Source organism: Balaenoptera acutorostrata, chromosome 11, assembly GCF_949987535.1.
Source record: "Balaenoptera acutorostrata chromosome 11, mBalAcu1.1, whole genome shotgun sequence".
Classification (NCBI taxonomy): Eukaryota; Metazoa; Chordata; class Mammalia; order Artiodactyla; family Balaenopteridae; genus Balaenoptera; species Balaenoptera acutorostrata.
Window position 1 is genome coordinate 60769384 of NC_080074.1, and position 123654 is coordinate 60893037.

Below are 123654 nucleotides of genomic sequence, written 5' to 3' on the forward strand. Positions count from 1 at the left end.
CCCTGCCACTAGGTTCATCAGTACTGTTTTTTTAGATTCCACATATGTGCATTAGCATACGGTATTTGTTTTTCTCCTTCTGACTTATTTCACTCTGTATGACAGACTCTAGGTCCATCCACCTCACTACAAATAACTCAATTTCGTTTCCTTTTATGGCGGAGTAATATTCCATTGTATATATGTGCCACATCTTCTTTATCCATTCATCTGTCAATGGACACTTAGGTTGCTTCCATGTCCTGGCTATTGTAAATAGTGCTGCAATGAACATTGTGGTACATGTCTCTCTTTGAATTATGGTTTTCTCAGGGTATATGCCCAGTAGTGCGATTGCTGGGTCATATGGTAGTTCTACTTTTAGTTTTTTAAGGAACCTCCATACTGTTCTCCATAGTGGCTGTATCAATTTACATTCCCACCAACAGTGCAAGAGGGTTCCCTTTTCTCCACACCCTCTCCAGCATTTACTGTTTGTAGATTTTTTGATGATGGCCATTCTGCCCGGTTTGAGGTGATACCTCATTGTGGTTTTGATTTGCATTTCTCTAACCATTAGTGATGTTGAGCATCTTTTCATGTGTTTGTTGGCAATCTGTATATCTTCTTTTCATGTGTTTGTTGGCAATCTGTATATCTTCTTTGGAGAAACGCCTGCTTAGGTCTTCCGACCATTTTTGGATTGGGTTTTTTTTTGATATTGAGCTGCATGAGCTACTTGTATATTCTGGAGATTAATCCTTTGTCAGTTGCTTCGTTTGCAAATATTTTCTCCCATTCCGAGGGTTGTCTTTTCGTCTTGTGGTTTCCTTTGCTGTGCAAAAGCTATTAAGTTTCATTAGGTCCCATTTGTTTTTTTATTCCCATTACTCTCAGAGGTGGGTCGAAAAAGATCTTGCTGTGACTTATGTCAGAGCGTTCTGCCTATGTTTTCCTCTAAGACGTTTATAGTATCTGGCCTTACATTTAGGTCTTTAATCCATTTTGAGTTTATTTCTGTGTATGGTGTTAGAAGTGTTCTAATTTCATTCTTTTACATGTAGCTATCCAGTTTTCCCAGTTCCACTTATTGAAGAGGCTGTCTTTTCTCCATTGTATATTCTTGCCTCCTTTGTCAAACATAAGGTGACCATATGTGCATGGGTTTATCTCTTGGCTTTCTATCCTGTTCCATTGATCTGTATTTGTTTTTGTGCCAGTACCATACTATCTTAATTACTGTAGCTTTGTAGTATAGTCTGAAGTCAAGGAGCCTGATTCCTCCAGCTCCATTTTTCTTTCTCAAGATTGCTTTGGCTCTCAATGAATCTTGACCACAGGGAATTGACCTGAAATCCAATACCTCACAGGTGCACACTGGGCCAATGTCTGGAAGAGCCCAGAGGCGTCTACCTGGCTTTACACATTGAGACTGGAGAACACATCTGAAATGTTAGGGAGCTGCTGAGACTGCAATTAACTTTTCCCCTCCTAACAGTCCATTAAAACAAGCTGGAGGGGCTTCCCTGGTGGCTCACTGGTTGGGAGCCCGCCTGCCAATGCAGGGGTCACGTGTTCGGGCCCTGGTCCAGGAAGATCCCACATGCCGCAGGGCAACTAAGCCTGGGCTGTATAACTTAAAAAAAAAAAAAAAAAAAACAAGCTGGAGGTGAAGGGTGGGGGGTGGAGGCAGGGGCTCAAAGGTTTATATCATTTTTTCTGTGACCAACTACTAGAACATCAGTCCACAATAGCTTAAGCAGAGAAGGCTGCTGATCTTGCAGTCCAAATACCTTGAGAAACTCAAACTGACCTGTGGGATACTTCTGACAACTTAAGTGGCTTTCTTTTCTGGGATAGATGATGGATGCCTACATAGGAGGTAACTTTCCCATAGGTAGAAATTGGATATCCTGGTTGCCCATCAGACACCATTTGAGTTCTTTGTGGGAGGTGGGATGGGGCTATTTTAGAACCTGAGGCACATGGAAAGCCCTTTTGTGAAAGTTACCGCTAGCACTCCAAAATCAGTTAGTTTGAGATTATCCTCAAGTACCAATAGATAAACAGCTAAACCAATTCTTAGCTCTTAGGCTCTTAGTTTAAATCAATTTTTAAACTCATGGGAGAGCCAATTAAGACCTACCCCAGAAAAGGATAAGCTGTGCCTATAAACATCTCAAGAGAAATCTCAGCACTCACATGATCCTGATTTACTACTTGAATCTGGTTTTATTGAGCAAGCTGGGATTTAGGACCACCAGGTTCAGCAGTCATTTTCACCTTGAACCCTATTTTCTTCTATCCAATGTTTTATCCTTGGTGTAGCAGGATCATTACAGTGTAGAGAAATGAAGAAGCACAGATATTGTGGGTCTCCCCAAAGGATGGAAACTCTTGCCTACATTCAGTGTTTTAACAAACCGTTTCCCACAATGTTTATTTATTTTATTTTTTATTGGCTGCACAGTGCAGCTTGTGGGATTTTAGTTCCCAGACCAGGGATTGAACCAGGCCCTCAGCAGTGAGGGCATCAAGTCCTAACCACTGGACTGCCAGGGAATTCCCAAACAATGTGTATTTTTTTTTTTTTTAATTTTTATTTGAGCCAAATTTGAGGATTATAGCCCAGGAAGAGCATCTCAGAAAGCTCTGAGAACTGTTCCACTGGTTAGAAATGAAGGAACAGTTATATAAGTTTTTTGAAACAAAGGACTGTACCTCAAATGACGTATTATTGACAGTTTACATAATCCAAATCTAAGTGTCATCCTGGTGGGTCATGAGACCTCTTACAAAATCAAGAAGGAATGTTATATCTTTAAATTAATTAATTAATTGATTAATTTTTGGCTGTGTTGGGTCTTCGTTTCTGTGCGAGGGCCCTCTCCAGCTGCGGCAAGCGGGGGCCACTCCTCATCGCGGTGCGCGGGTCTCTCACCGTCGCGGCCTCTCTTGTTGCAGAGCACAGGCTCCAGACGCGCAGGCTCAGCAGTTGTGGCTCACGGGCCCAGTTGCTCTGCGGCATGTGGGATCCTCCCAGACCAGGGCTCGAACCCGTGTCCCCTGCATTGGCAGGCGGACTCTCAACCACTGCACCACCAGGGATGCCCAACAACGTGTATTTTAATCAAAACTTCCAAGCTACTAGTTTAGCTTAATTCAGGGGGAAAAAAAAAATCACATAACCTAACCAGCAAAGTCCTTAGCAATCCATACCCAAATGAATTTTTCAAATAAACATACATTTGACCCCTGAACAATACATAGGTTAGGGGTACCACCCAGTCAAAAATCCTTATATAACTTTAGATTTACCCTTTCTTATTTGCCTGTGCTTTCACCATCTGAGGAGTCAACCAACTGTGGACTGTGTAGTATGTATTTATTGAAAACAAAACAAAACAAAAAAACCCACACAGTTAAACCCATGTTGTTCAAGGTTCAACTGTATATCCCTAGCTAGTAACTTTCTAATTTCTGAATTCTGGAACAAATGAACCATTGTCACACAGATAAAATTAGGTACAGCCTTTTCCCATACTTTGCGTGGAAACTTCCTCTCTTGGGACTTCCACAAATTTCTAGGAATGCCTCGTGTCCTGGACATTTTCACCCCATAGAAAGATGCAGTCTGGGTGACAACTGGCTTACCAGCAGACCACAGTAGACAGGTGAATTTTACAAAGTTAAGGATCTGAATACAGACCCTTTAAGCTATCTAAGTCTGAATACAGACCCCCTAAGCTATCCAAGTCATGTGCTTCCTAGTAAATAAAGTCTTCTGTCCTCCACCAGGGGTATGCACACCTCTGTCTAAATCACTTCCTGATGTGCTCCTCATTCAGTAACACTCCTTACCCTGCTAGTTCCTCCCCATTTTAAAGACCCCAGCTTAAGCCACTTGCCAGGATGAATTAATCTAACATTCACAGATGCCTTAACTCCTCTCCCCCACCCCACAGCTATGCAAATTGGGGAGGCCAAAGGCAGAAATACAAAAGGTTTAACTTACCTGGATAAGCTTTCTCACCCCATGAAAACACCACATGGCACTCCACAACTGAATACTTGGTAAAAGTAATTACAGTTCTATGACATAAACACACCCCCACTCCACCTAACAATACATACTCAACACGCCATATAAAGTATAATTTCCACTTTATTGTCTTTCCAGGGAACAGTATTTCTTCAGTCTTTAAGGACTTAGCTCCTTACATGGGCTTTGGTGGAGGTCGTGGAGCAGCACCCTGAAAGATAAAGAAATGAAAGAATTTTAAAAAACCATGCATGGAAGAGTCCCCACTCAAAGAACCTGACCACTACCCTCCCATCACTAACAACGTATTTGGCTCATAAAAGTATGAATAAATGTGGAACAAGATTACACTATTCAATCTGAAACAGATTCTTACAGCTATTCTTTAAAAGTGTCTCTAAATAAATGTTTAGGTGTGGGTCTTTACAGACTTAGTTGATCCCACCCATAGGCAGAGATCTTAATTTGATATTCCTTGGGTCCTTCCTTATCTTTTGTCAATTACCCCTCTGGCTTCCACATCCCCTCTTTAAGATACTCACAGCAGGTCTAAATCGGGGTGGAGGTGTTCGGTCCTTCCGGGCTTCGCGAGAACGATTCCTGACTACCTTGCTGTGAATGGCACAACTCACGCAGTAATGCAGTTTCACATACAGCTTGGGAAGCACATAGGCTAAGAAACAGAAAATTATAGGTTTGATATTAGGTATGGTACCACACTGCACTGTTCTTTCTTGTTCATTCTATCAGTCAAAAGTAAACTTACTCATGGGCTTCCCTGGTGGTGCAGTGGTTGGGAATCCGCCTGCCAATGCAGGGGACACGGGTTCGAGCCCTGGTCCAGAAGATCCCACATGCCGCAGAGCAACTAGGCCCGTGCACCACAACTGCTGAGCCTGCGCTCTAGAGCCTTAGCTCCACAACAAGAGGAGCCACCGCAATGAGAGGCCGGCTCACCGCAACTAGAAAAGGCCGCGCGCAGCAACAAAGACCCAACGCAGCCAAAAATGAATAATAAATAAATTTTTTAAAAAAGTAAACTCACTCAAATGTCTGTCAGGCATATCTACAAGATTTCACCCCCAAAGCCAAGTGTTCAGTTTCTGGTATCTAAATACATATACAACACAGTTCCACAAATGAATATTCCCTTACTGAGCGACCCTGTCACCATAGGGACTAAATCCACACCACAGATGTAATATCACCAAGAATCCAGTTCCTTCAGCAATTGCATCATCCCCAATGCCTACTCCTGGGCCCCCTCCTGTTGCCTAAGAAAGTTAATTCGTCTTAACACAAAAAAAAGATCAAAACGACATCATATTGCTCCAAAGATCACCCTTGTCGACCAAGCTAGACTACTTCGACTCTTTAAAAGTCTTCGAAAGACTCCTTTCTACAACTACTCAAATGTTCGTCAACAATTCAAGAGTTGTTACATTTACATTTTCAGCTAGTACTCCCGAAGTTTTGATACAGGACAAGCACCATAAGTGCTTTTGGAATCTCACCCCCTACACAGGCAGTCACAAAATAAAAGAGTCAAAGACTATGCAATACCACAAAAAGTCCCCCTCTGTCCAGATAACGCTCAAAACATCAAACAACATAGCAAACATATCATTCTCTTCTACTAACAATCCTAAAGGCGCAAAAAATTGTTGGAGACGCTCCAATGAACACAGCCTGCGGATGGGGGGGTGGGAGAGGCGGCAAGAAGCGGTTTTAGATATTCGGATACTTGCACAGTTCACGCGCCAGAAGCTCACCGTCGAAAACACTCGCTTCGGAAATGTCCCTGACGGCTGCGGCCTCTACGATGTTCCGAATGACGAACTTCTTAATAGCCTTATCCTTGGGCACGCAACGGGCACAGTTGGTACAGCGAATAGGCTGCACGTGGCCGCGGCCCTTTTTGGCACGACCATTGTTCCTTCTTTTCTTGGTCTGCATGAAAATGAAAACCCCATTAGAAAGAAGGCACAATTTACCCAGCTTATCCCCCTTCCAGCCACATTCCGCGCTGGCAACCCCCAGAAAAGTGCCACTCAGATATCCAGTCCCTCCGCAAATCCCTCCAAGCCTGGAACAAACATACGCTCTTTCCATTCCTCCACCGTGACCCAGATTTTCAAATCCCCACAATCCCAAAATCTGCTCCTCTCAAGCCTCCACCCGGCCCCTCACATTCACCACGAGCTAGAACTCACCATCTTGGAAGCGAAGAGGCGAAAAAGGATCCGGCCTTCCCTACGACTCTCCTATATAGCGCGAGATCCCTACGCTCACGCCAGGAGATTCCTCCTAGACGTCTACTGGAAGCACGCCAAGAACGGAAATCCACTTTACTCAAATTTTCTTTATTATTCAGCGTTTCCGCTGAAATTTAGGGCAGGAAGGTGTTTCTCGAGTTTCTTTTTCCGTGGCACATGGTGCCGGTGGGACTATTTAACCAGCTGGCGGAAGAAAATTAGAGTTATATGTTTCCCAGCAACCCTTGCGACGCCCTACCCCGGAAGTAATTCTGGGCGGCTATAGTTATCCTTTTTTGCGATGCTGGGCGCGGAAGTTTCTCAGCGCAGGGCCGCAAGTCGCCTTCCCAGTTAGAGGCCGGAGGGCAAGAGATGCATGGTGGGAGTTGTAGTGCGAGGTCGGCAGGCCCCCGGCCCCAAGCACTGAGACCGAAGGCGACACTACGCCACCGGGGGACGCTCTCGGCTCGTTTCTCTGACAGTCCTGTTACTTGGTGCAAGATTGAGAAGTGGAAGAAGGCGGGGGTGGGGTGGGGGTGGAATAAAGCATTTTGTTAATTCCTCCTTTCAATATGGAGAAAACCCCACAATGAGGAGCCATGGACAAGTGCGTTGGTGCTAGGGTTGTTCCTCGTTCGCTTTTTTATTCCTGGATCCTGCTAGCACAATGCTAGGCGCTGTAGTAAGCAGTGTATAAATATTAACTCTTTTAACCCTCAACAAGCCTATAAAGTAGGTTCTATTATTGTCCTTACTTTACAGATTGAAAAACTGAGGTGTAGAGAGGTTAAAATTGAGGTTGTCTGAAGTCACGTCGTGCTAGTATGAGGTGTTCTGGCTCCACTATACTATGCTGTCTCTTACCTAACAAATGGATGGAGGTATATATAGCCTGGACTAGTGACTTAAGAGATTTGACTCAGACTCCTAGTAGAAATATATTTTACGTTGGTACTCAGTACATACACAGATGTACTCAGTACATACTCAGTACATACACACAAAACTGACACACAAACTTCATGAAACAATGCCCTTATGACATAAGGTGCACTATGTTCTATTTTCTTTTTCTTTTTTTTAAGAAATTCCTAATTGTTTTTTGTTTTTTGTTTTTTTTAAGTTTTAATTTTTATTTATTTATTTATTTATTTATGGCTGTGTTGGGTCTTCGTTTCTGTGCGAGGGCTTTCTCCAGTTGTGGCAAGTGGGGGCCACTCTTCATCGCGGTGCGCGGGCCTCTCATCATCGCGGCCTCTCTTGTTGCGGAGCACAGGCTCCAGACGCGCAGGCTCAGTAATTGTGGCTCACGGGCCTAGTTGCCCCGCGGCATGTGGGATCCTCCCAGACCAGGGCTCGAACCTGTATCCCCTGCATTGGCAGGCAGATTCTCAACCACTGCACCACCAGGGAAGCCCTGTTCTATTTTCTTTTAATAAGTGTTGATCAATCCCCACCAAGGTGATTTCACCACTCATTGATGAATCTGGTCCCCTACTGAAACATACTTTGTTCTGTCCGAGTTCCATTTACCTCTGGAGAGCCTTCAGAGAGTCTTTAGCCTTGAGCAGGAGTGGCTATTCATGGGTAGCCAACCACCCACTTGTCTCCAAAATTGAAGAAATTTGGGTGTCAAGGTGACCTCCCAGCATTCAGAGCCAAGATGGTACAGATGGAGACTGACCCTTCATTCATGAGTCATTCTAGAGTCTGAATATACCAGATTCACTCTCCCTCCCACAACCCATTATGGTTTCCGTTAATTTGTAACCCACTTTATTGGGGTTAAAATTTATTTTCTAACTTTAGTTTTGGCTTCAAAACAACTATGTTCATGGTCTTTTTTGAGTTTCAATTTGCTAGTTTCAGTGAGTCATGGAAAATGATAGACTCTAGATGGAAGCATCTCCAGTTTTCACTTCAATATAGTCTCATGGAAAACACAAAGCAGACAATATTGTATAGAATGGCAGTGAGGTAGATAGAGCAGAAAAAGTTCAGTGAGGGGGACAGAAAATAGTTAATGTTTAAGACAGAACCAAGTTAATGTTCCTATGTTGGCTTTTCTTTGGATTTTCATAGCCTGGGGGTTTCACTGGCTGGATTTCTGGGCTTTAAGGGTTAAACACAGACTTTGGGTGAACACACCATATCCTTGGGTTCAAATCTGGGTTCTGTCACTTACTGGCTTATAAGTCTTAGACAAGTTATCTATTCTCTCTTGGGCTTTTATTCTTCACTAGTAATGGTGACCGTTCTTTAATAGGTTGTCTCTACAATTAAATGAATACTTGGCACAGTGCTTGGCATTTATGAAATGCTCAAGAAGTGGTAGACCCTATTCTCATCATTATTCATGCTATTGTATCTTGTATCTCCCTGGGAATATAGTGTGTTTTACACATAGTAGGTACTCAACAAATGTTTGATGAATCTCTGCTTTGGACAGATAGACAGATTGGGTTTTCTCTCCTTTCCTGAAGGCACTCCTGGTGGGCAACTCTCCTCCACTTCCCATACTAGGTTGAAAATTCTTCTGTTCTTCTGTAGCAACAACTTGAGCACTCTTGTTTGGTTTCCTCTCAGTCTTATACTTGTTCACCTTCAAAATGTTTACTAGTTGGTACAGTATGCTTCAAGGAGGTCCCCCTCCCTCCCAGCAGAAAAGCAAGGCAAAGGAAGTCTTCAAAAACAACCAGGGGTGTTAAATTACTCATGTTTATTTATAACAGACCTTCAGCCAGTACAGTACAAAACTTACAGTAGTATATCTCCGTTACACAAATATTTACTTACAATATATTACATATACAAAATGCTTTGCAATAAGTCTCAAAAGCTAGTTTAACTCCCCTTGAGAAAGGAGAAAAACTCTTTAAAAAAAAAGGTGGGGGAAGGGGGAACCAGAGGAAGAGGAGGAGGTGAAGGGGTAAGGTCCAAGGAGACACCAAGCATAGGCTACAAATGAAACCCTGGGAGAGAGAGAAGAGAGGTGGTATTGCACTTGCTTCTGTGTTTTATTTTTTTTTTCTTTTTGTTCTTCATAACTTCTGATTAAAAATATATATTATATATATATTATGTACACAAGGAAAGAAGCTGCCGGAAGTATTACAAAATCCCATCTGCAGCTTGGACACTGACACGAAAAAACAAAGGTCTGGAAAAGTGTCTATTTAGAAATTTTTTTGTGTGGTGTTGATTTTAAATATCAATATAAAAGGAAAACACCTCTTTTCTCCATGTGGGTTTCAATGTATTTTTTTTCTTTTTCTTTACTTTTTTTTTTATGCAAAAGGCTGCTGGGAAAGAACATGAGGATGTTTGAGGTTCCAGAGCTGGAAGGCTCTAGAAAGTAGGATTTTGTACCTAAGACCCTGGTTAAAGTGCAGTGATGGTCTGGAGAGAGACAGAGTGCCCTTCTCTCCCCTCCTTAGCACCTGGTCTTGCCCTTCCAGTCTCTGCTCTCATGGGCTCAGAGTATGGCCTCAGAGCATAGTCTTTCATGGTCCAGGAGGTTACAGGTGCCAAAACTGACTGGGGGAGGGGACAGGGCACCCTAAGGCTCTGATACCCCAGAAGGGACTAGTCCTTATGAGGTATCACCAAATACACAGCAGCAGAAGAGATGGTGAGGGCAGGTCTAACAGGAAGGGGCTCAATAACCAGAACAGTTGAGGGGAACCCCAGATATTAATGTCAGCTCTGCTGCCATTCTGAAACAAGGAGCCAGTTGCCTGGGGTGTTCTCAAGAAGACTCTCCCCTTCTCCAGAGACCACTCTCCTCCCAGATGACTCCCCGATCCTCTGCCCTTGGCAGCATCTGTTTATTGCTAAATTGTCAAGGAGGAACAGTCAACCCACAGTGCCCCTCCTTGACAATCTGGTTCTCTTGGGGAGACCACATAGTGGGGGAGAAAAGGAGGAAGAAGAGAAGTTTTTTAGGGTCTCCCTTCCCATAATAGGGTAAGGTAGACTCTCTTAGAGCCCTTAAGAGCCCCAATCCCAGGGTCTGTTCCTTAGCCAACCTTTTACCATCCCCCTAAATTATCCCTGATAGGGAGTGAGAAAAGTAGGAGGCAAAAGAGCCAATAAGGAAAGGACATGTGGAAAGAAAGATGGAAGGGAAGAGAAAAGGGGGGGGGGGGGGAGAGAGAGAGAGAGAAGGACCAAGTGTTACAACTTGTGAGGTGTTGTGTTTGGTTTTTACTTTTTTTATCTTTAAATATAGAAAAACAGGCTTTGGTTTGAATCTCAAGGAAGCAGAGAATGGGATGGCTGTGGCCTTGGGCAGGGAACTCTTGTAGAAAGAGATCTCCAGTTGCAGTGGAGCTGTATCTCCTCCTGCCCCCTTCTCACTAACTAGGTTACCCAAATAGCCAGGGGTCTCTGCAGTAGCCAGGAGAGTGCCCCCTCCTGCCCTACATCTGGGAGCTGAGTGTAGAGGGGGCAGTAAAGGATGACCCCCCCAGTTCCGTTATGCCCATCCCATTCTTGCTGGGACAAGAGTGGAATGGGGAGAGGGGCACATGCCCTTGCTCATCCTGGGATAATTTTTGGTTATACTGAAAATTAGGAGAGAGAAAAGAGACAGCCTTTTCTCCCTGCCACTGATCCTAAGAACAGGGCCCAGGAGCCCGGAAATGAGAGGGTGAATCCTGCTAGGGGGAGAAGAAGAAGGCAGCGTGACGCGGGGGGCTGAGGGTACCCCCTTGTTATCAGGCAGCAACTCACCAGTTTCTCATAGGACAGGGACCACAGGAGCCCCTGAGAGCCCAGGAAGGTCACTAGAGTGAAGAAGCTTGAGAGGTGGGAGAGAAAGAGAAGAATTTTGACCCATTCCCTTCCCTGGTTCCCATTTAGGCACCTGTGGCTCCAAATGTGTCAGAGACAGAGGACTGCTGACCTAGCCTTGGCCCCTGAGAATATAAAATTGGGGCACTCCAAGGAGAGAAAAACCACCACGGAGTAGACGGGCAGTTCGAGGAGAGAAGAGAGAGATATCACATCCTAGAGGCAGATCCTGAATGTGGGCTTTGGGGAACTCATATTACTAGGGGGATGTCAAGAGGACCCTCAGTCCCATGGTGCCTGGGGAGAATTTCTTCGGCCTCTCCTTCCAAATGAGGGATTTCTTCATTCGATCAGGAGTAGTGCAAGCTGCCTAAAGTGAGAGGGCACAAGAGGTATGGAGTACCAGGTTGAAGGGTCCCAGAGAGGAGATATAATGCCACAGAGCTAAGGTAGGTCCAGAGGGAGCTATCAGCATCAAAACTGAAGAATCAGATAATGTAAAAGATGAGGACTTAAATCAAGAAGCTCAAGGTCTCTTAGCACTAAGAGGAGCTTCCTACCCCTGGGGCCGTTGGAGAAAGCTGGATCAAAGAGAAAAATTAGGCCTAAAGCAGAAGGGGACTGTGGGCAGGAAGTGGGGTGTGGTAAGTGACTGATATAAGTTAAAAAAAAAAAGAAAAAGAAAACTCAACAAATTATATTAATAAATAACTCAGTGAGTATGGTGAGATGAGAGGAGAAGAGAAAAAGGAGAAACATAAGCAAAAGACCTGTTTCATCACAATGCTTAGATCAGTCAGGGGAGAGGAGGAGCACAGGTGAGGAGGGGTCAGGGTCAAGTGTGAAGTCAGGTAGCCAGTAGCGGGGCTACACAACCCAACTCCTTGGGCTAGACTCCTGTAGGTAGGGCAGTGGAGTGGTGGACCGAGGGGGGACGCTAGGTCGCTAGCCCACCTTGTGCTCCCCCCGGACGATGTGGGAAGAGAACTCGTACCGGTCCTGGCTGTGGTAGCCACAGATGTTGCACTCGAAAGGGTCTCTGAAGCCATGGCAGCCCATGTGGATAGTGAACATGACATGGTCCAGGAAGAGGATGCGGCAGTGCTCACACTTGAAGGCCTTCACCGGCTCACCGCTCTCGCCCACCACCCGAAGCACTTCCTTGGAGGGGCCTGGGGTGCCCCGCAGTAACCCCTCCTGTGGCTTGGGGTCCTCTTTGGCGTAGGCAGGACTGGGCCGGCCCACCACAATGGTGGGAGGAGGCTGGGGTGGGGGACCCTGAGGGAGGGAAACCACCGCCCCAACCCGATCTTCGTGGTTGCTCTCTGTATCTGTGGAGTCCTGGCAGCCATTGCTGGGGGACGCCCCGGGGTCAGTCAGGGGGCCTCGGGCCCGGTAGAGGAGGGGACCTCCATCAGCCAGATCCTCGGGTCCCTCACCTGCTTCTCGGGACCCTGGAAGCTCCAGTCGACCAGGGAGGGGCTGCATCTGAGTGTAGACAGAGCTGATGACGGGCGTGAGTTCTGAGATGCAGTTGGTAGGTGGAAGGCGGAGGGGACGCAGATGTTCTGCCCCCACAAAGGCCAGAGAGCCTCCAAAGCCAGGCTCCAGGCCGTGGTGTGCCACCAACTCCACATCCTTCTCATAGCCACCCGAGTTCACATCACAGGGGAGGTCCGAGAGGCTGAAGCGCATCTGCTTTTCGCCTGTGGAGAGGAGGGTCTCAGCAGGGCTGGCTTTGGATAATTCCTAAGCTCCCCCAGGATTACTTCTTCATTTTCTTTCCCCTGGGGATGGCTGTAACGTTATTCACCACCCCTCATTTACTTCCCTCAAGGTCAGGTCCTGTGTGGGGCTTCTCCCTGACTCTGGGCTATAATCTTAGGGAAGGACTCAGTCCCAGCCCACTGGTCTTGAATACTTCCTTCATTGCTCTCTCTAAAGCTCCAGGTCCTTAGAGAGCTAACGACCAGGGCCAGGTCGGGGGACCCCATACACACGTCTTCTCTCTTGACTCTAAGGGTCCTTCACTCAGCCCCTGTAGACTGAAGTCCTTACTACTTTCAAAAATTGGAAGAGCCTGAGCCCCTGACCCCCTCCTCTTACAACCAACCACCTGGAGAACCCTCAACTCTGACCCCTCTTCCACCCTCACGAGGGACGCTCTCCCTCTCCACTCCCCTCCTGTTCTGGGGATAGATTCTGAGCACCAAAGACCACCAGACCGCTTTCTTTCCCCCAAGCGAATCTCCAGACCCAGTTGGTCTAATGGCTACCAGGGCTCAGATTTAGATGAGCTGTGGCTTAAAGCTGATGCCTCCTCTCCAACTGGACTCTTACCTACAAACTTCTGGGGAGTGGAACGCTTGCGTTTGGTGAGGCTGTTGGCCAGACGATCGATGAAAGTTGGCCTCTCAGAGGATGAGTGCAGCATGGAGTCTGGCACCATCTCCAGGTCCCGTATCTCATCACCTAGTGGGAGGGAGGTGGGAACAGGTAGGAGCAGCTGAGTAGGGGTAGCAGTCTGGCTTCCTGCCAGCTCAGCTCCTGGCCTCACCACAGCACATTTCTGATAATTTGGGGACAATTAAATACATGTGGCCCTTGATTGTATACTTCCTTGTACTCTCTCTCTCCCATTAGACTGAGGACATAGATCAAATCCTCCCCTACCTCTGGATCTCCCTGCAGTACCCACCACAGGGCTCTGCACCAACTGGGGCGCTCGGCACATTTACTGGGGTAACTGTCCCTGTTCCATAGACCCCATCCCTTTGTGGGGGTAGGTGCTGGGATTGCCCTTGTCCTGCACTCCCTCCGGCCTTGTTCTCAACTCCCCCATGGTCCTACCTGCAGGCTCACCTGACTGGCCAGCCAGAGCTTGGGCTTCAGTGCTGAGACTCTGTAGGTAGTTGTGGCACCGCTCCTTGTGCTCCTCCAGGGTGCTCTGCTGTTTGTAGCTCCGGCCGCAGTAGTTACACTTGTAGGGCTTGCCCACCGTGGGAGAGGAGACTGTGTAGGAGAGAGAAGAGAAAGCATTGGAGTTACTTCTCCCTGTGCCCTGGCTCTGCAAAATCGCCCAGGAGCAAATGTGCACGGGCGTGAGGAGGAAGGGACATTGCTCAGTCGAGTTCTTCTGCTTGTCTTCCTTTCTCCAACTTCAGCTGCAAGCACGGACAGACGACCAAACCTTGGAGAAGAGGGACAACGGGCAGCTATGGGAGGAGAGAGGGGACCCAGGGCACATAGCTTTGGACTGTTGGTGGGCCTCAAGATGGCCAAATTGTTGTTCAAAGGAAGGGAGGATCCAGGGACTTTGTAGGGGGTCATCCCTGGCAGGCAGGCTGGCCCCACCCCAGGATCTCAGAGTCTGGGGCCCAGACTGTGGTTTAACCTTTCCATGTGGCAGGCGGGTATAAGTGCTGTTTATCAGACAAGGGGATTTTTTGCTTATGAACTATCTGTTTCAGTTTGGAGGAAATTGGTGGGCTGGAGTGAGAGAAACAAGAGGCCTTAGATCTGCCAATGTGGGGAGGGGCAGTTTTCACTGACCTTTACTTGTACTCTTACCTCCATCCCTGGCCTGGTTTTACTACTCATTTTTCTTTCTCTCTACACTGAGATACCAAGAGAGCCCTAGAAAAACCATCACTGATAGAGAAATTCTGAGAAGAGAAAAAAAGAAAAGAACAAGAGGAAAGTAAAGGCGAAGAATAAAAGGAAGAGAACACCAACTTTGGGGGTCTTTTTTTAAAAAATAAAGAACAGGTTATAAAGATTTTGTTTCCACTGAAGAAAAAAAGGTTGGAAAAACTGAGATCAACACTTCCTTTAAAAACTTGAGAGATGACATTTGTGAAAGTATCTTGCTACTATTGAGCAGGGACTCAGGAGAAGGTATCTCCAGGAGCTGGTAATTACTACCCACCCCCCAACGCCTAAACTGGGCCTAGTCTCAATCAATCTACTGCCATTTTGCTCTGGCACTGTAAATCCGAGTGTTTGGGGGATGAGATGAATGCCGTGGTCCTCATCCATCCAAGACTCTTGGGGAAATGATCTAACATCTAGGGGAGGAACTCCTTTTTTCCTATAGTGTGGGCTGTGATAGAAAACATCTCACAGAGATGGGATCCAACAGTTTATGTGTCCACTTCTGTCCCTAATAATCTCCTACAGAGCAGCATCCAATATCCACCCAGCTGGCCCTGCTGTTTTGGTAGGAATTCTAGGGGGCCAAGCCATCCTTGTCCCAAACCAGCAGGGGGAGCCACCCCTTCTCCTCAGAAAAGGAGCACAACTCCCTGGCACCTGCCGTTAACGGGATTCCAGCGAGGCTGCACAAGAGCTCTGTGATAATAACATCTACCTTGGAATTGTTATGAGGATCACATGAGCGAGGAGACACACGTGAAATGCTCTGTAGATTATAAAGCATGAATCAATAATGATCTTTCTCCCTGGTTCTCCACATACATAGAGATAAAGAGGTCCCACCTCCAAAGTGAGAGAATCTAGAACAAGGTAGGTGGCTGGGAGAAGTAGAGGGTGGTGAGGTGATTGCTCTGTCCCTTTTAATCCTGGCCTAGGAGAGTTTAAGGAAAGAGAAAAACAGCAAGGAAGGTTTCCAAGGACAGACCCTACTAATTCTTTCCCCTCTGCCCTTCTTCCTTCCTTTTCCCAATCTTGAGCTCCCTCCTTCCTGCCAGCTCAGCTCCTGGCCTCTTCCCAAGTCCAAGCCAAAAGCTTAAAACTCAGCAAAATGCTTCAAAAGTGCTATCTGTCCAGCTGATTCAGAAAGACGTCGACTCAACCCGCCTTGGCTGGGGCTAGGAAACCTGGTTAGTCCAGTTCCCTGGCACTGTTCCAAACACTGACCTCCAGGCACCCTCTGGATTTGCTGTTGCCTCTGGGAAGGTGACAACCTCTTGGGATGGGAAACAGAAATGGGATACTCTTTTCCTAGGCCTCCTTTCTTCCAGTTTGGGAGGCCCACGGAAATTTTCAGAAACCAGCAGGAAGTCAAGGGGAGACCAGACAGAGTGGGGAGATGCAGATGGTGACAGGTGTGGGGCCTGGGGCACACGGGAGCAGAAGGAGGGGTTTCCCTGGTGCTCAGCAGTGGGCGGTGATGGGGCCCAGAGGGTTCTGGCATCAGCGTGAACTTTAAAACCCAAGTCGGGGGACTTCCCTGGTGGTCCATTGGTTAAGACTCCGCGCTCCCAACGCAGGGGGCCTGGGTTCAATCCCTGGTCAGGGAACTAGATCCCGCATGCTGCAACTAAGAGTCTGCATGCCGCAACTAAAGATCCTGCATGCGGCAATGAAGATCCCGAGTGCTGCAGCTAAGACCTGGTGCAGCCAAATAAATAAATAAATAAATAAATAAATAAATAAATAAAAACCAACTCAGGGAAGGTGACTGTTGAGAGCCAACAACATCACCCAGGCTCCTTCTTGCTCCCTATTACAGAGGATGGCAGATGTAAAATACCCCATCAAAGAGCCCCAAATCCCCCATGGGGCCTGCTGCCCTGCTCTGTGAGTGCTCTGCCCTCCTCAGTGGCAGACACTGTAACTCCCCCAGTACAAGAGAAGTGGCTGAGCTCTATTTGCTGGGTGTCCCGGACAGGTCACCTACCCGAGTGTGTGCGGAGGTGGCCAGTGAGCGCATCACGCCGGCGGCAGGCGTAGTTGCAGAAGGGACACTTGAAGGGCTTCTCCCCAGAGTGCAGCTTGATGTGGCGCAGCAGGTTGCCCTTCTGGGTGAAGGAGGCACCGCACTGGTTGCAGTGGAAGGGCCTTTCTCCTGCGAGTGGAAGACAGAGCCCAGACGACCAGGCGTGAGGAACTGTGAGGTTAAACCTAGTCACTCACGCTCTGCTTCACCCCACCCGGGGGAAGGAAGGTGCTCAGAACACATTTCTGAGAGGCAGGGCTGTGCCACACACACAAATCCTGCTTTATAAGGACCCCTTGGGAACAGTCTCACCCTGAGATGTAGACTAGAGGTGTGTGGCAGGGGGAAGGGCGCCAGACCTGGAACTCTGGGCCAAAGACCGTTGTTAAGAACTGAGCCCCGCAGGGCCCACTCTGCCCCAGAAGTCCGAAGCCCAAAGCCCAAGAAAGCTGGGAAGAGGGTTCTGTGTTCCTTTTTTAAAAAAATCATGAGACAGGGGACTTCCCCGGCGGTCCAGTTGTTAAGACTCAGCGCTTCCACTGCAGGGAGCAAAGGTTCGATCCCTGGTCAGGGAACTAAGATCCCACATGCCTCGCAGCACGGCCAAAAAAAAAAAAAAGAATCATGAGACAGAAGGGCCCAAACAATACCTGTTGGACTATAGGACCCTTCTTGAGGCTACCACACCTTCCCCTCCGTCACCTCCTGAGACAAATACCAGCTTTCCTTCGTAACAACAGCTGAGGAAAGTGCCAGGAAGTACAGGTGTTGAGGGAGTCCGAATTTCATCCCCAGACTTTTTTTCATCAGCTAGAAATGGTGCTGGGAGAGACCCTTCCCTTCTACCCCACTGTGGCATAGCCTCGCAGCATGGCCTCTGCCTCGGGGCACCTGCTGTACTCACCCGTGTGGCTACGCTTGTGCACCATGAGCACGTTGGGTCCGATGCAGACCATGCCACAGACGTCACATTTGAGCTTGCCATTGGGCAGCCGGATGCCACCGGGGGAGTGAGGCTCTGGCCCGCTTCCATCACAGTAGCCCAGGGGCTCCGACAACGAGTCTTCCACGATCACACTGTCGTCCTTTTCCAGGAGCCGCTCATCCGGCCCGAGCAGTCTGCTCGACTCCTCATCGCTGTACATCTCCACCTTGATGGAGTTGGCTGGAGGGTGGGAGGGTGTTTAGGATACAGACAGGCAAAGGGCGGAACCTGCTTGTGGGCCAGAAAGGCCCTCCTAAAGTCAGAAAGGCTGTCTCCAAGCCCTGAGACATTGAGGCTTTAAAAGAAGCCAATCCGGGACTTCCCTGGTGGCGCAGCGGTTAAGAATCCGCCTGCCAATGCAGGGGACACGGATTTGAGCCCTGGTCCGGGAAGATCCCACGTGCCGCAGAGCGACTAAGCCCGTGAGCCACAACTACTGAGCCTGCGTGCCTAGAGCCAATGCTCTGCAACAAGAGAAGCCACCACTATGAGAAGCCCCCGCATCGCAATAAAGAGTAGCCCCCGCCCGCCACAACTAGAGAAAGCCCACGTGCAGCAATGAAGACCCAACACAGCCAAAAATAAATAAATAAAATAAAATAAAATAAAATAAGCCAATTCGGGACTTCCCTGATGGTGCAGTGGTTAAGAATCCGCCTGCCAATGCAGGGGATCCAGGTTCGAGCCCTGGTCCAGGAAGATCCCACATGCTGCAGAGCGACTAAGCCCGTGAGCCACAACTACTGAGCCTGCACTCTAGAGGCTGTGAGCCACAACCACTGAAGCCCTTGCGCCTAGAGCCTGTGCTCCGCAACAAGAGAAGCCACCGCAGTGAGAAGCCCGCGCACCGCAGTGAAGAGTGGCCCCTGCTCACCACAACTAGAGAAAGCCCGCGTGCAGCAACAAAGACCTAACGCAGCCAAAATAAATAAATAAATAAATTTTTAAAAAATGAAAGAAAGAAGCTAATCCCCTAAGTATCCTGGGTGGTGATATGGGGTCCTGCTGGGACCTGAAACAACCTTTTCCTCCTATTCCAACCACCAGGCAAATAGGTTTCAAGAGAAAAAAAGTTGGGGTACATGGGATGTCTTCAGTTACTGGGGAGAGGAGGAGGCTAAGGGGAGCTTTTTTCTCCACTCTCTTGTCATTAGGAAAGATGTCTGGCTTGGCCCTGGGCAGGAAGCCAGCAAGTAACAGTGGCGGGAAAATGGTCCTAGGAAGACCAAGACGGCGGGCTTAAGAAAGAGCAAAGCTGGAAGACAGAAATGGCTCACACTATCCTCCTGCCCCATAGGACCAAACACCTCTACTCCCCTCCGTAAAAATCTGGAGAGGGGGATGGAGGAGGGAGGAGCCATGGAGGAGAGAGCTTTGGCTCTAGCTCTGACCTACATTCCTGGCTATTCCAACCATTTAGAGAATGTCACAGATCCAGGGCCAGCTGAGGAGGGGCAGTCATGGGGACCCTGTCTGGCAGGAGACTAGGGGGTGGTGATGGGGGGATCCTTCTCATCTCTATTTCCTAACTCCAGCTCACGACCATTTCTATCTACTCATTTCTCCAGCTCCAGAATTTCTCTTTGGAGCCTTTACCTTAATCCCACCCGTGCCTCTTTTAATTCCACCCTAGTCACTAGGCAGTGACCATTCGCTCTCCTCTCAGAAGTCAGGGAAACCCCAGACTGAGCTCCTGAGTCCTGTTAGAGACTCTGAGCCGGAAACCAGAGGAGGGCAGCGATGGGGAAATGGCTGCCATGGAAGGCGAACTGAGGGCACCTAACACCAGGGAGGGCAGGAGGCTGCACTTACCACTGAGTGAGCGGCTGGGAGAAGAGTGCTGGCTGTTGGGGCTGCTCACTGAGGGCCCCACTGGGGCCCCGAGGAATTCCTTCTCCAGAGATGAGTCCCCGCTACCTTGGAGGAGAGAACAAGAGGGGAGGTGAAGTTGCAGCGCAAGCCATTTACTGTCCATTGCCTAATCTCTTCAAAGTTCAGTTAAGTTTCACAAACGTTTATCTCGTAGCCATGTACAAGGCAGTGTTGTATGCCTGGCACCATACCTTGTGCCCTCGCCAGCCTGGGTGCCTGGTGCTGACTTCCACGAGCTCAGTGGCTGCGCCTTGCCCACCCTACCTTCATCTAGGCCTGAGGGGAAGAGCATCATTGCCTGACTTCCACAGGAAGCAGGGCTGGGGCTGGGCGGGCCGGGGTGGAGAGGAAAATGGGGGCCTCAGGAGGGAGGTGGTTCAGGACAGACGTTCTTCCCTACTGTTCCTCTCCGGAGCCCCTGACACCAGGTTCGGGATCTGCAGGAAGGGCAGCTGAAATTGTCCCTGAATCTAATGATAATGATAGTAATCATAATAATAGCAGCTAACATTTTAATTAAAAAAATTTTTTTTAATTTTATGGCCACACTGCACGGCATGTGGGATCTTGGTTCCCTGACCAGGGATCGAACCCACACCCCCTGCATTGGAAGCGCGGAGTCTTAACCACAGAACAGAACCACAGAACAGAATTCCGCCAGGGAATTCACAATAGCAGCTAACATTAATTGAGTACTTACTACATGCCAGGAATTGTTCTATGCACTTTAAATGAATCATCTCATTTAATCTTCACAACAACTCTGTGAAGTAGGTGCCAATATTATCTTAATTTTACAGATTTTACAGATGAGGAAACTGAAGCACAAAAAAGGCTATGCTACTTGTCTAAGGTCAAGTAGTGGTGGAACCCCAATCTGATCACAAACAGTAAGTACCCATGCCTTAACCATCACCTGTATAGCTAACTGGGAGTCAGTAGGGAAGAGCTGGGCCCATTTGACTTTCTAAAATCAGCAAAAATGTGGCTACTCTAGAAAGCCTCCATCTGATATGATTCCAATCACATATTTACTACTTGATGTTACCTTGACAGTGAAATAATCAGTTTATTCTCAATATATTCATTTTAACTTGGTCACAAATTGCTTTGTAAAAATGCTTTTTAAGAGTGTCATATATGTTTTTAAAAATCAGATAACACACCTGCAGATACGGATCATATCTTTAAAAAAAATCCCTCCTCCCCACAATCCTCTGCACAAATATACAGGTGAAATAAAATACATGTAGATAAACACACACAGACACGGACACATACCACATATGCAGATACACATAAAGAGAACATACCTATTGGGAGAAACATAGTCATAGCCTTCAACATTATCTGCTAACATGAACATGCATAGATGTGTGCACACAGGCCTAAATATGGAAGACAGACAGAGAGAGAGAGAGAGAGAGAGAGAGACAAACCCTAAAATTCATCCCTAAAGTCCACCTATTAGTATTTTACCCAATTTCCCAGCTATGCACATACTTACTTTCACAAAATAAAGATTCCATTATAAAATGGTTGGAGTCTTGGGCCTGAGGCAAGAAATCCGGAACACACCCTCCTGAGGGATCCCTCTCCAGCTTTGGTCAGTGGGAAGAAAACAACCACTCAGGACTTTGGGACCATTTCCCATTCATATCCTCTACTAAAAGTCCCATTTCCCCCACTCTATCCCATCAAAGCCTGAGGAAATTTGTTCACTACCTATCGAAGAAGCCTTATGGCTTGAAACTGAGGTTCCCCAGCTGGGGTTCTTTAGATGAGCCATGGTTATCTAAAAAAAGTTGCCCCATATCAGGACCACACACATATCGTGAAGTGAGCATCTCAGAGTTGTGGGTTGAGACTTGTAGACTCAGACCCAGTTTTAAAATATGTCCTTTCAACTAAGAGTAGTGTTTGCTAAGGTTAGAAGGGCTGAAAGGTTATCTTCTCATTCCTTTTCAAATGTTAGTGCTGACTTGTCCTAAATCACTGGATGTTAGTAATGGGGGAAGAACAGGGCTCTGGGCCCTGGCACTGAGTCCTTGACCCTAAAAGGATGAGTGAGCTTGCTGGAAATCCATTGCTGGTCCCAGCCTACCAGGCTGAGGCTGCCTCTTGGGGCCTGGGGCTTGATATATGGGGAAAATATCCTTAAAGGGATATCTAGGGACACTAAGGGAAAAACACCCTTTGTGGCTCTCCCTCTTAAGGCCTGGGAACAGGAGGAAGAGCAGTTACCGCCAGAGTCACACCAGTAGTTCAACGGGCTCTTTGATGCCGTTGCCTTCCCTAGGATAAAGGTAAGAGGCAAAACAGGCTCAAGTCTACTTTTATGGGGCTAATACATAAAATAAATCCATTTCAGGGGTCAGAAAGTCTTTTGGGGCTCTAGGGATTTTGAATTTTAGCTGGAAGGTGAAGAGAACTGGAGTCAGATTTAGGAAGTTTAGCAGTTCCTCTCTCAGCCCCAGAAACCCCAGTGAGGGAATTTCAAATGCCTGGGACTCCCAAGAAATCCCAGACTATCAAAGCCAAGAATTAGGGCTGCTCTCAGGTCTCAGAGAAATTTTCTTGGTCAAAGTCATCGCAGATTGGCTGAACCCCCAGAGGGCAAAGCCAAATCATGAGGTTCACATCAGAGGAACCAGGAGGTGGGCAAAGGGCATAAAAGCAGGAGGGAGAGAAAGGAACCAGAGCAGCGTCCCACCAGCTAAATGTGTTTCCCACGTTGAGGGGGTCCAGCCCTCCGCTCCTGCTGCCCTTCCTCCATCCCTTCAAAGAGTGGCCACCTAGGGAAGAGCCGTGAGGTCCGAGAGCCTCCACACTTCTCTGCAAGGGACCTCATCCTAACCGCCTTCCTCTTCTTGACCATGGGTTCCAGGGGGCAGGATGCTAGACTGCTAGCAGGGAAGAGTGGGGTCAGGAGCAAAGAAAGACGCCCATCCCCAGCTCTATTGTGGGGAGGAGGCTGAAGCCCCTCGGATCTCAGTTCCAGGCTGAGGCATCTGCTGCCAGGGCTCCTCTTTACCTCGATTCTTTCTATCGCCCATTCCCACCCCAGCCTGTCTCGGCATTGGCATTTCACCCCAGGCAGCTCTACATCTGTCCCCAAGGCCTAATCAAGATGTCACCACAAGCTCCCACTGTCCAAGTCGCAGCCTTTGCTTAGCAACACCAAACACCGTTTCCCATCCTCCGCAAGTGTAAGGAGGAACGCCCCCTCCCCTGCTACACACACAGCCCCCATCCTCTCCCTCTCCTCAGGCTTGGGAGTTGTTACTGAATTGGCTCCCTAGCCCCAGCACCCCCCTTCCCCCCTCCACTAGCCACCTTCTGCCTGAACTTACATTATCCTTCCCTTGCCGGTGAGACCCTGGGGTGCGAACGCGGCCGCCGCCTTGGAAACGGCGAGGGAGTGCGGGTGGTGTGTGCATGTCTGCGTCTCGGTGGCAGGCAGGGGTGAGCCCAGCCACTCACCTTCCAGGAAGCGTGGATTCCTGGAAGTGAGGGGAACCGCCGTCATTTCGCAGGCAGCGGCAGCGGCACGGTGAGCAGGGGCCCACGGCTGCAGCCAGCAAGAGCTCAGCCCAGGGTGTGTGTGTGAGCGTGTGTCTGTGTGTGTGTGTGTGTGTGTGTGTGTGTGAGAGAGAGAGAGAGAGAGAGAGAGAGGGAGAGAGGGAGAGAGGGAGAGAGAGAGGGAGAGAGGGAGAGAGGGAGGGAGAGAGGGAGAGAGAGAGGGAGAGAGGGAGAGAGAGAGAGAGAGAGGGAGAGAGAGAGGGAGAAAGCAGGAGCAGCACAGCTTGGATGTGCCTGGGGAGGGGGCTGGAGAGAATGTGTATGTGGTGACGGGGGCTAGGCTACAGCATCCCTTCCTCAAGCCAGTGAAGGGCTGGGGTTGGGGGGGTCCACAGGGAGGGAGGCAGATGCCGTTGCCCTCGTGCCCAGCAGACAAAGAGGAACTGCACAACAAATGCCTGAGAGAGACAAGAGTGTGTGCAAGAGAGAGAGAGATGGATGGGCCCACAGGGTTGGGGGAGAAAGGGGGGCCCCCAGGGAAGGCCCAATCCTCTGCCAGCTGGGGAAGCCAAGGCCTCAGAGGTCATGGGGCCCAGGACAGCGGGCAGCTTCAAGGCTCTCAGATCGGCAGAGAGCCCCTCCCCCACAGAACTCAGGCTCTCCGTATCCCTCCTTTCCTTCCTCCTCCAGGAGGGAGGTCGCTCTCCAGATCTGGGGACTGACAGCCTCCCCCTTCCCAGCAGCCGGAGGGCCCTGCACAGTCTGATCTCAGGCTCGTGTTGCTCTGTGGCCCTGAGCCCTTTCAGATTCCAGGCAAAGTACTGGTATAGTCTCCCCACCTCCCCTCCCCTCCTGTGCCCCTGGGGCCCCAGCAGCCGACAGCCCTGGCTGAATCCGCCCTCTATCAAGACAAGGCCTCTGCTCCCTTCCCTTCCAGAGGAGCTGCTCACTGACGTGCTGACCTACTTTGGAAGACTAGATTTTCTGATTCCAAGAATTTGGGGGTGGGAGGGGCCGTGAAACTTTGGGCTGTCTACCCCTGGATCCCTTTCTGCCAAGGTTCCCTTAAACATTTCACAGTCCCAGAAAACTTGGGACAAGCACTGCTCAGTCAGTTAATTGCACGAGCTGCGTTTGAGCAACTCAGTTTCCCTTGAAAGATAGGGAATGGGGGTGGGGAGAGCACCTGTGTGGTAAATTAATGGATTCCTCCTTTCTTCCCTCTCTTCCCCAGGAGGGAATGATCTGCACCTTTAGAAAGAGATAGGGGAAGAAAAGGTGGGTTTTCTGAAATAGGTTCTGTGCGGTGGGAAAATCTCTTCGAAGAACAGGAGAGATACCCCCTTCATCAACTGGCCAGGCAAGTGAAGGCCCCCAGGTGTGGAGGCGGAAGAGCGGTGAAGACCGTGAGGGGGCCGCCGCGTACTTTAGGAGGGGTGTACACTGCAGCCTTTCCCACTGCTTCCACATCAGTCCGGGAGAGAAGGGTCAGCGACGGGCACTCAGGCAGCCCTCCCGTGAACTGTCTCAGCCACGCCCAGTCCTGCAGGGGCTGCTTTTCAGTGCTCATGTTAACCCTGCCTTGATTTTGCCTGTGCCTCTCTAAGGTGCAATAGCTGCTGACATCTAGAATTCTCAGAACACAGATGAGGGGTTTCTGGCCTCCACTTTCATTCAAAAACCATCCTGTGCAGAGGACTCTTCTTATCTAGGAAGTGCCACCCTGCTGAAAGCAGGGAAAAGCTTGGTTTCATAGCACAGTGAAGCCAACACCCTCAGAAGTTTTCCTCTAATACTCAACATTCTCCAGAGATAGGACTGAAAAGAGCTCCATGGGATTTCCCCAGCCGGCTTCCTAGCTTCTCATTTGCCTGCCTTAGGGCAGGGACTTCTCCATCTGAGTGTTCCCCAGCACCAACGCAGGGTCCTGAGAACAGGTGTACCTCAATAGTGGTTTTCTGAATAGGCTTAACTGAGCAGGAGGTAGGAGGATTGGCTGGTTCCTCAGAAAGGCCATGACTTTAGTTCCAATAAAGTCTCTTTCAACTAAATCAGTCCACTTGATCCCTGTTACTCTGTCCAGCATGTAACAGGTATCAAATGCCTGTACCCATTCCAACGCCTTCCCTCCTTAAATGAGAAAGGGGTCAGAGTCAACTTCTTACCTTGACATTATGCAGGTGTTGTCAATGACTCTCATATGTGTGTCTGACCCATCTTGCTATCTCCCTTAGCGCATGCCCATAATTCCTCCATTGGTCCCACTTTAAGGTAAAAAAATAAACTATAGGTCATTTCTACAATGGTGCCTGGATTACTGATGGGGATACGCATCACCTCAAAACCCAATTCTGGCTTCCCTTACCTCTTACAATAATTTCCTGCCCTAACATTCTAATGGTCCAAAAAATGATTCCTTCCATCGTAGAGACAAACTCTGTCTTAGGCCCTTTCCTACACCCTCAAAGAGAGCCGGATGAAGTTCCTCATTTCTTTTCATCTTGTGAAACTCTAAGAGGATCCTGATTACTTTCATATCCCTAAAAGCCACCCATACTACAAGCAGTGATCTCTTCTGCCTCAATAAGAGTATTTGGCAGGTACAAAAAGCTACGACGTTATGATCACGGAAAGGATTGGGGGAGAATTGGGCTCTCTACCTCTCCTTCAAAGGTGTAAGCTCTTGGCCCACTGGCTGAATTCAGACCATAGATAAATTTGGCTTCTTGCCCCATGGAACATTTTTTAAAATATGGAGTTATTATTTTTAAATGGAGACATTTCATATAAAATCCTGATTTCTGATTTCTTTTGAAAAGCTAGAAGTTTGGGCCATACTGGATACGCATTCCCACATGGCGATGCCTGCTGGACCCTGCAGAGCTGCTGCTCCTTGAGGTAGGACATGTGCTCTCCAGTCCAGGACAGTCCCCATCATTCTCTTCTGCTCATTATCCAAAGCCAATTCACTCTTTTACATACCCACCTGGCCCCTGCAGGCCTCTGAGGTTTGAAACCTGGCTCTGCGCTCTACCTGGCTGGGACAGGATGTCGTGTTTAGCTGGTGACCTCAGAGCACAGAAGAAGGAATCTTATCTTCCTTCTGTCTCTTTGTTTCAAATCAGTCCTCTCTCTAATAGTCTCCACTCATATTCCCCTCCTATTTCCTTCTCCTACTCCTATCCTCCAAGATGTCTGGGAAGAGAATCACTTTTTAGGGAATGTAAAATGACCAGAATAAATGCACACCACCAAGAGTGAGTGACAGCTCTGTGACCAGGGCACTCAGAGGTCCTGTGCTAGGCTGAAGGCTCTCCACTCTGCTCCACAGGAGAGCATCTGCTCCCAGCCCCTTACAAACAGAATGCACAAGAGGGCATACCAGACATATAGGAGCGGCCATTGCTGTCTTCTATGTCCATCTTAGAGAGATTCTGCTGGAAGAGAAAACAACTACTATTAGAAGCCAGATCTGGAAAGGGAGTAGGTTTCTCTCTGACATTCTGGAGTTAGCAAGAACCCTAAAGGATCACTTAAGTGTGCTCTGACCCTATCCTAAAGAAGCAAAACCTCATACTTTGTCCCGGAGAGAAAGACGATGTACCCTGACTTACAAACCCCAGGGTCTCTGCCAACCCCCAACTTCTGCAGGCTTCCCCAGTCTCTCGGGTGGAAACACTGTCTTATTCTACACTGGTCCCTGATTGTGTTGTTTGGAGAGTAGACCCTCTCCCTGTAAGTGGAGCTGATGGTGTAGGAAAGGAGACAGGTTACACAGCTCAGCTCTCATGAAGCAAAGAAACAACCCCATAGAGGCTCTAAACCTTGTTAAGGATGGGGTAGTAATAGGAGGAAGAAGCTAGATTCAGTCGTTCAAGGGATACTTTTTTGGGTGGAAGGAGGGAGGGGAACAGGAAAGTAGAAGATAAAGGAGAGCAGCCCACCTCAAGTTCAGAGAGGAATCCTCTACTGAAGGTGTAACAGTCAAATTAAACCTTTAAGTGTTTCCCCCCTTACTTCTTGTCCATTACTTTGCTATGTTTATTTTTTTAAAAGGGGAGTTGGGGTGGGAACCTGAATTTAAAATGCAGGTTAGTCTATTTGAGGGAAGGCAAACAGTAATTGGCAGTAGAGTATTAAACAATCAAGAACTGAGGATAATTAAAAGTGATAATTTGTTGCAATGAATTATCCCAGGAGCCTGTGGGAGGAGAAAAAAAAATTCTATTTGGTGGAAATTTACATACATCCAAAATTGCTTTCACCAGTCATCTCATGAAAAATAAATACCCCAGGGGCAGATTTTGGGGAGCTAGAGTGGGGCGAGGGAACAGCCTGAGCTGCCACCCGGATTCTTGGTCTCTTTGAAGGATCTCACTGAGGCAGATGGATGGAAATCTGGTTTGCTAGTAATACTATATTGATAGAGGTGGGGATGGGGGCTCTGGAGGGCACACAGGGGAAAAGTGTCTATCACCCCGTCTCCCTCCCACCACACTCCAAGTCATTCTTGTCTAGTGCTGGGAGACATCATACTCTAAAAAGTCTCACGAGAAAGCCTGACACACGGGCTCTCCTTCACTTTGCAAAGCAGCTCTCCCTAGATTTCATTAGAGAGATTTCTAGTCTCACCTAGGACGCCTGGGTGTGGAAGAAAAAATTCTCCAAGTTTATTTTCAACTCCTCTTTTCTTGACATCCTCCCCGGGATGGACTGAGCTTTGGGACCAGACTGCTAGACCAAGCCACAATAAGAAGCGGTTCCTTGAAGGTTCCCTTAGGAGCAATGATGAGAAGAGCCCAAGTCCACAGTGGTTAGTGAACTCATACCCTCTGGAACTAGCCATAGAATTTGCGGTGGTCAGAGATGGAAATACGAGGGAACGCGGTCTGGTACTCATGGGGTCCCTTTCATTTCCGAATCATTAGCTCCATAATTGCCCTTTGGGATTTTGCAGAGCTCAAGATGCCACATGTGACTTCCCTCACACCCCCACCCCCCACCCCCCAATGCAGGAGAAGCAAGAGTGAGTAGGTTTTTCCCCATTTTCTGCTTGGAGAAACTGAGGTTCAGAGCAGCTAAGTGACTTGTCTCAGGGCTCATAGTGAGCCTGGAACAAGGAAAAGAACCCAAGTCTCCTGCCTCTCTGAGGTGTGCTTCCTTTCAAAAGCCAGGGTACTCAAGGCCTTCATGGATCTTCTTGCTTTTCCCTGGTTCTAACATCTTTTCCTTTGGTATGATCCCCGTGGGAGTGGGGTCTGTTACTTAAAAAGTAAGAGCAGGGACTTCCCTGGTGGCACAGTGGTTAAGAATCCACCTGCCAATGCAGGGGACACGGGTTTGATCCCTGGTATGGGAAGATCCCACATGCCGCGGAGCAACTAAGCCCGTGAGCCACAACTACAGAGCCTGCGCTCTAGAACCCGCAAGCCACAACTACTGAGCCCGTGTGCCCCAACTACTGAAGCCTATGCGCCTAGAGCCTGTGCTCCACAACAAGAGAAGCCACCACGATGAGAAGCCCACGCACCGCAACGAAGAGTAGCCCCCGGTCACTGCAACTAGAGAAAGCCTGCGCGCAGCAACGAAGACCCAACGCAGCCAAAAATAAATAAATAAATTTATTTATTTATTAAAAAAAAAAAGTAAGAACAAATTGAGCAGGCTCTATGGGGAGAAATATCCTAATGCGATTGTGTGTGTGTGTGTGTGTGTGTGTGTGTATGCGCGCGCGCGCGCATGTGTGTGTATGAACGGGGAGCTAGACAAGTACTAGGTGGGCAGAATAGTTGAAGCATAGCATTCAGCTATGCTGAGTACTGGCTCAGGAAGTGCATCTCATTCTTGGACACCTGCCCAAATGGCCCCAAAACAATTTCGAGAAGGGTCTGAAGGAGTTGTTTTCTGAGTTGGACTTTGTTCCTAGAAACTGAGGAACTGAGCTCTTCTGCTTCTTAATTTTTCTTAACAGGTGCTCCATGACACATCTTGGGAAAAATCAGTCTTTAGCTGTCTCCAACTGGTCTAAATGCCAAGTTGGTAGCCCTGGGAGTGAGACCGGACTGAGATTCTGCTCTTCCCGATCCTGGTATTCCAAGAGCCAGGAGCACATCAGGAGATGTACTTCACTGTTTGCTCAAGTCTTCAGGCAGCATATCCCTCTCCACCTTCCCACTTCCTGCCCCTCAAAGCGCCTTCTCCCCTGCCTGGCCTGCCAGGCAGATCTTAGTGTCTCCTTAGAGGAACTGGGTCAAATTAGGCAGTGCCAACTGGAGACACACCACAGCGGGAGGAGGCATAAAGAGGGAGAAGCTAGTGACACAAGACAGGTTTGGTTCAAAGATCTCAAAAGGAAACTGGCTTTATAGCAACATAGACACCATTCAGTGATGGACGTAGGCACATATGTACTGTAAATTCAGTTCAGTGAGCTGAATACAAAGCAACTAGAAACAGCCAGCCTCCCAATTCAAAAGGAAGTATTTTTATGAGGAGGGAGGAAAGGTTGGTCATTGTAACCTGAGACAAAGACTTTCTTCCCTGTTCTTTTGAATGCACCTGGCACCATAATAAGAATCCTCCATGGCCCTGGCTTTCTTCCATCAACATGATATCGCATTTAAACAGAAATGGGCAGGAATGGGTATCCCTTCCAGACAGAAGATTTCCCACCACACTTCCTGAGAAGCAGCAGGTGAGACCAATCCAAGGTCTGACTTCCAAGGTTAGGCATCAGCTACCACCCTCATCTCCCCATCTCCACAAAAACGTTCCCACAGCTCTAACTATTGGTGAAAAAAATATCAGAAAGTCAAGTTTTCTCTGTGTAGTGGCTCTGAAAGCCTGAAAGAATATGGACATCACAAGTAATTAAAGCTCTTCAAATCCTCCAAAGAATCCTGTTTGATCCAGTGAAACTCCAAGACTGGAATTTAAAACACAGTCCATGTGGCTTAGTGGGTAGAAAGGTAGTGAGGAGGATGTCGTTGGGAAAGAGGGTGAAAGTGGAGAGAGGGGCAAGGATCCATGCCATCCTTTTGGCTGCAATAGGGAGGAGGGGAGATTTTTTTCTCTGGTCTCTCTTAGGATCTGGGATCTGAGGTGGAGTCCAGTGATTTTTTAAAAAAATTTTTACTGGGGTATAGTTGATTTACAATGTGTTAGTTTCAGGTGTACAGCAAAGTGGATCAGTTATACATATACATATATCCACTCTTTTTTAGATTTTTTTCCCATATAGGCCATTACAGAGTATTGAGTAGAGTTCCCTGTGCTATACAGTAGGTCCTTATTAGTCATCTATTTTATATATAGTAGTGTGTATGTGTCAATCCCAATCTTCCAATTTATCCCTCCCCTCCCTTACCCCCCTCCCCCGGTAACGATAAGTTTATTTTCTACGTCTGTAACTCTATTTCTGTTTTGTAGATAAGTCCATTTGTAGCTTTTTTTAGATTCCACACATAAGCAATATCATATGATATTTGCCCAGTGATTATGAACAAGACAGATCTTCCCACCTGCCTGGGATTGAGCAGTGCAGGTACTAGAAGTGGACCAAACCCAAGCATCATCCTCTCCTGGTCTGTGCCTTCCTGAACTGAATGAAACCTCAGCAAAAAACATGTTGGAATCACAAAGCTGGCTTTGCTCTCTATCAGGACTTTGAATAACTGGGGAGGGGGAAAGGGTAAAGGGTTGAGAGAAGAGGTGGAATTAGGTATTGTCTGCAACCTGACTACACGCCGCTTTCCAGGAACCAGACCTAGACATTGAGCGATTTGCAGCTCTGAAGTGATCTTTAGGGTCAACCTAGTGCCCTCTGAAGGAAACCCACCAACCTTTTCTCAGCTTATGTGTCTGTATTTACAGCAGAAAGATCTGACTCATTTTCACCAGGCTGTAGATAGTGACCTGTTTACTTATAACACAGACGAGGACAACTCAGCTTCGTTGTCCAAGTGTTGGGGAGCAGTGTGGGGCGGATGAATTCTCAGGTCACCCTAGGAATGGCCAGTCTCTAAAATAAGAAGGGGTAAGAGCTGGAAACACAACACCTGGGCAGTGGGAAAATATCACCTCATTGTCTCCTTTTAGCTCTCAGTTGGATGCATCTTTTCTCTTGTTCTTTGTGCTTCCCTGGCCTCCCCACGTAGACTGCGGAAGAGAGAGAAGGCTAAGGTTTATGGGTGGGAGGAGAAACAATCTCACCCCTCCCATGTCTCATTTCAGAACTAAGGAAAGGGCCAAACTAAACAGTTTAAATCACCAGGTGTGATGCACATGAGATGATACTTTCTGGGGCTTTTGGGTATACCCTTGAGTATATAAGCCCTATGTTTATAGAAAGGCTCCACAAGGTCACTGCTGTTCAGCTGTACCTTTTGGCAGGGGTGGGTAAAGTAGAGCAGGGCAGTTCAATTTGAGTTTTATAATAATAAGTTTTGAAGCCAAAGATGCCCAAAACAGGGTTTACTATCTCAAGTGAAGTTTGAAATGACATGGAAGTCTCAATTAACTATTCTGATTGGGGTAGGGTGGCAAAAAGGTGGAAGAGACAGAAACAATTGCCTTTGGTGGCAGTCCTGGCCAGAAGTCCCTAATGCATGGTGACCAAAAGAGCTCACTGTTGTTTGGGCCAGGAAGATGTTTTCAGGCTCCTCTGCTAACAACGAATCTTGCTCTGACAATCCAATTTAGTAAGCCTCTGTTCATTTGGAGGGCCTGGGGCAGGGGTGCTCCAGGACCTGGGGAATCTTGGAGCTAGAATGGAGTTGAGAGATGATCTCCAATCTCTTGGTTTTTAACAGAAGAGTTAAACTAAGCCCAGAGTCACCCATCTGGTTAGCGATAGAAGTAGGACAAATAGAACCCAGGTTACCAGTCTGGGCTTCTTTCTACTACAGCACAAAATCAAATCTTGCCATAGCAAGGTCTGGGGCTCCTCTGCTTGCTTTCTTTCTTGGATGATGAAATGAACAGTTTTGGGGTCTCCATCTTAGTGACTTAAGTCCTTGAACTACAAACACAGGTCTATGGATGGGAAAAGAAATAATCCTCTCCCTCCCATGTCTGTTTTCAGAGATTATGGGCCTGAGGAAAAAGCCAACCTAGACTCTCACTAAATCTCTTTAATGTAGGAACAGGGCTCCTTGGCTCAAGGATTAAACCAGCATACGTATTCCAGCAGAGTCTGCAAGGTCGATGACCCTTGGGGGGGACCAGGCCATTCATATCAGCACTACCCTTTCTTAGATGCTTTCCTCTGAAAGACCTTGAACCTGTCTCTCTGTTTCCAATACAGAGTCCCCAACTCTTCTGAGAAAAGGAGGCAAATCAAAGAGCCTGGAATTCAGAGCTTTCTCCAGCAGGGTCAAGAGACCAACAAAGGGAGTCCCTCTGCCTGTGGCATTGTCTATACCCACAGGGTTCCACACTCTTATTTGTTCCTACAGAGCGAAATGAGGCTAGAAATACCTGCCCTACAATAACTTTTTTTTTTTTTAATCAGTCATCAGTTTTATACACATCAGTGTATACATGTCAATACAATAACTTTTTATTTTTCCTTGACTATTTTGTGTGTGTGTGTGTGTTGAGGGAAGAGAGATGGCCAGTCTGGGAGGAAATAATTTCTTTGTGGATGTTGTGTGGGGAAAGTAGGATAAAAGGTGGGATAATGTTCCTCCCATGCTGGGAAGTACTAAGCATGTACTAAGAGGAAATAAGGAATAAACTTTCAGTTGCATTTTCCACTGGAAAAAAGTCAGGACTTATTTCTGAGCCAAGTCCTCCAAACCTACTGAGAGTAAGGGGATTGCCCAGAAGCTACAATTGAACTAACTAACTGCACTCAGTGGGCAACAAAAACATTATGTTTTGTGCTTGAGACATCAGCATCTACTGAGTAGGGCAAGATATAATTCTGAAGCTGCCAAATTGAGGGCAGCTCCCACCATCCTGTGGCCCACCCCAGAAGCTCCACTGAGACCTCTCCTGCTTCCCAATGGTAAGGCTATTTTCTTCTTTAAAGACTTTATTTTTATCTCAGGAGCCACTCTTTTGATGGTTCTCATGACCCAGGGAGCAGTCTGGATTCTCTGAATTAGGCTGTAAGTGGGGAAGGCTGAAGTCCCCCGCACACCACAGAGCAAGATTCACTGACCTACTGGCAGACCCATGAGGAGATGAGGAATTCCCGGCTGGGCATTTCACATACCCCTACCAAATAAGATGCTACACCCAAAGGGTGTCTGATTTGGCCTTTTATCTGGTCTTGTTCTCAGAATCTGAGTGGTCTTAAGTGGAAATATTCTAGGTAGTCAGACACCTGCTTTTATTGCTTCCTAAGGACATGGACATGTACCTTCACCCAGACAAAGTGAACAAGTAGCATTAAGGGGAAACAGCCAGGCCTCAATAGTCTGCTGCTTGGCCATGATTTCGGAAGGCCTAGAGCTGACCTATGAGCAAGTCACAACCATACCAAGCTCACCACTGATGCTTTGAGGGCTCAGACTGGGGAGACTGGAGTATAGCTGGAGCTATCAGACATGTAAGTGCGGGTGGATAAATCACAACAGTAGACAGTTTTGCTTATAGGAGAAGGGACTGAGGTGAAAGAAGGTGTGCAAACTTTGACACAATGTGGTTGGTAATACATCAAATCTTCCTAGAAGCAGAGTCAGTAAATTCATGACCTTGGAGGGGGAAATGGGGTACCATATTTCCTAAACATCTCATATCTAAAGGTCCATGTTCCCATTAAACATTGTCACCAGACAGGACCAGTCATAATTAAAAAAAAAAAAAAAAAAAAAGGATAGAAATCAAACAGTGAGAATCTACAACTACAAGGGCGAAGACAGTAACTGGGGATGGGGCTGTGTGAGGAGATACAGGGAAGGCTGTTTTAGTTTAGACCTGCTTCCCAAGTCTGTTGTACCCTCTGGTGGTCTGCCCCAGGCCGTCCTCTGTGTTTCTTCCTTAGGGCTCCTAGGCAATGAATCTCTTCCTTCCCAACCTTGCTTCTCAGGTTCCCTGGACTTCTCACCCTACATAGTACCCCAGACAGCACTTTTCGCTCCACCCTAAGTTTCTTCTCTACCACATGTTTCTCCCACTCTGCTCACTGCCTCCCAGTCTTCCCACTTAGGCCTATGTCTTTCTCTCTACCTTCTTGACCGACACCTTCCCCCCACCCCACCCCGCGCCGCCTCTCGCTTCTTTGCCCAGGTACCCAGTCTAACTCGCCTTTCTCCGCCCTGTCCTTCTGTTCTACCCCAGCTGTACCCCACGAAGGAGCCTCGCGCACACCAGCTCCCGCCTGTCCTCGGTCCTCTGCCGTGACCCATCTCCCGCCCTTTTAGGACGCCTAGGTCCCTGCTACGTCCCCCTCAATCCTGTGGTCTCGCGCCAAACCCCCCATGCCAGCTTCCTCCCTTGGGCCGCAACCCACCCAGCGACCCTCTTCCCGCCTCGCCCCCGCCCACGTGTCCCCCTCCCTTCCCACCCAAGCCCCTCAGGCCCCGCCCCCGGCGGCCGAGGCCCCGCCCCTCGCGCTTCGCCCAAACCCCGCCCCTCACTCACCTGAGGCAGCTCCGCGCGCGCGCAGGCTGGGCGGGAGAGGGAGAGGGGAAGGTATTGGGGGAGAAGGGGGCGGGGCGGCGGGGGTCCCCCACTCTGGCCCGGGCGGCCCAGTGCGGGGGGAGTGGGGTCACTGAGCCGGCCGCAACCGGGCCGGAGGCGGGACCCGGGCGCTCAGCGGCGGCGGCGGCTCCATCTCCATCAGCGGCTTCACCTGAGGAGGGACGGGCCCCCCCCATAAACCCCCCCAGCACGGCTGTCCCCCCTCCCCCGAACAACTTCCGGCCCCACTACCAGGCGACAGGCGGCGTGGCTGAACACCGAGCGCCCACAAGCTGGGGAGACAAGGGAGGAAGAGCTAGGGGAGAGTAGCCGAGCGCCGAAAGATTCAAGTCCTAAAGGCGCGGTCGCAGTGACTGCCCCTTCATCTGCATCTACTTTGCAAACAAGGCCACGGTTGGACGCCCAGTTGCCGTGGCACATCTGCCCCTAGTGCCAAGTTTTGCCTTTGCCGCCCCTAAGACAATATTGATTTTGACCTCTTAGTATTCTTTGCCTTTCCTGCCAAGTGCGTAGGAATTGTGTGGGGGAGGGGCTTAAGGATGCCAAATCAAAAAAAATTTCCTCTCTTTGGGGGTATCCTGAGGTCATTCACCTAAGTAGCCCCGCAGATACTGAGACTTAAGAGAAGGAAAGCCCAATCTGGACTTCCCTGCCCCTGCTTCCTTTTTCCCTTCCCCCCACTTTTTGTTTGTTTTGGGTTCTCACTAGATGTCCCAGTACCAATCAGTGCACCGCCCTCCTGCAACTTGCTCACTCCCCAGCCTCAAGTCCCAAAGGTCATAATCTTTTTTTGCTCTTTCAGAGTGGTAGTCTTAAACAGATATTTTATTGATGTATTTAGAAAAGTGGAACAATAAAGGGAGAGGGTTGCGCCCTTCACAACCCCTGGCAACCTAGAGACGCAGTAAAAAGTTGCATATACACTTTTCTTACACATATCCTCACACATTCTCTGAAGAATCCAAGAAGAAAAGCAAAATAAGGCCTCAGTGGTGATAGTCATTAGAAATGGAGATAGGGTAGGTAGAGAAAATAGCACTTATTTCCAGAATTACTTTTCCTACTTCTAGCCCTTTGCTCCAGCAGCTCTTACCTCCTCGAAGGCACTGGGTCAGTGGCCAGGAGGGGTATGTAACACCTCCTGTCAAAGGGAAGCAGGTGCCTGGGTGGAAGTGTGCAATGCATGTACCTGTGTGTGGCTTCGGAAGGCATAGTCAGGGTTGTGATGCAAGACATGGAGAGGTGGAGGGAAGGATGTTTTGTGGTAATGAGGCCAAGGGATGGGTGTGGAAAGGGGTTCAGAAGGTGGTTCTGGAGAGTAGATGGTTCCATTTCACTTTCTCATGGAGCAACATGGACGTGGACATGGTGCCAGGCATTGCTGAGCACGCCTCGCAGGTTCCAGATTGGGGCCACTGTGTCTGGCTGAACATTGTAGCTGTCATCTACAGCCTTACAAACGATGTTCAATTCTTTTTTCCCAGCTGGCACAGGGGCTTGCAGCTGCCATAGCCGCCAGGCCCAGGCCTTTCGGGCACGCTGTTCCTCTCCATCCAGCTCAGCCACCTGCCAGGTTAGGCCCCCATCCAGAGACACATCCACCCTGACCACAGCTCTTCCTCCACCACTCCATGCATAGCCTTTGACAGTCACCTCCCCTGACTCTATTGTCTCCCCATCTTTGGGCTGTGTGATGGCTGACTGGACAGGAAGTTCCTGAATAGATGGAGCCGAGTCAAAATCTACAGTGTCCCAGTCCACAGATGGAGAGAAGCCTTTGTAATCCCGCCGCTGCCAGTGGCTGTAACTTTCCTCTGGTTCCACGCTCACTTTGCCCAGCCATTTGACATGGCGGGCACCCACCACACCAGGAACCACCACCCGCACAGGGAAGCCATGGTCACGAGGCAGAGGCTGCCCATTCATCTCATATGCCAACAGGACCTCAGCTTCAGGGTCCATGGCCCGAGCCAGAGGGATGGATGCTCCATAGGCAGTCCCTGTGGGGTCTGAGTCCAGTCCCTCAAAGCAGACGTGGGCCTCACTTTCAGAGAGGTGGTGACCAGCCTGGGATAACACATCACAGAGCCGTGCCCCAGCCCAGCGTGCAGTGCTAATGGCCCCTGCACTCCACTCCAGACCTCGTACTTCTTTGAACCGAGTCATCTCAGAGCGCCGGTTGCCAGCACACTGCAGAGTGACCGTGATCTCATGCTTGGGGAACTGGTACAAGTCATCCAGGGATAGGCACAGAGACTGACCCCCAGGTGGCCCTACTACATGCAGGCGATAGGTGTCTGGGTCAAGGTTAGGTACAGGCAAATGATTCCGGGTGAAGAAGATAGGGTTGGGTGTGATGTAGTTTTCTGTCAGCAGCTCAGGGGGTGGTTCCGCATTAAAGGGGCGCTGGCTGTTGACCTTCAGGGCTGGGTGACGTATAGGATCATCAGCGTAAGGGTCAGAGGTCTTCAAGATGGAGGCTGCCTTGTCGTCGGGGCTCAGCTCCCCAATCTTGTACTGAGCCAGTATCTCTCGCACGTGGGACTGGTTGTGAACAGCATAGAGGGCCCAGAAGGGCTCTAGAGGACCCCCAGCTGCTAGCATCAGCTTTGATGGACCCCCTGGGTGTAGGTCCACAAATTCTGTGACATCAAAGACCTCAGAGCCCAAAGTCACCCAGATCCCAGTCTCAGGGCTGCTGTGGGATCTCACTTCCTCCCTCGTGTATATGCGTGGTGACTCCTGAGCAGCCTGCAGGCAGGGCAGGGTTGAGGCAAAAGGGAACAAAATGTTAAGAAGAAATCACTCACTTCACCCTGACCCAACCCACAATGGTGTAGCCACTGGGAAATGGAGGTAACAGATTCCGTCTCTACTGTGCATGAAGACAGTGTCACCGTGGGCTCTGTGGTAAAGCCTGGGTTGCCTAGGGAGCTCACTAGGGCCCCTTTGTTCTGACAGTGAAGTCCCTTCCTTCCCTACTTACCCTGCACCGGTGGTCATGATAGGCCAACACTGCACCAAGGCCTAGCAGAGTCCCCATGACTCTCCATCCCCTGGTGCTGGAGTTATCACCAGAGAAGGCATGGCTGGAGCGCTGTGGCTGAAATGAATCATTTGTAGAGCAGGCCCAAATGCAGAGCCTTGAGGGGGCTGACTTGAGTCTGGAAGAGAGAGAAGTCTTCTTAGTAGCACACTTCTGATCATAAGAAAGGGCTAGGGAAGGCCTGGGGTGTACCTCTCCCAGGTTAGCCATTGGTTTCTTCAGTTGGGACTTAGTTTCTCAGGAGTGGGTGGGACAAGTGGGACGTGGCTTTCCCTTTCCTCCCTGGCCACTACCTCAACCATCTTAATCTGGCAGATAAGATAAGAGTCATAAAGGTACAGGGAGTAGGAGATATGGGCTAGGAACTGGATGGCCTACCTGTAGGCCTGTCGGAGCCCTGGGACCACAGTTCTATGCAGCAGCAGCATTACGGCAGACCTAGGATAGAAGGAAGATTCCAGGATCAAGACAGGGAGTCCTGCATCAGGGATGAGATTAGGGTAGCTTGAGGGAATGGGTGGGAGGAGGACACAGAGGAGATCAGCTAGGAGCTCTCTGGACAAATGGGTAAACTTTTTCTGTGGTAATGAGGCCAAAGAATGGAAGTGGGGGTCCAAATGGGCCCTTAGAGAAAACTTGGAGAACTTCGGAGACAGAATATGCTGACAGGATGGAAAGGAATGGGGGGTGGGAGAGAGTCTCCTAGAATCACCTGTCTCCCATCCTCCACTCTCTACTTTGTCCACTACAGAGAACAATGGGGGCCAGGGCCTAAAGGGCAGAAGCCAAAAGTCTATTGTCCAGTTTGCCAGTTTATTATTTCTGAAGTCAGCAGAGGACAACCGCAGGGTATACTCAAAGAGAGACAAAAAGGTGAAAAAGAGTGGGAGGTGAAGGAGCTCGGATGCTGGAGTCAAACTGCTTTGCTTTTATAAAACCAGTCCTGCCATTAACCAGCCCTGTTCCTGGGCAAGATACCAAGCCTCTCTGAACTTGTGTCCTCATCTATGAAATGAGATCTACCTAGCAGAGCTGCTGTGATGAGCAAACAAGTAGTAACATTATCATTGAAGGCCTTTCCCTCTACCCACCCTAAAAAAATAAAAATTGAACCCGGCTGGGAACTGGACCCCAATCTGGACCAACCCCAACCCCTACCTTGTCTATGCCATTCCAGTGAGCTCAGGAAATTGAGGAGTTAATGGCCAGGATGTCAGGGGATGGGCTAGAGAAGGAAGAGGGTAATTTTTCCGCTCTGGCCTGCAGCAGTTTCTTCCTTACAGCACTGAGCATATCACTGACCCCAGGAGGGCCAAAGCAGGGAGGGGTGAGAAGAGTCAGAACTGCTGATGAGATGCTAAAGAGGGGTGCCCGCACAGAAACTGCGAGGAAGCTAGGAATAGGAGCAGAGTCTGCATTTTACTCCTGGGCCTTGGGACCCTCACTCTCCCTCCCACTTTCCCTCAATCCCAGCAGCCCACTATAACCAGACTGGAGCGGTGCAGGTAGAGCTGACTTGTAGGTGAACTCGGTCAGCCCAGTGTCCCAAGTTTGGGAGAGGCAGTCTTCTGCTGCAAAACGGATGCCACCCCCTTGTGCGGGTGGTGGACAGTTACTCCGCAGGGTCACTTTGGGTAGAAAATGGATATGTCCAGCACCGGGGCCCAAGCACCCGGTTCCATGTCACTGCCCAACAGCTGGCCCAGGAGTGTTTTGTAGCAACGCCCCGCCGCGGCCCAGGAGCACAGAGCTAGCGGGAGTGGAGGCAGGTACTGGCAGTTTTGCTGTCCTTGGAATTCGGAGCACCCCTGGGTGCCAAGACCGCCGCCGCCGCCCAGGTTACTAACCCTCTCTCCTCCTCTTCCCTCTCCCGGCCCCAGCCTCCTTACCCAGCTCGGCGTCCGCACGGTGGCTCTTTTACCCGCTCGGCGCCCAGCGGCTGCCGGCGAAGGGGCGGGGCCTGCGCCGTGACGTTGTGCCGGAGTAAAGGACCACTCTCTCCCCTCGGCTCGTCCCCCAGCCATTGGCGGGCGGCGGGCCGCCTCCCAGCTGCTGTGCCCGCCTCCTGGAGGCCGAGGCTGGCGGCGCGCCACCTGGGCTCGGAGCTAAGGCGGGCTGTTTTTGCTTCCACCCCTGCCAGACGAGGAGTGGGACCTCATGATGTCCGGAACCCGGGCAGTGGAAGGTGATGAGGACTCCAAAGGTTGGGCTGAGAGATGTCCCCGCCCCGCCCCACCAGCTGAGACACAAGGTGCTTTCACTAGAGGCCTCGGGATCCAGCCGGCTTTCTCCCGGTGGTGAGCTCCGTCTCTAACCTATTTTTTGACAAACGCCTGTGTTGCAACTACAACAGTCCTGTTTGCCTTTTAGAGAAAACAAGATCAAGCGCTCAATTCTTTTATGTCCAGGAATGAGAGCAGAAATGGGGCCTAAAATGGTGGTTCAAAGCCTTCGAGATCCCTTGGACCAGCTGCATTTCTCCTCAAATTATAGAACCAACAACACTAAATAGACATCTTTTTAATTTTGCTTAGTTGTCAATTTCTTTTAAAAAGTCGTCACTTGATGACATTTTAACGCCCAAAGTAGGAAGATTATAACTGCTCATATCAGAATAAAGGATACTAACAGAAATTGTTTGCTATTACCCTTTTATCATTTGGTGTGGGAGTGAAAACTTGTCATTGGCTAGCTGTGGACCCGGGGCAAACGTATCCACACTGCCCTCTAGAGACTAGAAGGTTGAGTTACAACCTTACTTTAAGTGAAGATCATTTCCCCTTTCTGTTTTCCTAAACTGAACTAGAAGAGCTTTTACTAGGAATGAAGAAGCCTTGGGGGGAGTCCTAAGAGATACACAGTAAGGGGAACTGACAGTGAAAAGGTGATTTTGGCTCTAAGGTTTTTGGAAAAAGAAAGATTCCCAACTCAACTGTGTACAATTAAATCATCGGAGAAGCCTGATGCCCAACCTATCCTACCCAGGATACAGAGAAGTTAAGGACTGCCTGAAGCCATGGGATGAGACTTCTGACTAATAAGTGTCACCCTACATAAAGCCACACACATGCTTTATATAATTGACCTTTAAATCTCAAATTTTCTTCATTTTACAGAAGAAACTGAGGCAGAAAGCAGCTAAGTAACTTGATCAAGGCCACAGCTGGTAAACTGTCAGAGATGGGACTGAATTCCAGGCTCTGTCTTTCCTGTCCTTCAGATTCTTTGGAATTCAAAACTCCACCTGCAACCATACCTAATCTTTTCTCTGTATCATTCCCCCCACCCACTTCCACTTAGACTGTGAGGGACTGAGGGCTTCAAGTACAGCAAGAAACGAGCAGAATTTCCTGTTGAAATTTTCCTGTTGGGGTAGAAGCCACATGATCAATCAATAATGCTAACTCAGTGATTTTTAAAAAACTTTCTTAAGTCATGGACCCCTCTGAGATACTAATTAAGGCAGTGGGCCCTCTCCCTAGAAAGCTGCACATAGATATTTGCATAATACTTCGAAGTATTCACAAATACCACCTCTCCCTCCAATCTCATCAATTGTCTGCCCAGAGGTCCATAGACCACCACCCCCTTCCATGTATACAATGTTAGGATGGCCTAAAAAAATAAGCTAGGGACAGATTTGGTGAGCTCTCTAGTGGCCTGGGAACAGGGGTGATTAAACAGCAATAAAGGGGCTATTCTCCAAATTGGGTTATCTCACTATTCAAGAAAATATTAATGAGAATAAGGAGGTACCAGGATGCAAGGGAGGGTGTGTTTCTGATTCAATAAAACATTACTGGGTTGCCTTCCAGATTTCTGGTAACAGACAGAGAAATAGCAAAAAAAAAAAAAAGAAGAAGCAACACTCCAATACACTTTTTTTTTGTCCTTTTTTACTTACATTAAATACATTGGTAAATCAGCAGTCGCATTCTGTTACCACGATTGTTATGTTGGGAGAGGAAGAAAGGGGAAAAAAGGCAAATACTTTCTTAGAAGCAAAAAAAAAAAAAAAAAAAAAAAAATCAGAAGAAAAAAATGAAGAGCTGGGAAATAAAAACTAAGATTCCCTAAGCCCAACAGAGCTCAAAGGAAAGCAGAAGAGCTAATAGGAAGTAGAAGGAAGGCAGCAGATAGGCCCAGAAGCTAAGGCCAATCCTGTTCCTAAGGGGGTCAGGGGACGGGAGAAGAAGCCTGGAGAAATGGTTTCCCAGCCCCAAGGCAATGAAACATCTTCACTACTGCTCCATGGGGAAAACTACACAGAGAAAGAACTTCATTTCTAAGAAACTTAAGAGAGCCATCGTAGTTCTTCCACTTGTAAGGATGCACTGGCTGCTCTGGGGGGCTAGTGGGTGCTGGGAAAAGGAGGGGAAAATGTGTATGTGTTTCAGGGCCACGGGAACTAAGGCTGCCCCTGGTAAAGGAAGGGAATTTAGGTGTAAGTGGAAGAACCTAAGCTGGGTCCTTCAGAATCTCAGCTTCATGGATTTCTCAGCTTCTCTGGGACAGAAGGCAGTCTGCAAGCCAAAAGGGCAGAAAGGTTCCAATCCTAGGTCACTATGGCCTCTCCTATCTTATTTCCCCCAATCTCCTCAAAACCCTGGGCTAGAACAAGAAGGGATTCAGAGTTCTCTCTTGCCTTGATGGCTTCCCAAAGACATCTTAAAATACCTGATGAGGGATGTGAAGAGAGACTAGAGATTTAGAAAGGCCCAACGTCCTCTGGTGATGTGAGACAGTTGTGAGGTACCTTCAGTGCCAGTCGTTCCCTGTCCACAGGAACAGGTGTTATGATATTAGGGGGCCACAAGTAGGCCTCTGTGGTACTACCCCCCTAGCGGTACGTGGATTAAACCACTGGTTGCATGGGGGATGGGTTTGGGGGGTAAGCATGGAGGGACCAAACTGAAGATACTAACAAAGGAGAAAAGAAATAGGGCCTGATGGGAGGTGGGGGGCAGAACAGACTGTACAGTGGGAATAAAGATCATACCTATTTACAGGGAAGTAGAAAAGACATGGTAATGGGTGGATCAAATTGAATGGGAACCCTGGGAAAGGACAGAAAACTCCTCCCTCTTGCTGACTCCTCTTCACTCCCCTACAACGGCCTATGCTATCCTGAGACTGCTCTCCAGTTGCTCAGTTAACTCCTCAGGAAAGGTAAACCTATACCCAAGAGTTAGGCTGGCAAGAATATAGATGAAGTAAGAATCAGAGTTGGAGGAAGCTAGCAGTGGAGATTGGGCTTGAGTAGCTGCCACCGGTACTGTTCTCTACAGCCCCTCCCCAAACCTCATATACACCTCGGATTCCACTTAATTAAAAAGTTAAGAGGGCAGGTAAATCAATCAAAACCCCCATAAAACAAGTATCACAACTGAACTACCATCAATTAAAGTGCAAACTGCAGGGGGATATCGTGGCTGGGGCTGAGGCCATCTGAAGGCCAGAGAGAAAAAAATGCATATGTGTAAGTCAGAGGATGGGTGTCAGAAACTGGTCCCTCCTCCATTTAGATCACAGCAGAGCCAAAGATGCAGGCAACCAGTGAAGATTCTTTGGAGGACTCTGGGGTCCAGAATCTCCCCCACTATGGGGGAGAAGCTACCTAAGAGGCTGGGTGAGGGGAAAGTAAGCCTTAGAAGAGTTCCTGAGCCACAGATGACACTGCATCTCCACCTCTTCCACCTCTGCCCAGTTAGCTAACAAGACTCCAACCTGGCGCCTGAGAGCTTGCCTTCCCATTCTCACCTCTACCTAGAAACACCCTCCACAAGGCCAACTCAGTGTTTTCAAATATGAGAAGCTCCAACCAAATAAAAACAAAAAGGAAATGTTTCCTTACTCCCCCCTGCTCTGAGCCTTACTTTCCCCCAGGGTCCTCAATGTGACTGAACTGGAAACCTCCTTCCTCACTTCCTGGGTTCACTACCTTCTCCATCCTGGGGAGAGGAAGAAAAGGGGATCAAGAAGAGAGACTGACCAAAAGCAGAAGGGGAAAGGGCAGGAGACAAAAAAGAGTTTTCTGAAAAAATGGGGAGGAGGAGGAAAGATAAGTAGGTCACTGTCTTGCACCTATAATACAAAGTGAAGAAAGTTTGTTTTGGAAGGTAAGTCCTGGGGGATCTGACCCCCAAGCCCCCGAGCAGGGGTAGGAGGCCAGTGGCAACAGCTGCCTGGTGTTGTTGCTGAAGCGTTAAAAAGTGCCATGACGGAGCTGTCAAGAGGCAGCCCTTGGGAGCCAGGGCCCAGTGTGCTGTTACCGTAGGGGCTGTGTGCTGAGCGGTGGGGATGGAGGTTATTTCTGAGCTCTCGTGCTAGCTCCATACTTGTTTGCCGCTAGCCACCCCCTCAGTTGCTACAACACTGGCTCTTGTTCTGCTGGGACTGCTCATGGAGATCCACACCCCGGCTTCGGCCTGCTGCACCCCCCAGATTCTGGGGTTCACTCTTTGGCAACTTCTTAGCTAGAGATAAAAACAGAAGGGAACAAAGTATGGTAGATTTTACTCATCCCCCCAGAAAAAGGCTATTGGGGGAAAGGGGAAATGCGAGAGACTAAAAGAACGTTCCGAAGAGGGGAGGTTTCATTGTAAACTACATTGAAGATGAGGGGGCTCAAAATGCAGCCAAAGGATGGAGGTCACAATGGAAAGTTAAGGTATCTCCACACCTAAAGTTTTCGTAAGAGGAGACGCTCCCATTTATCCTTATGACTTGGGTTAGTCATCTTGCCTGGAGGCAAGGGAAAAAACACAGGAAGACCTCAGGCTGCTCTGACCTTACCTATTGCCAGGAAGAGATCGTTCACGTTCATAGCTGTCTTGGCTGAAGTCTCCATGAACAATAAGCTGTTGTCATCTGCATACGCCTGGGCCTCCTGCAAGGGGTGGGGTGTACTGGGACTCAGACTGTAGGGCAGGAACAAGTACTGCCTTTCCACTCCCATGTAGCACCAGAGCTAGACAATATCCTAGGTTCCCTCCCCTTAACTGCCCCTCTGAGCCAGCTAGCCCTGGACCCATATTTTGGAGATGACTCCCTCAAGGGATGCCCCATGGTCTAGACCACTTAATCCAACAAACAGATGTCAGGAATCTTAATTACTGGGGAGGAGGTAAGTTGGTTGGGGGCTTTTGGGTTCTGACACTTGAGTATCCCTTACCTCAAATTCAACTGCTCCCTCCTTCCTCTTTTCATACTGGTACCCCCACAGCTGGTACTGGTACTTCCCTACCCCTCTGCTCTGGAATTTTCTTCTGACTCCTCTAAAATCTCCTGGCTGGCATTAGGGTCACAGTGTTGCTGTATTTAACTTGGTGCAGAACTGGGGAATGAGATGATGAATGTCCTCAGATGAGATTTTCAGAAAGGGCAGGTTTGGAAAAAAGAGGTCCCAAGCACAGAGGGAGTGTGTCAGAGAGGGACTCTGTGGCCATCTTACTTCGTACTCCACCATGCGCTTGTTGGCCAGGTCAGCTTTGTTCCCCGCCAGGGCAATAACGATGCTAGGACTGGCCTGTCGCTGTAGTTCCTTTACCCATGTCTTTGCTCGGGCGAAGGTTTCCTAGGAAAACACAAGGATGAGAATGAGTAGGCTGGCTCATTCAGCCTACTGGCTGCCAATCCAGGCCCATCAACTTCAAAGCCCAGTCTCAAAACTCACCTCTTCTAAGCAGCCTTCACTCATTGAAACCACCTGTCTCTGGTAATTCATTACCTCTGTCTTCTCAGCACTTGGAAGCATAATCTGTATTCTTATTTGCTATTTCAAGAACAAGTTTTCTCTCCCCCACGTATTTTAATTACTATAAATAAAAGCAAGGACAATCTTCTCAGCCCACTTACCTGATTAGTAATGTCATAAACCACAATTGCAGCTTGGGCACCTCTGTAGTACATGGGGGCCAAGCTATGGTATCGCTCCTGCCCAGCTGTGTCCCAGATCTCAAACTTGACTGTTGTGTCATCTAGACAAACCGACTGGGTGAGGAAGGCCGCTATGAATGAGAGAACAGAGAAGTTGTTGTAAGTGGGAGGATGCATGGGAACATCCCACCCTTCTTCAAAATCTCTCTACTCTCGGTCTAAGACAAGTCACCACCCAGGCCATTCAGCTACAGGAAAGGTTTAGCATTTTCCTTCAGATCTTGGAACCAGAATTAAGCCTGCTCTTGGCTAAGTCCTCCCTGCCAGAAGTTTCTCTAGCTAAGGAATGGGGGAACATCGTAAACTCTGAGGGACAGAAAGAACTGGCACTTATACCAGAGTCATCCCTCTTCTAACCAAAACACAGGAGTAAGAGACAATGACGGAGATAATAAGTTTCAGATAAAAGTCACATCAAGAACTGATTAGACAGGGACTTCCCTGGTGGCGCAGCGGTCCGCCTGCCAATGCAGGGGACACGGGTTCAAGCCCTGGTCCGGGAAGATCCCACATGCCGCGGAGCAACTAAGCCCGTGTGCCACAACTACTGAGCCCGCGCTTTAGAGCCCGTGAGCCACAACAACTGAGCCCGCATGCCACAACTACTGAAGCTCATGCGCCTAGAGCCCGTGCTCTGCAACAAGCGAAGCCACTGCAATGAGAAGCCCGCGCACCACAACAAAGAGTAGCCCCCGCTCACCGCAACTAGAGAAAGCCTGCATGCAGGAATGAAGACCCAACACAGCCAAAAATAAATAAATTAAATAAATAAATTTAAAAAAAAAGAGAACTGATTAGACGATTTTAAAGTCTGTTGTTAGGTCCCACCATTATCAGTATTATTTGGCTGTTACTTTTTCATATTACCTCTGCTGGTCCAAGAACACATTTCCAAGGTGACTTGGAAATAAGTCACCCCCCCAATAAAAGTGGGGAAGGAGTTAACATGGGAGTTCTCATAAAAGACCCTTTATTAAATTACCACCCTATTTTGGGGTGGTGGCAAAGAGAAGGTAACGAAGGTGGGAAAGGCAGATTCCTTCATCTTTTGTATTTACTTCTAACCTCTATTTTACCAGATATGTGCATCAGGATCAGCTAAGGAGCTTTTCCAAACATACATGTCTATACTGCCACCAACCTCACCCTACCTCCAATACTAATCAGTAGATCTAGGGTAGGGCCCAAGCATGCATAGAATGAAAATGCTCCCCAGGTGATTCTGATGTACATCTCTGATTATGAGCCACTGCCCCAAACCAACCCTGCTCAAGATGACACTCAACTGAACTTCACTGGCATTAAGATGAGAGTGGGGGCTTCCCTGGTGGCGCAGTGGTTAAGAATCCGCCTGCCAGTGCAGGGGACACAGGTTCAAGCCCTGGTCCGGGAAGATGCCACATGCGGTGGAGCAACTAAGCCCGCGAGCCACAACTACTGAGCCCACGAGCCACAACTACTGAAGCCTGTGCGCCTAGAGCCCATGGTCCTCAACGAGAGAAGCCACTGCAATGAGAAGCCCGCACACCGCAACAAAGAGTAGTAGCCCCTGCGCACAGCAACGAAGACTCAATGCAGCCAAAAATAAACAAACAACTAACTAAATAAATAAATTTATTAAAAAAAAAAAAAAAGATGAGAGTGGGAGGAGGAAGAAAACAGACAGATAAAAAAATTAGTGGTTTTCTTGGTGCTCAAAGGCCAACCTTTCTAACTTTCTTCTAGGAAGTAAGAGGATGAACATAGACCTGCTTTTGGGCATTATGGCAATTTTTTTTGTTTCTTAAAGGATTTCCATTCCAGGGAGCTAAGAGGGCCAGCTCCACAAACAGATCCCTAGATCTCCCTTCAAAAGCCCTTCTAAGCATTGAACCTGTTCTCTCCCTGAAGTACTCACCTCCAATGGTGCTCTCCTGGTACTCGTGGAACTGCCCTTTGACAAAACGTAATACCAGGCTAGACTTCCCCACTGCAGATTCACCCAGCAGGACCAATTTGAACTGGCATATTTTGCTGGCCTGGGGCTGCCCATTGGGCCTGGCTGTGCTTCTGCTAGTCATAGCTAGATTATCAGAGTGGGAAAGGGTAGAGGGAGGGGGATGCCACAAAGCGGCGGAGGGGGGAGGGGGGAGGGGAGGGGACTTCCAGGCTTCAACAGTCCTGCAAGAAAAAAAGGAGGTAAAATTAAACACAGGGCCATTACAGCTGCAATCACTTTTTAGAGAAAGGACAGAATCTCTTCATTTCTTTGCTCATATGAGGACTTAACTCTTACAATCACCCACCATTAAAAGGTTACACCACTGAGAGGGTCCCAGGCACCTGACACTCACTGGTAAGAGTGAGGAACAATAAAATAAGAATTGCATCTGAAGTAGAGTGTGCTGAAATGGAGACTGAAAACCATGTGAGAGTAGTTTTTAATCTCCCAATCATTCCCCACCAGGTCTTCAAAGAACAGCATATTGATCAACTTTTAGTTGGCCCGAAGAGCACCCAGATCCACCCAAAAGTACCCTAAATCCTACTATCTCCTTGGTGTCCTGGTGCTGTCCTTTTTTTACCCCCTCTTTTTTCTAGCTTTCAAAATGAGAAATTCACTCTAGGGGTATGGGATAACAGTCACCCATCCTAAGAATAGAGGGATAGCTTCTGGTTCTATATCCTTCTTACACGACCATTTCTGAAAATTGACATTTCTGAAAATATAACCAAGGTCCAATGATCAGAAAATCCATTCTTTCTCATTTCTGGTCAAAGGTAATAGAGAAACAGACCACATTCAGTACTAACTCTTTCACTTTTCTTCTGCCACCTCTCCAAGTCTGAAAATCTATCAAGTCTGAGTCAGTAGGCTTGACTTACTCTCAACTTGCAGCTGTCTTCCTGGTGCCTAGGGATTAGACTACCCTCCACACTGAAAGGGCCTAACAGCTGTAGCCCTCCAAGTTAGAGGCAGAGAAAGAAGGTGTACCTTCTAAACACACGCGGGAATCTCCAGTCGATGGTATAGGGGATAAGTCTTCAAGCAATAAATACTTGATGAAAGAATAAAACTGAACCACCTTCTCTACCTTCCAAGCGGCTAGGAAAGCTGGTGGTGGAGGAGGAGACAGACAGAGAGAGAAAGTTGGGACTTTGAATGTCCAATCATCCAAACCTGAATATATTTCATCATCCTGACTCTGACGGGAAAGGAATTGTGAGATTCAAAGAAGTGTTAGCGGGGCTTCCCTGGTGGCGCAGTGGTTGAGAATCTGCCTGCCAATGCAGGGGACACGGGTTCGAGCCCTGGTCTGGGAAGATCCCACATGCCGCGGAGCAACTGGGCCCGTGAGCCACAACTACTGAGCCTGCACGTCTGGATCCTGTGCTCCGCAACAAGAGAGGCCACAATAGTGAGAGGCCCGCGCACTGCGATGAAGAGTGGCCCCCGCTTGCCGCAACTAGGGAAAGCCCTCGCACAGAAACGAAGACCCAACACAACCAAAAATAAAAATAAATAAATAAATAAAAAATTAAAAAAAAAGAAGTGTTAGCATGATCACAGCATGTAAACCTAACCCCAAAACCTAAGCATTGCTTGGATTATACTTTGCTTGTTCAAATTAATCTTTCCCTTCTCCAAGGTTGATTCTAGTGACTCCATAAACATCATACTCTGTGACATATACGGGGAAACATTATTTTTTCACTATAGCAAATTGCTTTGGGATCAAATCAGGGTTAAAAATATCTGCAATCCTAGTAAAGACAGAAAAGACAGAAAAACCATACAGGAGGAGGTGTAGAGGAACAAAGGCTGTGGAGTCCAATTCACTGGATTTATTTTATAGTTCTGCTTACTAGCTTTAAATCTTTGGACAATTTACTAAATCTACCTGTGCATGTGTTTCCTCATCTGTAAAATGGGATAATAGCCTATGAGCAACTAATTCATAAGGTTGTCGTGAGGATTAAATGAGATAATACATACAAAGAACTCAAATAAACATTTGACAGAAAGTGCTATATCAGGGGCTTCCCTGGTGGCGCAGTGGTTGAGAATCTGCCTGCCAATGCAGGGGACACGGGTTCAAGCCCTGGTCTGGGAAGATCCCACATGCCACGGAGCAACTAGGCCCGTGAGCCACAATTACTGAGCCTGTGCGTCTGAAGCCTTTGCTCCGCAACAAGAGAGGTCACGATAATGAGAGGCCTGCCCACCGCGATGAAGAGTGGCCCCCACTTGCCGCAACTAGAGAAAGCCCTCGCACAGAAACGAAGACCCAACACAGCCATAAATAAATAAATAAATAAATAAATAAATAAACCCAAAGTTAAAAAAAAAGTGCTATATCAATGAATATTAAGCTATTAATCATTATTAATATGACATCAAGAAAATTGCCTGAGCCTTACCGTCCACCTTTTTTTAAAAAATTTATTTATTTAATTTATGTATTATTTTTGGCTGTGTTGGACCCTCGTTGCTGTGTGCGGGCCTTCTCTAGTTGCAGCAAGCGGGGCTTCTCTTGTTGCGGAGCACAGGGTCCAGGCGTGCAGGCTTCAGTAGTTGTGGCACGCGTGCTCAGCAGTTGTGGTTCACGGGCTTAGCTGCTGCGAGGCATGTGGGATCTTCCCGGACCAGGGCTCGAACCCGTGTCCCCTGCATTGGCAGGCGGATTCCCAACCACTGAGCCACCAGGAAAGCTCCCACCTTTATAAAATGGAAAAAATACCTACCTCATAGAGTAGCCCTGAGGATTAAGTGAAAAATTTGTTTAACATAGTGTTAATGAATAGTAAGACAGGTATTGCTGGGCTTCCCTGGTGGCGCGGTGGTTGAGAATCTGCCTGCCAATGCAGGGGACACGGGTTTGAGCCCTGGTCTGGGAAGATCTCACATGCCGCGGAGCAACTAGGCCCGTGAGCCACAACTACTGAGCCTCCGCTTCTGGAGCCTGTGCTCCCAACAAGAGAGGCCGCGATAGTGAGAGGCCCACGCACCGCGATGAAGAGTGGCCCCCCGTTGCCGCAACTAGAGAAAGCCCTTGCACAGAAACGAAGACCCAACACAACCAAAAATAAATAAAAATTAAAAAATAAAAGAAACTGCCAAAGTGTTTAAAAAAAAAAAAAAGACAGGTATTGTTATTCAGTGACCCTGATTCACAGAAAAGATCAATTTAATATATTAAAGGCTATCTCAATATTAGTTGTTATCAATATATGCCTAAAGAGCAGCCATGATATGAAAGAGGTAGAGAAAAAAAACAGGAAAAAAAATGTGTAAAGAGGAAGTTAACGGAGAAATGAGATTGAAATGAGAACCCAGAAAAGTCCCAAAGTAGACCAAATTAAGACAGAGGACTGCAAGAAATCTGATCCTACTGGGTATTTTGTAGTCCCCTAGGCCACGGAATCCCAAGAATCCAGATATACATACATGTACCACTTTGTGATGAAGTTTTCACTGGTCTGTGATGAAATGATTAAATAAAAATGATATAGCAAGTTCTTCATAAAGCTAAATTTATTCATTTTAGGAGTATCCTTTATAACAAGATTTCTAACTTACGTTTTTTGTATCAGTTTTCCCTCAAAGGTAAATATGTATTTTTTGCATGGATAAACCTCTAAGACCTATTGTTAAGTTAAAAAAAAAAAGTTAGAGAACAAAACATGTGGTTGATCCTATTTCTGTAAAACAAAGCAACATTCTGCAGAGAAAAAGGTATGGAAAGGTACACACTCATCTGTTAACAGTGGTTACCTCCCTCTAAGGAGAGTGGGATTGAGGAAAACGGTATGAGAAGGACTCAGGTTTTTTCATTCCACATAATTCTTTCTTTTTTTAACAGGAAATATATTTTTTTAAAGTTTCCTACATAATTTTTTTAAAAATTGCTTTAAAAAAAATTACAAATAATGGTGTTGATAGGCAGTAGTAAGCTTTCTAAATATACTTATGTGGAAAAATAGAAACCCCCAAATTTAAATTAATTGGTCCATTAAATCCAAAATTCTGGGAACCAGTACTGCAAAAATCAGTATTAATTAGCTTCTTAACCATTAGTCACAGTTCTTTAGCTCTTTTCATCCTCAAACCTTTAGAGCAGTGTTTCTCAAACTGTGGGCTGTAAGCCAATAGTGACCTTGAAATCACTTGCTGGATCATGATCAGTATATTTAAAAAAAAAGAAAAAAGAAAAAGAAAAAAATCAAGTGGATTGCAAATAATAAGCATGAGAATAATTTTGTGAAAATGTTTCACTTGTGGGTGTATGTACATACACTGAATTATGATGTAAAAAAATTTTTTTTTTAATGAGCCACAGTCAAAAAGAGTTTAATAAACACTGCTTTGGAGAGACATGAAACTGAAAGATGGGTTAGTAGGAAATCTAGTCTCCAGCCAGCCTAAAAAAGCACTTCCAGGTGAAATTAAGATGAGGGTTTAATATAGCTCTCCAGGGGTCAGAGGTTCTCCAACCCTGCTACTAAAGTTATGGAGCAATTATGAAAATGGAAAGCTAAAGTCGACAGAGGCAGTCCTACACAGTGGTAAGGGCTTTGGAATCAGGCAAGCCTCAGTTTTATTCTCTGCTTTGCCAATTAACCCACTGTGATCTTAGGCCACTCACTCCCTTTGCCTTTCTAAGCTTCAGTTTCCTTATCTATGAGGATCTGGGGTTGGGGTAGGGAGGATAATAGGTGAAAGTAGTAAAAGGCAGAAACTGAATTCAATTCCAAAGTTCTGGGTACATTTAAGAAATGTGTTTCTCTTAGGGCTTCTCAGCATCTGCAAGAATTATTTTTAAAAACACACTTACATAGTACTTCATACACATTGTTTCATAGGAAAAGAGGATAGGCCATCATAACTACACTTTACAACAGAAAACAGATGACACAATAGGGAAAAAAACCTCTACAGATCATAAGCTGATCAAGTTTCCTTTAGGTTGACACACATACACTATACTCTTAAAAAACAACAGAAAAAGTTACTAGATTCTTCAACTTACTCCCTCACATTTCAAAGCATGTGATCCAAGGGGCAGAACACTAAGTTAGAGTGGACTGAATTCTCATCAGCAGACACGTCTCTCTAGGCCTGGGAAAACAGTAGGGAGTTGGAGAAGTGTGAAGATAGGAAACAGTTGGGAATTCCCTGGCGGTCCAGTGGTTAGGACTCCGCGCTTTCATTGCTGTGGCCCGGGTTCAACCTGCAAGCAGCGCGGCACAGCCAAAAAAAAAAAAAAAAAAGGAAACAGTCACAGACACACGGGTTGGTCACTAACCCCCACAGATAAGTCAAGCCATAGCAAACTTTATTGAACTGTCAGAGATTAGTAACTATGGTGTTAGAAAAGACTATCTCCCACTCCAATGTTTCAGCTCAAGAATATGTCCTACCCTCTCTGTTCACAGTAATTGATGGGCTGCCCATCTCTGTGCCTTGATCTTTAATCCCAACATGTTAATAAGGGTATCATGTTTCTTATGCAATAGCTAGACTCTCAAAAGATCAGGGGTACAGAAATGGAATAATACGTATAAGATTCAATTGATTTCTCCACTATTCTAGCGGTGATTTTTTTGCTAACAGTTGACAGTGGGCAAATGATCCATCCAAAGGCAAAAAATAAATCACAGCCAACCAGTCAAGTGGGGTGATGATTATTACCTTCAAACCTGAGGCAAAAAAAGGGAGAAGGTTTTTCTTCCCTTCAAAACTTTCAGTTCAGGGCTTCCCTGGTGGTGCAGTGGTTGAGAGTCTGCCTGCTAATGCAGGGGACACGGGTTCGAGCCCTGGTCTGGGAAGGTCCCACATGCCGCGGAGCAACTGGGCCCAGGAGCCACAACTACTGAGCCTGCGCGTCTGGAGCCTGTGCTCCACAACAAGAGAGGCCACGATAGTGAGAGGCCCGTGCACCGCGATGAAGAGTGGCCCCCGCTTGCCGCAACTAGAGAGAGCCCTCGCACAGAAATGAAGACCCAACACAGCCAAAAATAAATAAATAAATAAGTTAAAAAAAAATATTCCAAGCTTTAAAAAAAAAAAAACAAAAAAAAACTTCCAGTTCACATGAGATGACAACTTCCCTCAGAAGTGCAGCCCCACAAGAATGGCTTATCAAATGACCATTAACTGGGCTTCCCTGGTGGTGCAGTGGTTAAGAATAGGCCTGCCAATTCAGGGGACACGGGTTCAAGCCCTGGCCCGGGAAGATCCCACATGCCGCGGAGCAACTAAGCCTGTGCGCCACAACTACTGAGCCTGCGCTCTAGAGCCCGCACGCCACAACTACTGAGCCCACGTGCTGCAACTACCAAAGCCCATGCGCCTAGAGCCCATGCTCCGCAACAAGAGAAGCCACTGCAATGAGAGGCCCACGAGCCACAACGAAGAGTAGCCCCCGCTCGACGCAACTACAGAAAGCCGGCGTGCAGCAACGAAGACTCAACGCAGCCAAAAATAAATAAATAAAATAAATAAATTTATATATTAAAAAAAGACCATTAACTAAGGAGGATTAAGGCATGACCACGTCAGCAGTCTATTGGGGAAGGGAGAGGTGGAGGATGAGGGGCAAGTTCTTTAGTGTGAGCAGCTCTCCCAGCAGCACAGGGAAATATGAATAGGAAAGGTTTCTTAGGGACTTCCCTGGCGGTCCAGTGGTTAAGACTCTGAGCTTCCACTGCAGGGGGCACAGGTTCGATCACTGGTTGGGGAACTAAGATCCCTGTGTGGCCAAAAAAAAAAAAAAGGAAAGGTTTCTTAGCCGCTGAAACCTGAGGAATGGAGTCTGCCTAGGGCAAGACTCCATTCCTCAGATTCCTTCCCACTTGGTAGCTTTGGGTTCCTAGGCCAACTACATATGAAGCCTCCAGAAGTCTGTCATCTACCAATAGAGACTGAGTTCAAGGCACAGAGCCACTGGAGTCTAGCCCCCTCCCAAATGTTAGCCCTGTAAGTTCAGTTTGCCAGATAAGAGGCAGTTTAGAGGTCATCTAGTCCAGTCTATATTTTACAGAGAGGAAACTAAGGCAAATAAAATCAACCAGCTTGCCAGGAGTTGTCACACAGCCAGCTTTCACACAACTGCTTAGTAGCAAGTCTCCTTCTAGCAAGTACTCTCAGCCAGGTCCTCCTGCTCCTGTTATACCACTATACCTCTTCAGGAAGCAGGAGATGCTGAACTCTGAACTGAAATCCAAAGAAGGCACCAGGACAGGAACAAGAGCTTAGATTGGATAGTTTCTGCTTCTATTCAGTTTAGATAAGTACTTCCTTTGGGACTGAAAACAAGTTAGGAAGGCCCAGGCCTTCGCTGGGAACTGGAATCTACTCCCATATCCTTTTGACAGAAGGACTCACTCATTACTGTGCTTCTCTAAAAGGTCTTGACCAACCCCCACCAGGACAGTTGAAACAGAAGCAAATCAATGGAAGGTGCTAGGAAAGCAATGGTAATTTCTGCAGAATTCAGTGGGCTGTGGGATTAATGTGAGATTTACTGAGCAGGGAAGACAGAGCAGAAGCCAGTAAACACCTTCAACTCTCCAACTTTGTTTAGACCCCAAATTACCAAAATCTTAAACTGCATTCCACTACCTGGCTCATTGTGTTGATCCAATGTTAACCAATGAGTCACAGGCTTAAATGAGAGTCCTTCCACTTCCCCCACCCTCTCCCTAAAAGCATTCTTATCTCTTATCAGCATGGTACTGCAAACTCCCTATTATTGACCTATGAAAGACTGGAATGCCTTTCTCCACTTTGTCTGCCTAGCAAACACCTAATGTGTCTTTTAAAGCCAAGCTCAAATGTCACCTTCTCTGTGAAACTGCATAATTACCCTCTCACCCTAGCAGAATTCATCACTGCTTCCTCTAGGATCCCATAGTATTAAAACTGTATTCTTGGGAATTCCCTGGCTGTCCAGTGGTTAGGACTCAGTGCTTTCACTGCCAGGGCCCGGGTTCAATCCCTGGTTGGGGAACTAAGATCCCACAAGCCGTGTGGCACGGGCAAAAAACAAAAACAAACAAACAAAAAACCTCTGTATTCTTATCACAGCATTTATTACATTATTTGACTTAATTGTTTGTGTCTGTCTGCTCTGCTAAACTATGAACTTCTCAAAAAGTGTGACTATTTTTTACGTCATCTTGAATCTCCAGAGCAGAGCACAATACCTGGTCCCTAGTAGCTGTTCATTAATTAAGGCCAAAGCAATCCTGCTTCCTTCCTCCATCTACTCCTCCCCTTCTGTGCCATCTGAATAGATTCTTACTCAGTTCCATTTGGGAATGTTTTTAACAAGCCAGTTCTCCCTCTTGCCTCTTTGTGATCTCCCCTGGATGGAGGGGCCTCTTGGGACCCAGCCCACAAGGTACTGTTGCAACTCACATGGGCTAACTGCTTTTCCTGTCACCCGTTACTATGCCTCAGATGGCCTAATCACACCAAATATGCAGCCCTCCCACCGTTAACACTGAGGCAACTGTGGCTAAAAACAAAGTTCTCTGAATCTTCAGTGGATGTTAAATGTTGAAAAAACTTCGGGTCATTATCTCTATTAATTCCTGAACTTCAGAAACACAAGTTTAAAAAAAAAAACAAAACATACTACCACTCTAGCAAGGTACCCACTGCCCCTCAACAGAAACTACAACCTGGCCCAGAAATCTGCACACACTTTGCTCACCTGGGTGGCTCCTTATTCAGCTCAGTTACTGGTCAGTCAGTGACTAAATCTTTCCTAAAACATTCTTGGGAAGTGGGAGTGTATTGTGTAGGGTTTTAAGGTCTCCCTCCTCCAAGAAGGCTGTTGCGTTTCCTTATTTTAAATTCAACGTCTCACACTTTGGTTACTTTCCAACCTGAAATGCCTTAGGATTAGTGAGCAGGCTATACACTTGCTTCTCCTACCCCATGTCTCCTCATAAGTCAAATTCGTATCAATGCGCACAAATGAGTAAACTATAAAAGGGCAATCCTTGCTCCTGGGCAAAGTAAGAGTTAGATGGGATGAGGTATGACTTCAAGGGCAATGGGAAAGTCCTCTTCTCCAAATATATTTTTGTAACTCCAGATCTCTGTTTGAAATTCTATATTGATGATTTCCACTCCTTAGCTCCCTCTTTAAGAAGCAAAAACTCTTGGAAGAATTAATACTTTAAGTGACTATTTGTTATTTACACCTTAATATGGAGCAATTCCAGACCATTTTTTGAAAGTAGGCTTTGATTAAGGGGAAGGTGAAAAAGACAAGAAGGGATGTATAGAAGAAAGGGACCGGATATCATCAGGATGTAGGAAATGGCAAAGCTTAGTGAGGATTTAAAAAACAAACACACACACACACATCTACACAACTTTCTCTAGGACTGGCTATGCAGGAGAGAAAATAAAAGCTCCTGGGGGGACAATAATCAAGCTTTCTGAGGGCACTGTATAAAGGCTGGGCACATCACAGGGCTTCTGAAGCCAGTAAGGACAAATTCAATTAATAAGGTGGTGTATAAAATGTCCCAGCTGTGCTGAGGTTTAGAGGAAAATTTCAAAGCCAGAGAGATTTGGAAGCTTCTCATATCATTATAGAAAGACAGACACAGGGGCCCCTTAGGAGAACCATCATCTTCTTCTGGGATAATGAAGGGACAGTCACATAATCTGAACATGCAGAGACCATGAACCAGAAGATAGAAGTCTCAAATTCCTCACATTAGCAGAGATGCCAACAATTCTCCCAAACAAAATCAATTCACTTTAATGTTTCTTTCCTGCCCATAAAAGAGAAAGACGTTTTGGCCATCTATTTGGGCATTTCCTAGGATACCCAGTGCACAAGTGGGGTGTGCGCGTGGGTGTGTGCATGTGTGCGTAAGGATGTGAGGGATAACCCAGACTACAGCTCTCTGCTTGTCTGAATTTGATAAAAGCAAGACAAAATGAACTGTGAAAGGAGCACAATAAATAACAGAGTATGGTCCCAGAAGGGAAAACTGGAAAGAATGAGAAACCAGAGTTTGGTGGGAACATGAAGACAGAATCGCCTTTGGTGGCACATCCCCCAAAGTGAAGTAAGATTAGTCTAATCTACTGTCTCTTATCTCTGACCTTTCTGGATGAAATGAGTGAGGTATATGTGGGAGGATCTACACTTTTTACACTTCTATAAAACTTGAATATTTTAAAATATGTACTTATTACTTTTCTAATTAAGAAAAAATGTATTTATAAAATACAGTGGTATAAAAGGGAAAAAGGAGGAAGTATAATAAGGGAAAATCCAATAAGCTCCAATCTATGGAGGGGACTAAGGAGGACAGTAGACCGTTAAAAATATCTGGGAGGAGGGGACCCCTATGTCTTAGAAATCCATCTTCCTTTTCTCTACTCACCTCCTTCCCCAAGTGCCTCTCTGTCTGACCCAACTTTTTAATAGCTCAGAAACCCGGGCTCCTGAAGAAGTAGACAAAGAACAGGGGTGATGCCAACCTTCTGGAATGGAATTTCTCACTCTTCCCCAGATCCCTTCCTCCGTGATATCACCTCATATTTCCAGGCTTGGTTCCACATAACCATTACCTGCCTGGGAAATACCCAAGCCTAAGTGCCACAAAAGTTTCACCGACTATGGTCGGGAGATCTCTGGATGGCTGGGGATCCCTAAGCCCAGTTCCAATGCAGAAAATGAGTCACTGATTCCCCACCTCTAGGTGAGAGATATGGTCCCAGTATAGACCACATTATTAAGTAGGAAAGAAACGAACAAACATCCCCCAAATCTAACTTCTTAGCTTTTTCACAGGACATGAGAAACAGGAGGTTAGAAGAAACACAGAGGCTGCAGCCTAAACCAGCTCGAGGGAAAGTGCAGGGGCTGAGTCTGGAATAGCCAAGTCACAGAAAAAAAAGTTACTTTTGTTTTCATTGGCTACCCTGGGAGTACCAAAAAACTTCAAGTTGCCACATCTCCACACTAATGGGAACAAAAGCGTGATTACCCGCAAGCCCCAGAGCCTCCAGCCCACCCTTCAGCATTCCCAGAAGCTCCCATTACTGATGGGAGGCCCTGCTTCCACTGCCCCAGCTACCTGAGTCTTCTAGATTAGAAAAGCTTTCTTCGCTTGTCTCAGTTCTCCCGCACTGAACCCAAATCCCTCTCAACTCAACTCTGGGGCACCCTAGTTATTTTTATGTCACTTTCCCTGAAAAGAATGCCTCTTACCCAGCTAAGAGCCCTTCCCTGGCCCTTCCAATGAGACCTCTCGAGAGAGCCCCAGCCCCGGTTCCCCTCCGGGCCCGGGCGCCGAGTTTGACCCCTCCTCACCTCCGGGAGAATGGACTTACCTCACCCGCCGCCCAGTCCCTTTCCCCTAGTTCCTCCCTCTTCGGCGCCGCTCAATGAGGCCTGCCCCTGCCCGCACACGAGCCCCGGGCCTCCCGCGCCGGCCCCCAGCCCGGCCGCCAACACCACCCGGCCGCCTCCCCGACTCACCAACTTCGGGCTCCCAGCCCGCCCGGCCCCCTCCTCAGCGCCCCCATTAGGCCTGCCGGGGCCCGGCCCCCTTCTCCTTTCTCTGGTGGGCCACTCTAACCCTCGCGGAGGCCCAGACCCGCCTCTGCCCTCAGGCCGCACTCCTCTCCGGGGCGCCTCCGCCCCTGCCCTTGTGGGCTCCATCAGCCCGGTACCTGGGGCTCCGTCTCCCCCGTCGGGCCCAAGCCTGTGTCGAACAGACAAACAGCTGCAGCTCAACCAAACCCTCCTGCCCCTCCTCCTCCTCCTCGCCCTGTGGCGGGGGCCCCAGCCAATTGCACGATTACCCGCCTACCATCAAGGGTGGGCTCTGCGCGTGCTAATCCGCCAATCCTCTGGAGAAAGGCGGTGCTCTCACCGACGTGTAAGAGCAGAGGACTGGACAGGCGGTGCCCCAGACCAATACAGAGAGGGAAACTTTGAAGATGGACGAGGTGAGGAGCCACTAAAGAGCGAGCTCCCCGAGATAGGGGGCGGTACCCCATTGACAGGCGTATACTCTAACCAGTAGCATCTCGACACCCTCATGACCCCGCCTTTTAACTCATAAACATCTAATCAGGTGAGCTATGGGGGCGGGTCAAAGTGAAACTTTAACCAGTACTGCGAAAATTCGGGACTTGAATGGCAGGCAAGGCGGGGTTGAAAGAGGCCTTAGGAAGGCGGCTACTGACCTTCGCCCCTCCCCTGGGATTTGGCGGGGCCTGCCTCTGGCGCCCCGCCTTCTATCACAAATTCGCGGGCGTGAAGGGAAATACCTCTCCTAGGGACCCGGAGCCTAGGAATTTAAGCAGCCCTCACGTCGGTGCTTCCTCCTTTTAGTGGGGCCCCAGAGCACAGGAATTTTGGGGATGGCCCGCGGCAGTCTGAGATGTTTTTTGGTGAGCTGAGACAATGGCAACCCCAAGAAGTGGTAGCTTGGGGAGGCTTTAGCCCCTGTATAATAATTTTTCATACAGACGATTGATATATTCTGAATCGCATGTAAATGTGAATAAGTATCTTTAGAAAACTTTGCTCTTTGTGATATGGAACAAAAAGAAAACAAGACGAGCTTACTGGGAAATGCAGCGTCAATGCGAATTACCTTGGAGCCCACTTCCAACCATACTGCTGCTCCTGAGCCCTAACATTGAAAATCTGGAACTGGAGCCTTGTGTGTATGTGTTTGTGATATGTGTGTCTGGGGGCGGGTGGGTGGGGTGGGGGAGATGCAGGTTTAGGGGAAAGTGAAGTAGGAAATACATAAGCTTCACTTTCTCCAGCTGTAAAATGGGGGCAATAATTCCCACTTCACCCACCCGCGGCACTATCCCAATTGCATCACAGAGGTCGAAATGGAGTGGGGTGGGTAGCCCTGCATAGAGTGATTAGGAAAAGGGGTCTGAAACCTATTATCACATGCACACATTCATATTCTCTCTCACACCATTCTTTCAGTAAATATGCAAAAGTAAAGGAGGAGAGAGATGAACTATAAAACCAGGAACTTTTTTTTAATCAATTACAAACTAAATTACAAATAATGTTAATAGCAAGAACACTCAAGGACAAAAGGTGGGAGAAGAGAGACAAAATCATAAAAAAGAAAAAAAGCTTTTTTTTTTTTAAACATTCGCGTTACAAACCCCAAGGTGCACATGGCAACAAATCCCCACCGATTCCCACTTAAAAAACTGCTATAACCTGAAATATAAATATAATTGTTCATCCTTCTTTTAAAGAAATATTTTTTTCCCAATGTCCCCACTCAGGCACAGCCCTAAAAAAGTGTCAGCATTCTTAAAATGAGGTCTTAACCTTAACTTTCACTCCTATGGGCTGGCCTTTAGAGGAAGATGGGACCTAGCACCTGAAGAACTAAGAATCTTAAAAGGAAGAGAAAAATTCAAACATCTTTCACTTGCCTCATAAGGCCTCGGTGAAGCACGGTCCCTGTCCCAGAGCCCAGACACCCCTTGCCTGTAGGAGGGACAGGCAAGAAGACTAGGAGCAATCATTTCTACTGCAGTCCCACCAGGACTGCAGAGACTGGGTGTCTAAGACAGGGAGTCTTGAGTCTCCCAGACTGTTAGGTGAGATGAAACACTAAAACTAGGGTATAAACTGGTTGGATCTATTTTTTTAACCTAATTCTTTAAAACAGGCCCCTCCCCATGTTTTTGTTTTGCTTGGTTTTCAAAAGTTCCAACTTAGTGCCCCTGCTATCAGTTGGCCTTACACAGGGCTGTGGGAGGTTTGGGGTCTCTGTCACCTGAAACACAGAAAATAATAATTGCAGGGCTTTCAGAGACTGGGATGGCAAACCCTATGTGGAGGAAGGAGAAACAGTCTTTTTTTTTTTTTTAAATACCAGCCCTCCTAAGCAATGACTAAGAGGAAGGGGAGAGCATGGTGCAGAGATTAAGTGCATGTAATATTGACGCTTCCTTTCAATTTCACCTATTTCTTCCCTCCACCCCCTCTCCCCAGAGTTGGCTGGCTAAGAGGGGCAGGTGAGTGCTAAGGCAGCCAGACAAGATCAGTGAGCTAAGAGCCCTGGGCCAAGCCAGATCATGCCCTCACTGGAGGAGAGGGTGAGACTGGGAGTAGGGGCTTGAGAAGGCCATCAGAGTCGAAGGTGAGGTACTGGCTTGGTCACATCCTGGAAGAAAGGGTGAGCCAAAGCTGCCTTTGCTGAAATCCGCTTGTTGGGGTCGTAGTGCAGCATTTGCTGGAGGGAGAGATGTATGCTGACATCAGTAATGTGATAATGGAGTAAATGGGCAGCAGGTGTTTTGAGAAATCGGGAAACAATTCCTTTCACCCAAGGAAGAGTTCCCATTTCCCTCCTTCCTGTATCTAAGGGGTGCACAACAGCGAGAGGGAAGCAGGGGCTAGGGTAATGCTGAGACCAGGAGTCCAGGGCCTCATTCTTCCTTCATCCTGGAAAAACCCTGCCCTGGGGGAGTGAATGAGAGGAAATGGGTGCCCACTCCCCACTCTCACCGATAACAAGCTCCGTCCATCTTCATCCAGGGGGGGCACAACTTTGCTAAAATCTTGCCTGGCCCACTTGGGGAAACTTGGCTTATAATCAGGCATAGAAGTAACTCCTGGCCAAACCACCTCATCTGGGGTCCCCAGAGTCCGAAAGATCCGGAAGAGTTGGTCGATCTCAGAATCTCCGGGGAATAGGGCCCGCCGGGTCACCTGAAAGTGGGGAAAAAGGAAAAGCCAAGACCCACACTGACATCAGTCAAAACTGCCCACTGGATAATGGAGGTTCCCACAGGCAGTGGAAGGTCAGCAGGGCCCCATGACTCCCTCCCCAGGGCCTTTCATGGGGTCAGTCAAACAGAGCCTGAGACAATGAAGTCCCTTCATCTGTCTCCTCGCCCCCTCCTTCCTTCCCCCAACCATGGCTTTGCAGATCCCCAAGGCTGGGTGGGGCTGGGAGGGGGTGAATGTCTGGGGTGCCACTGACATGTAGCAAAGGGATCCCAAGCCACTCACGGGGTGTGGGGTAGACACTGCGGTCATCCCCCCTCCTTGTGATGCAGCCACTTCTAGATAGGAGCACAGCGGGCAGAGACTGTGTCTTCCATTTCTTCTGTGTTCCCCACAGCACCTAGCATGGTGCTGGGTACACACTAGGTGCTTAACAAATATTTTTTGATGAATTGAGAGACGAATATGGGCAATTGTAAAGTAACGCACTGGGGGATAAATGCACATTATATATATGGGCTAATGGTCTCCATGCCCCCAGTTACAACCCAGATAAGGGACCATAAAACATACTGCTGATTTGATTTGAAAACTTAGCTCACTCCACTGTTGTATTAAAGGGGATGAGAGCTCCCTTATAAGGCTGGGCCTCAGGGATCCTTCAATCTGAAAAGCCAGAGGTTGAGGGGGGATGTGATCTAAGTCTGCAGTTTAAATAAAAGGTGTGGGTAAGGTGAACAAAGTTGGCCTCACCACATTTCTGGTGCCCTACAATAAGGTCTACAGGCCAAATGAAGGGGACACTAGATGGAACTCATTTTCCCAAATATATGCAGGCTAAAGCTAAAACAGTTGCAGAAATGATTTAGCTCAATTCAGAGATAAGATATGTATACTGCATGATAAAGCTGTTTGAGGATATCCTAACATTGTGGTTGACATCAGGGATGACAGTCCTATCCTTTCCCCACCACCCCCTTTGTGCTACTCTAGAGGAAGGACCCTGTGATAAGAGAAGGGCCATGGGTCTAGGCCAAGAAACAGTTCTGTTGTTCTTGAATGTGGGGAGGGGTGGGCTGGGTAGAACTCGGGCATGCCTCCATACCATCTCAGCAAAGATGCAGCCCAGGCTCCAGATGTCCACAGCTGTGGAGTAGTATTTGCAGCCCAGCAGGATTTCAGGTGCTCGGTACCACAGAGTCACCACCTGAGGACAAGCGTAGGAAGGGGAGGGGTGGTGTATGGGGCATGGAGATTCCCACATCTCACTTCCTCAGGACTACTCTGCTAACTCAGCTTCTTAACAAGCAGCTTCTTTCCCTCCATCCTTCCCTTCCCTCTGATTTCCCCTAAGTAAAATAACTGGGTACAACTTCTTAGCCCAGAGTTAGCCTAGTCCATGGTTCTGGGGACCACATTTTCTGAACCCCCAATTTGCAACCTTCTTGGAAAACTTGAGGCAATCGGTCATAATTTTAATGGCGTGCCATCCAGCTCTCCTGGCTTGTTATCTATCAAAATATGAACTCTGTGTATACTCTAAGACCTCTTAGGGTGTCAGAGATACTTTCCATCTAGTGAGAGAGAAACTGCTGGCCAGATAGTTACTAAAAACTTTGTGACTGTCCCTGTTAACAGCTCCCAGGAAGTTCAGAGAAGACATGCAGAGAGGGACTCACCTCGTGGGTGTAAGTACGAACAGGGACTCCAAAGGCTCTGGCTAGTCCAAAGTCTGCTAGCTTGATGGCCCCCTCTGCGTTGATAAGCAGATTCTGAGGTTTGAGGTCTCGGTGTAGGACCCGATGAGAATGGCAGAAAGCTAGGCCTTGGAGCAGCTGGAACAGATAGCTCTGACAAGGGGAGAGAAAAGACTGTGTTTTTCCATCACCGTGAGAAGATTAGGGTCTCCTCTGTGCCTCCAAAGTTCTACTAAAGCCTTCACTAGTTAGATAATAATTACATGTTTACAAGCCATCTCCCCGATTGGACTGTCAGCCCAGTGAGGATAAGGATCAGGTCTTACTCAGTTTTGCATTTCTTTTCCGTATCCTGTGTTCAGCACATTGAAGGTGTTCAATAAATGTGTGTTGGATAAACGTTTGTTGATAGATTGAAAGTAGCTCTGGGAGTAAAGAACCCAGAAAAACAGACAATAGAGACTCACTGGCTATTTCTCCCACCAAGCAGGTGGAAAGGCTTTTTGGAGGGGTCTACCAAGTGCCCTCCAGCCCCATTTATCTGAGTTTCATCTCACCTTCCACCTGAGCTGCTAAGCTGACTCACTAGAGTTTCAACTTCTTTGATTCTCCTGCCCAGCCTTAGGGTTAATAAGCATAATGAGCAGTGAAGGAGCCACAAAAAAGGTATGTGTGATTGTGTGTGTGTGTGTGTGTGTGTGTGTGTGTGTGTGTGTAGGGGGGTGAGGGCTGGAAAGGAAGCTAAGATCACAAATCAACACTCAGTCTGGATTGCCTGCCTTCAGTCCCCCCAAGACATGCCCATGTTGGGAGGAGATGATGAGAAGGACTACCTTTATGAGGGGAAGAGGAATGCCAGTGAGAGCAGAGGCATCCATGAATTTCTTGAGATCCTGGTGCAGAAACTCAAAAACCAGGTAGAGTTTGTTTTCTGTATGAATGACATCCAGCAGCCTAGGGAAGGGAGGTCCAGGGGTAGAGGTGAGGGAGAGAAATGCCCAGACAACACAAACAGAAGGCATCCTCCTTTACTGTCAGAGCACCTCCCAGATACATACTTACTTGACAATATTAGGGTGGTTAAGCTCCTTAAGCAGAGAGATCTCGCGTATGGCAGTACTGGGTACACCCTCTGTCTCACTTGGAGAAGTTGGGAAAGCAGAGATGGGAATGTGGTTACAAATATTCCTTTTCCCCCAGCCCAGTGATTCTACCCCGCCCCCTCCCTCCCCACAGAGACACCATCCCAGCATCCCCTAGGAAAGTGAGAGAAGAGAAGGGGTGCTTCAGGGGTTAATTCATGGATGGACAGGACTGGCTTTTGGACACATTAAGGTCATTATTTCTTCTTTGCCCAGGGTTAGGTTAGCAAAGCCTCCTGGTGAAGGTGAAGAAGGTAACAGGTAAAAAAAAAAAAAAGGGGGGGGGAGTAGCAGCACTCAGCCTCTCTAGAGGGGCCAGTGAGGTTCAACTGCCATTCTTTTGAAAGGGGGAGAGAATTCTAAGATGAGGGTGGGGTTGGGGCAGTGAGGAGGGCTCGTCATTCAAAAAGGTGCTCTTTACAGCTTACTGCAAAACCCAGCTCCACAGGGAGTCCTGGAACCCCCATCTCAGAGGCCTCCTTCCTCTTCCTGAGTCTTTCTGACTGTACCTTTGGGGGCATCACCCGCCTTTAGGGAGGAAATTTCCCATGGATTCTACACTACCCTATAGTCTCCCCCGGGAAACACTCTACTCGTCCTTCAACCCACCTCTCCACTTCAAAAGAAGTCCCTCCCTGCTACCTTCCGGTCCCTGGATGGCCACCGCCGGTTGGGGTGGGGGTAGGGGGCACTCAAGGAGCTCCCGAGTTAGGAGTCCCGGGTACAGAGGCCACTCACGTGTCCAGGCGGATTTTTTTAAGCGCCACCACTTCTCCCGTCACCTTGTTTTTGGCTTTGTACACAACTCCGTACGTTCCCTCTCCGATCTTTTCCACTTTTTGGAAGTTCTCCATGAAGCGCTAGCGAGTCGGGTCAGCCCGGCCCTGGAGCGGGGGCCTGGGAACCTGCAGAAAGCGGCACCCAGCTCTCGGGGGCCGAGGAGGGGAAACAGGGCCCGGTACCTTGGTCCCAGGTCGGGATGGAACGCAGTGTAACTCTCGCTCTTGTCAATTTGTCCAACTTGAAACAATGTTACCGCCTCCCCCCAGTTCCCTACCGCCACCAGAAGCCCCGCCCCTCCTTCCCGCGTTTCCATGGCTCCGCCCCCAGATCTTCCTATTGGTCAACGTCAGAGCGGGAGGGGCCAGCCCTGCGTCCTTCTCTGCAAACGACCCCGCCCCGCGCAAGTTTGGTTCCGAGGGGCATTAAGACAAGTTTCAACGTAGGTGGGGAGGCTGAACACCTTTTTCCAAGTATCTGATTTGGGATCGAGTTTCCTACCTGTGTCCTGAGTCTATAGGGATTTCCTGATCTCTAATTCGCCGTTTTCACCACCCCTAGGAAAATGTGTATTGACCTAAGATGGAATGCCACCTGGTCCAGGGAGCCTCCTCTGAAAGCATGAAGCTGGGAATCTCATTTTAAGGGTCTCCCGGGCCTCGGAGGAGTCGTTGCCTTCGTCTCTCCGCCTACTCCGATACTGTCTCTCTTTGATTTTGGATCCATGGTCACTGCTTCTACAGTCTTTTTGAGAGGTTCCTGGTTTGACTCACAATAAATTGATCCACTCTCCCATGATGAATCATGTGTGTCCGGTACGTGTTTTGTTTTGTAGCTGCCTTTCAGTCAGTTCTTTCCACGGGGGGATAGAGTGCTTTAAGATGAGCGTGACCCTGTGAAACCAGAAACTGTCACTGAGTAGCGGGATGTCCAGGGACCAGGATCCCTCCTCAGTTCTGCCTTTCTCAGGTCCTCCTGCTCCTCCCAGGCCTCCCCTGCAGGGAGAGAGGGAAGGGCTATGCAAATGAGCATCCGTTTCTTATATAGGGGCTTGTCCTACGCCCCGGCGCCTTTGGTTGCTGGAAAGAAGAACAGGATGGATCTGGTGCTGAGAAAATGCCTTCTCCATGTGGCTGTGATGGGTGCTCTTCTGGCTGTGGGGGCCACAGAAGGTGAGTGTGGGGTGTGTGGACATGAGCAAGTGTGAATCTGGAGTTGCACACCTGCTCTGGTTTTCCCCTCCCTAATGGGAGATAACCAGCAATGCTTCGGGCATCTCCCACCCATTTGATTTAGTGAGGACATGGGCAACTGAGCTCCCTCCCCACATGAAGATTTGGGACTCAGCCTGAGAATAACTCCATTTGCTTGGAAGGGCAAGAGAATAGTGGGTCTTTGTGGCCCTAATTCTGAGACCCCCTGGGCAGTGAGCTGGAGCAGGGGCCCCAAGGGAGTAAAATGAGTGGGAGACTCTTTTAGGCAATGTCTCAGGCACTTGGGATAGGGTACTTAAAGTGAGGAGCAAAAGAATGTGGTGTTGGTTAGAGGGTAAAGAGACACCACATCCCCTCTTTGGGATGGGCATAGGCGAACACAGCCCAGGCTTTTGTTCTGGGTCTGGGAGAGACAGGCAGAGGGGTCTCAGCTGAGCATCACATGAAAGAGCTCTGGGGGATTGGGGCCTCGTGACAGGAGCAAGGGGTGGGGGTGGGGGGTGGTGAGTGGGTCTGGAATGTCCCGTGCTGCTCTGAGGAGGGAGGGTTGGGAGTGGAGAAAGAATGGGGCATCTTATAATTCTCTTACTCTCATGGTGGGATGCTCAGTGGGATGATTCCAGATCCTCCCCCAGCAGAATCAACCAGGTTTCTGGTACATATTAGAAATGGAGTGAGGATAGTCTCTGCTGTGCTGAAATATCTGCATCATATTCCAGTGCCCCCCTTTCTCTAGATCCCTGGTCTCACAGACTTCTAGGAAGTTCTCCTTGATCTGACTTCCGTCATTCATGGTGCAGTTTCAAGTCTTTTTCTTTTACTACGTTCCTTATTGTACTCTGGAAACATTCTGTTCATACGTGTCCACCTGAGGCTCTTAAAATATTGTGCTTACTTTTTTTTTTTTAAAAGACATCATTGCTACCCTTCAGTCAATTTATTTTCATTAAGTACTTATTAGAGGGCTTTTTAAATTTTATTTATTTATTTATTTATTTATGGCTGTGTTGGGTCTTCGTTTCTGTGCGAGGGCTTTCTCTAGTTGCGGCAAGTGGGGGCCACTCTTCATCGCGGTGCGTGGGCCTCTCACTATCGTGACCTCTCTTGTTCCGGAGCACAGGCTCCAGACGCGCAGGCTCAGCAATTGTGGCTCATGGGCCTAGTCGCTCCGTGGCATGTGGGATCTTCCCAGACCAGGGCTCGAACCCATGTCCCCTGCATTGGCAGGCAGATTCTCAGCCACTGCGCCACCAGGGAAGCCCTGTGCTTACTTTTTGGATCCTGATTTTTAAAATCATAAGAAGACATTTTTAGATATTCATGAAATTTTGTATGGACTGGTTTCAATAATTTTGTCTAGTGTGAATTAGCATTGTATTTATTCAAGAAAATATTTCTTTTTTACAGATACATACTGAATTTGTACGGTTTTAAATAACATTATGTCTGGGATTTGCTTGTGAATGCTTTAGCCAGGGACTTCCCTGGTGGTCCAGCGGTAAAGAATCCACCTTCCAATGCAGGGGTCACGGGTTAGATCCCTGGTCGGGGAATTAAGATCCCACATGGCGTGGGGCAACTAAACCTGCGCACCACAACTACTGAGCTCGTGCGCCTCAAGGAGAGAGTCTGCGTGCCGCAAACTACAGAGCGCATGCGCTCTGGAGCCCCCGCATCCTGGAGCCCACGCACCACAACTAGAGAGAGAAAACCCACACGCCACAACTAGAGAGAAGCCCGCACGCTGCAACAAAAGATCCCACATGCTGCAACTAAGACCCGACACAGCCAAAAGAATAAAGGAAGGAAAATAAATAAATAAATAAATAAAAATAAAGGAAGGAAGGAAGGAAAGAAAGAAAGAAAGAAAAGTACAGCATTAGAAATGAATACTCTAAAAAAGAAAATTAAATGCTTTAACCAAAAAACAAACCAACAACAAAGGATCGATAAAGCAAATGTGGCAAAATGTTGATAGTTGTTGGATCTGGGTGAGGCATGTGGAGAGCCATCATATCCCTTTCTTTCAGACCTCTCTTTTTTTTTTAAATTTAATTTATTTATTTTATTTTAATTTATTTTTGGCTGTGTTGGGTCTTCACTGCTGCGTGCAGGCTTTCTCTAGTTGTGGCGAGCAGGGGCTACTCTTTGTTGTGGTGCGCGGGCTTCTTGTTGCGGTGGCTTCTCTTGCTGTGGAGCACAGGCTCTAGAGCGCGTGGGCTTCAGCAATTGTGGCACGCAGGCTCAGTAGTTGTGGCTCGCGGGCTCCAGAGCCCAGTCTCGGCAGCTGTGGCACATGGGCCTGGTTGCTCCGCGGCATGTGAGATCCTCCTGGACGACAGTTCGAACCCGTGTCCCCAGCACGGGCAGGCAGACTCTCTTTTTTTTTTTTTTTTTAAAGCAAGTTTCTTTTTTTAAAAAATTATTTATTTATTTATTTATTTATTTATTTATTTATTTATTTATGGCTGTGTTGGGTCTTCGTTTCCGTGCGAGGGCTTTCCCTAGTTGCGGCAAGCGGGGGCCACTCTTCATCGTGGTGCGCGGGCCTCTCACTATCGTGACCTCTCTTGTTGCGGAGCACAGGCTCCAGACGCGCAGGCTCAGTAATTGTGGCTCACGGGCCCAGCCGCTCCGCGGCATGTGGGATCTTCGCAGACCAGGGCTCGAACCCGCGTCCCCTGCATTGGCAGGCAGACTCTTAACCACTGCGCCACCAGGGAAGCCCCAGACCTCTCTCTTGGTCAGTTATAATAATTTTGTTTGTCCCCACTCCCAATTTCTACCTGCCTCTGGTCCATCCTCCTCACTGCTTGCTGAAGTGATCCTTCTAAAACACAAATCTGATCATATTCAAAAAGTTTTGAAGGGTAAATTTTATGGCATATGAATTATATCTGAATACAACAAACAAAATCTTCTGAGGTGGACTTGCCTACAGGATAAAGGCCAAACTCCTTCGCCTGGCACTCAGAGCCCCCACCCCATCTTCTTGGCCTCATCTCTCACGGTGTACATCAACCGTATTGCTAGTGGTCCCCTATCATGCCATGTGCTTCCACGCCTCCATGCATCTGCTCATGCTGGGCCTTCTGCCTAGAATGCTTTATGCCACAGGCCAGCTCCTCATTGGGTCCTTCCCAGTCTGCCAGAGTGGAATTAATCTGTTTATTCTGTCATTTTGTTGTACATCGTGCATGTTTATTATGGCTCATGTTAAGCAGTGCCTTGAATTATAGTAATTTATGTATATGTCTATTTCATATACTTTAACCTGAATCTCTTTAGGACCATTTCTTTTTCATTTCTTAAGTTCTTTGCACCTAGCACAGTGCGTGGTACATGGTGGGTATTGGGTAAATTAAAATGCACTTTGAATGTGAGAATGAGTGACGTGACATGGGACACCGTGGTCCCCTGAGAAGGGAGTAATGACCTGAGGGTCCTCATTATACCTTCCTTTTAGGACCCAGAGACCGGGACTGGCTTGGTGTCTCAAGGCAGCTCAGAACTAAAGCATGGAACAGGCAGCTATATCCAGAGTGGACAGAAAGCCAGGGGCCTGACTGCTGGAGAGGTGGGAACTTGGCAATTTCTGGGGAGGGTATGGTGGGAATGGGGTGGGGAGAGGAGAGGAGCAAGAACTGGGTTGAATGTAGCTTGAGAAGACAGGAAGGGAAAAGGCATATGGGGAGGGGAAGCCAAGGAGTCCCAGCTAACGCAGCTGCCCTTTCCAGGTGGCCAGGTATCTCTGAAGGTCAGCAATGATGGGCCTACACTGCTTGGGGCAAATGCCTCCTTCTCTATTGCCCTGCACTTCCCTGAAAGCCAAAAGGTGCTGTCGGATGGGCAGGTCATCTGGGCCAACAACACCATCATTAACGGTGGGTACCACTCCACTCCACACCTCATTCCCAGGGCTCAGCTCATGCCCCTTCTCCTCCTTCATCTTTTTTTAAACAAATTATATATGTAATTAGATTAGAAAGCACAGATACAGCACAAAGAAAAAAAAAATTGTAGTCCCCAAAATGGGGAACAGAAGACCCAGTGGATATAGAAGTTGGACAGACTTGGATTTAAACCTGTTACCAGTATGTGACCCTGGGCAAGTCACTCAATTGTTTTGTGCTTCCATCCCCTTAATCTGTAGAATAGGGATGATACTACTTTAAAAGGTTGTTGTAAGGATTAAAATGTGATAATATATAAAGAATTTAGCATAATGCCTGCCCTAGCCTACAGTAAAGTCTCAGTAAATGTTAGCTGGTGCTGTTATTTTTACTTTTATCCCACTAGCCAGAGCAAATCTTTCTAAACATTTTGATACATTTCCAATCTCTTTCTCTCCAATCTCTATGTATATACTTACATAGGTATCTTTTTTTTTTTTTTTTGGCCGCTCAACATGGGGGATCTTAGTTCCCTGCCCAGGGATTGAACCCATGCCTCCTGCATTGGAAGAGTGGAGTCTTTTAACCACTGGACCACCAGGGAAGTCCCTACATAGGAATCTTTAATTACAGTTTCCATTCTCCCCACTACCACCCCACAGTGGGTTATATCAAGGAGAATATATTTTGTAGCTAGGGAGTATTCCCAGATCCCCGCTCTAGGAGCCATGTTAAAGGTTTTGGTGTATAATAAGGAATGCCAGGGTTTGAGGGTGACTTTGTATCTTCCTTTCAGGGAGCCAGGTATGGAGAGGACAGCCAGTGTATCCCCAAGAACCTGATGATACCTGCATCTTCCCCGATGGGAGGGCCTGCCCATCTGGCCCTTCACCTCAGAGAAGAAGCTTTGTTTATGTCTGGAAGACCTGGGGTGAGAGACTCCCTTCTCTGGCCTGTCACCCACACTTGGATTCATCTCTTCCTACCTGATCCCTTTTCTTTTGGTCCCACCCCTAAACTCTGTGAGTTTCCCTAATCTTCACCTCCCCCATGTGGACTCCTTCTTCCACAACACCTAGCCAATTCCATTATACTTCTTTCTGGGAACCCTTCTCCAATTACAGTCCCATCCCATGGAACCCCTCAGTAGGACTCCTTTCCTGCCCCCATATACAAGCTTCCAAACACCCTCTGAAATAACCATCCTCTCAATACGTCTCCTGACCTTCCTTTTCTGGTGCCCTGTCTCTAACCCTTCCCCAGTCCCCTTTGACCACTAACCCCCTTCTCTACTCTTCTTTCCAAAAACCTCAGGCCAATACTGGCAAGTTCTGGGGGGCCCAGTGTCTGGACTGAGCATTGGGACAGGCAAGGCAGTGCTGGGCACACACATCATGGAAGTGACTGTCTACCACCGCCGGGGGTCCCAGAGCTACATATCCCTCGCTCACTCCCGCTCAGCCTTCACCATTACTGGTAAGGACTTAGGAAGGGACAAGGCCAGTCTCAGGGCAGGAGGAGGTGGGGAAGCTTGGCTGGGCAGGAAAGGGGAAAGAGGAAATGGTGTGCAGGGGCACCTTATAGGGGCAGAGCCAGGAAGACATGGGCAGAGGAATGTGGGGCTTGGAGCCAGTGAAGGGCCAGGCAGCTTGGGGTTAGAGGATGTGGCTGTGAAAGAAGAAGCTGTGGCCCAGACTTGGTTCTCACCTTTTCTGGCTCCAATCTCAGACCAGGTGCCCTTCTCTGTGAGCGTGTCTCGGCTGCAGGCCTTGGATGGAGCGAACAAGCACTTCCTGAGAAAGCAACCTCTGACCTTTGCCCTTCAGCTCCACGACCCCAGTGGCTATTTGGCTGGGGCTGACCTCTCCTACACCTGGGACTTTGGAGACAGTACTGGGACCCTGATCTCTCGGGCACTTGTGGTCACTCACACTTACCTAGAGTCTGGCCCAGTCACTGCACAGGTGGTGCTACAGGCTGCCATTCCTCTCACCTCTTGTGGCTCCTCCCCAGTTCCAGGCACCACAGCTGGGCATATGCCAACTGCCGAGGCCCCTGGCACCACAGCTGGCCAAGTGCCTACTGCAGAAGTCGTGAGCACTACACCTGCTCAGGTGCCAACTGCAGAGCCCTCTGGAACCACAGCTGTGCAAGTGCCAACTGCAGAGGGCACAGGTACCACAGCTGGCCAAGTGCCTACTGCAGAAGTCGTGGGCACGACACCTGCTCAGGTGCCAACTGCAGAGCCCTCTGGAACCACAGCTGTGCAAGTGCCAACTGCAGAGGGCACAGGTACCACAGCTGGCCAAGTGCCTACTGCAGAAGTCGTGGGCACTACACCTGCTCAGGTGCCAACTGCAGAGCCCTCTGGAACCACAGCTGTGCAAGTGCCAACTGCAGAGGGCACAGGTACCACACCTGAGCAGGTACTAACCTCAGAAGTCATAAGTACCACACCTGCAGAGATGCCAACTGCAGAGGCCATAGGTACGACACCTGAAGTGTCAACTGCAGAACCCTCTGGAACCACAGTTGCACAGGTAACAACTACAGAGCTGGTGGAGACCATAGCTGGAGAGGTACCCACCCCTGAGCCTGACAGTCCAGATGCCAGCCCATTCTTGTCTACAGAAGGTATTACAGGTAAGAGGGCCAGTATGAATGAGGTTCATTGAGGTGGGGGCATTTGTCACAGCTCTAAAGACCTGAAAGACTTACTCTGGATCCAGATGTTACCCAATCCTTAGCTTACCAGTGGAGTCCCTTCAGAGTCTTCACTGGTTTTAAAGCCCCCCAAGTCCCTCTTAATGGCATGGAAGAGATCCAGAGTTCAGGAAACCAGGGTCTTCTCCTAGGCCATGGGGAGAGAGCTTGTTGCTCCTCTGTCTCTGAAAAGAGCTGTTCCCTAAAGTGAAGGTCAGGGAGCAGTCTGTGATCATTTACATAATACTTATATCTCATTTTCTGATTAAGTGTAAATGCATAGAAATCTTTCCCCGTTTCTGACACCATTTCCCACCTCTGGATTCCCATCCCAAAGTAGGTTTACCTGGAATTGTGGTAGAAACACTGAAAAGGGAGGAATAAGATAGTGACACTATAATGAGTTAACATACGTCAAGTGTCTAACCCAGGACCTGGCACAGTGTGGGGTGTGATAAACATTTGGGATTTTTAAAACTCCAACTCTACCCCTAACTGTGACTCTGGGGCAGTCATTTCTCCTTCTGGGCCTCAGTTTCCTTATCTGTAAAATGAGATTTCCCAGCTCTTGCCTGATTCCAAGCCTGGATCCAGTAGCTCTGGCTCTACCTGGAAAAACGCCTGCTTGGCCTCTGTTTCCAGGTGAGTCATTTGTCTCATGACTTTGCCCCTTCCATCCTCTCCTGCCAGGCTCCCAGAGCCCCCTGCTGGATGACACAGCCACCTTAATCCTGGTGAAGCGACAAGTCCCCCTGGATTGTGTTCTGTATCGATATGGCTCCTTTTCCCTCACCCTGGACATCGTCCGTGAGTCTTGCCTACTTTGGGAGCTGGTGGAGGGAAGGCGTGTGCTGCTTAGGGCTGCCCAGTGGAAGCACACCCTGGAAGGAGTTACTCACCTGAACAAGAATACCCAAATCCCAGGGTTTTCATTTGAAGGCATGAGGATGGGATCGGGGAGGTAGCCCGAGGACCTTCCTGTCCGTGGGCCTTTGGGGAGGACTGGTAGAGGAGTCCCAGACTTAAAACCTTGCAACTTTGCAGAGGGTATTGAGAGTGCTGAGATCCTGCAGGCTGTGCCATCCAGTGAAGGAGATGCATTTGAGCTGACTGTGTCTTGCCAAGGCGGGTGAGTGTCCCACTGGTTGCCCCGAGGACTCTTGGGTTGACTGCTGCCCTGCTCTCTGGTGTCTAGTGTTCCTTCCCAGACTCCCTGATGGAAGCTGACATCTCTCCCAGGCTACCCAAGGAGGCCTGCGTGGACATCTCATCGCCAGGGTGCCAGCCCCCTGTCCAGCGGCTGTGTCAGCCTGTGCCACCCAGCCCAGCCTGCCAGCTGGTTCTGCACCAGGTACTGAAGGGCGGCTCGGGGACCTACTGCCTCAATGTGTCTTTGGCTGATGCCAACAGCCTGGCAATGGTCAGCACCCAGCTTGTCATGCCTGGTAGGTACTTGGACAAGAGGTAGGATGAAGAGGGGGGGTGGTAGAGGATATCTGACAGGAAGCAGATGCTGACTCTAGCTGTGTCTGGGATTCTGCCTGTAGGTCAAGAAGCAGGCTTCGGGCAGGCTCCCCTGTTCTTGGGCATCTTGCTGGTATTGATGGCTTTGCTGCTCGCATCTCTGATATATAGGTGAGAGCCCCACCATGCCGCTCACACACCCTTATCCCTTAGCACCACCGCTCATTCTTCCTCAAGGCAAGAAGGAACCACCACCCCCTTCGAGAAAGCATAGTGTCCAGGAAAGAGCCCAGATTTGGAAGTTAAACAGGTCTGGGCTGCGGACCTGGTGGGATATTGGGGAAGTAGCTTAACCTTTCTGAGCCACTGAAAGGTAGGAAAACTGATACCTGCCCTGTGAGGCTTTTGTCAGGATTCTAGACAATGTGGGTAAAGCACCTGGTTCTGAAGCAAGAGTGCAATAAATGATGATCTTGATGATTTTTCTAATGAATAATATCAAGAGTGGAGGAGGTTGGGTGAAGTGAGTTCTCCACCTGCATGAAGGGCAAATCCCTAGGCCTGGGGTGCCGAGGGCCTCAAAGCAGGGAAGCTGGTAGGGTGAGAGGGGAATGGACAGAGGTTACCACAGAAATAAGAGAGGATGAACCCTGTTGGTGAGAAGAAGGGGAAGGAGCCAGGATCAAGGCCAAGGAAACCTGGGATATGATTTATCCTCTTTGTTGGAGAAGCACAAACAGGCTGCCATTGACTACCGCTAACCAGTATCCCTGCTTTTCTCCCAATATCAGGAGAAGACGTACGAAGCAGGGCTCAGCTCTCCCCCTTCCCCAGCTGCCACCCGGCAGAACCCAGTGGCTACGTCTGCCCTGGGTCTTCCGCTCTTGCCCCATTGGTGAGAGCAGCCCCCTCCTCAGTGGGCAGCAGGTCTGAGTACTCTCACGTGCAGCGTGGAGAGCAATGCCTATCTTTCCTCCAGTCTTCCCTTGGAGACTACCACTGCCTGAAATAAAGACTCAGAACCTGGTGCTGTTATTTCCTTACTTCTGGGAGAATCTATGTCATTAAAGGAGTGGAGGTATAAAGGAAGGAGGTGTACCACTTACTTAACAGATATCCCAGTGGGAAAAAAAGTCATTTTATTCAGATGAGGCACTTTCAATGTATTGTTTGTGACGTGTGTGTGTATGTGTGTGCACATGTGCATGGGGAATAGTGGAGGTGGTGCAGGATAATAAATACTGTGAGGGTGAAGGAACACTCCCCTGAGCTGGCAGGAGGGTTGGGCAGCAATGTACAGAGCCTAGGGAGTAGAGTCCAGGGACAAGGAGGTGGGTTCAAGGCTGGCTTGGAGGCCGAGATGTCCCCCCTCAGCATAAGAAGCCAAAGAAATTGGAGGAGCGGGGGGGTGGGCCCATGAGCATGGGCATCTGGTTCCTGTGGGTAATCTTGATCTGGAAGGGAAGGAGGCGCATTCAGAGATAAGATCTAGTGCCTTGGGGCTGGAGCAGCAGAGATTTGGGGGAAAATCTGTAGGGTTCAGGGTGGGTTGCCAGGGTCCTAGAGAGGCCATGGTAGGAAGGCCAGGGGCTGAGAAATCAGGATTTGGGAGGAAGGGTGCACAGGGGAACTTCAGGCCTCAGCAGGAAGTAAAGAAGCTGTGGAATGGAAATTTAGGATCCACGGAGCCTGGGGGTTCAGTTTTTGGCAGGCATAGGCAATACTCACTGTACAGGGTGTCTGCATCCAGGGTTCTCCATCAATTTGCATGGGGAGGGTTTTTGTGGTGCTGTGTGAGGTCAAGGCAGATTGGTGGCAATTTCTTTATCAACCGAGTACCAAAACTCTGTTCTTAGGTTGGCCTTGAGACCCTTTGTTACTGAGGAAGATCTGGTATAGTCCCTCCCCACCATTCCCATACCCTTCTGCTTTCCTGGTCCCACTCCTTCCCTCAGAGCCCCCAGCTTGAGTTTTCCTTACTGGAAGGTGATCTCAGAGCACTTGGCTAGCCGATGTCCAGCATTCTTGAGCTTGGTATAGATCTGGCCCATCTCAATTGCACCCTCCAGCCCTACTACTTCCAGCCGCTTGTCGCTTAGGTCTGGGGGGGTGGGTGGGAAGTAGGGAGACAGGTTTTGTAGAAGCAGGGTTCCTCCAAAGAGAGTCACACCTTCTCCTTAGTCCCCCCAACTAAGCTCCCAAGGCTACTCCTCTTACCTGGTACACAGGTTTTCAGGATATCAGGGTCGGTGATCACTTTGGCTGTAGCACCTAAGGCCTGGTTGATCCCATGGATATCGCTGTGCGGTCTCTTGGTGTCACCCCAGAGATTGGAGCCGCCATGCGTGCTCGGGATGTTCAGCACTGCGATGCCTTCTAGGGACAGGTTGCTCAGATCCAGTGGTTTCCCACAGATCTGAGGGGAGGAGAGCACAGATCCTTGCCTCATGGCATCACGATGGACATGACCGCTCCCTCCACCAGATAACACACTGGGAAGACTAGGATTTGGAGTTTTGCAAGAGGTGGAGGGAACTAGGGACTGGTGTATCTTAAGAACTTGGGAGATCAGGATTAGAGAGCAGGGAGGTCAAAGTATAGGTTCAAGAATATGAGAAGTTCCTGAGGGCTCCTGTGGAGGGAGAAATTAAGATATAAGGGGCTAAAAAGGATGTGGGGTTGGCTCTCATCACGCCCACCTCAACTGTCAAAGATTCCTCCAGCTTTTTGCACGTTGAGAAGATGGATTCAGAAGTGGCAAATTCGAAGTACCATAGCTTGTTCTTCATTCTGTGTCGGTCCCAACACCAGGCCCAGGAGGGAGGGGACAAATTACACAGTGCTGGCAGAGGTGGGCTAAGTGACAGGGAAGGGCATCAACCTCCCAACTGCAGTCCCATGGGGAACAGGGAAGCTTGGTTGAGGGGCTTCCTAGAGGTGTCACTGCCCGTCTAAGCGCTGAGTCAAACTTGGCCACCATGTGGTCCCTGCCACTGTGTATGCCCACACCCGTCCCATTTTCCTCACCTGCTGTTGAACTTCTCAGGATATTTCTCCCGCATGATGTGAAATCGGTGAGCAATAGAGGCATCCTGGGGAGTCCAGGGCATATGAGATCAGAGGCCGCCTCCTTCCTCAGCACAGAACCCTCTCTCTCTTTAACTCTCCAGTTTGGGAGTGATATGTCCCACATTCTTTTTTTTTTTTTTTCGTCCCACATTCTTTTCTTGCAACTCACACCACTGTGCCCACTCCTGATTTCCCTGTGTCACAGCTCCTTTACCCTCTACCTTCCTTTTCTGCCCTCCTCCAGCCTCTGCCTGCTTAACCCCCACTTCCTCCCCGCCCCATGCCCCACTCCACTGACCACACCAATGGAGAAGTAGTTATTGATGATTTGAAAGGGGACTGGGTCACTCTTTTCTTCAGTTTGTTGGGGTATCACCTCCACAGACCATCGATCCATGTGTACCACCTTACTCGTCTCTAAATCCTTGAGGATCTTCCCCAGATTCTGTCCCTCATACCCTAAGGATGGTATGAAGACAGGTTAGCACTGAACCCCGGGTCCCAGACGGACCTCCTCTCAGCTCCCAGATCCACAGATTCCCAGGGATCCTCTGCCCTGGTTCTGCAGATCCTCCGAGCCCTAAGCAGTGAAAGGGCAGGGGTGTTCAGTCATGGCTCCCATGGACCAATCTGAAGGTCAGACTCTTACTGACCCTTTTCTCCACACTGTCACTGTCATGGAGGGTGAAAGTTCCCAATGTGTGTGAGCATCTAACAATAACGCCAAAGTTCATTTGGAAGAGTAAAGAAAATAGCCAGGAAAATGAAAAGTGCTGAAAAAGATAAGTGATGAATGGGAATAATCTCTCTCTTTCTCTGACGCTTCCTCTCCTCATTCTACCAGATAGAACACAGTATAAAGCAAGGGTATCAAAACGGTACTAACTGGCACAGTGACTGGAATAAAAAGTTCAATAGTAAAGAACAGAGTGCCCAGAAATAGACTCAAGTATATATGGGAATTAGTATATCGTGACATTTTAAATAAATGGGGAAAGATAGATTATTCAGTAAATGGTACTGGATGTAGAAGTCACCCCTTACACTAAAATAAATTCAAGATGGGTCGAAGAATTTAAATGTAAGCAGAATTTGTACTAGCAGAAAACATGAGTGAATGTTTTATAATCTTTGAGCAGAAAAGGCCTTTCTAAAGCATAGTACAAAACTCAGAGCCGGGCTTCCCAGGTGGCGCAGTGGTTGAGAATCTGCTTGCCAATGCAGGGGACACAGGTTTGAGCCCTGGTCTGGGAAGATCCCACATGCCGCGGAGCAACTGGGCCCATGAGCCACAACTACTGAGCCTGCGCGTCTGGAGCCTGTGCTCTGCAACAAGAGAGGCCGCGATAGTGAGAGGCCCGCGCACCGCGATGAAGAGTGGCCCCCGCTTGCCGCAACTAGAGAAAGCCCTCGCACAGAAACGAAGACCCAACACAGCCAAAAATAAAGAAATAAATTAATTTAAAAAACCCAAATACAATGATTTAAAAAAAAAACAACAAAAAAACTCAGAGCCAAACAAGAAAAAGACTGATAAATACAATTATATGAAAATTAAAAACTTCTGAAATCAAACAGAAGTAAAGCAAATATATCTGGAATTTTCAAAATTGCCACAAAATAAACAGAAATAGTTCTGACAAAAAAATAAATAAAAAGACCTAACCAAGCAAACAAACAACTTCTGTACAGTTAAATAAACACACACCTAAAAAAAAAGACAAAAGACAAACTGGGAAAAAATATCTGCAGCACACATAACAGACTAACTTCAACATTCAAAAAGTGCTTACAAATCACTATATTAAAAAAGTCAGGGGACTTCCCTGGTGGCACAGTGGTTAAGAATTCGCCTGCCAATGCAGGGGACACGGGTCCGGGAAGATCCCACATGCCGCGGAGCAACTAAGCCTGGGCACCACAAATATTGAGCCTGCGCTCTTAGCCCACGAGCCACAACTGCTGAGCCCACGCGCCACAACTACTGAAGCCCATGTGCCTAGCGCCTGTGCTCTGCAACAAGAGAAGCCACTGCAATGAGAAGCCCATGCACCGTAATGAAGAGTGGCCTCTGCTTGCCACAACTAGAGAAAGCCTGCGTGCAGCAACAAAGACCCAACGCAGCCAAAAATAAATAAATTTAATAAAAAAATAATAATAACATTAAAAAAAAAAGTCAAGAACTTCCCTGGTGGTCCAGTGGTAAAGAATCCGCTTTCCAATGCAGGGGACACGGGTTCAATCTCTGGTCTGGGAACTAAGATCCCACATGCCATGGGGCAACTAAGCCTGCGCACAACTACTGAGCTCGTGAGCCTCAACTACAGAGCCCACGTGCTCTGGAACCCATGCACCACAGCAAGAGAGAGAAAACCCTCACGCCACAACTAGAGAGAAGCCCATGAGCTTCAACGAGCGCCGAAAGGAAAGATCCCACGTGCTGCAACGAAGACCGGAGGCAGCCAAATAAATAAATAAATATTTTTTAAAAAGTCAGTGGAAAAATGGGCAAATAACTCAAGCCAATCACAGAAGAAATACAAATGGCCAATATTCATATTAAAGATGCTCAATATTACTAATAGTTAAAAGAATTGTAAATTAAAATTGTAAATTAGTTAACTTTTTGTGCCTATCAGATTGACAAACTATGAAGAGACTGAGAAAACCAAATGCTAATGGGATTATGAATAAACTGGCACTCTCATTTGCCGTTAGTTGGAGCATAAATTGGTATTTCATTTTTGGAAGACAATTTGGCAACTTTTATGAAAATGTTATCAAATTTTATCAAAACATATTCTCTGACACAGCAATTCCACTTTTAGGAATTTCTCCTACAGAAACAAAAATCCACAGAGATGGATGTATAAGGATTATTTGCTGAGGTACTCTGTAAAACAGCAAAAAACTGGAAACAATCTAAATGTCCACCAGGAGGGGAAGGTTTTATAAATTATGCCAAATCCATGCTATGAAATAATGTGCAGCTACTGAAATCAGAATGAAATTTCTATGTAGTATCATGGAAAGTTCTTCAAGACATATTCAATGAAAAAAGAAGTCCCAGGACAATGTGTGTAGTATAATCCCATTTATGTTTGTTTAAAAGTTATGTGTGTGTGTGAAACAGAAAAATGAGTGCAAATAGGAAACAGTAGTTATCTCTGGGGAGGAACGTGGAATTTGGTGAGGGGGTAGGGAAGAGGAAACCTGTATGTGAAGACTCACACATTTTACTTTTTAAAACCTTTCACAGTGAAAATGTACTGATGCATTACTTGCGTAATTTTTAAAAACTAAAATAACTAGTAAAATGTTTATACTCTTTGAGCCAGCAATTCCACTTCTAGAAATCTCTTCTAGAGAAATTCTCCCATCTGTGTGCAGAGATAGACTGCAGTATGGTGTGTAATAAAAAACTGAATGCTACCCAAATGTCTATCAATATGGGACTAGTTAGGGAATTCCCTGGAGGTCCAGTGATTAAGACTCCACGCTTCCACTGCAGGGGGCACGGATTCAATTCCTGGCTGGGGAACTAAAATCCCACATTCCGCGTGGTGCAGCAAAAAAAAAAAGAAAAGAAAAAAAAAAAGTCTTCACTTCCTCACATTCCATCAATGGTTCAACCCACTATAATTTGCCTTTCTCCATACCACACCGCTGAAACTCTTTTGGCAAAGATTGCCAATGACTCCTGCCAAAACCAATAGTATATCTTTAGCTCTCATTTTAACACATGAAACTCCTCACTCAGCCTCTAAAATACCACTAAAGTTACAGAGGACCTGCTCTGTTTTTTCTTAGTCTCTGTGGTAAGCAAAACAATGGCCTTTCAGAGATGTGCACAACCTAATCTCCAGAATCTGTGCATATGTTGCCTTAAATGGCGAAAGAGACTTTGCAGATGTGATTAAATTAAGGATTTTAAGATGAGGAGATTATCCTGGATTATCTGGCTGGGCCCTATGTAATCACAGGGCTCCTAATAAGTGAAAGAAGGCTACAAGAGAGAAGAGTCATGGAAGGAGATTTGACAACGGAAGCAGAGCTTGGAAGGATAACATTGCTGGTTGGAAGGGGGAGATATGAGCCAAGGAATGCAGGCAGCCTCTAGTAACTGGAAAAGACAAGGCAAGGGATTCTCCCTTGGAGCCTCTAGAAAAAATACAGCCCTGCCAACGTCTTGATTTTAGCGCAGCAGTGGAAACGATTTTGGATTTGTGTCCTCAAGAACTGTTAAGATAATACATTCGTGTTGTTTTAAGGCACCATGGTGATTTGTCACAGCAGCAAGAGGACACTAATACAGACTCCTTTAATAATTCATCTTCTTCTGTTCAACCCTTAAATAGGGTGTTTACCAGGATCTGGCTGTCCTTATCCACTTTCTCTTCTTACCTCTTTCCCTGGGTAACCCATCTACTCTGAGGATGTCAATTACCTCCTAGGAGATGACTCTCAAACACATATCTTCAGTCCTGACTTCTCTCCTAAATTCTTAACATCAATTTCTGACTACCCACCACACATCTCCACCTAGGTGCTCCACTGATACTTTATTTTTTTTTTTTTCCACTGATACTTTAACTCAGTACATCCAAAACTGAATCTATCTTTCTTCCTTAAACTGGTCCTCCTCCTATATTCCCTATTTTTTTTTTAAATTTATTTATTTTATTTATTTATTTTTGGTTGAGTTGGGTCTTCATTGCTGTACGCGGGCTTTCTCTAGTTGTGGTGAGCGAGGGCTACTCTTCGGTGCAGTGTGTCGGCTTCTCATTGCGGTGGCTTCTCTTGTTGCGGAGCATGGGCTCTAGGCCCACAAGCTTCAGTAGTTGTGGCACGCGGGCTCAGTAGTTGTGGCTCACGGGCTCTAGAGTGCAGGCTCCGTAGTTGTGGTGAACGGGCTTAGTTGCTCCGCAGCATGTGGGATCTTCCCGGACCAGGGATCGAACCCGTGTCCCTGCATTGGCAGGCGGATTCTCAACCACTGTGCCACCAGGGAAGCCCTATATTCCCTATTTTAATAAATGGTATCCCCATCTGCTCAGTCCACAAACCTAGAAAATGTCTTAGACTTGTCTTTACCTCTTCCTCCACAATCCATTAGTTACCAAGTATTGTGGCTTCTACCCCATGACTCCACTGGTGCTGCCTTTGCTTTTGTGCTGTTCATCACTTGACTAGACTATTGCAATCGAGGTCCTGCTTTCTTCCTCCAATCCATCCTCCACAGAGCTCCCATGGCGGTATTCTTTCCATCAATCCCCCTTCGAATCTTAGGATTTTTTTCAATATCAACCCAAGTTTTCATTAATGCTCTATTTATATCATTATTTTCATGATTCAGGTGGAATTAGCAGAAACTGCTATGAGAGTCTCATTTGCAAAACACAAAGTGAAGACCCAAAGTTCATGATTTCAAAGTGTCTAATACTGTTAATGAAAACAAAGTCAGATGTTGAGGATTTAAGCATGCCCCCCCCCAAATGGTCATATGTTTACATACAAGATTTAAATTATATTATGCAGATATATTTCTCCTTTCTGGAATAATATTTTATATAAAAAGTAATTTTTATTATATACAAACTATAATTTATATATATAAAGTATTATATATGCATACACACACACACACACACACACACACACACACACACACACACACACACACACCTATTTTTTCTTTTAGTTACATCTTTCATGAGTTCCAGAGCTCCCCATGGTTCAGGGATTGCACATTCAAATGCCTCAGAGGCTAGAAACGTAAAGTGAATGAGTGGCAGGGAGGTGAGAGGATTGTGTTGAATTGAAGAATACATGACCCACTTCTTAGAAATAACCAAGGTCAAAAAAATTCAAAACACTGCAAGACAAACAATACAAAACACTACACATCATTTCTGTGGGCTGTCAGTTTTCAAACTCTGGCAGGATGAAGTTGAAAACTCCTCACCACAGCATTCATGACCCTCCATTATCTGGACCCTGTTCAATTCAGTCCTCCCTCTTCTCATTGCCCACTGTGCACCCTATGTCCCAGTCACAATGAACGACTCGCTTTCCAAAATGCACCACCATGTTGTTTGGTGACTCCTCTGGCCTTACACAACTTCTTCCACCAAGAATACTTTTTGCTCTCCTTAGCAGCCTCCTATTCCATAATCTCCTGTGAGATCTCAGAGCTGGACTCTGAATCCAAGAGCCTCAATTCCAAGACAACTTCCTCAATTCCAAGACAATTTCAATCTGCCCCACACTGACCTCTCTATCTACCGATTACATCTCTCAAACTTTCTCTTTGAAGGGAAAAAGAGACTAGAAGTGGGAGAGCAGTTAGGAGACTGTTGCAATAGACATGGGAAAAATTATGAATGAATGAATGACCCCTGATTACAGCTGACCCTTGAATAACGTGGGGGTTAATCCGTGTATAACTTGTAGTTGGCCCTCCGTATCCACTGTTTCTCCACATCTGCAGATTCAACCAACCATGGACTGTGTAGTCCTGTAGTATTTACTACTGAAAAATATCCTCAGTAAGTGGACCGGCGCAGTTCAAGACCATGCTGTTCAAGGGTCAAGTGTAATTGGTTGAATAAATGAATGAATCATGGCCGAGCTCCCTGCTAGCTCCATCACTCAGCAACTGGCTTAGCTCTTATACAACCTTCCTTATTCCCACATTGTCCTCTCTACCCCATATTCTTTGATTCTGAGCCCTAAGACTTGGGAGAAACAGAAGGATATTTTTAGGTTTATAGGGAAGAGGACTGTCACCCTTGACCCTTCTAGGTTCAGACTGTCATCCTTGACCCTTCAGGTCTTTGCTTCTTCCAGAGCTCTCTTCCTTTGGGACAATCCACTTTGGGACCCACCCATCTGTGCCTCTCTTTTCCGCCAAGGCTTCTTCTTCACCAGATGCCTAAATGCCTTCTCTGTGTGCCTTTCCCTACCTACCCAACTCCCCCACTCCCCAGGAAAACAATTTCTAACCACTTACCTCCTCCCCATCTTAGGCAACGAGCCAGATCATTTCCAGTGCCCAGGGGCAACACAGCAACAGGAGGCACAACAGGCAAGTTGGCTTTGTCTGTGGAGGCAGGTAAGGAGACGGATGAAGGGAGTTAGCTCTGGAAGGCCACTGCCCCTGGGCCCAGCCCGGAGCCGCTCCCTGCACTGACCAATGGTCTCTAGAATCCAGCCTACTGTGCCATCTCCGCCACACACCAAAATCCGGTAATCAGGAACATCTCTGAAGAATCTGAGCCTGAGACAAAAGGTGAGAGAGAAGATGAGGAAGGATAACTGGACTGAGGCTACCCAACTCTTGGACAGGCAGAGTAAGTACTTCTTGTCTCTCATTCCTTATAACACCCTTCCCCTTTGTCAAACGACTTGTTTCTATTAAGGGTAGAGAAAAAGTACAATGGGGAAATCTTATAGCCACTCCTTAGTGGTGAGGGAGAAATTGGTATCTCCATTCTTTGAGAGCAGAACAGAGATGAGCTAGAGAATTCAGAGGTAGGGATACCCAGCAAAAGCAGAATTCTGAAGTCTGGTTTCTTGGGCTTCCCCTGGCCCTCCCCTCCCAACAGGCACTCTTTCCTGCTCTCTTCCAACATACACAGATAGGCAGACACACACAAACCCTGCGATACAGGCCCTAACCTATACTCACCCTGGCTCGGGACCATCCTTTAGGAGGTTAAACACCTGTCGAGGGTTTAGTAGATACTGGAATTTCCAAAGCACCCTGTGTGGGGAAAGAGGAAAGCTCATGGCAGGGCATGGCATGGATATTCTGTACTCCACTCTCTCTCTCTCTCTCTTTTTTTTTTTGGCCGTGCCGCGCAGCATGCAGGATCTTAGTTTCCCCACCAGGGATGGAACCCCTGCCCCCTGCAGTGGAAGCATGGAGTCCTAACCATTGGACCGCCAGGGAAGTCCCTGTACTCCACTCTCTTGATGTCCTCAAGGTATGTCCCCTGCATACACACAGATTCCCAGCCTCTGTCCATCTTCCCTCTCTATTTTACAAGACCTAGTAGAGCTCTTCTCACCTCTCCCCTTGCTTCCCACCACTCTTGGGGTTGACAAAGACCAGAAGTGGGTGGGTGTTAGAAACAGGGTCAATCTGCATTGAGGGAAGAAAACAAGGATAAGGAAAGCAGGATTTTGTCAGAGTTAAGATGGGCCCCAGAGACAGGAGCAGAGGGCTGGCATTCCGCCCAGGCGGCTTTCCCTTCCCCCAGGGAGCAGGAACCAGTCCCCAGGTTTCCCACTTCATTCCCTCCTATGAGGTCCCCACCATGAAGCCCAAGCCTCTCAGCCCTGTACCCGCAGTGCCTCAGAGGTGCTCAAATTCAAATCATCCACGGTCTTCTGGTTTGTTTTGCTAATTTTACGCTCCTGTCCAGAGGCCTAGGAAGGGAAGGAGGCAGAAGGAAGGAAAACTGGATTGTGTGAATCCATAAACAGATGAGAGTCTGACTTGAATCCTAAAAATATAGGCTCTCTGCTCTAAATGGCATTGTGTGCGTATGTGAATTGGGGAAGCACTCCTGTCCCCTCCCAGCCGCTGTCCAGGGGTCTCACAAGGACGCTGGGATAGATGGAAGATGGACGCAGGATGTGATCGCGGAGCAGCCCACAGTCACACTCATGGCCCATGGCTGGCAGGCAGTCGTCATGGATCTGAAAGACAAGGCAGGCACGGAGAGATTGTGGAGGGAACCCCGTCACCTCTCAGCTTGGGGTCTGCTACTGCAAGAGAGCCCTCGGGAGTAGGGCAACCAAGGCTGTAAGGGAGATGTGCCGGAGGGGGCCACGGAGAGGGCAGCTTAGGGAGGGGCCCAAAGCAAGGCTGGAGGGATAGCTCCCGGACTGACCTCTAGGTGGCACCACACACAGTGCAGCCCAACCAGACTGTGGTAGATCCGGATCTTTTTCTGACAGCGGTCGCAGCGTCCGGATTCACAGCCTCCTCGCACCCACACATGTGACTGGACCTTGGGGAGAAAGGCAAACTCTTGTCTGAGAGGGTCTGAGCAGGGACTAGGGGAAGGCCTGAGGGCAGCAATGGGCCAAGAGCCAGGACCAGGGCCAGGATGCGGGTGGTGATCCGGTGGGCGTGGGGTCACTCACACCAATGTCCTTCCGAGACTTCGCGTAGGTGCTGACTTCACAGGGCAGGGCCTTCATGGCACACTGGTCGTGAACGACGTACTTACAGACTGGGCAAGAGTGAAGAAGGTCAGAGGCTTAGCTGCAGCCCCTCCCCCTATTTCTTCCTTACCTGGAGGTGAGACAGCATCACTCACTGAAACATGGCATATAACCCCTTGCTGTGAGGGTGTGGTATAGAACTGAAGTTTGGGCTGGGGGCTCACCTCCAAGGCCTGTGCCTTTTGCTCACTCTTCCCCCTAAAAGAGCAATTGCTACTGCATGCCCAACCCCACTCCATTCATGTGTCAGGAACTGAGCTGGATGATGTAAAGGAGGTCCAGATATAACAGCAACAATAACACCAACAATAATAATAGCTAATTTTTATTGCAGACTTAATAGTATGTACATGCACTACATGAAGCACCTTTCTTGCATCAACTTATTTAATGCTCACAATTACCTCATTCTCAGTTGAAGAAACTAAGACTTAAAGAAGTTATGTGGCTTTCCCAAGGTCACATAACCAGTCACTGGCAGAGCCCAGGATTCAAAGCCAGGTCTCTCTAAGTTCAGAGCGCCGTGCTCCCACAGATAGCTGGGCTGCCCCTCTGTTCCCACACTCCCAGGCCCCATCACTCACGGTTACAGCTCAGCCCCTGTTTGCCAAGACCAATGCTCGACTCGCACAGGTTGCAGTAGACTGGTCGGGGGAACCTCTTGGGTCTCCACATGTGCTGCCCATTGTCCTTCAGGGTCTGGGAGGGCACAGCAGATGCTGGGGAATGTCTAAGCCCTTAGAGTGTCAACCTCTGGCAAGTACAACCCAAGGCAACTGTTTTACCCATCCTCACAAGTCTCTCCTACTCACCATCTCCAGACCCAGTAGCACTAGCAGTGGCACGGTGGTGGCCCCAGCCCGGAGCCACTCAGCTAGGGAGACAGAGCCACTGCCATCATAGTCAATCTCTTTCATCATCTCCTGAAGAATCTGAGCAGAGAATGTGGGGAGGTGGACTTCTGGTGTGAGTAACCCCTCAGATCTGACACTTCTCCACTGCCCCCTAGGACAGCCAGCCTAGCCATCCTAGCCAAGGGCACCAGGCTGCCTGTCAGAGATGGGGTGAGGTAGATAAAGGTCTCACTAGGGAGCAGGTACAACAAGGGACATGCAGGAAGAATTGCCTTACCGGCCTCAGCTCAGACACCTCCCAATCCAGGTATTCAGCCACTCGCATCATCTGTATGATGATTTTGTCCACTTCCTGAGGGCCGAGAGGGTAAGAGCCACAGCCATATCCTGCCTCACTACCACCATCCAAACCCTCCTCTAGAAATCAGGGTTCCTGAGTTCCACCCACAGACCCCCTCTCATTCTCAGGTGTCTCTGCCAAGTAAATGAATGTCTATGTGTCTGTGTTTGCAAGGGAGCCCCCAAGTTGTGTCTCCAGCATCCTCTTTTAGGGGTCAAGAGTTTGGGACCTACTCCCAGATTTAGTCCTAGAGGACTCAGCTTCTCCCTCTAGCTTCCTCTGCTTCCTAAGATCCTGGAAGAGTTGGGACAGGTGGACACAGACAAATGGACACATATTCCCTTGCCCAGCATACAGGTCCCCCAACTCACTGAGCTGTCCAGGATCCCATTTCTGTCCGTGTCGTACAGCTTGAAGGTGACTGTGGGGTGTTTTAGGGGGCCAGGGTCAGTTTGTGAGGGATACCCAAAGAATTCATAACAGAATACAGGGGAAACAAAGAGATAAGGAGAGACTTTTTGGATGAAGAGCCCAGGACGTGGGGCTGGGACTGAGATGGGAGACAAAAAGGGAGGGGAAACAGGTCTGGATTCCACCCTTGGTGAACCTGATAGGCGAGACAGTACACACCTCCCACATCCCATCCCGGGTCCCCCACATGAAAATATACAAGACGTGGGAACTAGGGTGACTATGGTGGATGGCGTTAGGTATAAGGCGTCTGGGAAAACAGAGGAAATGGGCCCATGCTCTGGCCCCACCTTTGTCTGGCCTGTCAGCCTTTAGGAATCCTGAAAAAATGAGGGAAGGAAGGCTGGGGAGTACCCTCTCTCCCTTCACCTTTCCTTCCCTCTCCCAGTCCAGAATGGTAACTCACACTCTAGCTTGTCTTCTGGCCGGCCACCCTCCAGAAGGGAAAAGTAGCAGGAGACATCACTGAGACACACCACATCTGGTTACAGAAAGTACAGCAGATCTGAGGTTGGGGCTCCCTCCAGTCTGGCTCTTCTCTTTTCCTTTGTTCCAACTCTTCCCTTTAACTTTCCTCCCTCTGGCTCCTAGGCAAGCCTGGCTACCCTCTACCTCCCCCTCCCACCACCCTGCCCCCAACATGTGACTCAATTCAACTCTCACCCCAAAACCCACACTTTATTTGACTTTTCTTCAGGAGGCCCAGCCCAGTCCCACCTACGTGACCATACCTTCTTTTACAGTCTCTTCTAAGCAGTAACTAGTCTGGAAGGATTGAAACAGTGCCAGGCTTAGGGGACTGGGAACATTATCCACGTCCAGATAGATTTTCAGGAATTGCTGGAATCCCTCGTACCCAATGGCCTATGATGAGAGCAAGCATTACCCTGGGGAGATCTGCAGGATGGGAGTTGGGGACTGAATTGGGAGTGGTGGGGACAGTGACAGTAAGTGCAGGGTTGAGAAGCATCCAAGGCAGGAATATGGTTTATTGGGCTAAGTCCTGAGTTACTAGAATCTCTTGTTTTGTCCTAAAGCAATAGTTGCAGTAACAATGGATGCTGGGGAATCTGGAGAGAGGATAGCAAGGGTTGGGCCCAGAATAATCCCTGGAAGTTGGGCATCCCAATGGAGTAGCAAAAACAAAGGTGGGAGGAGTTGGTGGAGGAGAGGATTTCCCAGCTGCCACTCACATCTCCTTGGAGATATTCAGCCATTTCACCATCCTCAAAGAGCTTTAGAACATCACTGACCTTTTTGGTGGAGTCTAGGATGTGAAGAGAGTGAAGACAGCATTAGTCTGGTTCAGCTCTCCCTGCCCTCTGCCACAGTCCCACCCAGGCATCCAACAGGAAAGAAGATTCCAGTGAGATGAAAAAGAAATTCCAAGAAGAAATACAGAAGTACAGAGAGAAAAACATTTCAGATCCTCCAAAGTGGTTGCCCTCTTTATTTCTCTTCTCTGAGATTTGGTGCAGGCAGTCAAGATTCAGAGAAGGTGGAAGGAGAGCTAAGACCACGGGCATCTTCCTATTTCCCTCCCCTCCTGCTCCCAGCCAGGCATATCTCAGGAGCATCCTGTCTCAAGGCCACTGGGGAAAAGAGGGGGAACTGGGGGGAATGAGGAGGAGGAGGTATTGTCTAAGGGTAAGGTCTCCAGGACTGAATGACTGAGAGGAAGACTCACATTCCATGTATTTTTGCAGCTGGGCAAAATCACTGGGGCTTATTAGGCCCCTCTCCTTGGCCATCTTTCTTTTTTTCTTAAGGATGGACACGAAAGCAGCTTGGTAGTAGTACTTCTGGCTCCTGGAACTCTGCTTCCAAGGGTAGCTCTGGAGGAAGACGACAAGAGCATGTGGCAGGACTGGCCAGCTGTCTGGGTCTCTTTGCTTCTGTATACTCTGTTCATTTTCCACTCTTACTACTATTTCTGTTCTTTTCTTGTTTCTGAGTCCCTCCCTAAGTCTCTTCCTTTCCCTGTGTTCCTCTCCTCTGTGTCTCTATCTCTCCCTGACAGTGTCTGTCCTCTGTCTCTGTTTCTCTGACTCATCCCTGACTTTCTCTCCAACATTTCTGTATCCTTCTCCAGCTCTCTGATTTCTTCCCCAATCTGTCTTGATTCATCTCTGACCATCCCTCACCTCCCTCCCCCCCACCCCTCTTTCCCAGGCTATACGCGTCTCTGTGTGAGTGTCCCTCGCCTGCTCCTACCTTTTCTCCCTCCACCCCCAATCTCTGCAGTCTCTGCCGGGCCTGCGCTCTGTCCCATCTCCCTTCTCATCCCGCAGCCCCGGCCCTCCGGTGGTTCTCACTGAGATGGCGGCACGCCTCCCGAGCCACGACCCCATCTTGCTCCGCCTCCAGGCCCGGTCCCCAGCCCCGCTCAGCTACCACTCCCAGAGCCACCCACGCCCCGCAACGACCTCTAGCGCTTCTGACGCGCGCGACACAGAACCAGCTCTAGCCGGGTCCCCAGCCCCGGCCACGCCTCGTCTGCGTCCCGCAGCGCTCCACTGGGGAAGGGCGGGACCCAGGCACGAGAGATTGGGGAGAAGGTAGGGGAAGAAGGCTCTGAGCATCTGCCTGGCTTCTCAGCTCCAGGAGGGTTGTGCTGAGTGCGGGAGCCTTCCTTCCACCCTGCTAGGTTAGCAGTGTTTAGGGAGCCCCAACTTTCAGCTATGGGACCCAGGGACCAAGGAGGAGCCATCACGTGGATCATGCTGACCACTGACCCAGGGGCCAAGCTGCAGAGGGCAACTTGCCTTGAGGATTCAATAACAGCAATAACAATATTTTACATGAGCATAGTACAACACCACTTTGGAGTCAAACAAAACTGGGGTTAGTCATATCTGGGTTCCATTCTTAGCTGTGTTACCACTTGTGACTTGGGCAAAGTACAGCTATAAAATGGCAGAATGATACCTATCTTTCACAGTTGTGAGGATTAAGTCAAATAATGTATGAAAAGTACCTAGTATAACAACTGGCATATAGAGGGCCTACAAAGAATGGTAGTTATTGTATTAACAAGTAAAATCAAATTCTATGAGATAGGAAATTATTGGTACAGCCATTCTACAGGTGAAGAAACGGGAGCTCAAAGAGGTTGGGACTTCCCAAGGCAGGTGACAAGTGGAGGAGCCAAGGCTCCAACCCAAGAACTTCGTGGTGCAACCCCCCTCTCCCACCGCCTCTCTGTCCTCCTCTTGTTCCACTCTCCCCTTCACACACTGCCTTCTAGTCTCACTGCCCTCCTTTCTGTTCCTCAAGCATGCCAAGTTCTTCCCTGCTCAGGGCCATGAGACTTACTGTTCTGTCTGCCTGGACCACCCTTCCCCACTCTTGGCAGAGCTGACTTCTTGCCTAAGTTGAAATGCCAGCTCCTCCAAGAGACCTTCCCTGATCATTCTGTCCTAAGGTAGCCCCACCCCCCCTCCTTTGCGTAGCACCCTCTTTTGTTTCCTTCATAGAACTTATCACAACTGGAGATTATCTAGCCCATTTATTTGCTTCTTTGTTTACTGTTTGTCTTTTCCTACCAAAATGTAAGTTCCACAGGGCAGGAACTTATCAGTCTTATTCACCACTGTATCCCCAATACCTAATCCCCATCATGTTATAAGTGCTCCATATTGGTTGTACAAATAGTTGTATAAAGCTAGGGAGTCATATATGAGGACTCTTAATCCAAACAAGGTTAAATGGGATGCCAGAGTATCCATCTGGACAGTGAGGGGAACATGAGACAATGTGGAGCACATATAGTAGGTGCTAAATGAATATTTGTTAAATGAATGAATGATGCTAAAAAGCACTTATTGTGGTACTCCATCCAAGGCCCTGACCTTCTGTCTCCCCTCCGCCCACTTATTTAGGGTGGTTGGGGCAGGCTTAAGGAGGCAGTTAGGGTCTAATAGAATTTCTTTTCTGATGGTGCAAGAAACTTCTCTGTAACCTCTGCCCTTGGGACATCTCTGCCACTCACCTCCATGTATAGCATTCCTGTTCTGGAGGCTCTCTGGGAACACTTAGAAGGGGGTTCTGAGACACTAATATTGTGGAGAAAGGACTCCACCCATCTGGCCCTTTCAATGACTATAATCTAACTTCTCCTGCCAACAGATCTAACGAATACATAATAGTCTTATGGCTAATGGGGCCTGTAAGGCTTAATTAGCCTCTCTGATTACCCCTGGGGATTCTTAGATGGCTCCAAGGTTCTAGGAAATGGAATCTGAGAGAGAAAGTGACAGGGAGAGAGCAAACAAGAGAAAAACAGGAGAGAAGACAGAATACTTCTCTCTTGCCTGTCTTTTCACAAGCCCCCCGCATCTTACATGTAGTATATAGTAGAAGTTAAAAGAATGGACTTTTGAATTAGATAGGCTTGGATTAGAATTCTAGCTCTGGGGACTTCCCTGGCGTTCCAGTGGTTAAGACTCCGTGCTTCCAACGCAAGGGGCGTGGGTTCGATCACTGGTCAGGGAACTAAGATTCCACATGCCACGCAGCGTGGCCAAAAAGAAAAAAGAATTCTAGCTCTTGGGTGAGTTATTTCATCTCCCTGAACCTGTTTCCTTATCAGTAAAATGGTTACCTGGAGAAATCAGTCACCATGGGGGGGGGGGGGTTAAATAAGGTAATACATGCAATATACTTAGCAAACTGCATGGCACAGAGAAAGAACTCAATAAACATTAGCTATTATTATTATTGTTATTATTATTATACAAGGGTGGTACCTAGAGAAACCTATCTGGAGAGTAGGAAAAATAATGCCTTGGACCCAGGATGGCATCAATTCTAGGAACTCCCAGCAGCAGTGAAGCCCAAGTTGTATACCTTCCCACTTGTGTCATGTCTCAGGCACAGGCATGTAATATCAGGATCCTGCATTTTGCCTCTGGGAGGGTGAGGAGGTGGCTATAGAAACTAGACTATCAGGGTCCAAGGACACCCCTGGGCTGGGACCTTGGACATAAAGGCTCCTGGGATTTTTTCAGTTGTCCAGGGCCTTAAAAGTCTGGAGCAAGACCAATTTTGTCCTGCTCCGTCCCAGCCCCGAGGCTATAACCTGGGCTAGTCCAGGCGAAGGCTAGGGCTGGGAGGGTGGGGTCTGCTGCCCAACCCGCCAGCTATTTGTGACTCACCCTTCCCCTCCCTCCTCTGGTTTCCCTGCCCGTCCCTACCAACTTGGGGTGAGAAAGAAGTTGACTTGGAGACAGAGAATCCTAGAATGTCCTCAGAGCTGGGAGGCACCAACTCTCTTATTTTACAGAGGAAGAAACTGAGGCCCAGATAGAGAGCCACTCTCTCAGGGTCACACCCAGACTCTAGACATAGTGTCCTTAGTCCATTCCATTAAATCTTAGTGTCTCTGGTCTTCTAGATCTTATTTTAAACATTAAGTACTAAAATTGCTGGTAACTGAGAGATAACTATGATTTCCAAAGCTAGTGCTAACATTTAAAGTTTCCTTTTTCACATCAACACTCATTGCTCACATTCCAAGTCATGTAGGTTTACCATTACCCAAGAATCAGCTATGCCCCCAGAACACTCAGGCTGACCCAGCAAGGAACCCCAAGGGGCAGGCACTCCCTTCTGAGGGCCCAGACCTGATTACCTGGACTTCTGAATCCCTTAACCACACCAGGGCTTGCATCTTCCTCCTCTTTCTGAAGACTGAGGGAGGGTCTCTTCCTTCCTGCCCATCCCTGCTACCAGTCAGTGGCCCCTGAGAGGGAATCATTTGGCTTGAAGCCTTAATATTTGTTAAGCCTCCACAAACATCGCAGATGGTAGTATTGCCTGATTAAGGGGGTGGTGTTTTTTTGTGTGTGTGTGTGTGTGTCACTGTGCAGTACAGGAGGAAGTTACGATGTTGGCACGCTTGGGGGATGTGGGCTCATACGGTTAAGAGGTTGAGGAGATGCCCAGCAATATTTGCATTTCTTCCTCAGTAAAGCTCATTTCCCCCATTGAAAGGTGAAAAGTGGGATTCAGACCCAGGTAGTTTCAGAAACTTCCCGGTGACAGGTGTGGAAAGGAGAGGGGTGGGAAGTTGGGGACCAGGAGGCCAAACAAGAACACTTCTCCACCCGTGCAGCGCTGTGCAGGTTCCAAAATGGACTTTCCTCCGACTCGGGTCCCCAGGAGCCAGCTTCAGCATCCGTCCGAGTGATTGGGACAGACGGAGGGCAAGGTCTGGGGAAAACACTGCTTACGGGGTTCTGGGCCAGCCCTCCCGCTGCCCCTCGCTCCTGGCGCAAACCCTTCTAGCTACCCGCTCCAGCTGTCACGCTTCCTCCTTCTCGGCCCAGCAGCCCTACCCTAGCCCGTGGGGCGTCCCCTCCCGCGGCCCCCGCCCCGGCCTGCTCCGGTGCGGGAGGGCGGGAGGCGGCAGGGGGCTCGCGGGGTCTCTACCTTGCCTGCGGAGGGCGCGCGGTCGGAGCTGGAGCGCCGGCGCGGGAGCTGGAGCCCGAGCTGGGCTGGAGGGGACGGGCCAGGCAGACGCCGCCGCCGCGGGGCCGCCCCGCTCCTGACGACACAGCTGCCCGCCCCCCACCCCAGAAGGCCCGCCCGCCGGCGCCCGCGCCCGGCGCCGGGCGCCCCCAACTCTAGAAACTTCTAGTTCACCAGACCCGATTCCTCCTTCCCCCGATTATCTCCAGGGCTCTGGTCTGTGCCACTTTCTCCACATTCCTGCGCAGCTCATCTTCCCGCCCCGGTAACAGCTCTGTTTCTGTCTTTCCAATCCCTTCTTTCCAATCCCTCACAGCCTGTCCCCGCATCCCAACCCTGGGAGGCCAAGGTAGGGGGCGGGGCCGCTGATGAGACAGCTTGGCTGTTGCCCACCCAACTTCTCACCCTCTCCTAACTGCTGCCATCAGGGGATTTCCCTTCCCAACTCCTTTCCATCCATCCACCGTGGATTGAATTCACACTCAGGAGGTTCCGCAGGAGCAAGGCCAGAGTTCCAGACTGCACATCCTAAGACCAAACACCTCCCTGCCACCATGGACTCCACACTGCTTGACACTGCTTGAGAGAATCTGCCCACCTTTGCCTCCAGGTTCCTCACCTCCATTAAACCCAAACCCCAGGTGCCTCAGATTTGTTTTCCCCAGGCTAAGGACACCTCCTTCTCTCAAGACTCAGATTCTTCCCTTAAGTCTGGGGTTGTGATTCAGGTGCAAAGAGCATTCTGGTCTGAGTTCACCCTTTCTCCATGCCCTAACCCTCCCACTTTACCTGCTGGCCTTGGCAGGTGCTGTGGAAGGCCCTGGCCAAAAGTCGGGGTGAAAGGAGATCCTTTCAGCTTCTCCTGTCTGGAAACTGTTTGGAGTTAAGGTTCTTGGGGCAGCATGGATGGTGGTGAGGCTGATAGAGCAAGGGAGAGAGACTGAGGCCTAGGGACTTACTGGTAGGAACTGAAGACCCAGGCGTCCTGCTCCCTGGCCCCGCCCCAACTCTGTCTAACCCCCTCCTACTACCCTTCATTGAAGTAGGGCACAGTAACAAAGGCTTGAGTTCCTGGAATCTTCCCTCATACACCCGGTGGTGGAGAGGGGGAGGGAGAGCTCTGATTGGAAGGGTGTATGTGGGTGTTGTGTGTATGTTGTACGTGTACACACATACAAACACAAATGTAATATATACATACTTTTGGTGGAGGTTGGGGAGGAGAAGGAATGAATACACGAGGCCCTCTAGTGGAAACAGAGGGGTCTAAGCAGTTCTTGACTGTTTTGAGACTTGTTGGAAGAGAATCCTCCATTTTTATCAGAAATACAGCTTCTGAGTAATAGGGTTTGGAGTATCGTTGTTGCATGTGAACTGGAGATCTGAGGCAGCGGTTGGAGAGGATCTGTCTCTCTGCTCCTGTCTCCTCTCTAATCTTAAAAAGACAAGGACACTCCCCATCCTTCATCTCCCCTTCCTACATGACCTCCTCAGTCATGAAATCATAAGCACTTAAAAAAAAAATTTTTTTTTAAATTTTATTTATTTTTGGCTGCATTGGGTCTTGGTTGCTGCATGCGGGCTTTCTCTAGTTGTGGCGAGTGGGGGCTTCTCTTGTTGCGGAGCCAGGCTCTAGGCACGTGGGTTTCAGTAGTTGTGGCACGTGGGCTCAGTAGTTGTTGCATGCAGGCTCAGTAGCTGTGGCACGTGGGCTCAGTTGTGGCACATGGGCTAGGTTGTAGCACGTGGGCTCAGTAGTTGTGGCAGCACGTGGGCTCAGTAGTTGTGGCTTGCAGGCTCAGTAGTTGTGGCTCTCGGGCTTAGTTGCTCTGCGGCATGTGGGATCTTCCCGGACCAGGGCTTGAACCCATGTCCCCTGCATTGGCGGGCGGATTCTTAACCACTGCGCCACCAGGGAAGCCCCAAGCACTTCTGAAGGTTTATTACGCACCAAGTCCTGTACTTTGTTCTGCAGGACAGCCAAAGACATAGATAGCCCAGCTTAAGGACTGCACCAAACGGTGGCTTGGTTGTGTGGGTATGTGTATAAGCCATCCTAAACAAACATACAATATAAGTAAGAACAGGTCCCCTAGTTCCTCTTCCAATCAGTTTTCTGCCCCTGAGCCCCTCATCTAGAAATGCTGGAATGATACTAATCCTTAAGGCACTCAGCTTTCCTTGCAAATAACACTTGCAGCGCTACCACCCTATGTACGACCTGTGTTTTTTCACTCTGTCATCCTCAGCTATGTTCCTACATGAAGTTAAAGATGCTCCTTTTAAGACATTTTTTGAGACTTCAAAGTGGGGCATGAGGCGATCTCTCTAATAAATAATAAGATGGAATCGGTCATACTCTAGGCTTGCGTCTTCTTTCGGATCTGTGCTCCATCATACCCCAGTCAGTTATTGGTGGGGGTGGGAGGAAGAAAGGCCAAGAAACATCTAAGGAGGAGGCGTCTAATGCCTACAGTTCCAGGTGCTCATTTCTTTAATCAACCACATCATAAAAATCAGAAAGAAAGAAACCACAATGAACAAAGGGAAAGGAAAAAACAACAGCCTTGTTCTCCCCAGCCTCTTCGTTCCCCTCTTCCTCTTCAGGGTGGTGGGGGACACATCCGGGGTTCAGGGCTGGGTCCCAGGCAGGTCTGCTAGGCAGACAATTGAGTTTCACTTCCCGTCAACCCCAGAGCTGAGGCAGGATGTCTCAGCATAGTGGGGGGCCTAGGGCAGGGTGGTCAACAGGGGCCACTTTAGGATTGCTTCTTGCAGAAAGGTCCTTTGATTAGCCCACTAGTACTCCTCAGGTAGTACAGTCAGTACCAACGCATCCCTCTACTTTTTACGTGCTTCAGCTCACTCTTACCTTTAGTAACAAGGCTATGGACAGGTTTCTAGACCAGCAGGGCTGAAGCACAATTGGTGAAAGAAAAGCAGGGATGAAGGATGGCAGTGTTAGAACACTTGCAATGACAGTGTATTGAATGCAAATCGGTTTTTAAATGAGTCTTTTTGAGATCTTCTGAGTTGGGCCTCTGGTGGAACTCAGGAAGGTGGAGTATGGAAGAGAAGCCAAGCTGTGACCCCCTAAAACTTCTGAAGCTTCATTTCAAAGCTTTAATAAGTTCCTAGTCAGCCATTGTTTTGTTTTTTGTTTGTCTGTTTGTTTTTTAAGTGGGACATGCATCCTAGTGTTGGAGGCGGTCACTAACTGGTTCTGTTGGACATTAACCTAAGCCGAAGTGGGGGATTTGGAGGAAGGTAAAAGGGTTGATGAGGAAAAAGCAACATGGGGGGGGGGCAGGAAGAGGGCAGGGCAGACACCTGAGGAGAGGAACTTGCAGCCGGCCCCTCCCAAGCTGTGAGGGAAACGAGTTTAGCAGGACTTAGCCCAGAAGGAACAAGAGCTGCTGAAAAGAGCGGGGGAGGGAGAACGTTTGGGTTCCTCTAAAGAATAGGGAGGCACGGGGCAGGGCAGGGCTGCAAAGGGAGTGACTGTACGGCTCACATTATTGGCGCGTTGCCCCGACTTCGATCCCCAGCGCCCAGAGACTTGGACGAGGTTAATTAGAATACTAACTGGGTCCTCCCAGAAGCCTTCGCCTTGCCCTCTGACCCTGGGGCCAAGCTCGAAGAGGCTCCCGGGTCGAAGGCCAGAGCAAACTTGGGCCGTCGTCACTTCGCCGCCCGAGTCCCTGGGGCCGCCCCAGGGGCAGGGCCAGGCCCGGGCTGCCCGCCCAGCCCGGCCCGCCGCGCCTCCTCAGCCGTAGAAGCCGCCGGCAACCCTGAGGCTGCGGGGACAGGTGACCGACCGGCAGCGCCTTCGGCCTTGCACTCCCCTCTCTCGGTTCTCCGTCCAGAGGGTTGAGCTGAGCGGCCAAGGGCAATCGGCACGCGATTTCGACCTCCCCACCTTCTAAGAGAGGGTTAGTTGGGGTCTTGCGTTCGCCCCCAACATCGGTGCGCCCCAGTGCGTTCCCGGAGTTTGCCTGTCCCGCCCCATGTCCCCAAGCTGCTCTGGGACCTGGACGAAGGCCAGGGCCTGAATATTCTTCTTTTCCTCATTAATTAGCCGCCCCCCGCCCTTTCTGGGTGCAGGTGGGCCTTGCCCCCTTTTCTCTCGCAGGTCCTAGACAGTCGAAGAGTGCCTTGAGGAGAGGGGCTGTGCCTCGGAACTTCTCTCGGCGCCCAGAGAACTGCTGTATACGCAGCAGGCGCTCAATAATGCTATCAGTGGCAGTAAAAGAGCCCACGGCTCTTATTTTTTAGAGTCTTCAGCTTCTACTCCCTTCCTCCTCCTTCACTGCTGTCTACGAAATGGTGCACTCTTCCTTTAAGACTAAAATGGTGGCTTGCTACGATCAGGACTCCACTTCCGGTGGGGAGGGGGGCGGGACCCCAGCCCTCTCACGCCGGAAGTGGTTTGCGTTTTCAAGATGGCGACTCCCTATGTAACTGATGAGACCGGCGGTGAGTGCGGGAGACGTGGAGCCGCTTCTCCCCGGGCTCTCGGGGTAGGGGTTCGGACTTGGAAAGGGGTCTGTGCCCCGCCCATCCCGGGGCCCCTCCTTTGCCCCGCCCTCCGGACCGCCTTCCCCATTCATTCTCTCCTACGGGGTGTCACCTGCGCCCCCTTCTGGTCTCGTGTTTGGGGGTCTCCGCTTCCGGTCACCCAAACCGTGGGGTCGTTCAATGTTGGACCTTGCTCCAGGACCCTCACGGGCCCTTAGCTTTTGTCCAGAAGTTGGAGCTGCCATATCTCTTTGGGGTTCTTCAGGCTTGGGGGCTCCTCCACTCTCAGTTCCCTCCAATTCCTGCTCTCCCCCTCTTCCCCTCCCCCATCTCTCAGTGTACCTGCTTTCTGCCCTACCCCAGCCCCGTTTAAATTCTTTTTCTCGAAGCTATATCTGTTGGAGACCTCCTCATTGCTACATAGTTCTTTTTTCCACTCTCCCTTATTTTCATTGTTGGGTCACTGAGGTACAGAGGTGTGAAAGGAAGAGGAACCTAATACAACTTTCAGCTAGAGTTTTCTCCTTGATGGCACCACCCATCTGTACCTTCTCTGGCGATGGTGACGGGAGTTGAGGGGTCTAAGGTGGTAGAAGGTGAACAAGAAGGTGTCTAGTGGCCTCTCAAGCCGTGTGACAAGTTTACAGAACCCACTGTGCCTTCTGATCAGAGAAGATTTTTCCAACCTGGCTGATTGAGATGCTGAAATATCTGTCGTGTATGTGAGGCTTATGTGTTGAAAACTGAAAATCAAGATTTTCATTTTGGCTATAGCCCATCCTAATTTCCTCACCTTCAGAAAAATGTGCATATCTACCCAGTGACAGACAAATAAGATAGTATATGTGAAAGCAATTTATAAAATGCTGTGCAAGGCAAGGTATTGCTGTTTTTTGTAGCCCTCATTGTGTATGTGTATTCTGTGGAAGTGACAGTGTGTGTGTGCTTTGGTACATGCGGTCTGTTTTAAAATGCACCTTTTATGCCTCTTGCTTTGCTTGTTTTCCATGTTACTTACATCTCAACCCACCTCTCCTATGGTATCTAATGACAACCCAAGTCTCTGCTACTTCTCTGCAACCTCACCTTTCAAAGTGGTACAACCTCTTCTCTTGCTCTCTACATAGTAGGTACTTCTTCAGTTTGCTTCTTTTAATGTGCGCTTTGAAAATATTACTTGTTGTCCAGTACACTCTTTATTCTTAATGTTTTCTTTAAACTGATTTAACGGACATCCAGATATCACATCTCACCCTACCCTCCCACCAAGAGGTATCTTCTGTTCTCTGTGACTGTGTGGAAGAGAAGGAATCACACTGCTTTTTTGCTTTCTCTTACGACTTCCAGATCATTGATCTACCACTGTCACTGTAATTCTCATGGAAGGTATTGCCATGCAATTATAGCATTTTCTCTAAAACCTCAGGGCCATCATTCACTGCCCACAAGGACCCTGATGTAGCATATCTTTTTTTTTTTTTTCTTTTATTCTATTTCTCAGTGTCTCCACTCATTCTCAGTGTCTTCAGCATCTTTGGAATAATCTTATTGTATAGTTCCTCAGCATGAGACCATTAATTTTCCTTTGATTTTTCAAACCAGCCACACATCAGAATCACTACAATCTGGACCTACTACATATCCTACTACATAGGACATCACCTATGACACTGCTTCCCCCTTCAGGTGTTCCCCATCACTTATTTTAGCTTCCTTACCCAGTCACCTTTTTTACTTCCACACACCCATAGAATCAGCTTTTTGCCCTCCGTAGGTTCTCTGGTCCTTGACCTTTCCCATTTCATTGAGTCTACCAGTATCTTCATGACTACTTTTGATGCTACCCTGCTAGACCTCTGTGACCAGTCACTATCTTCATTGCTTTCCTCATTCATTTTGATCTTCAATACTAAGCAAGCACTTCTGTTATCTTGAATCATACCCATCAACTGTTTTCTTGGCTTCAGCTTCTAGGCCACAGCACATGGCTAGAGAAAAGGCACAGACAGTAGCACATTCAGTATAATATAACTTAATGTTAACTTCTGCCAAGATCACAGCTTTTCTCCAATTCTTCTTTGTTGGTTTGCTTACATTGTACCATGGCTATTTCCCCTACCTTTCTCAGCTCTCAGTGACTTTCCCTTTTAATTCCCCTTCTTGTGGCAAATGGCCTCATTTTCTGTTTCATTGAGAAATCAAGGTCTGTTATTTCTGTTTCTTTCCTGTTCATAGCCTGATTTCTTGAATATCAGGTCCACACATACTATTTCCATTTCCTCACTGCTTACTTGTTCCTTAACCTTTTTTTTTGGCCTTGCGGCTTTCAGGATCTTAGTTCCCTGACCAGGGATTGAACCTGGGCCACAGCAGTGAGAGCACCGAATCCTAAGCACTGGACTGCCGGGAATTCCCTGTTCCTTAACTCTTCAAAATGGTTTCTTTCTAGCACTAGCCTCTCTCCTGAGTTGTCAGTTCTAATTGTGTGGTGAGTAGCTTTCATTCTTGGATATACTGTCACACCTTAAATCCAGTCTGACCATGATCAATATCAGTTTTTCCTTCCTTATTGTTGTTAAAGGCACCATTGTTCTAGCCAACCCAAGATCAACTGATTGCATCATTTCTCTCTTTCTTTATTTTAAATAGACTTTATTTTTTACAACAGTTTTAGATTTATAGAAAAATTGAGAAAATGATACAGACAGTTCCCATATACCTTAAACTCAGTTTCCCCTGTTATTAACATCTTACATTAGTATGGTATCGTTATTGCAATTAATGAACCGATATTCATACATTGTTATTAACTAAGGTCCATACATTATTCAGATTTCCTTAGTTTTTACCTAATTTTTTTTCTGTTCCAGGATCCCATCCGGGATCCCATATTACATTTAGTTCTCATGTCTCCTTAAACTCCTATTGGCTGTGACAGTTTCTCAGACTTTCCTTGTTTTTGATGACTTTAACAGTTTTGAGGAGTATTGGTCAGTTATTTTTGTAGGATGCTCCTCTATTGGAATTTGATGTTTGTCTCATGATTAGACTGGGGTTATGTGTTTTTTAGGGGAGGACCATTGAAGTAAAGTGATGTTTTCATCATATCATATCGAGGATACATAGTATCACAAAGATTTTTTTACTCTTGATATTTACCATGATCTCCTGACTGAGGTAGTGTTTGTAAAGTTTCTCCACTGTAAAGTTACTTTTTTCCCCTTCTCCTTTCCATTTTGTACTCTTAAGAAAGTCACTATTCACAGCCCACACTTAAAGAGTGGGGAGTTATGCTACCTTCCTTAAGGATGGAGTATTTATACACGTCATTTGAAATTCTTCTGCACAGATTTGTCTCTTCTCTGCCATTTATTTATTCAATCATTTATGTGTATCAATATGAACTTCAGGTTATTTTATTTATTTTATTGCTCAAATGTTTCAGCTTTGAACATTGGGAGCTCTTTTGGTTGGCCCTGTGTCCCTTTGACATATCCCCATCAGTGTAGGGGTTTTTTTGTTTTGTTTTGTTTTGTTTTGTTTTGTTTAGCTCTTTCTTACTTTCTGGCACTAGAAGCTGCTCCAGGCTCATCTTGCATATTTCCTGGCCCAGTCCTAGAATCAGCTATTTCTCCAAGGAGCCCTTGTTCCTTTTACTTAAGAATGGTGTGGGAAACCAAGATCAGAGCACTAGTTGTTTTTGTTATTAACAAAATGAACTGGGGTGTTGTTTTTGCATTGTCTTTTACTCCCTCTTCTACCCCACACCCTCCAGTTGTCAAAGTATCATTTTCTGTTTCTGCTGTTGTTACCCTTGTCCCATCTTCAATACTTGTTAGCTACATGGCCTGGGAATTTTAAGCCTAGGGAATCCAAGCTTTAGTTTTCTCATCAATGAAATAGGAATAATAACTCCTACAACATAGGATTATTGTGAGAATTAAAATTTAAATGAAATAATGTACATGTCTAGCACATAGAAAGTACCCAAGAAATGGTTCTGTAATTATTAATTAATTAATAATTAATTAATGTTATAAAGATTATGGATTAGAATAGATTACATGAGTAAAGTATCAAGCAGAGTACTTGGGTCAATCTAAGTGCCTGATAAAATTCTAGTTTCCTTATCCTACAAATATTGCTGTGACCTCCTAAACAGTTGTCCTACCTCTGTCTCTCTCTCTGTTTCAGTTCATTTGACACACTGTTAGCAGATTACTGCTCCTTAAGTACAAATTTAATTATTTAATTTTTGTTCAATATAATTTGTCCACTGTTAAATTTGGCATATACCCTTTTTTTTTTTTAAATAAATTTATTTATTTATTTATTTATTTTTGGCTGTGTTGGGTCTTCGTTTCTGTGCGAGGGCTTTCTCTAGTTGCGGCAAGTGGGGGCCACTCTTCATCGCGGTGCTTGGGCCTCTCACTATCGCGGCCTCTCTTGTTGCGGAGCACAGGCTCCAGACGCGCAGGCTCAGTAGTTGTGGCTCACGGGCCTAGTTGCTCCGCGGCATGTGGGATCTTCCCAGACCAGGGCTCGAACCCGTGTTCCCTGCATTGGCAGGCAGATTCTCAACCACTGCGCCACCAGGGAAGCCAGGCATATACCCTTCTGATCTCTATTTTTCTGTGCATTTTTAGAACGTTTTTTAATCAGATGGTATTTACATTTTTATGTATTGCCTTTTCATTTAACCTCACGACATATAAATATTTTTCCTTGCTATTAAAAACTCTTTGAAAACATCTTTTAAAATACTGGCAGAGTGTTTTATTATTTGGGCATACACCCTCTCTTACCTTTCTTCTGTTATTGGACTTCTAGATTGTTTCCAGAATTTTTGTTATAAGAACTCTATGAATATTTTTGTGCATAAATTTTTGTCTGCATTTAGGGTTATTTTCCTTTTTTTAATTAATTAATTAATTAATTTATTTATTTTTGGCTGCATTGGGTCTTCATTGCTGCGTGCGGGCTTTCCCTAGTTGCAGCGAGTGGGGGCTACTCTTTGTTGCAGTACGCGAGCCTCTCACTGCAGTGGCTTCTGTTGTTGCGGAGCACAGGCTCCAGGCATGCGGGCTTCAGTAGTTGTGGCACGTGGGCTCAGTAGTTGTGGCTCGCGGGCTCTAGAGCGCAGGCTCAGTAGTTGTGGCTCACGGTCTTAGTTGCTCCGCGGCATGTGGGATCTTCCCAGACCAGGGCTCGAACCCGTGTCCCCTGCATTGGCAGGCGGACTCTCAACTGCTACGCCACCAGGGAAGCCCTAGGGTTATTTTGTTAGGACAGATTTCTCAGAAGTCGAATTACTGGATTGGAGGGTACAAACTTTTATTTATTTTTAATTAATTATAAAATTAATTTATATTGATTGTAGAAAACTTGGAAAATATTTTCATAACTAGTATAAAATATAAGTCCCATGCATATTTGGTAATTCCAGAGCCCAAAGATAACTACAGTTACATTTCCTTTTATTTTTCTTTCTCTGCACATATATAGCATATCTATTTAACATAATTTGGATCATACCGAATGGCTGTACTTCCCCAAATATGATTCTCAGAACACTTAGTAGTCCTGTGAGATGTGCTGTAAAATAAAAAACTAAAATAAAAATAAGCTTCCTGTGGTCAAATAAATTAGGGAAACACTGTAAAACACATTTCCATCGGAAAATTTACATGAACGAGAACATAACTCATTTAAGTCTTGCTGATAAGAACAAAAATTTTTTCCTACTTTTTTTTTTATTTTTATTTTTTTTTAAAATTTTACTTATTTATTTTTGGCTGTGTTGGGTCTTCGTTTCTGCGCAAGGGCTTTCTCTAGTTGTGGCAAGTGGGGGCCACTCTTCATCGCGGTGCGCGGGCCTCTCACTATCGCGGCCCCTCTTGTTGCGGAGCACAGGCTCCAGACGCGCAGGCTCAGTAATTGTGGCTCACGGGCCTAGTTGCTCCGCGGCATGTGGGATCTTCCCAGACCAGGGCTCGAACCCGTGTCCCCTGCATTGGCAGGCGGACTCTCAACCACTGCACCACCAGGGAAGCCCCTTTTCCTACGTTTAACCCAGAATTTCTCAAACTTATTTAACAAATTTTTTTGGGTAACCTTACAGAAGTAGTGTTACAGTATCTTACAGAAGTAGTGTTTTATTACATAACAATATTTAGGAAATGCTATATGATAGGACTACCTTATACTCTCTCACTTAGTTAGCCAGATTGCTTTCTGAAGGGTTTGACCATTGACAATATATGAATATACTGGTTTCATCACTTCTTGGACTACACTGGTATTCTGATCTTTAAAAATTCTACTGCTTTGATAGGTAAAAATGATATTTTATTGTTTTAATTTGTATTTCCTTTGATTACTAGTGAGGTTGAACTTTCTGGTGTTCTTCTTCACTTATAACACAATACACAATAATAGTGTAAAAAGCACAGCCTTTGGAACCCACAGCCTGGATTCGAATTTTACTGCAGTTTACTGACATTGTAACTTTGGGCAAATTATTAAATTTCTCATCATCTGTGAAATGAATAATCCTTCATGGAGTTGTGAAAATGAAATAATATATATAAACAGGGACTTCCCTGACAGTCCAGTGGTTAAGACTTCGTCTTCCAATGCAGGGGGTGTGGTTCAATCCCTGGTCAGGGAGGTAAGATCCTACATGCCTCGCAGCCAAAAGACCAAAACATAAAACAGAAGCAATATTGTAACAAATTCAATAAAGACTTTAAAAATGATCCATGTCAAAAAAATCTCAAAAAAAAAAATTACATGTATATATATATATATATATATATATATATATATATATATATATATACACACACACACACAAAAACACTAAGTACTGTCCTTGGCATGAAGCAAGCACTCAATAAAGGGTAGCTGCTGTTATCTTTTCGGAATTGACTATCAAATTTACATATGGACCATTCACTTTTGCATTCAAGATACTCTTCTCTAATATGAGCACAAACCACTTTTCGATACAGTATCATCACATACTATATCTCTGCCTAAACCCTCTAGTGAAACTGGGCAGTATAGTATAAAACAGGTGGAATAGAAGTGTTCTGGTATGTAAGCTTCGGCGTCAGGACTGAGTTCAGACTGCAGCTACATGCTGCCTTTGTGATCTTGGACATATCTTCAACCTCTTGAAGACTTTGTTTCCTCAGCTGTAGATCATAATAATCTACCTATTGTCTAGATTCAGTCAGGTAGTGTATGTAAAGTTCCTGGTGTAAAGTACCCACTCATTAATAAACATTCTCTCCTAATTGTTCTTAACGTACTGTGAGTTTTACACTGCCATCATTTTGCTTGTTGTTATTCCTCTTAGAATGCCCTTTCCCTTCCTTTCTCTGCCTGCAAAAATATCAGCCACTGATTTACTGTTGTTATTATTACTATTGCTTCCTACTCTTTGAGGTCAAGTCCCTGAGATTTTCCTAATTTCCTGTCATCTTCCCCCATCAAATGGGGTGTGGTTATTTATTCTCTTGAAATCTCCTATTAGTTAATGTGTCAGTGTCTCTTAGGGATACCTAAGACATTTATACTTTTGTCTTATTCTTTGTTTGCCTAACTTTCCCACCTTCTTCCTTACTTAAACTGTAAATTTCTTGACAGTAGGGGCCATTTTACTGATCTTGATAATCCCTGTAGCACTTCATATAGTATTTTTCTCATAGGAGGCTTTCAATAAACGTTCATTGCACTTAATTAACTTATAGTCTGGCTTCTGACCACTCTACTTGTCTGAGGCTGTATTCTTGAACATAATTAGGGATTTCCAAATTTCCAAAATCAATAACCTTTTCCTACTCAGTTCTGCTTTTCCTTAATCTCTCTGTAATATTTAATACTGTTAATCACCTGCCGTTACTTCAAACTCTTTTGGTCTCCATGGAATAGTACTGTCCTGGTCCTTCTTTTCTAAGGATTATTTCCTAGTGTTGCTGACACCTTTTCTTTTTTGAGGAAAATAATCATGACCGTTTTTCCAAGGTCATTCCTCCAGATTGGATCTTCTCTTTTAATATTTTCTCTATGTTAGAAACCATGTCTGGATGACTAATTAAAAAAAAAAAAAAAGAAAAAAAGAAACCACGTCTAAGTCTTATAATTGTTGGCCCTGAGGTCATCCTCAGGCTCAGATCTGTGACCCAGATCTCCTTTCGTAACTTTGAAACAGGCCCCAGGGATTCAGCACACCTTTAACAGTCACTTCCACCTAACCCCTTGGAGTTCTTTCAAGCCTTGCTGTGTTGTCTCTTCACTGTCTTCCTGCCACCCCTGAAAACAAAGCCCTTTTCAGTTTAAGGAAATAGATTGAGGATTACAAAATAGCAGATGTGGGGAAATAACAAAGCTTACAAAGTTCTTATAGTAGCAGTCTCTAACCTCTAGTTTCTGGTTCTCTCAAAGATGCTACTGAAAATCATGGTATTCTGCCCATGGTTTTTATTTCTAGGGTTAGGAATCAGCACACCTCTCCCTTCTTTTTGACTTTACCTTTGGACACCATTGAGGCCAGAGACTGAAACCAAGATAACATAAAATAGGTATTCCTTTGTGATAATGGGCTATTTGTATCTCTGAGGGCTTCCAGTTAGGATGGCCATTCAAGAAGCTTCTGCCCTATCTTTTTTTTTTTTTTTTAAATTTTACTTATTTATTTATTTATTTTTGTCTGTGTTGGGTCTTCGTTTCTGTGCGAGGGCTTTCTCTAGTTGCGGCAAGTGTGGGCCACTCTTCATCGCGGTGCGCGGGCCTTTCACTATCGCGGCCTCTCTTGCTGCGGAGCACAGGCTCCAGACGCGCAGGCTCAGTAATTGTGGCTCACGGGCCCAGTTGCTCCGCGACATGTGGGATCTTCCCAGACCAGGGCTCGAACCCGTGTCCCCTGCATTGGCAGGCGGATTCTCAACCACTGCGCCACCAGGGAAGCCCTGCCCTATCTTTTCTCACACTTCATCTTTACTAGTCTTTTTCTTTTTCTTTGCTGTGTTTTATTTAATTTTTTATTGGAGTGTAGTTGCTTTACACTGCTGTGTCAGTTTCTGCTGTACAGCAAAGTTTATCAGCCATATGTATACATATATCCCCTCTTTTTTGGATTTCCTTCCCATTTAGGTCACCACAGAGCACCGAGTAGAGTTCCCTGTGCTATACAGTAGGTTCTCATTAGTCATCTGTTTTATACATAGTATCAATAGTGTTTATATGTCAATCCCAATCTCCCAGTTCATCCCACCCACTCTGCCCTTTCTCCCTTGTTTTCCATACGTTTGTTCTCTATGTCTCTGTCTCTATTTCTGCTTTACAGATAAGATCATCTATACCATTTCTCTAGATTCCACATATATGTGTTAATATACGATACTTGTTTTTCTCTTTTTGACTTACTTCACTCTGTATGAGAGGATCTAGGTCCATCCACGCCTTTGCCATCTTTACTAGTCTTAAGCCTTCAACTATAATCTCTGCAGTGTACTTAAATGTATGTTTCTAGCATTGTCCCTTTCTCCTTAATTCCATGTAAAAACACTGCCTGTCTAGAATTGAATTAGTTATTTTCACAAAGTTGTCTTCTCCTATGGACTCTCTTTTTTTTTTTTTAATAAATTTATTTATTTTTGGCTGCGTTGGGTCTTCCTTGCTGCGCATGGGCTTTCTCTAGTTGTGGCGAGCGGGGGCTACTCTTCGTTGTGGTGCGCAGGCTTCTCATTGCAGTGGCTTCTCTTGTTACAGAGCACAGGCTCTAGGCACACAGGCTTCAGTAGTTGTGGCACGTGGGCCTCAGTAGTTGTGGCTCGCAGGCTCTAGAGCGCAGGCTCAGTAGTTGTGGTGCATGGGCTTTGTTGCTCCGCGGCATGTGGGATCTTCCTGGACCAGGGCTCGAACCCGTGTCCCCTGCATTGACAGGCGGATTCTTAACCACTGTGCCACCAAGGAAGCCCTACCTTTCTTTTTAATTAGAATGCATGCTCCAAGAAGGCATTCATTCATTCATTCATTCATTGTTGTATCCCTAGCTCCTGTTACATTGCCTGCCACAGCAGCAAGTACTCAATAAACATTTAAAATCCATGTGTGAATAATGTTATTACTATACGCCCTACATGCCCACAGGGATGTTGTGAAAAATAAGAGAAAACGTGAAAAGCACCAGATTAAATCCACTGTAGCACAATGATTTCCTCTCTCTCATTCAAATCTTGGCAGTCTTCAGATCCTGACTACTTATTCTTCATAATGAATTTCTCTTTCATTTTCTTTTCAACACTTATAGAGACCATTTAAATCAAGTCTTCTCACATTGCAGCTATTGCTTTCATTTTTTTCTACCTTTAGTTTATGTTACACATTTTTCAGGTTAATCTTCTTAAAGCAATGCTTTGAGCAGATCATCTGCACTCTCTTAATGGCCTTCAGTGTTCTCCCACCTTCTGAAGCTTGAGTCCAAACTCGAGATTGGATACCTTTCATATTCTGACTAATTTACCTCTAGTCTCTTTTTCCATTACATATGCTTTTTGCCAGAATATACTGGATTCTTGCTATTCCCTAACATGATGCTTAACTTTATTTATTCATTAATTTGAATTAATTACAGTCTTCCATGGACCAGGCCCTTTGCTTCAAAGACCAAAGGCAAAGTTTCTGCTCTTAAGCAAGCAAACAATTATTTTAAACATTAGATCATGATAAAAGGCCACAACAGGTGCTGTGGGTGCACAAAGGGCAACTTCTAAACTGGTTTGGGGTGGGGAGGTCAGGAAAGACTTCACTGAGGAGTTTATACTTGAACTCGACCTTTAAAGACCAATAGGCATTAACTAAGATAAGAATCAAGAAAAGTCTGTTCCAAGCCAAAGGAAGTAAAAGCAAAAAGACATAGAGAATAAAGACACAGTCAGGTGAGATTTGTGACTATTTCAGTGGCTGGAGCAGAGAGTGTGAATGACTGGGTATGAAGAGGCTGGAGACTAGCAAGAGCTGGGTCAATAAGGCCTTTGTGTGTGGTTCCACTGTCCATGTAAATACCCTGAGGGCAACAGGAATCCAGGAAGAATTTTAAGTAGGGGAATGACTAGTCTGATTTGTCCCTTTGTTTATGTTGTCCTATAAGCCTGAAATACTTCCCTTTCTCCTCTTTCCTCATAACCACACCCCTACGTCCACCTGTCTAAATCCTGCTCATCTTCCAAAGATCACAAAGATGCTTTGTCCTCCATAAAATTTTTACTTTACCTGGTCAAAAGTAATTTCACTCTCCTTTGTGTACTCGTTCTGCAAAGCCGCTTGGATTTGAAACCCAAAATGAGATTTTTAAAAACCTACAGCATAGCAACAACATTAATTGGAATTTTTAAAAGGAAAAGTTATTTATAAGCCAATCACCAACATAACTTTTCGTATTGCACATTCTTTTCTAAACTTATGAATATGCATAACATTTAATAATAAATCATAGCGTATATAACTTTATGTTTTATATTCCATTATATCATATTAATGATTAAAATTTTTTTGTCATTATTTTTAATGGCTATATTATAAACCACTCCTGTATAACTGGATGTGAAGTTTGTTTTTAATTTTTAGCTATTTATAAATAATGCTATAGTTTTCACATGATTACTGTCCCTTTCTTCTTTTTTCTGTTTTCGTTTTTTCCTGTTGGAATTATTTCCTTATGCTAAATTTTCAAGATTGGCATTGCTAAAACGAAGCGTGTTGAAGTGTCTTTGGCTTTAACCTCTTTACGCTTCCCCAAGTCAGTGAATTACCAAGTGAGGTTGATCCTTTGATAACGTGGCTGGCATCATTCTCTTCCTTTCCATTCTCAGCCAGTTCTGTCTCTCATGCCAGGATTATTGCAGTCTTTTTTTTGAAAGATGATTTTTTTTAAATTTTACTTATTTTATTTTTTTTCTTTTTGGCTACATTGGGTCTTCGTTGCTGTGCGCGGGCTTTGTCTAGTTGCCGTGAGCGGGGGCTACTCTTCATTGCGGCGCACGGGCTTCGCATTGCGGTGGCTTCTCTTGTTGCAGAGCACGGACCCTAGGTGGACGGGCTTCAGTGGTTGTGGTGCACGGGCTTAGTTGCTCCGCGGCATGTGGGATCTTCCTGGACCAGGGCTCAAGCCTGTGTCCCCTGCATCGGCAGGCAGATTCTTAACCACTGTGCCACCAGGGAAGCCCCCTTATTGCAGTCTTTTTTTCCTAACTGATTGCCCCAGTCTCCAGTGTTTTCTCTTAACAATTCATCTTTTCATCATGCCAGATTAGTTGCCCTAAAACTCTGCTTTGGATAAAAGATTCATTCATTTGACAAATATTTATTGAATGCATGCCATGTGCCAGATATTAAACTCCTTAACTGGCATTTCAAGATCTGAACATTCTCTTTTACTTTACATCAGCCCTGACTCAGCCAGGCTAGTCTACTCACTGTCTCCTGCCCATGCCATCTGCATTCCCATGTCTGAAATTTTGTTTTAGAATAGGATTCTGTTTAGAATCCGTTTTGCTTCCCTTTTTTTATATATTAATTAATTAATTTTTAAAATACATCTTTATTGGAATATAATTACTTCACAATGCTGTGTTAGTTTCTGTTGTACAACAAAGTGAATCTTCATACATATATCCCCATATCCCCATATCCCCATATCCCCTCCCTCTTGAGCCTCCCTCCCACCCGTCTAGGTCGTCGCAAAGTAGTGAGCTGATCTCCCTGCTTCCCTTTTCATTTACTTTAGTTTGACTCTTTCTTCAAAGCCCAGCTCTAATCTCAGTTCTCCCTCTGTAGAGTCTGTGTTTTTTCATTCTTTTTTTCTTAATAATTAAATTTATTTATTTATTTATTTTTGGCTGTGTTGGGTCTTCGTTGCTGCTCATGGGCTTTCTCTAGTTGTGGCAAGCAGGGGCTACTCTTCGTTGCAGTGCATGGGCTTCTCATTGCGGTGGCTTCTCTTGTTGCAGAGCACGGGCTCTAGTCACGCGGGCTTCAGTAGTTGTGGCTCTCGGGCTTAGTTGCTCCGCGGCATGTGGGATCTTCCTGGACCAGGGCTCGAACCCGTGTCCCCTGCATTGGCAGGTGGATTTTTAACCACTGGGCCACCAGGGAAGTCCCTGTGTTTTCCTTCTTGAATTTTTACTCTTGTCTCTAAACTGTTGCAGCTCGGCAAACAATATCCTCAGTGGCCCTCTTTTATTCACCAGATAAATTCCAAATTCCTTGACCTTGTTTTTAAGGCTTTCTAAGGTCTGGCCCCATTTTCAATTTTCAACTTAGCTTCATGTTATTCCCCATCATGAACTGTCTGGTTCTCCTGGACTCTTCTGTTTTCTGTTCTTTACATACTCAGGCCATCCCCACATCCAAGTCTCTCTTGGCGCATGTTTGTTCTTTCTCCCATCCCCTCTACCTGTCAAATCTTACCCATTTTCTTTAACATTTTTTGTTTTAGTTTTAATTTATTAATGATATTTGCCTTTTGAACAAAAGCCCAATTCATGTAATAATGTATAATCCCCATGGGAGGCTCTGGACTGGACTTTTTATTTTTATTTTGTTAATCTTTTTTATTTTCTTTTTCCTTTTTTTTTAACAAGTTATACTAAAACAAAATTATACTAAAAAAAAGAAAAACAAGAGTAACACAAGATATAAATATATATATGTATTTTTTTAAAGAATATGTTATTAAAGGTTAATGGTTTCTACCACCTCTTCTTCCAGGTTATCCCTCTTAAGGTAACCAGCATTAAAGTCTTGGTATCTTGGTATGTGTCCTTCCACACCTTTCTCTTTGCCCCTATACACAAACTGTCTGGACCTCTAAGTGCTGCTCCTCGCCCCAACAAGAATGGGAGCACCCTCTACACCAGCGGTTCTCAAAATGTTGTCCAGGACCCTTGAGGATTCCCTAAGACCCTATCAGGAGGTCTGCAAGCATAACTATTTTGATAATATACTGAGATGTTATTTGCCCTTTTAGTGGGTTGACATTTGCACTGAGGGTACAAAAGCAATGGTGGGTAAAACTGCTGGCCTCTTAGCACTAATCAAGGTGGTGGCACCAAAGCGTACTGGTCATTGTGTTCTTCACTGCCACGTGCTTGCAGTAAATAATGCCAGTTTCACTTAAGAGTATCCTTGATGATGCAATAAAAATTATTAATTTTATTAAACCCTGGCTCTTTAATATACATCGTTTTATCTATTTATTTTTCCAGGTTTATTGAGATATGACTGACATTTAACATTGTGTACAATGTTGTAGGTGTACAAGGTGATGATTTGATACACATATATATTGCGAAAGGTTTGCTACAATAAGGTTAGTTAACACATCCTTTACCTCACATAATTATCATTTCATTGATTTATGGTGAGAACACTGAAACTCTACTCTCATAGCAACTTTCAAGTATACAGTTCAGTTTTGCTGACGATAGTCACCATGCTGTACCTTATACCCCCAGAACTTATTCATCTTATAACTGAAAATTACACATCTTTTTAGTTCTCTGTGAATTAAATGGGAAGTAAGCATGAAACACTGCTGCGCACTGAAGTGGTGTCTCAAGGAAAAGCACTGGCGCAGTTGTTGGAGTTGTAAGCTAAACAAGCTTCCTTTTCATGGAACTCTATTTTTCCTTGAAAGAACCACTGACAAACTATAGTAATTCAGACCTGAGTACCTGATAGGCATTTTCCTGAAAAATGAAAGAAGTGAGCCTGTCATTTCAAGGAAAACAACTGACAGTGTTTGTTGCCAGTGATAAGATTCAAGCCTTCAAGTGGAAATTAGAATTTTGGAAAACTTGTATCTGCCACTGGGAGCGTGACAGCTTTTCAGTAAAGGGTTTTCTGATGAGATTAACGGATGTGATTTTTTTAAAAAAGATTGCACAGTGAAATACATAATATTACAAAATAAGAGCGTATGGGGGATTCTGAAATAAAAAAGTTTGAGGATCTTTACGCATTATTCTGCAACTTGCTTTTTCACTTAGTATATCATGAATACCATTCAAGGTCAGTACATTTGTATCTAACATTCTTTTTCATAATGGCACGGTGTTCCATCATGCGGATGACCCACATCTATTTAGTCACTCATCTATTGATGGTCATTCAAGTTGCTTTCAGCTTTTTGCTAATTTAAATAATGCAGCAACATTATTATAATGCAAACATCTTTACATATAGCCTTGTGTTCTGGTGCTTTTATATCTACAGTATGGATTCCTGAAAGTTGACCTATTTTTCACCATCCACCTTAATAAAACTTCCCCTTTTTTACATCCCTGGTCATTTCTCCTTCCTATGATTCCTGTTTTTGCCCTTTTTAGCCTCTTATTCATGTACTGTCCTTTGATGTCCTCATGCTGTTTTTTTTTTTTAACTTCCTCTATGCCTGCCCTGTCTTGCCAACTAGATTATAAAAGTAGAAACTCCCTGAGGGCAGGGATGGTGTATTATACAGTGTATAGGCACTCAGTAAATAATGAGAGTGGGATTGAGAGTTGATATGAGAAAAGAATGCCTTAATGGATGCATTTAGTGGAAGGTGCTGGGGGATGCTGTGTGCATTCATGCATTCTTTCACCTTGGGAGCTATTTGAAAATTAGAAAGAGTAACTCTCCAAATTAATTCTCCCATTTCAGGCAAGTACATCGCTTCAACACAGCGACCTGACGGGACCTGGCGAAAGCAACGGAGGGTGAAAGAAGGCTATGTGCCCCAGGAGGAGGTCCCAGTGTGCGTGGTTAGGCGTGAGGAGGGAGTATTTAATGGGGTCCCTACAGCAAGAAAGAACATGTGTGCCTATGAGATCAGGGAAGAATTTCCTGATCCCAGGATCCTAGGAAAGGGAAGGAGGGGACTGGGATTCAGGGATGAGTGAAGGATGAGTAACCAAGTGACTGACAAGTCCTGTTGCTGTGGCCTCTGTTCAGCAGAACCTGTAAATAACATTCGGAGATCCAGAGCTTTAGGACCTAGGGATCCTACAACCTGCAGAGCAGAGGAAGGAAGCAGGAAAGTGAAAAGGGTGAAGTAAATTACAAGGTTAGGAAAAGGGCTCGAAAAGTCAGTGATTCTTTGACACTGTTCCCCGCAGGTATGAGAACAAGTATGTGAAGTTTTTCAAGAGTAAACCAGAACTGCCCCCCGGCCTGAGCCCGGAGGCCACTGCTCCGGTCACCCCATCCAGGCCGGAAGGTGGTGAACCAGGCCTCTCCAAGACAGCCAAACGCAACCTGAAGCGGAAGGAGAAGAGGCGGCAGCAGCAAGAGAAAGGGGAGGCGGAGGCCTTGAGCCGGACTCTCGAGAAGGTGTCCCTGGGAGAGACAGCCCAGGTCCCCAGTGCCCCACAGGCCTCCCGGGCAGTGCCTGCAGCTGCCTCCGACCAGCCTGACTCAGCTGCCACCGCTGAGAAGGCCAAGAAGATAAAGAACCTAAAGAAGAAGCTTCGGCAGGTGGAAGAGCTGCAGCAGCGGATCCAGGCTGGGGAAATCAGCCAGCCCAGCAAAGAGCAGCTGGAGAAGCTAGCGAGGAGGAGGGCATTGGAGGAGGAGCTAGAGGACTTGGAGCTGGGCCTGTGAGGCCTTTGGGGAATAGAGGATGGACTGCAGAACAAACCATGGGGCTCTCTGGGGTCCTGGGGAACGTGGGCAGCAGCAGTCAGGAGGGGTACCCCCGTACTGGCTCACTTCAACCTCTCATGGCCCAATTCCGTCCTCCAGAGCCTAGCCTCTCCCTCATTCCTTCCCTTTTTTTTCCCAACTCCTATTTTTTTGGACTTTTCTCCCTCCCATTCCCAGTGTTCAAAATCTCAGTGACTATCCCAGGTACCTTTGCTGCTGATTTGGGTGTCTTGTTTAAAAGAAAATTGGGTGGGTGGGAGTCTCTTGGAGAACTGAGGTTGAGGGTAGGGGGAGTACGCCCAAGTCTTGGAGTCTTGGTTCCGGTTCACAGTGTTTATGGGTTATTTCCCCCTCCATCCCTAACCTCTTTTTTTTTTTTTTTTCTTTTTTTTTTTAAAGAACAGAATAAACTCAAGTAGACAACATGTTTTGCCTCTCTTCTTTTCAGCTTCTAGTAGGTGTTTTATCCCCTTCAGTTTGGCACAGGAAGATAAGTATTGGGAGTAATATTCCTTTTGATTTTTAAAAATAATGTGTATCACCAAATTAGCAACACTGACTTCTGTACACGTTTGCTCAGACTTCAGTGAATAGAAATTAGTGTTATAATAAAATGAAACTTAGAACAAATTTAATTTGATATTAATTTACATGTATCATCATTATTGTGCTGCATAGCAATGGGGCCCTAGGATCTCCCTTACTGTTTACTTCTGGAAGTCATTGACCTAATTTATTTATTTATTTATTTTGGCCACATCGCAGGGCTTGCAGGATCTTAGTTCTCCCACCAGGGATTGAACCGGGCCACTGCAGTGAAAGGGCCGAGTCCTAACCACTGGACCACCAGGGAATTCCTGGGACAGCTCTTTTGAAATTTTACCTTCTCAGATGCCACCCCAAGATGGCATTGTGGGGCAAACTAATGATACAGGAAGAGGAACTTACAGCCTAAAAGAGCTGTCACTTAATTTTCGCATACCCTCTGATTTCCACACCTCACTTGTCATAATCTTTCTTTCTAGCCAGCTGCCAGAATAGAAACCCACGGAGGAGAAGTCAACCTTAATGAACTATCTGAAGAGTTCAGAGTTCTTAGACTGACTCTTAAGGTCCCACCCAATCTGGCCTCATTTCTTGCCATTCTTTTAACTCTGGTCAAACTGCTTCAACTCTACTGAACTACTTTCATTTCATCGAAGGAGCCATATTCTCTGAGCCTTAGTCCTTTGCCCCTGCTGGTCCCTCTGCCTAGAATACTCTTCCTGTCCCCTTCTCCCTAATCAACTCTTCCTTAGCCTTTGGATCTCTGCTTAAATGTTATCTTCTCTGGGAAGACTTTTGTTACCCTCAAATATTAATTTAGGGCTTCCCTGGTGGCGCAGTGGTTGAGAATCTGCCTGCTAATGCAGGAGACACGGGTTCGAGCCCTGGTCTGGGAAGATCCCACATGCCACGGAGCAGCTGGGCCCGTGAGCCACAGCTGCTGAGCCTGCGCGTCTGGAGCCTGTGCCCCGCAACGGGAGGGGCCGCGATAGTGAAAGGCCCGCGCACCGCGATGAAGAGCGGTCCCCGCACCGCGATGAAGAGTGGCCCCCACTTGCCGCAGCTGGAGAAAGCCCTCGCACGAACCGAAGACCCAGCACAGCCAAAAATAAATTAATTAATTAATTAAATAAATAAATTTAAAAAAAAATATTAATTTAGGTGTCTTATTTATTTATTTATTTATTTATTTATGGCTGTGTTGGGTCTTCGTTTCTGTGTGAGGGTTTTCTCTAGTTGTGGCAAGTGGGGGCCACTCTTCATCGCGGTGCGCAGGCCTCTCACTATCGCGGCCTCTCTTGTTGCGGAGCACAGGCTCCAGACGCGCAGTCTCAGCAATTGTGGCTCATGGGCCTAGTCGCTCCGAGGCATGTGGGATCTTCCCAGACCAGGGCTCGAACCCGTGTCCCCTGCATTGGCAGGCAGATTCTCTGCCACTGCGCCACCAGGGAAGCCCTAGGTGACTTTCTTAACCTGCTTCCTTAACACTCCACACTTATATTTGTGGTGGCATTTATTATATTATATTGTCACACTTGTTTTCTTGTTAGCCCTTCTCCTCCTTATTAGATCATGTGCTCCTCGAGCATTGGGATTGTGTTTATTATCATTGCATCCCAGTGCCCAATATAGTAAATTCTCAAATATTTGGCTGAATGAATGAAGACACAAGCCATGTGGGGAAACAGAAGATGAGGGAAAATGTATGCCTTGCACACCTGAGCAGTTACTGAGAACTTGATTGGGCACCTCAGTGTGAGACCAAAAGTTCAAGTTCCCTTGTGTAAGACCCCTATGCAATTATAAAGATTTTAAATAAGATTTTTTTAATACAAATTTATTTATTTATTTATTTATTTATGGCTGTGTTGGGTCTTCGTTGCTGCGCATGGACTTTCTCTAGTTGCGGCGAGCAGGGGCTACTCTTCGTTGCAGTGTGTGGGCTTCTCATTGCGGTGGCTTCTCTTGTTGCAGAGCATGGGCTCTAGGCGCGCGGGCTTCAGTAGTTGTGGCTCTCGGGCTTAGTTTCTCCACGGCTTGTGGCATCTTCCCAGACTAGGGCTCCAACACGTGTCCCCTGCATTGGCAGGCGGATTCTTAACCATTGCGCCACCAGGGAAGTCCCTTAAATAAGATTTAATTGGCTTATAAGTAGGTATTTGATGCTTTGTAAGTTCAGATGTTATAGAGGAATCTATAATTTAAAAGTATTATTAGGGAGAGATTATTTGCTTTGCAAAAGCACAGTATTTACCACAGTAAAACCTTTAAATTTCCTGGATCTTTAGTGGCTTGGTTAAAGTTTATTTTGATATTTTTTGGGTCCCATCAATCATTGCGCTAGTCTGAAGGGATGAAATTATGAACACATTTTACACAATTCTACACATTGTAGAACCTTCATTTAAGGAAGCTGTTAAAAAAAAAAAAAGGAAGCTGTTAAGTCATGTAAATCACTAAGCACTGGTCAGATTTAATTAAGTGCTGTGGTAGAGGTATCAGCAATGAGTTGAGGGAGAGCTAAGAAAGAAACTGTTTATTCTGATTGCGGGGATAGGGAGGCTTAATGGTGAAGTTGGATCTTAAAGAAGACCATGACTAGCATCTCAAGAAAGACAAGTAGTGGGGAGCAAGTATGTACAAAGGCTTGGCAGCATGAAAGGTATGTGGTAAATTTGCTTTCAATTTTGGTTTGTTTTTTTTTTTGGCCGTGTGGCATGCAGGATCTTAGTTCCCAGAGCAGGGATCGAACCCATACTCCCTGCAGTGGAAGCGAGGAGTCTTAACCACTGGACCGCCAGGGAAGTCCCAATTTGCTTTCAATTTTGTAGGGGCACATTTTCTTACATAAAATCAATGTTAATCACTTGATTAACATTACACGAACTTATGTGCAAATGAAAATTTGCACATAAGTTAGTGTTTTGCTATATGTGGGTAATGAAATCAGTTTAGAAACTTGTGACCAGTACTGTTTCTTAAATAGAATATAATAGAGCAGAGACTGATGCTTAATAAGAGTAAATATGTCTCACGATAATTTTGTTCCAGATATATACTATATGAGTATTGGGTTACAATGTAAGATGTTTTCCTTACCTTTGTTTGCAGGAAAATAAATTTCAAAGCCACTGATGAAATCAATACTGAGGGGCTGAAGCATTGCACACACTTTCCTTCTGGTCTTTATATTTAGGATGGGTGGAATAGAAGGATATTAGTTTAATTATTTCCTCAAGGACCCTTATAGCTTATGGTGAAGTACATTAGCCCCTGGCTTTCTTTTTAATCCTGAAACTATATTACTATTTACTTACCATTTCTTTCCTCCTTGCAGATGAATCCTCTCTCCTATTGTGTAAATAGCAAAGATTCTAGGGATCCAGAAGTGAATTATTTTAGGATTGGCCTTTTACCCTCACAGGCTCAGAATCCATGTGTTAGTTTCTTATTGTCCACTAGGTGGTACTGTGAGGGGTCAATGTTTGCGACTTATCTTGTCCCTAGACTCCAGCTTGTTTTGAAATTAGCAGATAGGTTTACTCAGCTAGAAAATCTTTTCTCTTCAGGCTCCCAGGCACTCCAGGATGGGATATATAGATCTCCCTTCCCTACCCAACTATAACCTAGAGCTACAAATTGAGGAAGATAGAGAATCTGGGATCGAGAGGGTACCTTTATTTGTCAGTAATGATATCTCTCAAAAGAAACAGTAATGCTTTCCATTCTCTCCTGGAGATCAAAGAAGATGCTGAACTGCAGTGGGAGGGAAGGAGATTATAACCCCAAATAGATAACTGGCTGAGTGGGGGTAATAGAATTGGCTGAGAGGTGGGGAGAGAAATGTTAAAGGATCTCTTTTTTTGGGAAAGCAACAAGACATAGATTTTGACTAAATTCAGCAAACATTTTTCAAGAGTCTTCTATAGTCCAGGAGAACCCAAAGTTGGATAAATTTTGGTACCTCCCTTCTAGAACCTCAAGAAAAACAAAGAAGCAAACACTCAACAATAATAAAGTGTAAAAGATACTCTATTAGGGGCAAGCCGAGAAGGGACTCCTAAGTTCCCCATCTGCGGGGGTGGAGACAGGCAGGTGGTGATCACGGAAGGCTCCCCAGAGGACATGACTAGGCTGAGTCTGGAAGGATGAGTCCAACATTCTAGAAATCTACAAGGTTCTGCTGTACTCAAGTCTCCCCTGGTGACTTCATTTACTCTTGTGATTTCAATAATTACCTCTGTGCTAATAACTCCCAAACTTTCTCTAACCAGCCACCTCTAAAACCTGCCTATCCAATATCTCCTATTTGGATGTTGGTGCTTCAGATTCAATTTGTCTAAAACCCAGAACTGAAAGAAGCTTGAGGCTATTGGTTTTTACAGTAGTCATATAATTCTTATCCTTATTCATTATCTAGGTGGATATCCTAGTCACTACTTGTCTGAACTACTGCAAAAGCACACTAACTGGTCTCCAACTTAGATCTCTCTCCACCACCCACTTCCCCCAGTCAGTCCCACACACTTTGATCTTCAACAAGATTTACTTCCTTTAAGCCCAATGCTGATGGTGTCATTTCATCAAACAACAACCTTTAATGCATTCCCTTTGGTCTACCCAATGGAGATCAAGCTTATTCATCAGATAATCAAGGCAGTTACTATGGTCTGAATGTTCATGTCCCCCCAAATTCATATGTTGAAATCCTAGCCCCCAAAGGGTATTAGGAGGCGGGACTTTTGGGAGGTGATTAGGTCATGAGGGTGGAGCCCTTGTGAATGAGATTAATGCTCTTATAAAAGAGACCCCACAAAACTCCCTACCCCCTTTCACTATGTGAGGACACAAGAAGTCTGAGACCTGGAAAAGGGCCCTCACCTGACCATGCTGGCACCCTGATCTCAGACTTCCAGCCTCTAGAATTGTGAGCAATAACTTTGTTTTCTTTTTATCAAGGTATATTTGATTTACAATATTATGTAAGTTTCAGGTGTACAACATAGTGATTCACAATTTTAAAACATTATGCTCCATTTATAGTTATTATAAAATATTGGCTATATTCCCTGTGCTGTACAATATATTCTTGTATTTTATTTATTTCATACATAGTAGTTTCTACCTCTTAATTCCCTACTTCTGCCTTGGCCTTTCCCACTGTGAGCAAAAAATTTCTGTTGTTTATAAGCTACCTAGTCTGTGGTATTTTTTTATAGCAGCCTGAATAGACTAAGATAGCACTCAATGTTTTGGTCCTGAATTACTCTTTCTACCTTATGTTCTATGATTCCCTTAAGTGCCTTTTATAGCTAAACTCACCTATGCAATATTTATTTCCTAAATACAGCTCTTTATTTCTCAGTGTTTAAGTTTTTTTAATTTATTTTTTTATTGAAGTATAGTTGATTTACAATGTTGTGTTAATTTCTGCTGTACAGCAAAGTGACTCAGTTATATACATATATACATTCTTTTTTATATTCTGTTCCATTATGGTTTATCCTAGGATATTGAATATAGTCCCCTGTGCTATACAGTAGGACCTTGTTGTTTATCCATTCTATATCTAATAGTTTCATCTACTAACCCCAAACTCCCAGTCCATTCTTCCCTCCCCCTCCCTCCCCCCTTGGCAACCACAAGTCTGTTCTCTATGTCTGTGAGTCTGTTTCTGTTTCATAGATAGGTTCATTTGCACCATATTTTAGATTCCACATATAAGTGATATCATATGGTATTTGTCTTTCTGACTTCACTTAGTATGATAATCTCTAGTTGCATCCATGTTGCTGCAAATGGCATTATTTCCTTCTTTCTTATGGCAGAGTAGTATTTCATTGTATATAAGTGCCACATCTTCTTTATCCATTCCTCTGTTGAAGGACATTTATGTTGTTTCCATGTCTTGGCTATTGTGAACAGTGCATGTATCTTTTTGAATTATATGCCCAGGAGAGGGATTGCTGGATCATATGGTAATTCTATTTTCAGTTTTCTGAGTCAGTGTTTAAGTTTATACTAATCTCATCTCCTTGTCAAAGTGCTATCTA

The 123654-nt window shown here is 47.0% G+C and overlaps 8 protein-coding genes and 1 long non-coding RNA gene across 23 annotated transcripts; 3 read left to right on the forward strand and 6 right to left on the reverse strand.

Moving 5' to 3' along the window:
* Positions 1–4126: 4126 nt before the first annotated feature.
* On the reverse strand, positions 4127–6463 carry RPS26 (ribosomal protein S26). 2 transcript variants are annotated; one of them, XM_028165831.2, is made up of 4 exons: positions 6235–6463; positions 5770–5971; positions 4564–4694; positions 4127–4232 (listed from the first exon to the last, which is right to left on the reverse strand). In XM_028165831.2, exons 1-4 carry the CDS (start codon positions 6235–6237, stop codon positions 4197–4199), a joined length of 372 nt encoding a protein of 123 aa, XP_028021632.1. In that variant the 5' UTR covers positions 6238–6463; the 3' UTR covers positions 4127–4196. The 2 variants fall into 2 exon arrangements, with proteins under 2 accessions (XP_028021632.1, XP_007179620.1); XM_007179558.3 differs by having other exon boundaries at positions 5794–5971; positions 6235–6450.
* Positions 6464–8999: 2536 nt separating this feature from the next.
* On the reverse strand, positions 9000–34944 carry IKZF4 (IKAROS family zinc finger 4). Of its 7 annotated transcripts, XM_057557475.1 has the most exons (10): positions 34719–34944; positions 31209–31286; positions 26512–26563; positions 25295–25393; positions 19548–19652; positions 17655–17915; positions 16712–16879; positions 13921–14082; positions 13411–13542; positions 9000–12776 (listed from the first exon to the last, which is right to left on the reverse strand). In XM_057557475.1, exons 6-10 carry the CDS (start codon positions 17893–17895, stop codon positions 12016–12018), a joined length of 1464 nt encoding a protein of 487 aa, XP_057413458.1. In that variant the 5' UTR covers positions 17896–17915; positions 19548–19652; positions 25295–25393; positions 26512–26563; positions 31209–31286; positions 34719–34944; the 3' UTR covers positions 9000–12015. The 7 variants fall into 7 exon arrangements, with proteins under 7 accessions (XP_057413458.1, XP_057413457.1, XP_057413453.1 ...); XM_057557474.1 differs by lacking the exon at positions 25295–25393 and having other exon boundaries at positions 13933–14082; XM_057557470.1 differs by lacking the exon at positions 25295–25393.
* A 641-nt stretch (positions 34945–35585) lies between these two features.
* SUOX (sulfite oxidase) lies at positions 35586–39811 on the reverse strand. The gene is made up of 4 exons (XM_007179554.2): positions 39714–39811; positions 38203–38262; positions 37765–37942; positions 35586–37529 (listed from the first exon to the last, which is right to left on the reverse strand). The coding sequence occupies exons 2-4, from the start codon at positions 38250–38252 to the stop codon at positions 36120–36122; spliced, it is 1638 nt and encodes a 545-aa protein (XP_007179616.1). The 5' UTR covers positions 38253–38262; positions 39714–39811; the 3' UTR covers positions 35586–36119.
* A 108-nt stretch (positions 39812–39919) lies between these two features.
* On the forward strand, positions 39920–40353 carry LOC103013905 (uncharacterized). The gene is made up of 2 exons (XR_450777.2): positions 39920–40121; positions 40233–40353. It is a non-coding gene; the product is annotated as an uncharacterized LOC103013905 (long non-coding RNA).
* Positions 40354–41698: 1345 nt separating this feature from the next.
* On the reverse strand, positions 41699–59566 carry RAB5B (RAB5B, member RAS oncogene family). Of its 3 annotated transcripts, none has more exons than XM_057557120.1 (6): positions 59456–59566; positions 47660–47922; positions 45682–45833; positions 45278–45400; positions 44620–44713; positions 41699–44300 (listed from the first exon to the last, which is right to left on the reverse strand). In XM_057557120.1, exons 2-6 carry the CDS (start codon positions 47820–47822, stop codon positions 44185–44187), a joined length of 648 nt encoding a protein of 215 aa, XP_057413103.1. In that variant the 5' UTR covers positions 47823–47922; positions 59456–59566; the 3' UTR covers positions 41699–44184. The 3 variants fall into 3 exon arrangements, with proteins under 3 accessions (XP_057413103.1, XP_057413102.1, XP_007179615.1); XM_057557119.1 differs by having other exon boundaries at positions 59262–59464; XM_007179553.3 differs by lacking the exon at positions 59456–59566 and adding an exon at positions 48737–48849.
* Positions 59567–60770: 1204 nt separating this feature from the next.
* CDK2 (cyclin dependent kinase 2) lies at positions 60771–66351 on the reverse strand. Of its 2 annotated transcripts, XM_007179551.3 has the most exons (8): positions 66088–66351; positions 65270–65347; positions 65041–65161; positions 64190–64360; positions 63616–63717; positions 62796–62939; positions 62289–62492; positions 60771–62013 (listed from the first exon to the last, which is right to left on the reverse strand). In XM_007179551.3, the coding sequence occupies exons 1-8, from the start codon at positions 66201–66203 to the stop codon at positions 61909–61911; spliced, it is 1041 nt and encodes a 346-aa protein (XP_007179613.1). In that variant the 5' UTR covers positions 66204–66351; the 3' UTR covers positions 60771–61908. The 2 variants fall into 2 exon arrangements, with proteins under 2 accessions (XP_007179613.1, XP_007179614.1); XM_007179552.3 differs by lacking the exon at positions 62796–62939.
* A 182-nt stretch (positions 66352–66533) lies between these two features.
* On the forward strand, positions 66534–76430 carry PMEL (premelanosome protein). Its single transcript, XM_057556188.1, has 12 exons — positions 66534–66944; positions 67177–67301; positions 70810–70920; positions 71081–71227; positions 72033–72167; positions 72551–72712; positions 72965–73879; positions 74630–74746; positions 74984–75068; positions 75179–75384; positions 75487–75574; positions 76195–76430. The coding sequence occupies exons 1-12, from the start codon at positions 66934–66936 to the stop codon at positions 76334–76336; spliced, it is 2244 nt and encodes a 747-aa protein (XP_057412171.1). The 5' UTR covers positions 66534–66933; the 3' UTR covers positions 76337–76430.
* A 79-nt stretch (positions 76431–76509) lies between these two features.
* On the reverse strand, positions 76510–96763 carry DGKA (diacylglycerol kinase alpha). 5 transcript variants are annotated; one of them, XM_057556185.1, is made up of 25 exons: positions 95807–95824; positions 95007–95117; positions 91062–91209; positions 90568–90641; positions 90106–90238; positions 89781–89855; positions 89275–89324; positions 88841–88915; positions 88522–88641; positions 88294–88408; positions 87629–87717; positions 87373–87492; positions 87080–87178; positions 86822–86905; positions 86545–86618; positions 86163–86237; positions 85666–85751; positions 85485–85574; positions 78771–78931; positions 78431–78495; positions 78103–78193; positions 77621–77819; positions 77384–77504; positions 77132–77192; positions 76510–76857 (listed from the first exon to the last, which is right to left on the reverse strand). In XM_057556185.1, the coding sequence occupies exons 2-25, from the start codon at positions 95043–95045 to the stop codon at positions 76774–76776; spliced, it is 2328 nt and encodes a 775-aa protein (XP_057412168.1). In that variant the 5' UTR covers positions 95046–95117; positions 95807–95824; the 3' UTR covers positions 76510–76773. The 5 variants fall into 5 exon arrangements, with proteins under 5 accessions (XP_057412168.1, XP_057412170.1, XP_007179607.1 ...); XM_057556187.1 differs by lacking the exons at positions 95007–95117; positions 95807–95824 and adding an exon at positions 96635–96763; XM_007179545.2 differs by lacking the exon at positions 95007–95117 and having other exon boundaries at positions 95807–95916.
* Positions 96764–100232: 3469 nt separating this feature from the next.
* PYM1 (PYM homolog 1, exon junction complex associated factor) lies at positions 100233–117480 on the forward strand. The gene is made up of 3 exons (XM_007179544.2): positions 100233–100321; positions 116075–116168; positions 116530–117480. The coding sequence occupies exons 1-3, from the start codon at positions 100288–100290 to the stop codon at positions 117011–117013; spliced, it is 612 nt and encodes a 203-aa protein (XP_007179606.1). The 5' UTR covers positions 100233–100287; the 3' UTR covers positions 117014–117480.
* Positions 117481–123654: the final 6174 nt, after the last annotated feature.

Bases quoted from the DNA above. Each gene is read 5' to 3' on its own strand.
- RAB5B (XM_057557119.1), bottom strand. From the start codon at position 59,308: ATGGGGGCGCTGAGGAGGGGGCCGGGCGGGCTGGGAGCCCGAAGTTG. The intron at 47,923-59,261 runs GTGAGTCGGGGA...TTTTTCTTGCAG, and splicing joins GGGCTGGGAGCCCGAAGTTG to GACTGTTGAAGCCTGGAAGT. The intron at 45,834-47,659 runs GTGAGTACTTCA...TCTCATTCATAG, and splicing joins CCAGGAGAGCACCATTGGAG to CGGCCTTCCTCACCCAGTCG.
- IKZF4 (XM_007179557.3), bottom strand. From the start codon at position 23,047: ATGCACACACCACCCGCACTCCCTCGCCGTTTCCAAGGCGGCGGCCGC. The intron at 14,083-16,711 runs GTAGGTGACCTG...TCTCCTACACAG, and splicing joins CCACCTCCGCACACACTCGG to TCTCCTCTCCCACGGTGGGC. The intron at 13,543-13,932 runs GTGAGCCTGCAG...CCCTCCCACTAG, and splicing joins AGCTCTGGCTGGCCAGTCAG to GTGATGAGATACGGGACCTG.
- SUOX (XM_007179554.2), bottom strand. From the start codon at position 38,252: ATGCTGCTGCTGCATAGAACTGTGGTCCCAGGGCTCCGACAGGCCTAC. The intron at 37,943-38,202 runs GTAGGCCATCCA...TCTCTCTTCCAG, and splicing joins GGGCTCCGACAGGCCTACAG to ACTCAAGTCAGCCCCCTCAA. The intron at 37,530-37,764 runs GTAAGTAGGGAA...CCCTGCCTGCAG, and splicing joins ATCATGACCACCGGTGCAGG to GCTGCTCAGGAGTCACCACG.
- DGKA (XM_057556185.1), bottom strand. From the start codon at position 95,045: ATGCAAGCCCTGGTGTGGTTAAGGGATTCAGAAGTCCAG. The intron at 87,179-87,372 runs GTCAGTCCGGGA...CTTGTCTTTCAG, and splicing joins GTGTGTGGTGCCACCTAGAG to ATCCATGACGACTGCCTGCC. The intron at 86,238-86,544 runs GTGAGAAGAGCT...TTCCCCACACAG, and splicing joins GGTGGGAAGCAAGGGGAGAG to GGTGCTTTGGAAATTCCAGT.
- PYM1 (XM_007179544.2), top strand. From the start codon at position 100,288: ATGGCGACTCCCTATGTAACTGATGAGACCGGCG. The intron at 100,322-116,074 runs GTGAGTGCGGGA...CTCCCATTTCAG, and splicing joins TGTAACTGATGAGACCGGCG to GCAAGTACATCGCTTCAACA. The intron at 116,169-116,529 runs GTGCGTGGTTAG...TGTTCCCCGCAG, and splicing joins CCCCAGGAGGAGGTCCCAGT to GTATGAGAACAAGTATGTGA.
- PMEL (XM_057556188.1), top strand. The intron at 72,713-72,964 runs GTAAGGACTTAG...CTCCAATCTCAG, and splicing joins CTCAGCCTTCACCATTACTG to ACCAGGTGCCCTTCTCTGTG. The intron at 75,575-76,194 runs GTGAGAGCCCCA...TCCCAATATCAG, and splicing joins CTCGCATCTCTGATATATAG to GAGAAGACGTACGAAGCAGG.
- CDK2 (XM_007179551.3), bottom strand. From the start codon at position 66,203: ATGGAGAACTTCCAAAAAGTGGAAAAGATCGGAGAGGGAACGTACGGA. The intron at 65,348-66,087 runs GTGAGTGGCCTC...AACTTCTCCAAG, and splicing joins AAAAAAATCCGCCTGGACAC to TGAGACAGAGGGTGTACCCA. The intron at 62,940-63,615 runs GTATGGAGGCAT...ATATTTGTTAAG, and splicing joins GCTGCATCTTTGCTGAGATG to CACCTAGTGTGTACCCAGCA.
- RPS26 (XM_028165831.2), bottom strand. The intron at 4,695-5,769 runs GCAAGTATCCGA...TCTGTTTCTTAG, and splicing joins GCTTCTGGCGCGTGAACTGT to CCTATGTGCTTCCCAAGCTG. The intron at 4,233-4,563 runs GTGAGTATCTTA...TTTATCTTTCAG, and splicing joins CACCCCGATTTAGACCTGCT to GGTGCTGCTCCACGACCTCC.